Below are 129,618 nucleotides of genomic sequence, written 5' to 3'. Positions count from 1 at the left end.
AGACACGATGGTCCATATTCTTACGGCGACTGGTATTGTGGAGAAACCCCTCTGTGTCCACAAATATAACCAAAATATGGGAGGGGTGGACCTCAATGACCAGTTGTTGGCGCCATATCTAGTTGCCCGTAAGGCCAGATGCTGGTACAAAAAAGTGTCTGTTTATTTATTCCAATTGGCTATGCTGAATGCTGCTTATGTGCTACACAAAGCTTCAGGACGGACTGGATCCTTCCTTAAATTCCAGGAGGATATCGTGAGAGCCCTTCTGTATCCAGGCGGTGCTCCACCTCACCTTCCCCAACCAGATGCAGTAAGCCGGCTGCATGAGAGGCATTATTCTTATGTCATCCCGAGTACCCCTACCCAACGAGCCCCCCAAAGAAAATGTTGTGTCTGCAGAAAGCGCGGATATAGGCGTGACACCCGTCATTATTGTCCCCGCTGTCCTGACAATCCTGGTCTTTGCATTGGTGAATGTTTTGAACGCTACCATGAACTAGTTGAGTTTTAGAGTAGGGTACAGCATTGCACAGGCTAGGCACCCGTTCACAGGGTCTCCCAAGATGCCATCGCATTTTGAGAGACCCAAACCACTGGAAACGTTACAACAGAAGTGTCAGGCCGCGTACACACGCGGGGACTGTTCGCCCAACTTTGTCCGCTGAACAGTGTTTCGGCGGACAGTCCGCTCGTGTGTGGGCTTTCAGCGGACAGTTTCAGCGAACAGTCCGCTGAACAAGGTTTTTCGGAATTTCCGAAAAACTGTCCGCTGAAACTTTGTTTCAGCGAACAGTCCCCTCGTGTGTAGGCTTGTTCGTCAAACTAAGTTCCGCGCATACTCAGAAAGAATTTACAGGGCGGAAGCGCTCGGTCTTTTAAAACTAGTGTTCGTATTGAAGCTAGCATATTCGTCATGCTGCTAATTTTGTGGTTTTTTTAATATAGCCCGTTCTTTTCTTCTTCGTAATGCAAGAAAAGTGAAGTAGCTTTGCTGCTTATATTCACACAGAGTTATACTACATGTTTTTATTCATCCTCATCCTATGATTAATCTTCCAATTATAGCAAAAATATATTCCCAATTTATATAAAAAAAAAAATCAAACCAACCCAAAAAAAAAATATATATATATCTATATCTATATATATTTCAGAAAAAAAAAAGAATTGATCTATTACTATATATTTTTGGAACTACCATTGTCAAATTTTTTATTTTTTTTTTAAGATAGACACATTATATATATATATATATATATATATATATATATATATATATATATATATATATTTATTTATTTATTTCAGAAAAAAAAAATATCTATTACTATATATTTTTGGAACTACTATTGTTTTTTTATTTTATTTTATTTTTTTTGGGTGGGGGGTTTGAAACAAGATGGACTTGCATTTTTTTGGGCCAAGCAGGACTATGCAAGTAGAGATAGATAGATAGATAGATAGATAGATAGATAGATAGATACCCAAACCAGCATTTTAGCCTACACATGATTGCATGTTCAAAATCAGCAGAGCTTCCCCTCATTTCAAATGTTAAGCCTCAAATTTACAGCGAATGCACTTCCAAGTGCACTTGCAGTGCTTTAAAAATTGCACTTGAAGTTAGCATATTTACATGAACATGTGTTTTGTAAATAACCCCCAGAGTCTTTTGACATGTATCTGCCTACTCACAAATAAACTTTGTTTTTTTAACCCAAAATTATACAAAAATATTGATAAAAAAAAAAAAAAGAAAACATACAAGATTTTTTTGAAATAATAAATTTTTATTTTTCCTCAGAACCAAAAACAAAAAACAAAAGGGAGGCAACACTGGAGACAATTTTGACGTTTGTGAAGCCTTTTGTCCCCCAGGCACACATCAAGTGAGTGGACACCAAAATTCCGAACCTGCGTAGCATGTACATAGGGAGCACAACCAGGTCCTAGAATCCCAAAGACCAGGAACAGCAGCAGATGAGATCTATGTCCCCAGACTGTGGTACTACAACAGCCTGCGTCTTCTTTCAGAGCAGACTGAAGCCAGGCAGTCACTTGCAACTCTTCCGTCTAGCCTTCCCTCCACGCTTCGCTGGAGGCTGTGCCTCTGGTGGTGGAGTTGTGGTAGGAGGAGGAGGAGGAGGAGGAGGAGGAGGAGGAGCAGTAGGGTCTGTTTTGTAGAGCTTAGTGGTGGGTGTGAGCTCACCCTTCAGACCCAGTTGTATGGCATCAAAAAAGATTGCCTCACACATGTTTCTTTGGGGTTTGTCCATTTCTTGTAGCTTACTAGCCAGATAAGTGGCATAGGCCTCCTCCGGATTGGGGGGTTTGGACAAAATCTGTGTGGCTTGCCGTATCAGCACCAAGGACTCCTCCTCTGTACGGCCCATCCTCCTGGGCCTTTTGCTGGCTAGGCGGAGGGGAGGGACCTGGCTCTCAGTCCTACTCCTGCTGGGCCCAGCTAACTCCTGCGTGTGGCTGGTCCCGGCCTCCTCCTCCATACCACTGGTCCCGGCCTCCTCCTGGGTGAGCTCATCCTGTGTAAAAAAACAAAGCAATCAATAACTAAAATATGTCTATATTTAGAAATCATCAATCACTAACAATTTTACAGTTCTCACTTGCAAATACATTTGTCTTGAAATACAAAAGGCTATCATTTTGACACCATCATTTTTCCATCAGTTCATTAAGATTTGAGCCACATTTGTGTAAACTACTGTATCCTTCTATCTAATTTAATTTGTGATGAAATCCTAGATTTGGAAGCAATTCAAACATTGAACTTGACATCATTAATATTTGAGCAATCCAAACTTTAGAAACTAAAATATACCTGGCTCCAGCTGGGCGCATCAACCTCGTCCAGCAAGGAAGGGTCTGGATCTTCCAGGGATGGCTCACCTGAGGCGGAGGGAAGGGTGGAGGGACGGGTAGACGGAAGAGTCGAAAGTGACGGCCTGGCTTCTGACGTGTCATCCAGAAAACGCAGCCTGTCATAATACCACAGCTTAGGTACATAGCTGCTGATCCTGATGTTTGGGACTCTAGGATCTTTCTTTGCTCCCGCCTATACACGCTACGCAGGTTCTTAATTTTGTTGTTCACAAAATCAGTGTCTGCCTGGGGGACTCGGGTTTTCACAAACGCCAAAACTGTCTCCAGTGTCTTCTTCCGGGCAGCACGGATTGGATATTGGGGGTGTTTTGTATCCCACAGATTGCTGTGGGACTCCACTAAATCTATAAAGGTGGAGAGGAAGGCCTCCTCTTTAAAGGGGTCTGCAGTATACTTTTGCATTTTTCTGAAAAAATAAAAAAATAAAAATAAAAGTCAGACCAAATGCACACTATATTGTGACAATGTAGGCGAGACACACACTACTACACACACTACCCCCCCCCCCCCCCCCACACACACACACACTACCCCTCCCACATACACACTACCCCTCCCACACACACAAACACTCCCCCCCCACACACACACTCTACACACACTACTGCCCCCCCCCCCCACACACACACACACACACACACACTAGCCCCACCCCCTATACACCCACCCCCACACTACCACACAAAACACCAAGCCCACTCAACCACCAACCCACATAGAAATCAATTAAACATCAATAAGAATAAAATTCAATATGCATATCCCTAACGCAGGCTTTAAATTAACCGAAAATAAAATGATAACTATCTTACCGTCGCGTGTAGCACTCGCTGCTCCCGTTCGGACAAGCGTACGGCCTCGTGGTAACGCTTTATATACGGCGCATGGGCTCAGGCTCCGCCTGCGTCGCCCGCCCCTGACGTTCCTTGCGACCGTGTTTCCCCGCCCCTTTTACCCTCCTTCCGCTGTGGGTGTATGAGAGTAGAAAATGGCGGATGCAAGTTCAATTAGCAGCGTGAGCAGCGCGGAGGAAAGCCATGGGCCCCATGCTTCAGGAGCAAGGAGGAGATACAAGGCCACCAATATGGCCTTCGAAGAGATGGTGGAGATGGTGGCTATCCTTAAAAGGGAGGACTATGATGGGGAACATGGTCCTTACCCAAAACCGAATATCAGGAAAAGCGCCATCTTGGACGAGGTGGTCACAGCCTTGGAGACAAAATTTGGGGTACGAAGAGGAAAGGACCAGCTGCGGAAAAGATGGTCGGACATCAAGTCCAGGGAGCCGGACCAATATGACCGCATCAAAAAGGTCCTGAAAAAAAGTGAGTAAACTCCGCGTTTCTCGTGACTGTCGGACATAATCGCTTGATTTGATCGTAATCGTTCGTGTAGATAGTGTATGTAAAACTGGCGGATTTGATCGTAATCGTTCATGTAGATAGTGACTGAAACTGGCGGATTTATATTAATCGTTCGTGTAGGCGGTGTAAATCTGGCGGATTAGATCGTAATCGTTCGTGTAGATAGTGTATGTAGAACTGGCGGATTTGATCGTAATCGTACGTATAGATAATGTATGTAAAACTGGCGGATTTGATCGTAATCGTTCATGTAGATAGTGACTGAAACTGGCGGATTTATATTAATCGTTCGTGTAGGCGGTATAAATCTGGCGGATTAGATCGTAATCGTTCGTGTAGGTAGTTTATGAAAATATGGCGCATATGGTTGTTCATATATGTGGGCGTAAATAGCATGAATTTGTGTATGGTGTCAATTTATCTGGTGTTGGATTAGATTTTAATTAGTTATTTATTTATTTATTTTTTTTGTATTGTTCATGATAAACTGAATTGTCACGCTCAGTTTATAGGATATAAATTTTTAATAAAGTTTCATAAATTTATTCAGTGCAATGTAGACTCAATTAAAAAAATGAGATAGATAGATAGATAGATAAAATGCTGGTTCAACATCTGGACTAGGAAACTTTTATAAGTGTAGTTTGGGCCTTTATAGAACATTTTTGACATAATCACACACAGGTACTCCAGGCGTTGATTCGAGTGTGTCCGTCTGAAACTTGGACAAAAGATATACAGTATCACAGTTTGGTTAAAGGCTAGGTTCACATTGCTGCAATGTACGAGATCAAATGTGATTTGCACCGCACTGCAGTGCAAATCACATGTGATCTCTGTGTGATGCGATTTCAGCCATGCATGTAGTATGGCTGAATTTACATCGCATCCGGCCCAAACTTGTACATGGCCCTTTTTTTAGTCCACAGCCAAATCGGATCACATGGGTGTTCACACCATGTGGTCCGATTCCTGTCCGAGTTTAAAGATTGCACTGTGAAATGATAACTAATTTGGAGGTGTCAATAAAACTTTACACTGATACTCCCAGCAGGTCACATAGGGCAGTGCGAACTCCGCATGCGATGCGTGAAACCACAGTAGATTTGCAGCGTTCACACATCGCAGCAGTCTGAACACAGCCTAACTAAAAAAAAAAGTCATTTTAAGGATGTATTAAACTAGGATCTTGTAATAACCAGCTAATAATTTTATACCACTTCAAACCAATGTTTCATATTCAAATTTCTGAACTCAAATATCACTATGCTTAAAAGTATATATTTTTTTTTTTTTTCATTCTCATAGGGAAACAAAGACTCAGACAAGAGGCAGAGCAGCCCAGGACCCCCCGACCTCGCCAGTATGATTGGGCAATTAGCCCCAGCCCCAGCCCCGTGTCGGTGATGGAGCCATCCAGCCCCGCGTCAGTATTGGAGCTGCCCAGCCCAGTGTCCTCGAGGGAGCAGCCAAGCTCGGTATCCTCCGCTGGACCAAGCTCCGTAGCTCCACTGGATGAGCCCAGCCCAGGGCTAGATGTGGAGGAGGAAGAGCAGGTGGAGTTACACACCCCACAAAGTGAAAGTGAGTGTCTGACAACCCAGCTTAAGGTAAACAATTAATGGGTGTATATTTTAACCAATTTTTTATCTACACATGTTTTTAGGTGATGATCTGGTGGTGGTAGGAGAAGCTGCGGAGCCCTTTTCAGCGGACAGTGCCCAGAGGCTGATAGGGCAGATCATGGCCTGGAATGCCAGGATCGACTTAATGGAGAGCAACATCCAGGCCATGCAACAACAAATCCTGGCCACGCAACAACGAATCCAGGGCATTCAACAACAACTGGTCCCTATGAGGCAGGAAATGAAGGACATGATCGATGTTTTAGGGAGAATATAAGCCCCTTTTCCCCTAAAACACAATCGATCATGTCCTTCATTTCCTTGCCAAAACGTTTTTAAGGTTTTTAGTTGATTTTTAGAGGCCAAATTTTGAAGATGCACACGGTGTGTCAACATGTGCTATGTGCCATCAGAGGATCGCAATGGACGCATTTGGTGTTTGCAAACCCTTCCTCCTTCTAGTATGAGAGAGGAAGGGATTGCACACACCAAACACGTCCATTGATCACTCATGATGGTACATAGCACATGTTGACATTACCAATTTTTGGTGTGCATCTTCAAAATTTGGCTTTACCCCTTGTTTTATGTAAATAGTTAAAAATCTGATTTTATTATTTTAAATTTTTGTGATAATTGCATTTTTGATATATTTATATATTTCTATGTTTACCAAAAAAAAAAAAAAAAAGAAAAAAAAAAAAAAAATTTATAAAAACAAAAAAAAAAAATATAAAAAAAATTATTTTTTAAAAACCAATTTCACAAAAAAAATAAAAATAAAAAGAATTAAAAAAAAAACACAAAAAAAAAGATCTAAATAAGAGGCACTGGTTGGAATGTGCACTATTAAAAAATCAAAAAAATAAAAAAATATGTGTGTGTCTACTTCTTTCAATACTCAATACCAGTTTGGAAAGTCATTTTGTGTTTTCTGTCACAAAGGGCCTTATTTCCTATTGTCAAAAACCACTTTGCTATACAAATGCACTAGGACAGGAATATGCAATTAGTGGAAATCCAGCTGTTGCAGAACTACAAGTCCCATGAAGCATAGCAAGACTGACAGCCACAAGCATGAGACCCAGAGGCATGATTGACTTGTAGTTTTGCACCAGCCGGAGGTTGGCCAATTGCATATCCCTGAATTAGGTCAATGTAGGATACAAGCAACGTGAAAAGCAAACAAGAACCAAACTTAAAAATTTGAACAGACAAGACATATTTCAAGAAAAAAAAATTTTTTATTGGTCAGCTGGCATTGGAATAGCCCCCCTACCATTAAAATAGCTGACATAGCGGTCACGCACCTCACGTGCTGTTTGGGGGGCTAAGCCAGGAAGGGCATGATCCAGCCCTGTCAGTTCTGGAAGCCTGAGTCCGGCCTCAGGCCCAATAGGCTGCAGGTACTGGTTACCAGAAAATTTCCTTAAAAAATTGTGAAGAATGCAGCAGCACAGAATAACATAGTTGAGTTTATATTCTGCCAGGTTAATGGCTGTCAGCAACAGACGGAACCGGCTGGCCATAATGCCAAAGGCACTCTCCACAACCCTTCTTGCTCTGGCCAGCCGGTAATTAAACATCCTCCTCTCCGGGGTGAGGGTCCTTTGGGGGAAGGGTCTCATGAGATGTTCACTCAGACCAAACGCTTCATCAGCCAGAAAAACAAACGGGAGCCCCTCCACATTTTCGGCATCTGGTGGCAAGTCCAGGCCACCAGTGGTAAGACGGTGGCAGAACTCGGTCTGCCTAAAGACTCCTCCGTCAGACATCCGGCCGTTCTTCCCCACATCCACATAAAGGAAGTCACATTGTGCCGACACCACCGCCATTAGCACCACACTATGGAACCCCTTATAATTCCAATAGTAGGACCCCGAATGGGGTGGGGGCACAATCCTCACATGTTTCCCGTCGATGGCCCCTCCGCAGTTGGGGAAGTCCCAACGGGCAGCGAACTGGGAAGCCACAGTCTGCCATTCCTGTGGCGTTGAAGGAAGCTGAAACAAAAAAAAAAAACAAAAAAAAAAAAATTAGTCATTAAATAAAAACAATTCATAACAAAGAAAATTCAAAAACATTTTGGAACAACAGTTAAACAGAAATCTTGCTAATTTGTTTTCTGCCAAGAAAAAAAAAAAAGTAGGCGGACCAATTCACAGATTAATCAGCCCTCTGATGGACCAGGGGACATAAATTAGGTGGGTAAGTGGGGTGGGGGGGGGGACTAATTACTAAGTATACAACACATGAACCAAATTTGAGTGGGGTGGGGACTTATTACTAAGTATACAACACATGAACCAAATTTGAGTGGGGTGGGGACTAATTACTAAGTATACAACACATGAACCAAATTTGAGTGGGGTGGGGACTAATTACTAAGTATACAACACATGAACCAAATTTGAGTGGGGTGGGGACTAATTACTAAGTATACAACACATGAACCAAATTTGAGTGGGGTGGGGACTAATTACTAAGTATACAACACATGAACCAAATTTGAGTGGGGTGGGGACTAATTACTAAGTATACAACACATGAACCAAATTTGAGTGGGGTGGGGACTAATTACTAAGTATACAACACATGAACCAAATTTGAGTGGGGTGGGGACTTATTACTAAGTATACAACACATGAACCAAATTTGAGTGGGGTGGGGACTAATTACTAAGTATACAACACATGAACCAAATTTGAGTGGGGTGGGGACTAATTACTAAGTATACAACACATGAACCAAATTTGAGTGGGGTGGGGACTAATTACTAAGTATACAACACATGAACCAAATTTGAGTGGGGTGGGGACTAATTACTAAGTATACAACACATGAACCAAATTTGAGTGGGGTGGGGACTAATTACTAAGTATACAACACATGAACCAAATTTGAGTGGGGTGGGGACTAATTACTAAGTATACAACACATGAACCAAATTTGAGTGGGGTGGGGACTAATTACTAAGTATACAACGCATGAACCAAATTTGAGTGGGGTGGGGACTAATTACTAAGTATACAACGCATGAACCAAATTTGAGTGGGGTGGGGACTAATTACTAAGTATACAACGCATGAACCAAATTTGAGTGGGGGGAATAATTAATGAGTTGACAATCCATATCTCTCTCTATATATCTCTCTCTATATATGTCTCTCTATATATCTCTCTCTATATATCTCTCTCTATATATCTCTCTCTCTCTCTCCACACAGGGTGTATACACAAAAAAGGTAAAAAGCTAAAAAAAAAATGACACAAAAAAAAAAACACATTTAAAGAAAAAAAAAATGACACAAAACAAAAAAACATTTAAAGAAAAAAAAAAGACACCAAAAAAAAAAAAGAAAAAAAAAAGTAGGCGGACCAATTCACAGATTAATCAGCCCTCTGATGGACCAGGGGACATAAATTAGGTGGGTAAGTGGGGTGGGGGGGGGGACTAATTACTAAGTATACAACACATGAACCAAATTTGAGTGGGGGGAATAATTAAATTAATGAGTTGACAATCCATATCTCTATCTATATATCTATATATCTATATATCTCTATCTATCTATCTATCTATATCTATCTCTATATCTCTCTCTATCTATCTCTCTCTCTATATCTCTCTCTCTATATCTCTCTCTCTATATCTCTCTCTCTATATATCTCTCTCTCTCTATCTCTCTCTCTCTATCTCTCTCTCTCTATATCTCTCTCTCTATATCTCTCTCTCTATATCTCTCTCTATATCTCTCTCTCTATATCTCTCTCTCTCTCCCCACACACAGGATGTATACACAAAAAAGGTAAAAAGCTACAAAAAAATGACACAAAAAAAAAAAAAAACATTTAAAGAAAAAAAAATGACACCAAAAAAAAAAAAACATTTAAAGAAAAAAAAATGACACCAAATAAAAAAAAAGTGCATGCATTCATATAAAGGGGACATTCACATCATATTCCTGTCATGGATATTAAAAGTCATGATGAAATTAATACAAACATATAATGCAATATTAAAATAACAAACTTACCTTAATATATTCCTTCTGCAGGACCCGAATAATGGCAGAACAGGTCTCTGGAATAATGATCCCCAGAGCCTGGGGGGAGATGCCTGTCGAGAACTTGAGGTCCTGAAGGCTTCTCCCTGTCGCCAAGTAGCGCAACGTGGCGACGAGCCTCTGCTCCGGAGTGATGGCTTGCCGCATGCAGGTATCCTGCCTGCTGATATAAGGGGTCAGCAAAGCCAGCAGACGGTGAAAAACGGGGTCCGTCATCCTGAGATAATTCCTGAAATCATCAGGATTATTCTCACGGATCTCACGGAGTAAAGACATATGAGAGAATTGGTCACGCTGGCGCAACCAATTCTTTGTCCATGAACTCCTCCTCACCCTGTTAACAGACTGGGCTCGGGTCAAAGTATTAACCCCAACACCAAGCCCCCATATAGCACGAACTCGTTCCCGAGTACGTCCACACTCCATGGCTTTGAAACGGTCGGCTGGACAGACAAGCTCAACTGAACGCACTGAAGAACAGCCAGACCTATGAAGAACGACCTGAAACCCAGAATAGAGCGGACCAGAAGCGCCTAATAACAGGTACAACTGATCCACGCGTACCGAAAGACAGATACAAACCTCACAGGTAGACTGCGCCGCAGTGAACGGACAAATTAAGCTGGAGTCTGAAAAGCGCGAATCGTCTCTAACCAAACTTCTACTAACGCAAAGTCAGCAGAAGGAGCCCAAAGGGTGCTTTGCTGGGCCTTGGACCTCCTATTTCTAGTCCCGTCGTACGTGACATACGTCATCGCGCACGGTTTCAGCAAACTGTTCGTCCGTCGTGTGTGGCCATGTCCGTCCATGCTAATTTTGAGCGGACTGTTTGCCGAAACTGTTTGACGGACAAAGTTGGGCGAACAGTCCCACGCGTGTGTACGCGGCCTCAAAGTTACATTAAAAAGTGTTTAAAAAAAAAGAGTAAAAAAAATAAAAAAACAAAAAAAATATAAAATAAAAAAAACAAAAATAGTTGTCGTTATTGTTCTCTCTCTCTCTATTCTCTCTCTATTGTTCTGCTCCTTTGTACTGTATTCTATTTTGCAATGTTTTATTGTTAACCATTTTTTGTTTTCAGGTACGCCATTCAGCTGTAGCGTGGATTTATTTATCTTGACAGCAACAGCGCTTGCTCCCACGATACATAAAGCCGCGACTCCAGCGCTGTCGGAGGTGATTTCACCACCACAGTTAAAAAAGAGCATATATGCCGAAGCATGGGGGCATAAGGGGTGGAGGAGCGATCTGCTCCTACCTTTTGCGGGAGGATGCCCCCATGCTTCGGCATATATAAATGGTGCATGTATGCCCACCATTAGAAGTGGGTGGATGAAGGGAGGTATTCTAATGGTGGGCATACCCACCGATCAATATTTTTTTTTCGTTCAGCCCACAGGCTGCATGAAAAAAAAAATTACAATATATGCCCAACCAGTTCCAGCAACATACTGGTATGTTGCTGGACTTTGAGTGCTTATACCAGAATGATGCCTGCAGGTTTAGGTATCATCTTGGTATCATTCTTTTCAGCCAGCGGTCTGCTTTTATGTAAAAGCAATCCTAGTGGCTAATTAGCCTCTAGACTACTTTTACAAGCAGTGGGAGGGAATGCCCCCCCCCCCCCACCATCTTCCATGGTTTTCTCAGGCTCTCCTGTCCCAACAGGGAACCTGAGAATGCAGCCTGTGGTTCCGCCAGCTGACCATAGAGCTGATCAGAGACCAGAATGGCTCCAATCATCTCTATGGCCTAAGAAACCGGAAGCTACGAGCATTTCATGACTTAGATTTTGCGGGATGTAAACAGCACCATTGGGAAATTGGGAAAGCATTTTATCACACCGATCTTGGTGTGGTCAGATGCTTTGAGGACAGAGGAGAGATCTAGGGTCTGATAGACCCTAATTTTTTCAAAAAAGAGTACCTGTCACTACCTATTGCAATCATGGGGGATATTTACATTCCCTGAGATAACAATAAAAATCATAAAAAAAAATATATAAATGAAAGGAACAGTTTAAAAATAAAATAAAAAAGCAAAATAAATAATAATAAAACAAAACAAAAAAAACACCCCTGTCCCCCCTGCTAAGGCGCAACGTCGAACGCAAGCGTCGGTCTGGTGTCATATGTAAACAGCAATTGCACCATGCATGTGAGGTATCACCAAGAAGGTCAGATCGATGGTACTCATTTTAGCAGGAGACCTCCTCCGTAAATCTAAAGTGGTCACCTGTAAAGGCATTTAAAGGCTTTTAAAAATGTATGTAGTTTGTCGCCGCTGCACGTTTCTGCGCAATTTCAAAGCATGTTGTGTTTGGTATCCATGTACTCGGCCTAAGATCATATTTTTTATTTCATCAAACATTTGGGCAATATAGTGATTTTTAGTGCACTAAAATAAAAAAGTGTGTTTTTTCCCCCAAAAATGCGTTCGAAAAATCGCTGCGCAAATACCGTGTGAAAAAAAAAATGAAACACCCACCATTTTAATCTGTAGGGCTTTTGCTTTAAAAAAAAAACTTCATGTTTGGGGGTTCAAAGTAATTTTCTTGCAAAAAAAATATTTTTTCATGTAAACAAAAAGTGTCAGAAAGGGCTTTTTCTTCAAGTGGTTAGAAGAGTGGGTGATGTGTGACATAAGCTTCTAAATGTTGTGCATAAAATGCCAGGACAGTTCAAAACCTCCTCACTGCCTATCACAGTTTCGGAGGCCATGGAATGCCCAGATAGCACAAAATCTCCCCAAGTGACCCAATTTTGGAAAGGAGACACCCCAAGCTATTTGCCAAGAGGTATGGTGAGTATTTTGCAGACCTTCATTTTTGTCACAAAGTTTTGAAAATTGAAAAAAAGAAAAAAAATATACATTATTTTTTTTTTCTTCATTTTCAAAAACAAATGAGAGCTGCAAAATACTCACCATGCCTCTCGACAAATAGCTTGGGGTGTCTACTTTCCAAAATGGGGTCATTTGTGGGGGTTTTGTGCCATCTTGGCATTTTATGGCCTTCAAAACTGCGATAGGTAGTGAGGAGTGAAATCAAAAATTTACACCCTTAGAAATCCTGAAGGCGGTGCTTGGTTTTCGGGGCCCCGTACGCGACTAGGCTCCCAAAAAGTCCCACACATGTGGTACCCCCATACTCAGGAGAAGCAGCAGAATTTATTTTGGGGTGTCATTTCACATATGCCCCTGGCATGTGTGAGCAATATATCATTTAGTGACAACTTTGTGAAAAAAAAATAAAAAAAAATAAAAGTTTGTAATTTTCCCGCAACTTGTGGCAAAATATAAAATAATCCATGGACTCAACATGCCTCTTAGCAAATAGCTTGGGGTGTCTACTTTCTAAAATGGGGTCATTTGTGGGGGTTTTGTGCCATCTTGGCATTTTATGGCCTTCAAAACTGTAATATGTAGTGAGGAGTGAAATCAAAAATTTACGCCCTTAGAAAGCCTGAAGGCGGTTCTTGGCTTTCGGGGCCCCGTACGCAGCTAGGCTCCCAAAAAATCCCACACATGTGGTATCCCCGTACTCAGGAGAAGCAGCAGAATTTATTTTTCAGCAGACAATACGTTCGTGAGTATGCTAGTCCGGCAGACTAAGAATGACGCATGCTCAGAAGCAAGTACGAAAAGGAAGCTATTGGCTACTGGCTATTGAACTTCCTTTTTCTAGTCCCGTCGTACGTGCTGTACGTCACAGCGCTAGCAATCGCCAGACTTTCCGTGTGTCTGTGTGTGGCCAAGTCCATTCGGTAGAAAGTCCGCCGGACTATCCGCCGGATTGTTTGCCGGACTAAGTACGCCGGACAATTCGATTGTGTGTACGCGGCATAACATTAGTGTTCCTGAATGGCATTTCTAGGCGGGTTTTTAACTTTCAACCTCCCATTATCCATTATTATACACATCTCCCCTTCTATCCCTTCGGTTTGTTTGAAATAAAAATCCAAAAATAGTTTGAAATTTGCCCCATCTTTTTGAATAACCATGTATAGCAGAGCAGCCTTTTAGAACCCCTTTAACCCAAAAGAACACGTGAGATAATTTTTAGGTCTCAGGGAACCCCTGCTAAAATCAATTCAAAGGAGGGGGCATTGGGAAAAATGCTGCATACATTGGTAGTCAGTGGAAAGAATGCCACCCTTACCGACCGCAAAAAAGATCATTGGTGTCACGAAGCTGGCTATGCCAAGTGGCATTGGACATGGTACAATCCAGGCACCATCAAAATAGGAAATCAATCAGCCATAAATTAAGGGACCCCTAGCAACCTCTGGAGGAACCCTGGGGTTTCACAGAACCCTGGTTGAGAATGGCTGCATAGAGTCTGTTTAGGCTACAAAGCTGTCCTTCCCTTTCCAAGTTTAAGTGCTGCAATACAAGGATTACAAAAGATTTGTATCTGGACAGATTAAAGCTGAACTATAGGCAGATACAAAAGACATAAATCAATGTAGCTCTGTAATCATCAGTGCATCATTGGTCCTAGTATCACCCTCTTGCAAAACCTGTACAGTAGGGTTGGATTGTGTGAGAAAGTAGCAGCACAAGGAGCCAATCAGTTTTTGTGCTGATAAGAAGCATGTGACAGAATGATGAGCTAATTCCTGTGCTGCTTTCTTTCACTGTCCAGTTACAGGTTGGAGCGGGTTCAAGATGACTTGGGCGGTTAAATAACTCAGACTACAGACATCTAGTGGCAGAAAAAAAGTATTACTGGGGAAATCTCAGGATTGATTGAAAGTGAATATTGCAGCAATGACTAGTTTTATAATTTTATCTTTTAATAAGGTATTCATTTTATTTAGTTATTTGTGGCTGGTGATCAGCTTAGGTACCATTCACCTTTGTAAATGAGGCTGTTTAGGTTCAGAGGAGTGATTACCTGCAAAGTTAATCCCTGAGAATCCCCACTGGGTCTCCCACATCTAATCTCAAAGAGCCCCATTAGCTCGTGTGAATGGGACCTTAAAGTGGAACTTTAGGCCACAATTAAAAACAAGCGAGAAGACGGGAATTTTAATGCCAAAGTAGGTCTCTTCTGCATTAAAGTTACGTGCCTGTTCACCATTGTCCAATGTCTCATTTCACTGAACTCTCGAGGTGACGGGGACACTGCATCGCTGGAGCCACGGAAAATATAGTTCAGCTTTAAGGTACTTTGGCATGCTGCATGTATTTGATTAGTTTTTGTTAATCAAATTATAATTGGAAAATAAATTGTGTTTTTGTATCTTCCTGGAGTTAAGCCTTAAGATTCAGGATTTATACATTTATTAATCAGTTTCCACACTGGGGAAAAGGCAGGCCTGGACTGTAATTACACTTTAGTATGTGAATGACCTTTGGGGTCAATGTCTGGGGCACTGAGTCAGTTTATGTTTAGCTCTAGACTGCAATAAATTTGGAAATGTAGCAAGCAAAATCCCACAATTACTGAAGGAGCAGCTGGAAGTTACCCCTACCAGAGGATATGTTCTTCCTCACATTGTTCACAACCAAAACCTGACCTAATTTTACCTCTCTAATCAGTCATCAACCACAAGAATTAAAGCTGGGGGACTATAATACGCGGGGGAGCGCAGAGTCTTGTTTCTATCTCCGGCTTTTTTTTTTTTGCGCGCTGTATTTAGAAAATGTGTTTTTCTTTGCTCCCATGGCAGATATGCGTCATGGTTCTGGGGTTTACAAAACAGAAAAAGGGTCATGTCTGCCTTCTATTATACATACAGAACACATTTCCATTAGTCTTTGTCCTCATTGTGCGGTTCATCCAGACACAGGGAAATTTTACATATGGGTGCCGTCTTTATCACTTTCTCTGTTTATAATACACTCATTTGTTACTTGTTATTGGATTTACTTTGTGATTTCACTTTGAATAAAATAAAGTTTCTCTTAAATGGCTCTTCCAGCTGGTTCTACCAATTACAATGCTTATAAGGCAAGAAGTAGAGTAGAACTATTGTATATACACATTTTGTAGTGACAAGTTGGCATTCCGGAACAGCATTAGCCAGGTGTTCAAATGCCATCTAGTGGTTGTAAGTCCTCATAGCATCGATAGTAAAACATGAAGACTAGCCATTTATTACAGGGGCTATGGAAGGTAAACTATGTTCTTTTTTTAAACATTACAACAACAACAAAAAAACTATCATCTTCTCAGTTTTCTTTCAAAGTTGGTGTCTTCCTTATTCCCCAATGGCTGGCCAGTGATAATGCAACCTAGAAGTTCCAAGAATGTGCACTGTGCATACACAGCAGCCAGCCTTAAATGTTACAAAATTGTTTTAGTAGAAAATCTATGCATCAAATGATAGAGACAGAATATTAAAAAAAAATCTAGAAAAAAAAAACCACATGATACAAATGTTATAAACTTGCAGTTCAGTGAGTAAAATAAGTATTTGATCCCTAAGAAAAACATGACTTAGTACTTGGTGGAGAAACCCTTATTGGCAAGCACAGAGGTAAGACTTTTCTTGTAGTTCTGACCAAGTTTGCACACGTCAGGGGGGTTTTGGGACACTTTTTTTATAGATCTTCTCTAAATCCTTAAGGTTTTCTGGCTGTCGCTTGGCAACTCGAAGTTTAAGCTCCCTCCATACATTTTCTATAGGATAAAGGTCTAGAGACTGGCTTGGCCACTCCATGACCTTAATGTGCTTCTTGGTTGCCTTTGTGGCGTGTTTTGGGTCATTATCATGCTGAAAGACCCACCGATGACCCATCTTCAGTGTTCTGGCTGAGGGAAGAAGGTTCTCATCCAAGATTTTACAATACAATTCCCCGTCCATTGGCCTCTCAATGCAGCAAAGTCAGTCGGTCTGCTTGACTGTAGCAGGGCCGACTTTAAGGCAGGGCAAAAGGGGCAGCTGCCCTGGGCACCTGTCATTGTTGGGGGCCCAAAGCAGCTGCCTCATACTTGCCAACTATCCCAGTTTAAATTCCCTTGTCCCTTGAAGTTTTAGTCCTGTGCTGTGTCCCGATATCTGGTACTAATGGATTATTTTTGCCCAGGGTCCAATCAATATTAAAGACGGCCCTGGACTGTAGGGCTGGTGTTCTTAGGCTAATAGTCATAATTTTTCTTCCTCCAAACACGACGAGTCCCCCTCCTCAAGGAGGTACATGTACAGTCATGTCAATGAACATCTAAATGATTCAGAGAAGGATTGGGATAAAGTTCTGTGTGTTGAGACCAAAATTGAGCTCTTTGGCATTAACTTGACTCGCCGTGTTTGGAGGAATAAAAATGCTGACTGGGAGCTTAAGAACATCATCTCTATAGTCAAGCACGGAGGTGGAAACATTATGCTTTGGGGCTGTTTCTCTGCTGAAGGTACATGCTGACTTTGCCACATTGAGGAGCCAATGGATGGGGCTCACTGAACTGCAACCCAATTTTTAGCATTTGTTTTATGTTTTTTTCTGGATTTTGTGGTTGATATTCTGTCTCTATCATTTAAAATACACCTATGATAAAAATGACAGACCCCTTTTTTTTTTTTTGTAAGTGGGCAAACTTACAAAATCTGCAGGGGATCAAATAATTGTTTTCCTCACTTTCCTATCTATTTGCCAATGCTAACAGCATAAAGATTAACATATGTTCACTAAGTTTAGCTCTGATTTAATTTTTGCAAACAATTGAAACACTCTGGGGGGAAATTCAATAAAGAAGTTACAACACTTATTTGGCAGTATGGCCCTTATGTACCTATTTCAGGAAAGCTTTCGGACATGCATCAGATCGGGTAGTTCTCACCACTCAAAATCATTTGCTATTGTTGCGAGAGATTTTAAAAGAATTACTGCCAGTTCAAAGGTATTTTAACTCTGAGTTAACATATAGAGAAAGGTCAAAATGTACTGCCATATATCAACCAAAGATAGTCAAACATTAAACTGAGGAGTGTTCTAGATTAATGAGCAAAAGTGAAGTAGGCTGAACCAAGTCACCCTCTTTATTCAGCACTGTAAGATATTGTAGGCATGAACATCATAATACAATATGACCCATAATGATCCAAAAAATATCATTGTCCTGTCAAAGGAGAAGAAAACTACAGACCACCTGAGTGCCAGACCCAACCACCATGGCAGGGGTTATGAAGAAGGTGATTCAGACTCTCTCAATCTTGGAGTACATCATGGGACACAGAGGTCCCTCCCCTCTTTTATAGGGTTTAACCACTTGCCAACCGCCGTACGACGATATACATCGACAGAATGGCACGGGCAGGCATATGGGTGTACCTGTACGGGCCCCCCCCCCCCCCGGTGCCAGCGGCAGTCGGTATTCATGCAGGAGAGATCCAGGATGAGAGGGCGGCCATTCATTCATGGCCACCCCCTCGCGATCGCTCCTGACGAATGGAAGTGAAGCATTGCATCACTTCCTCTCCTGTAATGTAAACACAGGCAGAGGAAGTGATGTAATCTCTCCTCCGTGTCGGTATTTTTCGTTCCGGCACCGAGGAGAGAGGATCGGTGAGTTGCACCAACACGACACTACACAGTAGAACATGCCAGGCACACTCACACCCCCCCTTCACCCCCCAATTACCCCTGCCCCCCCAGTCACAGTGACACCAATTGCATTTTTTTTTTGCATTGGTGTCATTTGTGACTGTAATAACGGTTAGGGCAGTTAGGGTTAGCCCCCTTTAGTTCTAAGGTACCCCCCTAACCCCCCCAATAAAGGTTTAACCCTGTGATCACCCCCCATCGCCAGTGTCACTAAGGCTGGGTTCACATTGCAGCAGTTTATGAGAACGGATGTGATTCGCACCGCACTGCAGTGCAAATCACATCCGATCTCTGTGCGATTCGAGTTCAGCCATACAGATAGTATGGCTGAATTCGCGCTGCACCCGCCGCAAACTCGCACGGGACCCTTTTTTTGGTCCGCAGCAGAATCGGATCGCATGGGTGTTCACACCATGCGATCTGAGGTTGCAGATCGCACTGCGATATGCGAACTGATCTGGGGGTGTCATTAACATTTCACTGACACTCCCAGCAGTTTGCATAGGGCAGTGTGAACTGCCGCCGGGAGGCATGCGATGCGGGAACCCGCCGCGGATTCGTGGCGTTCCCGCATCGCTCCAGTGTGAACCCAGCCTAATAAGCGATCGTTTTTCTGATCGCTGTATTAGTGTCACAGGTGACGCTAGTTAGGCAGGTAGGTATTTAGATTCGCCGCAGCTTTTTATAGCGCCAGGGACCCCCATATACTACCGCATAAAGCCCCCTGATTGCCCCCTAGTTAACCCTTTCACCAGTGATCACCATATAACTGTTACAGGTGACGCTGGTTGGTTAGTTATTTTTTTATAGTTTCAGGGCACCCGCCATTTATTACCTAGTCTCACTAGTGTACCCCTAAATTTAGGGGTGTCTACTTTCCAAAATGGGGTCATTTGGGGGGGGGGGGGTTTGTGCCATCTTGGCATTTTATGGCCTTCAAAACTGTAACGCCCTTAGAAAGCCTGAAGGCGGTGCTTGGTTTTCGGGGCCCCGTACGCGGCTAGGCTCCCAAAAAGTCCCACATATGTGGTATCCCCGTACTCAGGAGAAGCAGCAGAATTTATTTTGGGGTGTCATTTCACATATGCCCATGGCATGCGTGAGCAATATATCATTTAGTGACAACTTTGTGAAAAAAAAAAAAAAAAAAAAAAGTTTGTAATTTTCCCGCAACTTGTGGCAAAATATAAAATATTCCATGGACTCAACATGCCTCTCAGCAAATAGCTTGGGGTGTCTACTTTCTAAAATGGGGTCATTTGTGGGGGTTTTGTGCCATCTTGGCATTTTATGGCCTTCAAAACTGTAATAGGTAGTGAGGAGTGAAGTCAAAAATTTACGCCCTTAGAAAGCCTGAAGGCGGTGCTTGGTTTTCGGGGCCCCGTACGCGGCTAGGCTCCCAAAAAGTCCCACATATGTGGTATCCCCGTACTCAGGAGAAGCAGCAGAACTTATTTTGGGGTGTCATTTCACATATGCCCATAGCATGTGTGAGCAATATATCATTTAGTGACAACTTTGTGAAATAAAAATAAATAAAAGTTTGTAATTTTCCCGCAACTTGTGCCAAATATAAAATATTCCATGGACTCAACATGCCTCTCAGCAAATAGCTTGGGGTGTCTACTTTCTAAAATGGGGTCATTTGTGGGGGTTTTGTGCCATATTGGCATTTTATGGCCTTCAAAACTGTGATAGGTAGTGAGGAGTGAAATTACAAATGTATGCCCTTAGAAATCCTGAAGGCGGTGCTTAGCTTTCGGGGCCCCGTACGCGGCTAGGCTTCCAAAAAGTCGACCACATGTGGTATCCCCGTACTCAGGAGAAGCAGCAGAATGTATTTTGGGGTACAATTCCACATATAACCATGGCATGTGTGAGCAATATATCATTTAGTGACAACTTTGTGTAAAAAAAAAAAAAAAAAATTTTTTTTTGTCATTATTCAATCGCTTGAGGCAAAAAAATTAAATATTCAATGGGCTCAACATGCCTCTTATCAATTTCCTTAGGGTGTCTAATTTCCAAAATGGGGTCATTTGGAGGTGGAAACATTATGCTTTGGGGCTGTTTCTCTGCTGAAGTTACATGCTGACTTTGCCACATTGAGGAGCCAATGGATGGGGCTCACTGAACTGCAACCCAATTTTTAGCATTTGTTTTATGTTTTTTTCTGGATTTTGTGGTTGATATTCTGTCTCTATCATTTAAAATACACCTATGATAAAAATGACAGACCCCTTTTTTTTTTTTGTAAGTGGGCAAACTTACAAAATCTGCAGGGGATCAAATAATTGTTTTCCTCACTTTCCTATCTATTTGCCAATGCTAACAGCATAAAGATTAACATATGTTCACTAAGTTTAGCTCTGATTTAATTTTTGCAAACAATTGAAACACTCTGGGGGGAAATTCAATAAAGAAGTTACAACACTTATTTGGCAGTATGGCCCTTATGTACCTATTTCAGGAAAGCTTTCGGACATGCATCAGATCGGGTAGTTCTCACCACTCAAAATCATTTGCTATTGTTGCGAGAGATTTTAAAAGAATTACTGCCAGTTCAAAGGTATTTTAACTCTGAGTTAACATATAGAGAAAGGTCAAAATGTACTGCCATATATCAACCAAAGATAGTCAAACATTAAACTGAGGAGTGTTCTAGATTAATGAGCAAAAGTGAAGTAGGCTGAACCAAGTCACCCTCTTTATTCAGCACTGTAAGATATTGTAGGCATGAACATCATAATACAATATGACCCATAATGATCCAAAAAATATCATTGTCCTGTCAAAGGAGAAGAAAACTACAGACCACCTGAGTGCCAGACCCAACCACCATGGCAGGGGTTATGAAGAAGGTGATTCAGACTCTCTCAATCTTGGAGTACATCATGGGACACAGAGGTCCCTCCCCTCTTTTATAGGGTTTAACCACTTGCCAACCGCCGTACGACGATATACATCGACAGAATGGCACGGGCAGGCATATGGGTGTACCTGTACGGGCCCCCCCCCCCCCCGGTGCCAGCGGCGGTCGGTATTCATGCAGGAGAGATCCAGGATGAGAGGGCGGCCATTCATTCATGGCCACCCCCTCGCGATCGCTCCTGACGAATGGAAGTGAAGCATTGCATCACTTCCTCTCCTGTAATGTAAACACAGGCAGAGGAAGTGATGTAATCTCTCCTCCGTGTCGGTATTTTTCGTTCCGGCACCGAGGAGAGAGGATCGGTGAGTTGCACCAACACGACACTACACAGTAGAACATGCCAGGCACACTCACACCCCCCCTTCACCCCCCAATTACCCCTGCCCCCCCAGTCACAGTGACACCAATTGCATTTTTTTTTTTTTTTGCATTGGTGTCATTTGTGACTGTAATAACGGTTAGGGCAGTTAGGGTTAGCCCCCTTTAGTTCTAAGGTACCCCCCTAACCCCCCCAATAAAGGTTTAACCCTGTGATCACCCCCCATCGCCAGTGTCACTAAGGCTGGGTTCACATTGCAGCAGTTTATGAGAACGGATGTGATTCGCACCGCACTGCAGTGCAAATCACATCCGATCTCTGTGCGATTCGAGTTCAGCCATACAGATAGTATGGCTGAATTCGCGCTGCACCCGCCGCAAACTCGCACGGGACCCTTTTTTTGGTCCGCAGCAGAATCGGATCGCATGGGTGTTCACACCATGCGATCTGAGGTTGCAGATCGCACTGCGATATGCGAACTGATCTGGGGGTGTCATTAACATTTCACTGACACTCCCAGCAGTTTGCATAGGGCAGTGTGAACTGCCGCCGGGAGGCATGCGATGCGGGAACCCGCCGCGGATTCGTGGCGTTCCCGCATCGCTCCAGTGTGAACCCAGCCTAATAAGCGATCGTTTTTCTGATCGCTGTATTAGTGTCACAGGTGACGCTAGTTAGGCAGGTAGGTATTTAGATTCGCCGCAGCTTTTTATAGCGCCAGGGACCCCCATATACTACCGCATAAAGCCCCCTGATTGCCCCCTAGTTAACCCTTTCACCAGTGATCACCATATAACTGTTACAGGTGACGCTGGTTGGTTAGTTATTTTTTTATAGTTTCAGGGCACCCGCCATTTATTACCTAGTCTCACTAGTGTACCCCTAAATTTAGGGGTGTCTACTTTCCAAAATGGGGTCATTGGGGGGGGGGGGGTTTGTGCCATCTTGGCATTTTATGGCCTTCAAAACTGTAACGCCCTTAGAAAGCCTGAAGGCGGTGCTTGGTTTTCGGGGCCCCGTACGCGGCTAGGCTCCCAAAAAGTCCCACATATGTGGTATCCCCGTACTCAGGAGAAGCAGCAGAATTTATTTTGGGGTGTCATTTCACATATGCCCATGGCATGCGTGAGCAATATATCATTTAGTGACAACTTTGTGAAAAAAAAAAAAAAAAAAAAAGTTTGTAATTTTCCCGCAACTTGTGGCAAAATATAAAATATTCCATGGACTCAACATGCCTCTCAGCAAATAGCTTGGGGTGTCTACTTTCTAAAATGGGGTCATTTGTGGGGGTTTTGTGCCATCTTGGCATTTTATGGCCTTCAAAACTGTAATAGGTAGTGAGGAGTGAAGTCAAAAATTTACGCCCTTAGAAAGCCTGAAGGCGGTGCTTGGTTTTCGGGGCCCCGTACGCGGCTAGGCTCCCAAAAAGTCCCACATATGTGGTATCCCCGTACTCAGGAGAAGCAGCAGAACTTATTTTGGGGTGTCATTTCACATATGCCCATAGCATGTGTGAGCAATATATCATTTAGTGACAACTTTGTGAAATAAAAATAAATAAAAGTTTGTAATTTTCCCGCAACTTGTGCCAAATATAAAATATTCCATGGACTCAACATGCCTCTCAGCAAATAGCTTGGGGTGTCTACTTTCTAAAATGGGGTCATTTGTGGGGGTTTTGTGCCATATTGGCATTTTATGGCCTTCAAAACTGTGATAGGTAGTGAGGAGTGAAATTACAAATGTATGCCCTTAGAAATCCTGAAGGCGGTGCTTAGCTTTCGGGGCCCCGTACGCGGCTAGGCTTCCAAAAAGTCGACCACATGTGGTATCCCCGTACTCAGGAGAAGCAGCAGAATGTATTTTGGGGTACAATTCCACATATAACCATGGCATGTGTGAGCAATATATCATTTAGTGACAACTTTGTGTAAAAAAAAAAAAAAAAATTTTTTTTTTGTCATTATTCAATCGCTTGAGGCAAAAAAATTAAATATTCAATGGGCTCAACATGCCTCTTATCAATTTCCTTAGGGTGTCTAATTTCCAAAATGGGGTCATTTGGGGGGGTTTTGTACTGCCCTGCCATTTTAGCACCTCAAGAAATGAGATAGGCAGTCATAAACTAAAAGCTGCGTAAATTCCAGAAAACGTACCTTAGTTTGTAGATGTGACAACTTTTGCGCAAACCAATAAATATACAGTTATTGACTTTTTTTTAACCAAAGACATGTGGCTGAATACATTTTGGCCTAAATGTATGACTAAAATTGAGTTTATTGGATTTTTCTAATAACAAAAAGTAGAAAATATCATTTTTTTTCAAAATTTGCGGTCTTTTTACGTTTATATCGCAAAAAATAAAAATCGCAGAGTCAGTCAAATACCTTTAAAAGAAAGCTCTATTTGTGGGAAAAAAAGGACGCAAATTTTGTTTGGGTACAACATTGCATGACTGCGCAATTACCAGTTAAAGCAGCGCAGTGCCAAATTGTAAAAAGACCTCTGGTCATTGACCAGCAAAATGGTCCGGTCTGAAAGTGGTTAAGTATATTGCTTTGCTGATGTGCTCCTGGAAGGAGGAGGGGTTATATAGGGGAGTGAACTTCCTGTATTGGGTATATCAGTGTCATCACCTGAAGGTGGCCCATAACCCATTAAGTTATTACTTAGGCTCTGTGTCCCACGATGTACTCCAAGAAAAGGATTTTTACAGATAAGCTGTTATAAAAATCCTATTTTTGCCTTAAGTTACTTTAATCATTTGTTTGCCACACGTTTTTGGAAAATGTAGAATGAAAATGAAAATGTATTTATTACACAACATGTTCAATAAGATATTTCTAACACACAGCATAGGCATACTAAAAATGACACCACAAAACACATTCTGCTACTTCTTCCAAGTATGACGATACTATAATGTGTGTGTGAGACTTTTTCAATAGCCCAACCACATAGAGAGCATAGCTGCCACCAATTAAAAAAAAAAAAATTCAAGGTAAGCATCTAGTTAGGCAATGTATGTACTTTAATTAGGGGCGGGGCATTAATTTAAAATAGGCACCATTCTACAACAGGCATATCATTAACCCAAAACGATGCAACTTTGACATATGTTAGTAAAACTGTACATATCACAACTACTTTGTGTATCCAGGTGGATTATACTGTACCTTGTTTTTTTTTCTGAAAAAATTGGGCTTTCGTTTAGTGCTAAATGGTAATTGATATCTTTTTTTTTTTTTGGCACAAAATAGTAAAAAAATATATTTTTATAATTTAGCTGTATATTTCTTGCTATTACTATAACTGATCACCAAAGCATAGGCCAAAATATATTCTCCTGTTCCTGACAATTTTAGCAATACCATATATGGTATACCCCCAACCCTATATTTTTTTTTAACATACATTTGTTTCTGTTTACATTTTTTGTCCTTTAGCAAGAAAAACATAAATGGGTTGGTTGACTAAAAGTGGAGGGTGCAAAGTTTGGTGCAGCCATGCATGGTAGCCAATCAGCTTCTAACTTCAGCTTGTTCATTTACGCTTTTACAATAAAACCTGGAAGCTGATTTGTTTCTATGCAGAGCTTCACCAGATTTTGCATGCTCCAGTTTTAGTAAATCAACCCCACAATGTATCCTTCTCGCCATTCAGAAGGAAAAAAGCACAGAGGTCACTTTTTTTGTATTTTTATTTTTTTAAAGCCCATGGTGTGTGAACACACTTAGACTCCACCTGATTCAAAAAAAGTGCACAGCAAAAAGTGAAAAACAAGACATGCACAGGGTGTACACATAGCCCTCCTTTGAGGTGAAAGGACCCTAGCCCTAATCCCCCAGGGCGCAAGTTTCTTGACGAGGGCTGGGGTACTTCACTGGTCCACCTGGCCAAAACCCATTCTCTAGGAGGTCTGCCAAAACAGACCAACCCAAGTACTAGATGGGGCTCCCCCAAAGGAAGACCCCATGAGAGAAGGGCAAACTAAGCCAGAAGGCCATGTCCACCACCTCCCAAGAGTTTCATGGCAGGCCCGAGGACCTACAACCTATTAATCAAACGTGAAACGTGTACAAGGCAACTAACCAAAAAAAAGTCAAACATGACAAACAAACATAAAGCTGGGGGAAAGGACAGTGGAGAAAGTGCATAAGGTGCCATTGTGCAATACAATGGCCAGTCTTCTGGCCAGGAATAAAAAATTCCTCTAGTCCTAGCCAAAAGGCCCGACCCAAGAGGTAGGTGTGAAAAAAGAGTGTAAATCATAGTAAGTGATCACTGTAATAGCCAATCAGAGGCTACCAAAGCAATAAGGGGATCAGGAACTAGGACTCCCAGTTTTTAGTTATTACTACAGTAATGGGGGTTCCCATGAGAGCCCAGTTTCTGTGCTGGGAGCACACTATGCAGTGAGTGTATGAGAGAGGCATAAATTACACATCTAATTTCCTAACTACCTATCAGAATTTTGGAGACCCTGGAGCACTAGGACAATAGAAATGCCCACAAAATGAACACATTTTGAAGAGTAAACGCCCCATGGCATTTTTTTTAGAGGCATGGGGACTCTTTCCCAAGTTTTTTTTTTTAAATCAGAAAAAATGTTTATTGTGCCAGCAAAAAAAAAATGTCTACAGGTTACCAGTTTTGAGTTACAGAGGAGGTCTAGGGCTAAAATTATTGCTCTAACGATGTCTGCGATACTTCACATGTGTGCTTCTGCACGTGAGCTCATCAGGACCGGGCACTTTAAAAAAACTTTTTTGGGTTTCTTATTTATTTTACTTTTTATTCTGACACTGTCCTTTTAAAAAAAAAAATTTGGGTCACTTTTATTCCTATTACAAGGAATGTAAACATCCCTTGTAATAGAAAAAAAAAAGAATGACAGGAACTCGTAAAATATAAGATCTGGGGTCAAAAAGACCTCAGATCTCATATTTACACTAAAATCCAATAAAAAAAATAAAAATAAAAAAAAATAAAATAAAAAAATTCTCCTTTAAGAGCATTGGACGGAAGTGACGTTTGATGTCGCTTCTGCCCTCCGATATGGAGCCGAGCCGCAGCCATCTTCCCCTCACTCTGCATCCAGGTAGTGAGGGGAGTGGGCGCGATCGTTACTCCGCCACTACTGACAGCCCCGGTAAGCAGCGAAGACGAATGGAGCGCAGCGGGACCCACTCCTGTCACCGATAAAAGTGCTCTCGCGGTGAATCAGAGAACACTTTTATCCTAAAGAGAAACTCACGCCATTCCTGAAAATACTGGGGTTATGGCAGCTAGCGTCAAAGTACCAACATACGGGTACAACATTTTACGTGAAGTGGTTAATGAAAAAACAATCTTAGCGGCGGCTGGATTGCTTTTACATGCCGCCTTTCCAGGCTCTCCGATTCCACTGGGGAGCCCGAGACTGAAGCCGGTGGTTATGCTGGCTTACCATAGAGATGACCGAGGACCGGAACGTCCCTGATCATCTCTATGGTCCAAGAAACCAGAAGCGAGTATTTTGTCACTTGTTTTGCTAGGATATAACAAGCCATTACTGGCTTGTGAAAACATCTGATCAAACCAATCTCAGTTTGATCAGATACTTTTAAGGGCAGAGGAGGGATCTGGGGTCTAATGGAACCCAGATGTCTCAGTAAAGAGAGTGAAAAAAAAATATTTTTTTTATTTTAAAGTGTCCCCGTGCTCGTGCACAAAGTGAGTTATGGCCAGGAACATCAGAATGGGAGCAATAATTCTAGTGCCAGACTTCCTGTGTAACTCTAAAATGGCAACCTGTAAAGGTTTTTAAAGTGTCCCTATGGAGATTTTTAGGTACCATAGTTTGGAGCCGTTCCACACGTGTACGCAATTTCAAAGTGTGACATGTTAGGTATCTATTTACTTGCATAACATCATCTTTTAGATTTTACCAAGAAATGGGTATTTTATTGTGTTTTTGTGCACTACAATTCATTAAAAAATGAATTTTTCCCCAAATGTTTGCCTTTCAAAAACCACTGCGCAAATACTGTGTAACAAATTTTTGAAACCCACCATTTTATTCTCTAGGGCCTCTGCAAAAAAAATATATAATGTTTGGGGTTTTCTAAGCAATTTTCTAGAAAAATAAATATGATTTTTACATGTAGGAGAGAAATGTCAGGATTGGCCTGGGCGGGAAATAAATTTTTTAACGATAGTTCTTCTTTAACCTCTTAAGGACCGCTTCATCTACATATACTGCAGCAGGGTGGCCCTGTAGTGCAAAATCACGCACCTGTACGTGATTTTCTCCATCGGATCTGGGGCCCGCTTATGCGCCACCATGGGAACGAATCACCGTGTCCGTGATGGCTGCCGGTCACCCGCAATCATTCGCTGGAGAAAAAAAAACGGCGGTCCGCCTATGTAAACAAGGATCAAAGGGAGGGAGTGAGGGAGAGAGAGATCTGTGATTCCTGATAATCAGGAACACAGATGTGTCTATTGCTCGAGTCAGTCCATCCTCCACACAGTAAGAAAGCACACCCAGGGAACACAGTTAACCCTTTGATCCCCCTGATGTTAACCCTTTCCCTGCCAGTGTCATTCATACAGTGTCAGTGCATTTTTATTAGCACTGATCACTGTATTGGTATCAATGGTCCCCAAAAAGTGCCACTTATTGTCAGATTTGTCCACTGCAATGTCACAATCCCACTAAAAATCGCTGATCGCCGCCATTACTAGTAAAAACAATAAGTGAAAAAAAAGGTCCATAATTCTATCCCGTAGTTTGTAGACGCTATTACTTTTGCGCAAACCAATCAATATACGCTTTTTGGGATTTTTTTTTACCAAAAACATGTAGCAGAATACAAATTGGCTTAAACTGATGAAGAAATTTTATTCTTTACATTTTTTTATTGGATGTGTTTTATAACAGAAAGTAAGAAAGCTCTATTTGTGGGGGAAAAAGGAAATCAATTTTATTTGGGTACAGCATCGCATGGCCGCAGAATTGTCAGTTAAAGTAACGCAGTGCCGTATCACAATCTCACTGGTCATGAAGGGGGATGCAACCTCAGTTTAGTTTAATAAAAAAATCCCCTCCAGATAAACTAAATACATTGCAAGGATTTTAGCAAACTTTTATTTGTAGATTCATGATCACCAGAATAAAATTGTTGAAGTAAAAACATTTTCAGTGTCTTTAGACATGGATATTTATAGAGCACTTCACCAAAATGTAAGATTAGAAGACTTCGTAAACTACATGTCCTGTGGCTTTTCCAGGTCTCTCATCTGCTGTGCAGGTGCAATGCAAGACCTGGGATTTAGCTCTGCTGGTTTAGCAGTCCAGAGGTCATAGACTTTCCACTCTTCCTGATTTCTCTCCAATAGTAGCACCTCTTCATCATCTGCCACTAAAGCTCCTTTCACACTGTTGGACCACTCAGGTCCGCCTGTCAGTTTTGATGGTGGACCTGAACGGGCGCTCCATGCTGGTCTATGGAGGGACGGATGTCAGCGGTGACATGTCCGCTGACATCTGATCCGGTCCGATCTGCCAAAAGCAAACGGATGGCCCTACGTCCAGATCCATCGCTGGCAGATCGGATCGGGAGAGGTCTGATGAAAACGGACATGCTGTCCGTTTTCATCTGATCTCTCCACAGTGAGCAGAGAGGGACCTGTCATCCGCCGGCTCAGCAGAGATCAATGGAGAGATCTCCCAATGAGCTGGCGGACAGAGGTGGAAGCAGATCCCCCTTGTGGGAATGAGGCCTAATACTGATGAACAGTCTAGGCTAGATACCAAATGGATAATATGAAATATGGAAAATGCTAAAGGTAACACATTATTTTCAAGAATACATACTTGCACAACCTTTAGGGTGAAATTTCAAAATGTTTGCATTTGGGGAAAAAAACTGTTTGATTTACTAAAGTAAATGAGCTTTATACCTTGAAATGCCTCATAGCAGCGATATACCACAGGGGAAAAAAAAATTACACATATTTGATTTTACTGGGTAGATTACCAGTGCTCTCATCAAATGTGAGAATAAGATACTTTAGTCCTGCTTTAAATTACAAAATTGCATTTGTAGCAATTCTATATATTATACATTTTTTAAGGGAAAGTGACGTTTTTGTAACGTGTAATTCTATTGTAAGACCATGAGATGCTGCTATTGTCCACTTTACATAAAGGCATTGTTTTCAGCACAGATCTAATGAATTGAAAAGTTTGAGGAAATTAAAAGTATGATAAAACAAAATAAGTCTTGAACTGTAATTTGTAAATAACATGTAAGGTGTCTACGCCAGTATGCATCACCACTAGCCCGCCTATCCCTAGGGCAGTTGGTTCACATACAGTTGCAACCATGTACTTTGTTTTTATATGAAGTCACCATTGTTCTTACATTTTTTTATGCTTATGTACTTGAATAAAATATACTTTATTACATACATAATTGGTCTGTCTATAATAGATCCAATAGGGGTTCCAACCGTGCTTTGTGCACCAGGATTTCCATTTGTTTTATATTTTGGATTGGACAGACCAAGTGGTTTGTTATACACATACCAATCCCTCCTTTTTTCCTCCATTTAATTTAGGGCTTACCACCCACCAAATCTCCTTCCTTTGAGGCATTGGACTGTGCATACATAACTTATTTGACATATTCATATGTTTTATATATGTAATCTTACAGATTGTTAGGTCTATATCTCATTATATTGATGTATATCTGTGCTTGCTTGTAGCAATTCCCTTTTACAACTGTGTCTAGGTTAGCAATTTACACATTTGCACTTTGAGTAAATCTTTCTGTACACATCTTATACAACAGAAATATGGCTAATTATCTTGGAGAAGATTGGGACACCCCAATGGACAAATCTCTAAATTAATTTGACTGAATGAATCAGCAGAATCAGAAATTTCCTTTGCCTTCTCTATCCTTAACCATCTGGCAGAGAAAAAGGCATCCCTTTTCTGGCATATTAAATCCTTTGAGGGCTACAACAAAAAGGGTATCAGTCCCCTTTGGTCTCAGAGTTCAGATCTTTCCTTCGTTTGATAAGATCGAACCGAGTTCAAAACAGCATGGGAAGGATTTTTGAAAGACTCTATGGAAGACTCTTCTTCCTCATGCACTATATGAAAGCACAACATGTCAAACAATAACACACAATTAAAAACTCAGACTTCTCAAAGCACCACTAGAAGTTCACATAAATGAAGCACCCCCCCCCCCCCCCCCCATCTACCCCTTTATTAGTTAGTTCTCAATGGGGTGATTTTTCTTAGATCAACTAAGGGCACAAAAACATCAGGAAAAACACCAAAAAACACACTTACAAGACAAACAAAACTTACCCATCAAAAACTCACTAAACATAATCAACCTATCTACACACTCTTTAAACACAGGATGAGAGATAGGTCTTTGAGAAGGGGCTTACCTTTTGCCCCACAGAACAAATCAATAAATTTGAGACCATAAAAGATATACGTTTATTTATACGCAACTTGCTAGTAAAAGGCCTTTTTGCCAAAAAAAAAAAAAAAAGACCGATCCAGGTTCAAGTTATACACAACAAGAGCTTGAGGCTATTTACCAGCTAACTGCTCTTCTTGAGAAGAATGAACCTGATGACCTATTCGATTCTATAGACCTTGAAACTATTCTAGTGGAGGATGGTGTCATTAAAACGCCTCTGTCCCCCAAAATGACTATTGGACTTGAAAAGAAATCTAGTCTTTACCCAGCACCAAGCTCCAAATCCCAAAGCGGCTGCTTTCTTAAAATTAGAAATCCAGAAAATCAAAGTTCCTCACAGATTAGAGGGTAACTTCATAGATGGCGAATCTAGTGCACTCAAGTCTTTGATGCAAAATCAACTTATAACGATTAAGCCAGCCTTCTATAGTTCTATACCACATGACAAGGGCCATTCGACAGGTACTTCTCCGGCAAAGTCAGTTTGACCATATACAAATTGAATTTGTGTTGGCATCCTTGGAGCTTTCTTGATTCCCACTACCGCCAGGTGCAGGGGGTGGCTATGAGCATATCATGTGTGCCTTCTTACACCAACCTGTACCTGGGGCAGTGGGAATGTTACTTATTCTCAAATGAATCAACATCTATGTATACAAGCCATGTGTTGGCATGGTATCTTTATATAGATGATATCCTAATTTTGTGGGACTGACCTGTCACATGCCTTGATCAATTTCTTGAATATGTTAATTGCAATAATATGTTCAATTTGAAATTTACAATGGCCCATAATCTATCAGCCATAACTTTTCTAGACTTGACCATATACAAACACCCCGATAGTTATTTATACAGCAAACAATTTTGCAAACCAACAGCAGGCAATACAATTGATTTTGGAAGCATCAAGCTTCCATCCCAAACCATTGTTATCCTCCATTCCTTATGGGCAGTACATCCGGGCAAGGCGTAACTGCTCGAGTGATGCCCTTTTTCAAAAAGGAGGCTTCAACACTACGAACTAGATTACATGCTAGAGGATATTCCAATAATATTCTCAAAAAGCCTACAAAAAGGGCGTCTTTTTTTACAAAGAAAGATTTTACTAAAATATGAGTTTATGTTTGAAAAAAATAATAAAACCTATGATATTTTAATGTAATTAAATCTAAATGTTGTGTCTAACAGTAGGGATGCAAGAAAGGAGGAAACCCCACCAAACAAACATCCCTTGCCAAAAAACTGTGATGGGTAGTAACCCACAGCAACCAATGAGAAATCCGCTTTATAATTCCATTGTAATATGACTGATAAAAGACAACTTCTAACCAGTTGTTCTTGGCTTCTGAACAGAATTGCCTTTTGCACCACAGTTCTACATAAAATACAAGGTATGCAGCATTGTGTGGGAAAAGCATTCACTTCATGTGAGCTACAGTTAATGTGTGGAAATGAAATTAAAATTTGGCTGTGCTTTCAGTGTACCAAAGTACATGAGGTCAAACCACTATCAGATGTGATAATCACATCTTTACAATTTACGGTCACTTTAGGACAACAGGTTCATGCTCTCCTTGCATCTGTTTTTTTTCTTTTTATGACCCAGACCTTGTAAAGAGATCCTCATATTATCAGGATAAAGTCCTGCAGATGCAAATCACAGTGTGAAATGGTGCTGAAATCTAATCGCATGGCTGTTAACACCCATGCGAACCAATTTCAGTGCGGACGACCATTTTGGTGTGAATGTAATGCGATTTCAACCATACAGCTGAATTCCATTCGCACAGACATTGCATGTGATGTGCACAGAAATGCGGTGTGAATCACATGTGATGTGTGGCATCGCACTAGTATGAACCCAGCCTAAGCATGGCATATAAAGTGTCAAATCTGTTTTGGAACTTTAAGGGCTCATACAACGTGAAGAGCCATTTGTTTATTTTTCTGTATTAGAGTTTTATGCAGGCAGCCTATATAGGAGAATGAACACGCATCAGCTGTATGAACTCACCCACATAGCCAAGTTTGACACGCAGGTACCTGTGCTAAGTGTGATACATGGGTACCTGTGCATCTGGGTCCAAGTGCCAGTCCCCGTGACCTGTCAGATTTAGCTTTGTGGAGGAATCTGTACAGCCCCATGTGTATCCATGCTTAGCACCAAACACCAGTGCAGCCATCAGAAATTGTGGGGCCCCTTACACAGCTTTAGGCTTGGGTCCCCCGGGGCCTGACCACCAACATTCTCCACTGGTCGTCACACCAAATCCGACCACAGGCCATCCCACTGAGTCCTTTGGTGCACCCACTTTTATTTTAACATTCTTACACCTTTGGAGACTGGAGGGATGGATGGTGCTGGGCGTGGGTGGCGATGCGTTGTGGAGACTGGAGGGATGGATGGTGTTGGGCGTGGGTGGCGATACGTTGTGGAGACTGGAGGGATGGATGGTGCTGGGTGGCGATGCGTTGTGGAGATTGGAGGGATGGATGGTGCTGGGTGTGGGTGGCGATGCATTGTGGAGACTGGAGGGATGGATGGTGCTGGGCGTGGGTGGCGATGCGTTGTGGAGATTGGAGGGATGGATGGTGCTGGGCGTGGGTGGCGATGCGTTGTGGAGATTGGAGGGATGGATGGTGCTAAGCATGGGTGGTGATGCGTTGTGGCGACTGGAGGGATGGATGGTGCTGGCTGTGAGTGGGGATGCGTTGTCGAGACTGGAGGGATGGAGTAGATGCTGGGTGGGGATGAAGAGGCTCTCCAAAATGTAACTCTCATATCCGCCCAGTCATCCATTTTCACAATACAACTCAATTATACTACTTCATATATTTTTTATACTTACCCTCCATGCTGCACTCTCGGATCAATCTGCATGGCACCTGTTATTGCTGTGTCCTGTGTCCATGTGCACTGTCGATGAGCTGGCCACTCCTCCTGCCCCTGTCCCGAGCAATGACAGTTCAAGTAAACCAGCAGCAGCTATCAGGCTCCACCTCAGCAGGCAAAGTGAGGAGAGAGGACTGGACACGATCACCTGCTATGTGTGTGCAGAAGAATAATTGACTTACTGGTCAATGTTACAGTGCTCAGGATTCTTCTCTGCAGCGGCGCTGGCACAAGTTCTGATCAGCTGCTTAACCTTTGCGGGGGGGTGTGGGGAGGGGGGTGCTGTCGGGATGTGTCCGAACTTGAAGAGCTGATATGAGCTGCTTAACCTCAGCGGTGGGGGGGGGGGGGGGGTTCTGGCTGTCCGAAGTGAAGTGAAAGTGTGAAGTCTCTTGTGGATGCTTCTCTGCAGCAGTTATGCTGTTGGGGGGAGCAGGGACACTCGGGCCCCTTATATGTGTAATGCCTATACCCCTCCGATGGCAGCCCTGCCAAACACTCTGATGTGATAACTGAATATATGCTCAGGCTTTATCTCAAGTCCTTGGTGTGCTGACAACATATACTTGATTGCTAATGTGAGATGGATCCTACACGAGTGCACATGTGCAACGGCTAACTGAGCAGTACATGGCTGCTGAGAGCTCCGTGGATACTGGGACCTGACAGCTAATAACGGCAAGTTATAGCAGCACACTGCTTTACAAAACTGTTACATTTGTCACTGAGATATCAGGGCACATTTTGATACTATGTACAGTGGGAAAAAAAATCTAAATCTAAAACTTTAAAAACCCAAACATCGCTGACTGCTAAAATGGCAGCAGCATCATCCCCCCGCAATACTTCCTCACAGAAAAAGACACAAATAAGGATTTCTCCCTCCACACAGAAAGGTGAGACAGATTTTGATTTTGGAATGACTCCCATTACTTTACAGAACTCTCCTCCTGGCTCTGACTTATTATGTCAATTTGAGAGAGTTTTACAAAAGACTTTACAAAACACCTCAGATACAATTACTGAGAGACTTACACGAGAGATTTGTGAGGTGGGCTGTCGCACATCTGTCCTAGAACAGAAAATGGATGAATTGGAAGTTATTACAAATAATCAAAATGACGAAATAGAAGCCCTTAGGGAAGAAAATTCTTTCCTCAGCAGCCGACTCGAGGAATTAGAAAATAGAGCCAGGAGATCTAATCTTCGTATCGTGGCATCCCTGAGGTTATAGAAGATCTCCAATCCACTATTACTTCACAAGGAATTAGTCCCATCAATTCCTACAGAGCGCCTGGAAATGGACAGGATTCATAGAACCCTGGCTCCCAGAAAAGAGGATGGCCCCCCCAGGGACATTGTAATAAAATTACACTACTTCCGTACTAAAGCACAAATAATGGAAGCAGCCCGTAGTAAAGATTCCTTAATCTTTCAGGGGCATAAATATCAGATTTTTCAAGACCTCTCACAGCAAGCTCTAATGAAATGAAAGGCGATGAAGCCACATTTGCAGATTCTCCAACTGCATCGCATCTCTTATCGCTGGAACTTCCCATTTGCTGTCCGCTTTTCTCACCAAGGTTCTATCTTCACCTGTAAAACAGAAGATGATCTCATTGAAGCAATTCAAGATCTTCGCCTGTCAACATCAGAGGGAACAGCTGAAGGATCCAAACGTTGAGCAACATCTTACTCTCCTAAACAACCACAGGACACTTCTAATCTTTCAGATCATCCCAGTATGCATAAAAGGTGCTGTACTGCTTCACCTCCATCAGCTCAAGAAGAACAGATGGACTGATGTTAATATTCTTATATGTGATATAGAACCCCTAGGGCATGTTCTGCCTTAAATCATATATTCAGTGACATCATCAGTAAATAACACTGCGATGGGTCTTACACCCAAACAAAATATAACGTTCTTAATTTAAATGCTAATATAGTGGCAATACTCGGTATATTTGCAACACCTTAATTTCATAAGAAATTATATATTATTATCCTCTCCTGGACCTGTTGTCGAGGGTTTTACTTCTCTGATTAATGGGTACAGGACAGCTATAATTAATGAGACAAGCACTATAAATCATCTTAAACAAAATCGACCTCAGAGATGCTTCACTAATTCTATTTTTATTTGATACACTATTTTTTTTTGTACTTTTGTTAATGTACCGAGTATAGTTATATAATAGTTCTAAAAACGTTCTTGTTTACAAATTTATAGACTATTTTGAATGACTGTCATAATCCCGGTCATAATGTAATGTGCATTCAACTTGATCCTCGAGTATCTGATACTGTAATCGGATACTCTTTGGACCTACAGTATCCATTGGTTGGTGATTTTTACCACTCACTGAATACTTGCTCCACATAGGAGCCACCCTTTTTTCTATACCAAAGATTCTCATACCCCTTTCAACTACCAGATTCAACTCATAGTTTTCATTTGCTATCTACATTACCCCATATACCCTTCCTTGCCCTAACCAAATATCCACAACTCTCCTGATATTACACTTCTTCATAAAAATTACTTTAAATATCCTAACCCTCAATGTACAGGGACTCAACTCCCCCTCAAAGAGAACTAAAGCGTTCCAATACTTTTCCAAGCTTAAAGCACAAGTGGTATGTTTACAGGAAACACACTTTTCAACACAATCCTTCCCAAAATTCTTCAGTCAACAATACCTCTAGATATATACTGCCTCGGCCTCTACCAAACAGAGAGGTATCTTAATAGCTTTTCACCGTACCCCTCAGTTTATACTTCAAAAAGAAATGAAAGATCCCTAGGGAAGATACCTACTACTCTCTGGCCACTTGCTAGACTGCGAAGTTACCATAGTCTCTTACTATGCCCCGAATAAGAATCCATTGTCCTTCCTCTCTCACTTGTTCTCACTAGTGCATACACATAAAACTGGTACCCTAACGCTCTGTGGAGACTCTAATCAAGTGATATATCCATTCCTAGACAAATCCCCGACTCCAATAAATGCTCAGCGACTTTCATACCAAAACCTTCTTAATCAGCATTCCTTACTAGATACTTGGCGTGAACATAAACCTATAAGGAAACAATATACGCACTATTCTCATCTTCACAAACAATTCTCTCAAATTGACCATCTCCTTATAAACACTAGTACCTCTACCCTTATCCTTAACTCTTAAATTGTACCATGCTCTTGGTCAGATCATGATGCTGTAATGACATCCTTTTCATCATTGATTCCAAGACCTAATCACCGTACCTTGTGTATAAATGACAGTCTACTAACCAAACCTAAATACAGACAAGATATAGAAAATGCTATACAAGACTACCTTGCTAACAACAATCCCTTAGATACAAACCCTTTGACACTTTGGGAAGCCCTTAAACCATCTATCAGAGGGGTCTGCATTAGCCAAGCAACACATCATCGGAAAAAACAAAAACATGTACATGAACAACTTGATGATGCTTTTTATAAAGCCTCTGAGAATTTTCAAAACTCACCCTCACAGCAAAATAAACAATTATATGAAAAGCCAAATTAGAACTCAACCTATTCTTAACAGACTCCGCTGAAAAGATTCTCTGAAAATCAGCACATACTTTTTATATGAAAGCCAATAAGCCGACTACTTTCTTAGCCTTAGCCCTACGCAAGGCAAACTATACCCCTAAACCGATCCGCCTCCTATTATCCAAAGATTATTATTCTAGTAACCCTCCCAAAATGATCCATAAGTTTAGTAAAGGACTCACTGACCTATACCGAGATACTCATAAATTTGACCAAGCAAAATTTGATACCCTTCTCTCCTCTATGCAACTCCCCTCCCTTTTGACTGCTCAAAAAGAACTTCTTGATAAACCAATCTCAAATTTTGAAGCCCAAACAGCAATAAAATCTCTGAAAATCCACAAACGTCCAGGCCCTGATGGTTTCTCAGCTATATTTTAGCGTACACACGGTCGGATGCTGCTCCAAAACAGCTAATTTGCATGTTTAGCCTCATACACACAATCGGACTTTGTACAAACTTTCCCTTGGATTTTTGTACAAAGGGCGTCGGCCCTGAACTTGTATTGCATTACAAAAGTCAGATGAAAAGCAAAAAAGTTTGTCCGATGGAGCATACACACGGTCGGATGTTGCTCCAAAACAGCTAATTTGCATGTTGTCAAAAAGTCTGATCGTGTGTATGGGCCTTAAAGGTCCATACACACGCTCAGACTTTTTGACAACAAACATGCAAATTAGGTGTTTTGGAGCAACATCCGACCATGTGTACGCTCCATCGGACAAACTTTTTTGCTTTTCGTCTGACTTTTGTTGGCTGTGCGAACGGACAAACTTTCTGGCAACAAAAGTCCGATGGAGCAAAGTCTGATCGTGTGTACAGAAAACCATAGGACTTTTGTACAAAGTACAAACAGGCATGCCCAGAATCAATGCAAAAGATCAGACAACAATACAGAAGTTGACCAAAGGTGGCGGTAAAGAGCAGAAAAACTACATGATTTGGTAAAAGTTGGCTGAAAAAGTCCTGTCGTGTGTATGCAATACAAGTTCAGGGCCGATGCCCTTTGTACAAAAATCCAAGGGAAAGTTTGTACAAAGTCCTATCATGTGTATGAGGCTTTAGAGTGATCCCATCATTGTGAGGAGATTTGAAGGAGTGAGATGCCAGTCAGCCACAACTGATGGACCCCCGGCTCTGGGCGGGTCCCTGCCAACGTCATAGAACAATGCATAGGCAGCCAATAGGAGGCAGGGGCCACCCCTTAAGGCACATAGTACCCCAGTATGTGGCCACCCACCTCCGTGGTGGTGTGTAGATGGACAAACAAACAAGCTATCGCCTTGCGCCGTCAAGAGGTGCCACGCGAGGGGCTTGTTTGGATATGATGCTGATGCATTGAGGTCAGACCCCGCCTCCATCAAGTGCATGAGATGGATAGAGGGAAATGAAGTGAGAGATATTTTTTCCAATATATATGGGTGGTAGACACCCACTCTCTAGTTACCCTATGCACATAATACTAAAATTACCATCGTTAAGCTTCATTGATAAATAAATTTTTATACGTGAGCCTTAGTTAATATATCATTACATATACATTCCCAATTATCTTTAGTTAAAATTTTATTGTTAACCTCAATCAGATACTCTCTTTTTATCCACCTGTAGAGAGTCATGGTATCTCTTATGCCATGTACACATGACCGGAACTTCCGGCAGACTAGGTCCGACGGACTTTCCAAACGAACGTACTTGGACACACGTGAATGGACTAAGTCTGTTTAAAAGTCTGTTTGTTTTGAACGTGATGACATAAACGGGACTAAAGAAGGAAGTTCAATAGCCAGTAGCCAATAGCTGCCCTTGTGTCGTATTAGGTCTGTCGGACTAGCACACAGACGAATTGAGTCCGTCGGATAGATTTGAAACATGTTCTATTTCTAGGTCCGTCGGATTTTGTTTTTGAAAAACGATCGGACTAGCCCACAAACGATCGGATTGTCCGATGAACTAATCCTGTCATACCTAGTCTGCCAGAAAGTCCGGCCACGTGTACACGGCCTCCCCTTTAACCATCTCGTAGCCAGCCCAACACTTGGGCGGTGAGGCTGGTCACTTGTTAGTCTCACTTTCGGGGTTGCGATGCGCTCAGTTCACTGCCCGCTATCCATTTCATGCACCTGATGGAAGCGGTGAGATTAGTGTCACTGTTGCTAGGCAGAACAGGGAGATGCTTTTTTACTTTAGCATCTCCCCGTTCTTCCTCCCCGTGAGACGATCGCGGGTATCCCTGCGGTGATCGAGTCGGCGAGACCCGCGATTGGACTCACGGAGGTTCCGACCGGCGGCACGCACGCGATGGCACGCCGGCAATTTTAAAGGGACGTACCTGTATGCCCATTTGCCTGTCCGTGCCATTTTGCTGACGTACATCGGCGTGTGCCGTTCAGGAAGTGGTTAAACTGTAAAACGCTCTACAAAAAGTGCAAATGAAAGTGTACAATCAAATAAATAACCGATATGAGAGATATGCTGTGTTGAGTAAAAGTGGCAAAGAGGAGCCAATAACAGCCAAATTAGGAAACTGAGAACAAAAGAAGAGAGCAAGATTTATCAAATGTATACAATTAACACTGTACAAAAAAAATGTGTACAATCAAACACGACCCCTTGAAAGACAATTATTGTTACTCACCAATTTCTTCTGTGGAAGAGCTTTGAAGTCAAGTACGTAAAATACTCACCGCTCTGTAGTCTTCACATTCAGGCTGGTAGCTGGATATCTTTACACTCATATATACATATGTACTGTATATGCCATTGGGGAGGGAAGGTGGGAAGAAATATGCACGTTAAGAAAAGGGGGATGAAAATTTTATCCCCTTCTTCCTTTACATGGTGAAATGGGCATAGGCAGTGTAAATTTCTTTTGTGCAACTACGGGTTACAGGAAGGAAATTTACACGATTCCCCCATCAACACAGACAGTACTGACAGGGGAATCCCTCTTGCCAAGCAGAGGCGGGCAGGGGAAGTCCCCCCTCCCCCGGAGAAGGCAGTGATTATCGCTAGTGGCTATAGCAGCTGCTTGCGATAGTTGCAAGCGAATCCAGCAGGCTGGTTGTACCCAAGTTGATCGATCGATCTATCAACTTGATACATTCAGCCTGCCCATTCACCACATCAGCCCCGGAAGATTTTACCCACTTCCTGACCAGAGCACTTTTTGCAGTTAGGCACTGTGTTGCTTTAACGGACAATTGCACTGTCGTGCGATGCTGTACCCAAACAAAATGCGCATCCTTTTTCCCCACAAATAGAGATTTCTTTTGGTGGTATTTGATCACCTCTGCCGTTTTTATACGTTGCGCTATAACAAAAAAAGAGTAATCATTAAAAAAAAAACACTATTTTTTTTACTTTTTGCTATAATAAATATCCCCCTATTTTTTTATTTTTTTAAATCTATTTCTTCAATGCATTTTTTAGTAAAAAAAAAATAGGATTTTTTGTACTCACCGTAAAATCTTTTTCTCTCTGTAATTCACTGACCAACACAGCTCCTCTCTGTAACAAAATGGGTTGTCAGCCCTATCACTGGCGATACTAGGCAAGTTGTAATACAACGCTTCAGAACTTTTAGTTCTGCCCATGGGGCGGTCCCTAGGCTACAACCCCACAGCCTGCTCAGGCAGAACTCAGTACGTCAACAAGCAGTACAACGTAAAGAGAAAAAGGAGGGGCGGGTGCTGTGTCAGTCGGTGAATTACAGAGAAAAGGATTTTACGGTGAGTACAAAAAATCCTATTTTCTCTTATATTCACCGACCGACACAGCTCCTCTCTGTAACAAAATGGGACGTCCCCAAGCAGTGCCAAACGAGGGGTGGGAAAAACAGCATGAAAACTTCATCCACCATGGCAAGTGGGAACTAGTGAAACTAAACCCACAAAACAGCAGCACTGTGTGGAAAAACACCACCATATAACCGGGTATCCTCAACAGGAGTGATCCCCAAGACCGCAACCTTTTGTGGGAGTAATGCAACAGTGCATTAACATAACAGTACTGCCTTTTTATCGAAAAACCAGGAAAAAATAAAGATTGCATATTTAATTGCAACTACACGGTCGCCTGCAAAACTTTGCGACCAAAACAGGCATCCGCCGATGCACTGATGTCTACCTTGTAAAACTTGGTAAACATATGGACAGACGACCAGGTCGCCGCCTTACACACCTGAGCGACCAACGCTTGGTGTCGGAAAGCCCAAGACGTTCCGATTGCCCTTGTAGAGTGGCCAGAAAGGGGGGCACCTGCCCCTTCAAGGCACAGGCTTGCACTACAATCTGTCTGATCCACCTGGAAATGGTGGCCAACGAGACCACCATACCCTTCTTTGGACCAGCCACGAAACAAACAGTGAGTCTGACTTCCGAAATGGAGCCATGGCAGACAAATACACCTTCAGAGCCCTAACCATGTCGAGAGCGTGAAGGGCCACCTCTTTGGGGTGCTTCGGCTTAGGACACAACGATGGCAATACAATGTCCTCATCGACATGAAAAGCCGAGACCACCTTTGGTAGAAAGGACGGTTGTGGGCGCAACACCACCTTATCCCTGTGGATGACCAGATAAGGCGACTTGCAGGACAAGGCTGCCAATTCCAAAACCCTCCTGGCCGATGCGATGGCCACTAGAAAGACCACTTTCTGGGAAAGAGTCAAAAGGGGAATCTCCATGATGTTTTCAAACGGTGGTTTTGGAAACGCCGACAACACCAGGTTCAAATCACATGGGGGTAATGGTGGACGCACCGGAGGGACTATGTGTTGTACCCCCTGAACGAAGGTACTCCCTAAGGAGTGTGATGCCAGGGGTCGTTGAAGACAGCCAAAGCTGAAATTTGCCCTTTGATGGTGCTTAATGCCAATCTCTGGTCAACTCCTTGCTGGAGAAACAGCCGGATCCCGGATATGGAAAAGGAGCACGGATGCCATCCTTCCTCCACCCACGTGGAGATGTAGGCCTTGCAGGTACAATGGTATATCTTCCGAGAAGAAGATTTCCATGCCCTCAACATAGTTGGAATCACCGAGTCCGGCAGACCCCGGTTCCTCAACACCTGGCTCTCAATAGCCATGCCTTTAAAGCCAGCGATGGTAAGGCAGGATGAAAGATCAGACCTTGAGACAGGAGGTCCTCTCGCAACGGCAGTCGCCAGGGAGCGTCTGCCACCAGACGCACCAGATTTGCGTACCAGGGCCGCTGAGGCCAATCTGGGGCAACTAGGATTACTGGAATCCCCTCGGCTTCCACTCTGCGAAGCAGGCATCACAACAGTTTTAGTGGAGGAAAGGCGTAGATCAGCTGGTACTGATCCCACGGAGCCACCAGCGCATCTGACGCGTCTGCCCATGGATCTCCTGTCCTGGACACAAATCTTGGCACCTTCCGATTGAGACAGGAAGCCAATAGCTCCACATCTGGTGTGCCCCACTTCAGGCACAGCAGCCTGAATATCTCCGGATGCAACGCCCATTCTCCTGGGTCCAGCATCTGTCGACTCAGATAGTCCGCCTGCCAATTTTCCACCCCCGGGATGTAAATGGCCAACAGGGCCGGCATGTGTCGCTCTGCCCACCGAAGTATGTGAGCGACCTCCCGAGCAGCGGCTGAGCTTCTTGTTCGCCCTTGGTGATTTATGTATGCCACAGCCATGGCGTTTTCCGACTGTATCAAGATCGGACGCCGTTGAAGACTCAACGACCATGTGTGGAGGCACAGCCTGATCGCTCTCAATTCGAGCAGATTGATCGGCAACTTGGATTTTTCCGCCGACCAGAGGCCCTGAGCCGACTGAATCCTCATCACTCCACCCCAGCCAGATAGACTGGCGTCCGTAGTGATCACCGTCCATTTCAGAGGAAGGAGCGATTTTCCGGACTGAATCACCGGGGACCACCACTACCAGATCAGAGAGTCCCTGACTGATCAGCTCACCTGGATCTGTCGATCCAGGGACAACTGAGATTTGTCCCATTTCAACAATATCCCTTTCTGCAGTACTCTGGTGTGGAACTGGGCATAAGGTACTGCCTCGAAGGAGGCTACCATGAGTCCCAGTACTCGCATGCAAAAGCGGAGTGACGACCACTTGCAGTACAACAGTAGTTTGACCACAGATCTGAGAGTCTGCAATTTGTCTGAAGGTAGAAAAACTCTCGCTTCCCTGGAGTCCAATAGTAAACCTAGGTACCCCAGACGCTGGGTCGGCACACTCACTGACTTCTTTAGGTTCAACAGCCACCCAAATTCTTGCAGGGTCTGCATGGTGATCGCCACATCTTCCTCTAATTCTGAGGTGGAAGATGCTCTCAGGAGGAGATTGTCCAGGTAGCCCACGATCACAATCCCACATTGTCGCAGCAACGCCAATACTGGAGCCAGTACTTTGGTAAAGACTCAGGGGGGCTTATGCCAGGCCAAAGGGAAGAGCCACAAATTGGTAATGGGCTTCCCCGACTGCCAAACATAGAAATTTTTGATGCCGAAGGCATATGGATATGTGCAGGTACGCATCCTGGATGTCTAAGGACGCCAGGGAGTCCCCTTGATGGAGTGCAGCGACTACGGAGCGAACTGATTCCATTCTGAACCTCTGCACTTTTACAAAGTGATTGAGGGCTTTCAAATCCAAGATCGGACGTACCCCTTCCTTCTTGGGAACCACAAATAGATTTGAGTAGAATCCCTGGAAGCATTCCAATTCTGGAACTGGTACAATCACCCCGATTCAGCAAGTCCCCTACCGCCCCCAACAGGGCCTCCCGGCGAACCGGGGATACGGGTATGCTGGAGGGGAAGAATCTGTTTGGCAGCCAAGAGAGAAACTCTGTCTTGTAGCCTGTGGAAATCAGATTGCAGACCCATTGGTCGGATAACCGGGAGGACCACCGGGCTGCAAACTCCCGAAGGTGACCCCCCCACCCGAGACATGGGTGGGGGCAAACCTTCATGCGGTAGCACTTTTTGTTTGCAGGCTTATTAGGCTTGCGGTTCCAGGGACGCTTTTGACCATCCGTGGGCGTCCTGTTGGGCTGGGGACGTTTTGTCGAAGCACCGGGCGGACGAAAAAGCCTCTTGTGAGCGGAAAAAGAGGGCCCTTGCCTACGGCGTGGCTCCTTAGCCTTCCTGGCCTGTGGGAGTAGAGGACTCTTACCACCAGTGGCATTTTTAATAATGTCATCTAACGAGGCTCCAAAGAGCCGGTCACCAAGGAAGGGAAGATCCGTCAGGGCTTTCTTGGATACCTGGTCAGCAGACCAGCATTTTAGCCAAAGCAGGCACCTCAGCACCACAGCTGACACTGAAGCCCTGGATAACAGAGGGAGAGTATCCAGGGCTGCGACACAGACGTACTTAAGGCCTTGCACTAGTTGGTCTGCTAGTTCCACGCAGACAGGGGAGGCCTGTTGCTCTCCCAATTAATGGTGCAAAAGTTTTGCCCACTCAGTCAGTGTCTGTGACACCAGTGCGGATGCCAGTACAGGTCGCACGGCTGACCCCACAACCGTAAACAAGGAACGAGCCACCGCCTCAGCCTTCCTGTCCATGGGATCCTTGAATGCAGGAGTCCCCTCAACCGGGATCGTGGTTACTTTGTTTAACCTGGATACTGGGGGGTCCACGACCGGAGGAGCCGACTATTTTTTGAGAATGCTTTCCTCAAAGGGGTAACGCACCGCCATGTATTTGGGGACCGAAAAGGCCCATTGCGGGCGACCCCATTCCTTGTAAATGAACTTATCAAAATAAGTCAGATACGGGAACACCTTAGGTGAACGTGCTGGCTTGCGGGACCCAAAAGGGACTGGTACATCAGCAGAGGGATCCGCTGGCTCCTGAATCTTCAGGGTATCACGCACAGCTGTGATAAGTGCTCCAACTAGCGCTTTGTCATGCACAGACCCAGACGGGGACTCATCCTCACTGTCCAAATGGTCCTGGTCAGCGTCATCTGACAAGACAGAGCAGAGGTCACCGGCCTCAGCAGGACCCGAGTCTGCGTCAAAGCTCTCCCCAGAGGACGGGGGGAGGCAGGGGCCACTTTTTAGCACCTTTCTGCCCACGTACCACCTCTATCTTGGCAACGAACGAATTGAGGACTGCCGTAAGGGTGTCCACAGGGGCCGCGCAGTCCGCAGGTGACCCGGTTGCAATTGCCTGGATTTCGGGGGAAGAAACACCAGTTTCTGAAGCCCTGCTGACCCTACCCTGTCTGCCATCCGAAGGGGACTTAGGACAGTGACAGTCCCACCCTCCTGCTGCCGCTGGCTGAGGGGCTCTAACCCGCTGGACTCACCACCCTGAGCTGTTCCGCGCTGTATTACCGCAATGCCTGATGATCTGCGGTGCTCCCAGATGCACTGATAGCAGAAAACTGTTTCGGTGGCCGGCGGTCGCACGATTGGTGGGCGATCAAACACACATGTTCAGAACACAGGATAACCTTCCCAGTGCCCTGTGATGACCAAACAGGAAGCAGAGGGTACAGGGGCAGCTGCTAGAGCACAAAAACGTGGTCCGGCTACCAGAAAATGGCCGTCGGTGTTCTCAATAGGGAATCACCAGGAAAATGGCTGACTGAAGCCAGTCTGACCCTTGCCCATACTTAAAATGGCCACCGAACAGCACTATGAGGGACTAGAAAGAACATGTGGCAGGCACAGCGCTGCACCAACACAGGGGCATGACTACACAGGCATCCAACGGGACTAAGCTTCAGGACCCAGGCACCCAGCACAGCTAAACCCCCAGATGAGAGCCCAGACACACACACACCGCTCAGCACATCTACACTCCCAGGGGAGAGAAGAGAGGGGGGTGAGGGGGGCCCCCGAATCGACCTCCCAGGGAATGCCCAGCTGCTCCACCCTGCTAGGCAGGGAGAGCTGTACTTACCAGTCCTGAAGCTGGGAGACATTCCACGGTAGTCAGCTCCTGATCAGTACAGGGAAGATTACTGGCCTCGGCATACTGTGACGCAGACATCAGTAGCCCGGTCATATGTACGCCCCGGAGCATAAAGCTCACCGACCACCTCTGGAGCTGAGGTATGTCGTGGCCTGCCAAGCCTTAGCTGCGACCTGCACACGCTCGATGGCCGGACTGGGGAGACTACAAGGATAAGTGAACCAGCCTGTCACCCAGCCGGCTGTTGATAGAAGATCCCAGGATCATTCATCTTGTGCAAAAAGCCAAGCTTCTGCATCAAAAAAACATGGACATATGGGCCCGCAGGGTTCCTAGGTCTTATCTCCTCGCTAGGCAAGAAAAAACTGAGTTCTGCCTGAGCAGGCTGTGGGGTTGCAGCCTAGGGCTGCCCCATGGGCGGAACTAAAAGTTCTGAAGTGTTGTATTACAACTTGCCTAGTATCTCCAGTGATAGGGCTGACAACCCATTTTGTTACAGAGAGGAGCTATGTCGGTCGGTGAATATAAGAGAAATCACATTAAGCATATATTGATTGGTTTGTGCAAAAGTTATAGCGTCTACAAACCATGGGAAAGATTTATGGCATTTTGGTGAACACCAGTTTAATCAATATGGGACACGCCCACTCCAGCAAGGTAGGGACTATTGTCTGCCTAATTATGCGCCCCAGGGGAATCAAAGATGGATACAGAATTACAGTTATGGCCAATACCAGGGTGGGGAAAGTACCATCCCGCTCTCTAATAAATTTATGCCCTTGATGGATGAAGACCCGAATAGACAATTTAATGGGTCCGGGTACCCACCCCAAGGACCACCTCCTTTTTTAGGCCAACGTGGGAGGGGAGGAAGGGGTGGGGGAACTCCAAGGAGGTACTCTCATCCAATACACAATGCACAAAGAAGTGGGCCTATACAAAATGTGGGTCCACCCCAAAGAGAACTAGGGGGTGTCATGCATGACGGAGAAAACAATTTAAACAATCCAAAAAAGAGGTTGAGGGACATGTAAATGATGGGGTCTTTAATTTGAGTAAGGTAGAATTGGATGATAGGGAAAGGAATATATTGAATATGGGCCTTAAATGTGCTCCGCGGAAATCTATGAACAAATTTGATGTCTATTTAGATATTCATAGATATATTCGCACCTTGAATATTAAAAAACATTTTTTGACCAATCCTATCACCTCGAGACCCCTGGATATAATGAATGAGACCCGGTTAGATAGTGGACTAAAAAATTGGTCATTATTTAACCCCCAAATGTCTGGGAAACATTTTGTTGAGGTCTTTAAAAACCTGGTACTGGATGATTTGGAATCATTACCTTTAAAGAAATAGGTTAATCCAAGTTATCTTAAGGATGGGATTAGATCCCTAGAGGAGAGAAAGAACATTATAATACACCCAGCTGATAAGGGGGGGGGGGGGGTGTGTAGTAGTGTTAGAGAAGTCCTTTTACCATAAACAGTTGGAGGAACTTCTAGGGGATACCAGCACCTATAAGAAATTAGTTTCTGATCCTACTGATGAATACAGAATGCAGTTGGAGTCCCTCATTGAATGGGGGTTTGGGAAGGGGGCCTTAAATTCCAAGGAAAAAGGGTATTTGGTCCCTAGTGTATGTAGGATCCCAGTGATCTATACCTTACCCAAGATCCACAAGAATGCGTTGTCACCACCAGTTCGTCCGATTGTGAATGGTATTGGGTTGGTCACAGCTAGCTTGGGTGAATATCTGGATCGGTTCCTTCAGCCCAGCGTGAGAACCACCAAGGCTTATTTGAGGGATACCACTGATCTCTTGAGATCACTGGATGAGGTTGTTGTGTTGCCCTCAACTGAGGTGTATTTAGTAATGGCCGATGTGGCCGCATTATACACTATTATTCAGCACCAGGATGCCCTCTTGGCCCTTAATTGGGCCCTGAGTAGGAGGGAGGAAGTCCCGCATGCTCAGAAGGTGTTTGTTGGTCGTGCACTAGAGTTCTGCATGACACACAACTACTTCTGGTATGGGGGTGTCTTTTACTCCCAGCAGGTTGGCGTGGCTATGGGGGCTAAGTATGCCCCCAGTCTCGCCAACCTATTTATGGCAGAATGGGAGGATAGACGTGTGTTTGATGTCAAACCCCCGCAATTGATTTTTTTACCGTAGCTTTATTGATGACCTTTTTTTTATATGGGAGGGGACGGAGTTGTCCGTTAAAAACTTTTTAAGGCACCTTAATGATAATGTCCATAACATAAAATTAGAATACATTGTAAGTCCAATTTCTGTGAATTTCCTTGACCTTAAGATAGAGATTAAGGGGAGCAAGTTTAATACGGTGGTGTTTTTTAAACCCACGGATCACAATAGTTACTTATCAATTAAAAGTGGGCACCATCCCTCATGGATTAAGAATATCCCAAAGGGACAATTTTTGAGGGTCCGTCGCAACTGCACAGAAGATGAAGATTTTGAAATTCAGTCCCAAGTTCTCAAAAAGAGGTTTTTGCAAAAAGGCTATGAAGAGTGTATTTTGGATAACACTATTAGGCTGCTTTCACACTGCAGCGGGAGCGGCGTCGGCGGTAAAGTGCCGCTATTTTTAGCTGCGCTTTACCGTCGTTTTAGCGGCGGTCTGCGGGCGCTAGCGGGGTGGTTTTAACCCCCGCTAGCGGCCGAAAAAGGGTTAAACCCGCCCGCAAAGCTTTGCCGGCGGTATTGCCGCGGTGTCCCATTGATTTCAATGGGTAGGAGCGGTATAGGAGCGGTGAATACACCGCTCCTTCACCGCTCCAAAGATGCGGCTAGCAGGACTTTTTTCACCGTCCTGCCAGCGCATCGCTCCAATGTGAAAGCCCTCCAGCTTTCACACTGGAGGGAAAGGGGCTGGTTTTTTTCAGGCGCTACACAGGCGCTATTTTTAGCGCTGTAACGCCTGAATACCGCCCCAGTGTGAAAGCAGCCTTAGGGAAATTGGTAATACCCCAAGAGAATTATGCTTAAGGGAGAGGATTGAAGGAGCAATAGATGAGCAACACCAATGGGGTTTTGTATCAGGGTATCACTACCAGTATAGGGATATAGAACAAATTTTTAATAAGTATTGGTATATCCTGGTTAGAGACAAACATTTGGGGGCAGTACTACCTAGACAACCGAAATTCATTTATAGACGGGCTCCAAATATAGGGGATAGAGTGGTGAAAAGGATACTTGACCCCCCAATAAAACAATCCCTCTCGAGCGAGTTAAAAGGTTTCTTTGCATGTAGGAGGTGTATCTGTTGCAGGACAGTTCAACATGTTAATAGGGGGGTTACCTCTGTCACTAATAGGGAGGGGGAAACATTTAATATTGGCGAGTTTATGACATGCAACATGACGCATATGGTCTACTTGCTCTGGTGCCCCTGTGGATTGTTTTACGTGGGGTGCGCCAAAAGATTGCTCAGAGTACGGATCTCTGAGCATCTTGCGAATATTAGAAAAGATTTCCAATAGCAGTGTGTGTGTCACTGCATTTCAAAGAATGTCATCAACAGGATCCAAGTTTGCTGCAGTTCTGTGGTGTGGACTGTGTTTATCCCTCTTGGAGAGGATCAAATCGGGTCAGGGATTTGTCCCAGAGGGAGACACGTTACATATTTTTAATGAAGTGCCTCTCCCCAAGGGGGATGAACATAGAGCTGGATCTTAATTGCTTTATTAGTAACTTTTGATCTATTGGGTATATATTTTTGGAGGGTCTGTATGGTCCTATTTACTCTTATCTCTATTTTCACTTTTCTTTCTTTATTTTATTTCATTCTATTTTTATCTTTATTTCTATTTTTATTTTTAATTTTATTTTTATTTAAATTTTTTCTTTATTTTTATTTTATTTATTTTCATTTTCAGTTTTATTTTTATTTATTATTTTTTATTATTATTTTTTATTTATTTATGTATTTATTTTTTTGATTATGATTTTCACTTCTTGGCATTTTTATTATATTATAATATACAAATTAACTTTTTTAATTAATTAATTAATTAAATTAATTTTTTGGGACATTTCTCATGAACGCTCATAACATGTTTATGTTTTTGTTTATTTGTATTATTTTTTTAAACAAATTGATTTATGGTTCCATGTTATGGAAACTAAGATTAATGGATATTTTTAGTGATGGGGCAAGATGTCGCCGCAGTAGTTGTACTAGTTAGTTTTAGTAGAAATATGATCATGCATACCCTGGGGTAATAGGGTTGTATTGTGACGATTTTTAATCTTTTTAAAACATAATATACATACATATATATATTTGTTTGTCGGGGCGTGGCTATCTGGCGAACGTATTGTATTACTAATCTAGAGCATTGGACTTTGCTTGGTTACTGTCGGACGGATGGAGTGAAGGGAAAGACACAGGATGCTCCAACCGCTACTGGACTGTTGAAACAGAGCGAGTGGGGCGACGAGGAGGGGTGAGAAGCAATCCAGGGTCCGCCGTGACCATCAATGCCCCAGCATATAAGTGTAAAAAGAATTTCAAGCGTGATGTGAAGTTTTATGTGATTTGGTCAATTTTTTATGGAGTTCATGTGAGTGCATTGCAATTGGATGATTTTATTTGATTAAAGAGTTTGCTGAAACTGTATTACGCTTTTGGAAGTTTTTTTTTTCTTGCAAGGTTATATACACACGTATACCTCAAGGAGGGGCTAATGTGTGTGGGCTTCACAAGTCTGATGATCCTGCTGTTATAACTCTGATTAGAGGGTTAAAAGCCTTTTTAGCCAAGCACGAAAGTGTGTGGCTTAATAGCTGGTGAGTGCATTCACATTGGGGGACTCACCATCACTGAAGGTGTGGAGAAGGAATAACCACTTTATTTGAACACTAATTATAATTTTTTTACGTGGACTATCACTGTTGGACATTTATATTTATTTTTATATTTACTTTTAAATAATTTTTATTCATTTTTTCACTTTATTTTTTCACTCAAATTAATGTTTTCTTACCTGATTAAGTTTGGGTATATGTGCATGTGTTTTATTATATATTGTTTTGCACATTTCAGCACTTTATAGATGTACTGTATATGAGTTTATTCATGTATGTTTAGTTTGGTATATGTCTCATGTGAGAGAAGATATAATTAGGTATATGTTGTGAGTGAATTGCACATATGAGCGCTACATGCTTTTTTGAATTTTCTATTTAAGGAAAGGATTATTGCACTAACACTAATATATATATTTTGTATTATTTATTTATTTTTTTAAATAGTACTGGCGGTGATCTGCTATTTTTAGTGGTACTGCAACATTGCGACAGACAGATGGAACACTTGACACTTTTTTGGGACCATTGACAATTACACAGTGATCAGTGCTATAAAAATGCACTGATTACCGTGTAAATGTCACTGGAAGGGAAGGGGTTAACACTTGAGGGGATCAAGGGGTTAAATGTGTGTTCCTTCAGTGTGTTCTAACTGTGTGGGGAAGGGAGTGACTTGGTGTGGGTGGGGATGCGTGCGTTGTGGAGACTGGAGGGATGGATGGTGCTTTGGGTGGATGGGGATGTGTGCGTTGTGGACACTGGAGGGATGGATGGTGCTTGGCGTGGGTGGGGATGCATGCATTCTGGAGACTGGAGGGATGGATGGTGCTTGGCCTAGGTGGGGATGCGTGCATTGTGGAGACTGGAGGGATAGATGGTGCTCGGCCTGAGTGGGGATGCATGCGCTGTGGAGACTGGAGGGATGGATGGTGCTCGGTGTGGGTGGGGATGCGTGCGTTGTGGAGACTGGAGGGATGGCTGGTGCTTGGCTTGAGTGGGGATGTGTGCGTTGTGGAGACTTGAGGGATGGATGTTCTCGGCGTGGGTGGGGATGCATGCGTTGTGGAGACTGGAGGAATGGATGGTGCTTGGCGTGGGTGGGGATGCATGCGTTGTGGAGACGGGAGGGATGGATGGTGCTTGGCGTGGGTGGGGATGCGTGCGTTGTGGAGACTGGAGGGATGGATAGTGCTCACCTGGGTGGGGATGCGTGCGTTGTAGAGACTGGAGGGATGGATGGTGCTAAACCTGGGTGGGGATGCATGCGTTGAGGAGATTGGAGGGATCGATGGTGCTTGGCCTGGGTGGGGGATGCGTGTGTTGTGGAGACTGGAGGGATGGAGTAGATGCGGGTGTGGATAAAGATGATTGAGTTGCATTGTGAAAATGGATGAGGATGACTGTGGATGGGGATGAGAGTTACATAGAGAAGAGGCGGGCAGCGAGCTCTCCAAAATGTAACTCATTTGCACCCAGAGTCATCCATTTTCACAAAGCATATCAATTATAGGTAGCTAGTCTGCCTAAGACCCCTTTCACACTGCTTTTTTTTCAGGCACTACAGCTCTAAAAATAGCGCCTGAAAAAAGCAGCTCCATTCTCTCCAGTGTGAAAGCTTGAGGGCTTTCACACTGGAGTGGTCCGCTGGCAAGGCGTCACACAAAAAGTCCTGCCAGCAGCTTCTTTGGATCGGTGAAGGAGCGGTGAACTCACCGCTCCTCTCCATTGAAATCAGGGAGAAATCGGGGGTGCGTGTTACACGCCGATCCCCTGCTGTTTGTAACCTTTTCTGCCGCTCTCTGCGGCTTCCCGGTATTTTCGCCGCCCTCGGCCGTTCTCGGCTATCTTCGGCCGTTCTCGGCTATCTTCAGGCCTTTCTCGGCTATTTTCGGCCGTTCTCGACGACTTTCGGAAAGCCAAAAGTTGCCAAGAATGCCCAAGTGTGGCCGAAAATAGCCGAGAATGTCTGAAAATAGCCGAGAATGGCTGAGTGCGGCCGAAAATAGCGGAAATCTGCTGAGAGCGGCTGAGAACTACTGAGTGCCGCCGAGATACACAGGACATCCGCTCTGTATCTCAGCGGTGCCTGATGAGAGATAGCAATGAAATTAAGGCATCCAGAGATAATGTTCAAATCTGTAAATCCAGTATAGTCATGGGAATATGCTACAGAAAGCATGTAAAAACTGGAAGGTAACCGCAAATGATGTAGGATCACCGTTGCAGGAATCACTCACAGCATGTTCTGAATATTTTTTCTGAGAAAAGCTAAAAATTAGTTTTTTTTATGTAAAAGCAAGGCACCATTTGGTGTCAGTGGTGTATTTTGGTTTTGTGCTGCCCTAGGCAAGATTAAAATTGGGCGCCCCTCCATCTAAATTTCCCACCCCAGCCACAATATACCGTTCTTGTCTCAGGGTCTGATGGGGAAGCTGTGGTATCCTCACCAGACCCCGAGACATGATTTGTCCAAGTGCCATATATAGAATTACTGGCAACTATCTGATGTTTGTGGTGATACCTCACACGTGGGGCGATCACTGTTTGGACTGACACGTGCACTCGCTTTTGCGCTTGAGCACAGGAGGACAGGGAGCACTTTAACCACTTCCAACCCAAGGCCATCATATGACATCCTTGACTTTCAGTAGGAATATCTGAATGATGCCTGCAGCATTCGGATATCCTCTTTTTCAGCCATCAATTCTGTGCACCATAAGAATGATCATAGCAGCAGTTCAGCCTCTAGATCGTTCTTACAGGCGACGAGAGGGGACATCCCCCCTCCCGCCGCCCTCCAGTGCTTCTCCAGGCTCTCCCGTGCCATCGGGGACCTGGAGAAAGAATTGCCCACTGCCGGAGGAAGATCATAGAGATGATTGATGACCAGAAGGTCACCAGTCATCTCTATGACCATCGGAGGCACGGGCGCAACGTTATGAGGTTATGAGGTCCAGGCCGCGCTTGTAAACAATGCCACGATCATGGCTGGAAAGCATGGGATTGTGATTTATTTATTTTTGATCTCATGCTTTCCAGCCTGGAGGTCAATAAAGTCTCCATAAAGAGGACCCGCCACACACCATTCCAATTACAAGGGATGTTTACAGTGCTTGTAACAGAAATAAAAGTGATCAAAAACATTTTTTAAGAGAAAGTGTAAAAATAAAAAAATAAAGTAAAATAAGCAATAAAAAGAAAAAAAAAGAAATTAAAGCTCCCCTGTCCCCGGAAGCTTGAGCACAGAAGCGAACACACACGCAAGTCCCTTCCAAATATGTAAACTCAGTTCAAACCACACGTTAGGTATCGTCGCATGCATTAGAGTGAGAGCAATAATTCTAGCCCTTGACCTCTGTAACTCTAAACTGGTAACCTGTAAAAAAATGTAAAGCATCGACTATGGAGATTTTTAAGTACCGAAGTTTGGCGACCATTCCATGAGTGTGCGCAATTTTAAAACGTGACATGTTGGGTATCTATTTACTCGGTGTAACTTCATCTTTCACATTATACAAAAAATTGGGCTAACTTTACTGTTTTGTTATTTAATTCATTAAACAGTTTTTTCCCCCAAAAAACGCGTTTGAAATATTGATGAACAAATAACGCGCGACATAATAAGTTGCAACCACCACCATTTTATTCCCATGGGTGTCTGCTTAAAAAAAACATATATAATGTTTGGGGGTTCTGAGTAATTTTCTAGCAAAAGAAATATGATTTTTATATATAGGAGAGGAGTGCTAGAATAGGCCCGGTATGGAAGTGGTTAAAAAAATGGTAAATTACATTTCTTTTTTTCATTGTAGCTTTCATTTTTTTTTGGATCAATTTTATCACTGTCACAAAGAATGTAAACATCCTTTTGGACAGCAATAGGCAGGTACTCTTTATGGAGAGATCTGGGGTATGAGACTCCAGATCCCTCCTCTGCACTTAGAAGCATTTAAAGTGGTTGTAAACCCTTACAAACCACTTTGACCTACAGGTAAGCCTAAATTAAGGCTTACATGTAGGTCCAAGAAATATCTCGTATACCTACACGGTTTAGGAGATATTTACTAAAAGACAGCGACAGCTGTCTACGGTGCCAATGGTTTCCGAATAAACCAGAAGTGATATCATGTCATTGCTTCTGGTATACTGTTACAAACAGCTAAATGAAAAGCCGATTCTTGCTTTGCTTGGTTGTCTGGCCAGTTGGCGGACGTGTCGGCTGGTCACTCGGGTCTCGCGGTGGGATGGAAGAGTCCGAGAGAGCCCAGGAAGGTGGTGGGAGGGACAGCTAGTAAGCTGCTCTGATTGCTATTACAAGAGAGCCAACCGCTGGCTCCAGAAAACGATACTGGGGTGGTGCCTGCAGCTGCAGGCATCATCCAGGTACATTCATCAAAATGTGTTAAAGAGCCCCCTCTGCCATTCTGCCTGAGGACGGCACCACCCCCCCTCCACCCTACTGAAAAATGCTGCCCATGGCAAACATCTTGTTTGCCTGATGGTGGATAATCCCCTGTGTGGTGTCACAAAACTCTGCTACCTTGGCCCATTCAGACCTATCCATTCTTTTGTTGGGTGAACACAAGTGCATTAGTGCATATTGATGTACATTGCGTTTGGGCAGCCCATTCATTTTGACTGCTGCAGTACACAAAAATGGACCAAAAAACCCTAGAGACACAGTGCACTACAACATACCACAAATTGCCAACAAAAACAGTGGCAATACATGGGCCAGTGTAAATTGCTTAATAACTAAGCATTCAGTTATTGGATGCAGGGTGGGAGGTTTACCTATCCCATTAAGGCATATTCACACCTGTCAATTTTGTGACTTGTGTTAAAGCACATGCATTGTGTTAAAGACACTGTATTCATTTTGAAAGAGTTGCCAACCCACCAGGCTAGACTTGCAGTATTTTTTTCCAATGCCACAGCACATGGTGCACTACCTCAACACAATGGTGTAAATAATCTCTAACCAGGAACTGCCTGCTCAGAGAGCTACAGTGGTGTGAAAAAGTGTTTGCCCCCTTCCTCATTTCCTGTTCCTTTGCATGTTTGTCACACTTAAGTGTTTCGGAACATCAAACCAATTTAAACAATAGTCAAGGACAACACAAGTAAACACAAAATGCAATTTGTAAATGAAGGTGTTTATTATTAAAGGTGAAAAAAAATCCAAACCATCATGGCCCTGTGTGAAAAAGTGATTGCCCCCCTTGTTAAAACATACTATAACTGTGGTTGTCCACACCTGAGTTCAATTTCTCTAGCCACACCCAGGCCTGATTATTGCCACACCTGTTCACAATCAAGGCATCACTTAAATAGGAGTTGCTTGACACAGTAAGGTCCACCAGAAGATCCTTAAAAGCTACACATCATGCTGAGACCCAAAGAAATTCAGGAACAATTGAGAAAGAAAGTAATTGAGATCTATCAGTCTGGAAAGGGTTATAAAGCCATTTCCAAAGCTTTGGGAATCCAGCGAACCACAGTGAGAGCCATTATCCACAAATGGCGAAGACATGGAACAGTGGTGAACCTTCCCAGGAGTGGCCGGCCGCCCAAAATTACCCCAAGAGCGCAGCGACGACTCATCCAAGAGGTCACAAAAGACCCCACAACAACGTCCAAGGAACTGCAGGCCTCACTTGCCTCAGTTAAGGTCAGCGTTCATGCCTCCACCATCAGGAAAAGACTGGGCAAAAATGGCCTGCATGGCAGAGTTCCAAGGAGAAAACCACTGCTGAGCAAAAAGAACATCAAAGCTCGTCTCAATTTCTCCACAACACATCTTGATGATCCCCAAGACTTTTGGGACAACATTCTGTGGACCGATGAGACAAAAGTGGAACTCTTTGGAAGGTGTGTGTCCAAGTATATCTGGCGTAGAAGGAACACTGCATTTCATTAAAAAAACATTATACCAACAGTAAAATATGGTGGTGGTAGTGTGATGGTCTGGGGCTGTTTTGCTGCTTCAGGACCTGGAAGACTTGCCGTGATAAAAGGAACTATGAATTCTGCTGTCTACCAAGAGATCCTGAAGGAGAATGTCCGACCATCTGTTTGTGTACTCAAGCTGAAACGAACTTGGGTTCTGCAGCAGGACAATGATCCTAAACACACCAGCAAGTCCACCACCGAATGGCTGAAGAAAAACAAAATGAAGACTTTGGAGTGGCCTAGCCAAAGTCCTGACCTGAATCCTATTGAGATGTTGTGGTATGACCTTAAAAAGGCCGTTCATGCTCGAAAACCCTCTAATGTAACTGAATTATGACAATTCTGCAAAGATGAGTGGGCCAAAATTCCTCCAGGACGCTGTAAAAGCCTCATTGCACGTTATCGCAAACGCTTGGTTGCAGTTGTTGCTGCTAAGGGTGGCCCAACCAGTTATTAGGTTTAGGGGGCAATCACTTTTTCACACAGGGCCATGATGGTTTGGATTTTTTTTCACCTTTAATAATAAACACCTTCATTTACAAATTGCATTTTGTGTTTACTTGTGTTGTCCTTGACTATTGTTTAAATTGGTTTGATGTTCCGAAACACTTAAGTGTGACAAACATGCAAAGGAACAGGAAATGAGGAAGGGGGCAAACACTTTTTCACACCACTGTAGTTCAGGGGCTTTGTGAGTACACTGGAAGCTAAAAGCAGCAGTGTGCCCTAGCAACATATGTTGGCTCTGTTATTATTATTATATTATTATACAGGTTTTATATAGCGTCAACAGTTTGCGCAGCGCTTTACAACACGAGGGCAGACATTACAGTTACATTACAATTTGGTACAAGAGGAATCAGAGGGCCCTGCTCGTTAGAGCTTACAATCTAAAAAGGTGTAAATGTTTATCTGTAAGTTTACTTTCAATATATTGTGTAGTAGTTTGTCTGATGTTTGTACAGCGATCTACCCTGCTGAACTATTGTGTTCTGTCAGGGGGGCGGCCTCTTGTAAGACAAAAAGCAGGCAATTACTGCTGTGCTGTCTTTTTAGTTATCATACCTTGCAACTACAATGACCTGCAATCTTTAATCCTGGGTTGAGCTTGCATATTTAGATGGTGCATTATATAACCAACAACTTTTTCTACAATGCTATTTCCTGATATAAGGAGCTGGTATATGGATTCCCACCTCTTTTCTGCATGATCTTCTTGGGAAAACAGCTTAGAACATAATGGATAACTATCCTGACAATCTTTGAAGGAAAAGGTTTATATATCTACTTCTGAAACCTTTGCTGTGTTAGAGAAGACTTAATTCATCTGTTTAAAAAAGAATGGACCAAGATAAGAAATTGGTAAGTACTCTGAGTGTGGTATGTACAAGATATTTTAGGACTGTTTAGATTTTGAACTGCATTGTTAGTACATAATGGTTAAAACCTGTGCTATTGTACTTGTTGTAAGGGTAATGGCAATAAAATATCAGCTGCACAATATGGCTGACTGTGCAATTCCCTTTATGACCATGCAATTTCTTTTACAGTAGCCTTTTAAGGGTTCACCTTCACCCTCCCCATCCCCTTGGTCGCCACTATACTTACCTTCATGGGTGTTGAGCTGTCAGTACCCACGCAGCCAGCATAGTGGTCCAGGGATATGAAACCCCTGCTCTTCTCCCCCTTCTTTATGCAGTGCTTCTGGGACAGATCAGAGTGATTCTGATTGGTTAGCGCTAGCACAGAGAATTGCTCTGATCCTTCCTGGAAGTACTGCAGAAAGACCAAATAGAAGAGCTAGGGTTTAAAATCCCTGGACCACTACACTCGCTGTGTAGGCACTGTCAGCCCATCACTCACAGAGATAAGTACAGCAGGGATGGGGAGGCAGTAGGATATTCACCTCTTAATTTTTTTCTGAAACGGTGAACTTACACCTTAAAGCGGGAGTCCCGCAAATTTTTTTTCTTTAAAAAGTCAGCAGCTACAAATACTGCAGCTGCTGACTTTTAAAATTAGGACACTCACCTGTCCCAGGGTCCAGCTATGTCGGCACCTGAGGCAGGACCATCCCTCGGACCTCGGATCCTGCCGCCACCATCTTTGGTAAGGGAATCAGGAAATGAAGCCTTGCGGCTTCACTTCCCAGTTCCCTACTGCGCATGGTCCCTGCTGTCTCTGGTACCCGTGTTTGTCCCAGCAGACAGTGCAATGGGACGGGGGAGTCTATGCCCAGAAGTGGGTGCAAATACCTGTCTTAGACAGGTATCTGCACCCCCCTCCCCCCTGAAAGGTGCCAAATGTGACACCGGAGGGGAGGAGGGTTCCAAAAAGCAGAGATTCCATTTTTGTGTGAACTTCCGCTTTAATTATTCAGTATGCTCTTCGTGTATACAACATTCAGGCCACTGCCCTGCAATATCATTTGATGCATGACATACTTTATTTGACAGTGATGGTTAGGAGGTGTCTGATCACATATGCCTTGAAGCAGTCCTGTGTGGCTCTGAATGTTGCACTTTGATGTGATCACTATCATTCTACATGTATATGACTGGAAGAATCTTGCTGATCATGTTTTTCTAGAACAAAAAGTTACTGAATACATGATCAGCAAAATGCTTGTTGGGAGGTGGGGGGGGGGGGGGTTCGAGGAGGGGGTGTAAGATGTGCTCATTACTGCACTCACCAACTTCTGCTAATTCTAAACCCACATGTTTTTTTTTTATATATTCTTTATTTTTATTTTTCGTACATTATTCACACATCATTTTACAAATCTTGAGGGTGGAGTCGTACAGTGTGTTACAAAGCTACAGACTCCTTACACCTCTCATCTTACATAATACACTTGTAAAACCCCCTCCTCCCTCCCTCCCCGCGGGCAAAGAAAAAAAAAAAAAAAAAATTAATCGGGCGAAGCTGTGCCCCCCATTCTCCGCCCGTGTCCTTCACCCTCCTCCCCTGTTCCCTGCTCCTATTAATCAGACATGACAGTTCCCACTCTCTATGAATGTCAGCCATTGTTGCCATTTCCATTGGATTACACTTTCTGGCTCCTGGGTTATATTGATCGAATCTTCAATCAGTCTAATCTGCTCCACCCTCTTCACCCACTCTAGGATTGTCGGCCTCTGGGGATCTCCCCAATGGTTTGGTATTACGGCTTTGGCTGCATTCAAGAGATAAGGGATGAGGGTGGCTTTGTACTGCCTTACTCCCATGTCTGAGTCGTGGAACAGGCAAGTCCATGGACATTTCCTAATCGTCTTTCCAGTTATCAGATATATATTTTCAATTATCTTATCCCAAAAGGGTCTTATTTTTGGGCAATCCCACCATATGTGTTTGAACGTGCCTTGTTCTTTACATTTCCTCCAACACATCAAATCCTCATCCCTTCTTAATTTCTGCATTCTTATGGGTGTCATATACCACCTCGCTATTAATTTATAAGCCATTTCATATGTTCGTGAATCTTTCGCTAGTGCATATGTCATTTTTAAGATTTTTCTTCTGTGTTCATCATTTCTAAGTGTCCCCAGTTCCCCTTCCCATTTCCCTAAGTATACAGGTAATTCCCCTTCTCCCTCACCTCTTAGTATTTTGTATAATTTAGATATCCTTTTCACTATGCTATGTGGGTCCTTAAATAATTTTTCTAGTGGCCTTAACTCATTCATACCTCGTAGGGGCTGTGGAAGCCCTTGTGTGAAGTGTGCTAGTTGATTGTATCTCCATTTGTCTAGGGGTCTGTGTCCCCATTCTTGGATTATTTCCCTATATGTTAGGATCCTATCCCCTTTCATCACCTCTCCCAGTGTTACTTCTAATTTCTGTGCCCATCTACTATAATACATCCGCTCTTCCATTCCTGGCAAAAAATATTTTGTGTCTAGTAGTGACATTAAGGGGGAATTGCATGTCCAGTTATGTGACTTATTTATTTTGTCCCATGTTCTCAATGTGTGCCTTGTGACTGTCTCAGTACCTGTTCCTAGGTTCCTTGCTTGCGTTGGTATCCAAATCATTTTTGCTAAGTCTGTCCCACTTAATCTTGTTTCCAACTCTGCCCAGCTCTTCCCCTCGAGGTTGTGTATCCAATCTACTATCCTGGATAATATTATGGCTTCATAATATTTTTTAAAGTCTGGGAGACCCACTCCTCCTTTTTCCTTCTCCTTTACAAGGACCTTGTGTGCAATACGCAGTTTTTTGGGGTACCATATAAATGCGAGGACAAGAGATTTTAATTTTCTGAAAAAACTACTCGGGAGGGCGATGGGAAGCATTTGAAATGTGTATAATACCGTCGGCAGTATGAACATTTTTATTGCGTTCACTCTGCCTATCCACGATATTCTTTTATGTTTCATATTTTCCATTTGGGATTTAATTTTATTAAGTAAAGGTATATAATTTGCTTCGTACAAATTCGTTTTTTTTACCGTTAATTTAATCCCTAGGTAGCTCAGTTCCCCTCCACTCCATTTAAAAGGTAGGCTTGCGGTTAAGTCATTCTGAACTTCTTTGGATACATTCAAATTTAATATTTCTGATTTAGATAGATTAATTTTAAAATTAGATATTCGACCATATTGTTCTATTTCCTTCACTATCGCTGGTATTGATATTCTGGGGTGTGTCACGTACAAGAGCAGGTCGTCCACAAATGCAGACACCTTATACTCTTTACCTCCCACCACTATTCCCCGTATGTCCTGACCGCCCCGGATTGCCGCCAATAGCGGCTCCAAGGCAATCACAAAAAGGATCGGGGACAGGGGGCATCCCTGTCTCGTCCCATTAAATAGTTGAAGGGGGCGGGACAGGGAGCCATTCACCTTGATCCTGGCTGTCGGTTTGTTATACAATGCTTTTACCCTCTGCATCATTCTCTCACCCAGCCCCAAATGTTCCAGGGTCTCATTTATGAACTCCCAATCTGCTCTGTCAAATGCCTTCTCGGCATCCACCGACAAGAGCAGCGTGGGAGTCTCTCTTCTAATTGCTTCCTGTATCAGCATTATTGACTTTAGAGCGTTATCCCTCCCCTCTCGTTCCCTGACAAATCCCACCTGGTCGGTATGGATCCACTCGGGGAGGAGAGTTTTCAATCGTTCAGCCAAAATTTTCGCATAGAGTTTTACATCTGTATTTAATAATGAGATCGGCCTGTAACTCTCCATCGCTGCTGGGTCCTTTCCTTCTTTCAAAATCAATGTGATGTGGGCTAGCAGGGCCTCTTCTCGAAAGGTCCCCCCGTCCCCCACCTCATTGAAATACTCACACAGCTTGGGTGCTAGAACATTTTTAAATTTTTTATAATATAAGATAGAGTAGCCATCCGGTCCGGGACTTCCCCCCATAGCTGTTTCGTTGATTGCCCTTTCCACTTCCGTAACTGAGATAGGGGTCTCTAATTCCTGAAGAGCATCACATGTAACTTTTAAACATTTAAACTTCTCTAAGTAATCCCTGATCGTTTCTTTCCTTATCTCCTTTGCCTCCCTTCTCCTGCCTATGTTGTATATGGCGCTATAGTATGACTGGAAGTTCTCTGCGATATCCGGTGTTGCGAACTTCATCTCCCCCTCCCTATCTCTAATCCTCGGAATATAAGTCCTATTTTTCTGTTCTTTTACTCTTCTAGCTAGCCACTTACTTGACTTATTGCCCCACAGATGTCTCTCCCTATTTATTTTATGGAAAGCTGTCCTCCTCTCTTGTTCTAGGAATTCTTCCAGCTCTCTTTTTTTTTTTTGTAATTCCTGGGATTCCTGGAGCCCTCTGGGTCTGGTGGTTTGTTCTAATTCCTCGATCTTCTTGTATAGCTGTCCCTTCGCCTTCTCCCTGTCTTTCTTTTTCCCTGCACCAATTCCAATCAAAATCCCCCTAATGACCGCCTTATGAGTCTCCCAAATAGTAGCCTTTGAACATTCTCCTGTATCATTCGTCTCGTAGAAATCGCTTAATTCCTGCAAGATTTTTAAACTTACGTCTTGTTCTAGGATAAGTGAGTCATTTAATTTCCATGCACTTCCTGTCCCCATCTGACCCTGTATTTCTAGGTGGATTTTTACCGGGGCATGGTCGGACAGGGTGATTGGCTTAATTTCTGCTTTTTTTAAATTGGCTACCAATTGTTGTCCTACAAAAATATAGTCTAATCTTGTAAAGGTTTTATGTACTGAGGAGAAGTGGGTATAGTCCCGATCTTTCTGATGGGTAATCCTCCAACCGTCATGTAGCTGAGCGTTGGTAAATGCTTTATTTATTTTCCTGTAGCGGTGTTCTGCCCCCCGTAAACCACCCCCTGAGGAGTCCAACTTGGGATCCAAGCACCAGTTTAAATCACCAGCTAAAATTACCATACCCATTCTAAATTCTTCTAATTTACTTAATACTCTCAACAGAAACTTCTCTTGGTTACTATTTGGTGCGTACACATTAACAATCGTACATTGCATAGTTCCCAATTTGCCCTTTAAGAATAGGTATCTCCCATCTGGGTCAGTCATTCGGTCATCGATCTCAAATCTTACTGATTTTTCAAAGCCAATAGCTACTCCTCTGGAGTGCGCTGATGTGGAGTCTCCATAGAACCACATTGGGAATTGGTGCGATGATAAATTTATCCCTGAGCTGCTAGTGATATATGTTTCTTGAAGACATATAACTTTTCCCCCCATAAATTGGAGTTCTGTCAGGTCACCTAGAGGCGAGGTGACAGGTGCACCCCGTAGGGATCCGGAGTGCACCGCAAGGTAGTGGACCCTACGGCTGACTGCTGCAGACGGGGGACAGATCCCACTGGGGTAAGAGCGTAAGATTCCCCGGGGCGCGGAGTCTAAGAGCCAGCTGGTGTTCACCAGAGCTTCGAGTGGTGAAGATGGTCTTGGCTGCAACTGGCTCCAGGTCGCGACCCCCAGGGTCCCCCAGCTCACACCCACAGTAGGGAACAGGAGGATAGGGATGGTGAGGGACAAAGCCAAAGTCGGGGCCACAAGCAGAACAGAATAGTCGGGTACACGCCAATAGGTCAGGGTCACAGGCAAGCAGGGATGGTCAGAACACGCCAAGGTCCGTAACGGAAATCAGTAGCAGAGCACACGACAGGAAACAGGAAGCTAATACACAAAGGAATACACAATGGTTGATCAGCCCTGAGCCCTGCAGTGCACAGGTTTATATAGGCTCCCTGATAGGGCCTGGGGTGGAGCCATGCTTAGAGGAGAGGTTATAAAAACCACCAGGTGGAAGTAGCTGGCTTCTTAGTCTGAAGACATGAGGGAAGGTAAGCAAACACAGGAAGATCACTGCATAACCATGACAGTACCCTCCCTCTTACGAGGCCTCCCCCTTCCCTGCCTGGGTCCAGGCTTAAAGGGAAACTCCAGATGGAACCTCCTTAACAGACAGGGAGCAAAGACCTCAGATGCAGTGATCCAAGACCTCTCCTCAGAACCCAACCCTTTCCAAAGTACGAGGTATTGAAGAAGGCCTTTACGGAGCCGGGAATCCAAAACTTGACTAACCTCGTATTTTAGATTATCCTCAGAAACCAAAGCAGAGGTAGGGAGAGGACGAGAGGACTTGAGGACTAAAGGCTTTTTAGGAATGGGTAAGGGCATGAGAAGATCAGGAGTCTGAGCAGGGACCCCCAAACCCTTAAAGTTGAGTTGGGCATCCATCACAGGACCACCAAACTGGGCAGAGGTCAGTGGATCCCTGAGGTCAGGTTGGTTAGAGGGTGACATGTCGCAAGATTTAAGCTGGATAGCAGAAACACAAACAGAACCCAGAGAAAAAGATTGAAAACCCCTCTTGGCCGAATGAGGTATTCTATCCAAAGGATGGATTGAGCCTCTTAAATGGGTTTGAACGGACATAGTAGTAGTAGGGTGAGACTGGGTCACAGAAGGTCCTGAACAAGAAGCAGGAAGCTCATAGGGCATGGGCTGGACTGGCATAAGTGGTGTGGAGGCCGACTGATTAGTATAGTCAGATGTAGCGACCATCGCATCACAAGGCATAGCGACTCTGGAACTTGCAGACAAGTTAACCTGGCTGTGTGTCCAAGGGAGATTAGGGACAGGCAAAGGTAAATGATTATGCGAACTGGAGTGAATGATCGACTCAGGTTCATAGGCGGGCTCCTCATCCAGAGTACCACATGACCTAGAGACTGCTCCAGTCCGACTATTGCAGGACGTATCGCAGGGATCGCTATATACAGCAGGAAAAACAGAAGATAGTGGGATGGTGGAAACAGGAAGTCTCTCCTTTGGGGTACCCTTGAGTAGGCAGGAAGAGGAACAGGAGGAACCCCAAGCCAGGATCTGTCCAGCAGACCAGTCAACGTGTGGAGAATGGAGCCGAAACCAAGGAAGACCTAATATGATAGGAGATGAAGCCTTAGGTAAGACAAGGAAGGAAATCCACTCCTGGTGGAGGGTCCCTACTGACATCTTAACAGGAATAGTCTGGAAGCGGATAGGGCCCTCTGGGAGGACCGTGCCATCAATCGCCAAGACCACCAATGGTGTTGTAAGGGGCAAAAGGGTAAGTCTCATGGAGGATGCAGTTTCCCAATCCATGAAATTGGCAGCGGCTCCGGAATCCAGATGTGCTGAGACCGAACGAGAGGAAGCACCGACATGAAGCAACACAGAAAGGAGAAAACGAGAAGGTGAAGGTGATATTTCAGGGTCTAATACTCCACCTTCCAGATGTATTAGCCCTGAGCGTTTTTCCGGACGAAGAGAACAAGTGTCACGGAAATGACCTTTGGCCCCACAATAGAGGCATAGGCCCAGAGTTCTGCGCCTAGCGCGTTCTTCAGGAGATAACTTAGTCCAGCCCAACTGCATAGGTTCCTCGGTAGGCAGGGGGTGCTCCTCGGTTCGAGAAGAAGGGACTGGGGACTCAGGCTGCCTAAAGAACGGGGAGTGCTGGCGTCTTTTTTCCAGGGCCCTCTCCTGAAAGCGAATATCGATCTGGTTACACAAGGTGATGACACTATCCAGATCAGCAGGAAGGGATCTTCCTGCTAATTCATCCTTCACTCTATCAGAGAGGCCATGTAAAAAGGTTGCAACTAGGGCCTCATTATTCCAGCTCAATTCAGCTGTGAGGATACGGAACTGAAGAGCATACTGTCCCACAGAAGCGGACTCTTGACGGAGACGTAAAAGAGCGCTAGCCACTGAGGAGACACGACCCGGTTCCTCGAAGATATTCCGAAAAAGTTTCAAGAAATCAGACAGGTTAGAAACCACTGGATCATTCAGTTCCCACAGAGGAGCGGCCCAGGCTAACGCCTCGCCGGACAGGAGGGATATGATATATGCGACTTTTGCCCGATCGGACAGGAAGTTTTGGGGCAGAAGTTCAAAATGAATTGTGCATTGGCTGAGGAAGCCCCTGCAGGCCTTGGAGTCCCCAGAGAAACGGGACGGAGCTGGCAGTACTAATGAATGCGTGGATGCGACTGGTGCGATAGGTGCAGTCGCAGATAGCGGGTGAGGTTGTTGAACTGGGGGTCCTAATGAGGCCTGAACCTGTTCAAAACGGGATGCCAAATCCTGAAGGAATTGCATCACCTGCGTCTGATGCGATTCTTGGGTCTCAAGTCGCCGAACTAAGCTCTGCAATGGATCATCTGCAGGAAGCGGCACGTCAGCTGGGTCCATGGCTGATCAAACTGTCAGGTCACCTAGAGGCGAGGTGACAGGTGCACCCCGTAGGGATCCGGAGTGCACCGCAAGGTAGTGGACCCTATGGCTGACTGCTGCAGACGGGGGACAGATCCCACTGGGGTAAGAGCGTAAGATTCCCCGGGGCGCGGAGTCTAAGAGCCAGCTGGTGTTCACCAGAGCTTCGAGTGGTGAAGATGGTCTTGGCTGCAACTGGCTCCAGGTCGCGACCCCCAGGGTCCCCCAGCTCACACCCACAGTAGGGAACAGGAGGATAGGGATGGTGAGGGACAAAGCCAAAGTCGGGGCCACAAGCAGAACAGAATAGTCGGGTACACGCCAACAGGGTCACAGGCAAGCAGGGATGGTCAGAACACGCCAAGGTCGGTAACGGAAATCAGTAGCAGAGCACACGACAGGAAACAGGAAGCTAATACACAAAGGAATACACAATGGTTGATCAGCCCTGAGCCCTGCAGTGCACAGGTTTATATAGGCTCCCTGATAGGGCCTGGGGTGGAGCCATGCTTAGAGGAGAGGTTATAAAAACCACCAGGTGGAAGTAGCTGGCTTCTTAGTCTGAAGACATGAGGGAAGGTAAGCAAACACAGGAAGATCACTGCATAACCATGACAAGTTCTTTATTAATTTTATACCTTTTTTCCCTTGTGTTTAATCCCCTTACATTGTATGTTATCACGTTAATAGAAACCATTGGCCTCTATTATTTTATTTTATCGCTTCCCGAGCGCTGACCCAGAATGGGCTTTCCCATTCCAGCGGACCAGGAGGACGCGAAGGACAAAAAAAAAAAAAAAAAAACCACCCCCCCCGCTACCTAAAACCCCATACCCCCCTCCCACCTCCCTCCCTCTCCCCCAACTCTGCAACTGCAGCCATTGGTAGGGGGTCTCTCCCCCCTTTTGTGTGTACATGGACCCGACCCTGTCTCTCAGACAGCGTCTATACTCCATGTTTACCTGGGGGTTCATACCTGGTAGTACCTACCCAGTAACAACGACTCCCTCCCCTCCCACCTCCCCCCCCTTCCCACAGGACCCTTCTTACCCTCAACATTGCTGCCCCCTATATCTGTTGTCTTCCTCTCCATAATTCCTCTCTTTAGTTCTCCTTCTCTGCCATCTTAGCTTTCTTTGGGGGGAGTGCGTATCTATCTCCTCCTGCCAACCAGGTAACGGAGGGGGGGTAATCTCTAGGTTCTCACAAAACCCTCTTAAATCCTCCGGAAAGCGAAGCACCGCCGAACGGCCGTCTCTTCGCCCCCAGAAACACGCTGGGAAACCCCACTGATATGAGATGCCCGCCGCGTTCATAACTTCCGTAAGGGGTTTTAGGAGTCTTCTTCTCCTCAGCGTTTCTGGGGCTAAATCTGAAAATACTCGCAGTTCTGTACCCTCAAAGGGGATCCCTGACACTGCCCTTAGTTTCTCCATTATTTGCCCCTTCTCCTCTACGTAGTGAAACCTCACTATCACATCCCGTTTTGCTTCCCTGCTTACTCCTCCCCTGGCTGCGATCCTATGGACCCTATCTAATTTTATGTTTTACGTTGGCTCCCTTTGTAATAATGGATTGAAAACCTGCTGCACTATTTTACTCAGCTCTGCGGCACCATATTTTTCAGGGATGCCTTTAATGCGTACGTTCTTCCTCCTACCCCTATTCTCCTGATCTTCTAATTTATAGAGGAGGGACCTATTTGTTCTCCGTAGGTTCTGAACCTGTTCTGCTATCTCCTCTATCCTCAGCTCCTGGTTGTCCATTCTCTCTTCAATCTCCTCTACCCTTCCCAGAACTCTACCTATATCTGTGCGCACTCCCGCTATTTCTGTCTTTAGGGCTGCCTCCATTTTTGCAACATTTCTCCCAGAATCTCTTTTATCGGGGTGGAATCCGCTTGGGGGTTGGGTCGCAGGGTCTCTTCCTCAGGGATGGGTTCTCCCATTGCTCTCTCCCCCCCTTTCTCCCCTTGGCCTCTGTTCGAACTTTGAGTTGTAGTGCTTGAACTTATTTCGTTCGTCCCCCCACTTCTAGCCCCGTCTGCTTTTACGCCTTTACCTTCTTCTCCTAACTTCTGTCTACTCGGCCCTGACCTCCTTCCCCCTCCCTGTTTTGGGCTTTCCTGCCCCTCCTCCAGCGTGCTGGTATTCGCATTGTTACATGCCATATATCTCTGTATCCCTCCGGGACTGGATATCGGGGGGGCGCTTTTACCTGGTTTGGTCTTCCCCCTCATTTTCCCGCCCCCTTTGCTTACACAAAAATATACAAAAAATGTCAATATAAACCTTCGATGTACCCAAAGGGAAAATACGGAAATATGGGTGTAATGTTCTTTCCAGTCAACCTAGTTGGGCTGACGAAATTGTCTCCTGAGGGGGTCTCAGGGCGCAGATAGATAGTCTATACTAATATATGTTGGGACTTGAGGGTCTTCTGACGTTTCTCCAATCCAACGTATATTCACCTATCTCTTGCACTGTTTCCTCTTCTTAGACAGGTGGGTATATCATATCACTATCTCTGTGCCTCTCCCTACCAGTTGATAAGCAAACTGGTCGCGACTGACGTCCCGCTACTACCAGGGAGAGGGTTAATACCTTCTTGCTCTTCTAGGGCAAGGATTTGGGGAAGGACACACAAAAAAAAAGGAGGTGCAAGGGGGTATGTGTATCCCCATCAAAGCTTAATCATACACTTGGAGGGAGGCACGCTAATCAACCGATTACTAGGAAAGATAATCCTCTATTTCCTAAGATCCCTTCAAGTGGACTCCTCCAGCCCCAGGTTGGCCCTTTTCAAGGTCCACCTGTGCTATCCTTGTTTACACAGAAATATACGTAAATGTCCATATAAACCTTCAGTGTACCCAAAGGGAGCGTACGGAAATATGAGGGTAATGTTCTTTCCAGACAATCAAACTGGGCTGACAAAGTTATCCCTTGAAGGGGTCCAATGGCACCGGTAGGTAGTCTGTACTCGGGTAGGTTGAGTCTTGGGGGTTAGTAGACAAGATGGTCCCGGCTGATGTCCTGCTACTTCCAGGGAGGGGTTTAGTACCCGCTCACTCCTCTGAAGCAAGGTTTCCGATGGAGCAGACACAAAAGGGGGTAAGGGGGTATGAGTATCTCAGCCAAAGCTTGTCCATACACTTGGAGAGAAGCCCTCTAATCCACCGATTACTAGGGAGGATACAGACACTCAAACTCCACACTATCGCAATTCATGGGAAATCACTTCCTTGTAGTTTTCCACTGTCCTTTCTCTCAACAGTCAGGCAGGGGGGGTACCTTCATTCTTGGGAGGGGGTCTGATCAGGAAATCATATGTAGACCTTCTATGCGTGTTCACCATCCACCCATATGTTTCCAGAATGGCCTATAAAATTTCAGAGCTAGTCACATTCCTTGTCTTACTTGCTTCGTGGCTGAAATACCTGGTGCACCTTACCATCTAGAGGGCCGTCATAATCTGAGTATCAGCAGTTTGTGGGGAGGCTAAGACCGTTTCCCTTCTTGTTAGTCAACCCTGCTCAGCCAATTTGCGTCATATCTCTTCAAATCACTAGCAATCGTCTCTGTGACAGTCCTTATTCAATGAGCTCTTTGTAAAGCAATCTACTCACTTCATATTAGGTTCCTGATCATTCCCCCCCTCCCCGTCCGGTACCTTTACTCTGAGGCTCCGTCCCGTGTTGCTTCCGGCTGCCGGGTCCTTGTTTGAAACTCCCGTCTGTAGAAGATACTCATTTGGGGTCCGACCGGCTGATCCCCAGGCCTTTTCACTCCTTTTCCCGTCTACCAAGCTGTCGGGTTGCTCCTTCCCTCCGCCCTGGTCATTCGCGGGATAGGATTGCTGGGTCCCGGCTCTCTTCCGTAGTGTTTGCCGTACAGCCCTTCGGATCTTCCGCGCGTCCCAGCCTCGCTCTCGGACCCGGCGTCGGCGCTTCGCCTCATACGTCGGCACTCGTCATGAGCTGCGTCTTCATGCGGAGATCCTGTGGGTCGGTCGGAGGAGGGAGGCGGGCGGAGGCGATCGCTCTCACCGCGCGCCTACGTCATGGTGCTCCACCCCCGTCCTTAAACCCACATGTTAATAAAAACTCCAGGATGCTGGGGCATGTCCCTTCATATAAATCGCACTCCATCATTACCTCCCTCACCCTCCTGCTTCTCCTAACTTCAGGAGATAGATCTCTAGACCCTGGGCCTCCATCATTTAACTATTCCCAATGCTCCCACCCTTATGTTTACAACAGTTCAATGCATCATTCTTAGACATGCTTGCCATCCTCACTACACACACACACACACACACACACAAAATCAGGCCCGACCCCTACAACCTTGACAACAGATGACACCAGAAATCTGAAAAAACATAGTTATTCTCTTGAGCGCCTGTGGCGTAGGACGAAGTCTCAGAAAGATTTCAATGAATATTAATCTGCCCTCCAAAAATACTATTCTTACCTCTATGCTGCCAAGCAGACCTTTTTTATTACCCTCAATAACACCCTCTTATGCAGTCCCTGTAAACTCTTCTCTACCATCCATCGCTCTACCTTGTCCTCCAGTGCCTCCACCCACTACCTCACTCACTGTCCAAGAAATCGCCAATCACTTCAAAATTAAGATTGATATAATTTGTGATGATATCTCCCCCACTTATCACTCCATGTCTACAAGTACAATCATTTCTACCCTCATTCAATCTCACTACTATAGACAAGGTTGCTAAACTTTTTTCTAATGCCCACCTAACCACCTGTCCCCTGAACACAGTTCCCTCTCAAATACCACAGTCACCCTCTGACTCTATCCTACAGTCTTTAACCCACATCTTCAATCTCTCCCTCTCTTTTGCCATCTTCCTCAACTCTCTACAATATGCACTAGTCACCCCCCATTCTTAAAAATCCCTTGTTGGACCACACCAATCTTAACAAGCTACGCCCATCTCCTTGCTCCATTCCTCCAAACTCCACGAGCGCCTAGTCTACAACTGACTAAGCGACCAACTCACTGAAAATAACCTTGATCCCCTTCAGTCAGCATTTTTCCATTAAAACTCCACAAAAACTGCTCTCCTCAAACTTACAAACAATCTACTATCAGCTAAAACCAATGGACACTATTCTGTACTCTTACTCCTGGACCTCTCTGCTGCCTTTGACAGGGTGAACCACCGCCTCTTCCTAAAAAAAACTCCACTCCTTTAGTCTCTGACTATACATTTCGCTGGTTCTTATCCGACCTATCCCACCGCACCTTCGGTGTCACAATTTTACTTCCCACTCTCCTCTTCCTTTCTCTGTCGGGGTCCCTGAGAATCTGTTCTTACACCTTTCCTATTCTCAATCTACACCTCCTCCCTGGGTCAGCTGATAGCCTCCCATGGGTTCCAATACCATTTCTATGCCTATGACTCCCAAATCTATCTATCTAGTCTCCACACGTACCACTAATTTACTAACAGATATATCAGCTTGAATGTCACACCACTTCCTCAAACTCAATCTATCCAAAACTGTGCCCATATTACTTTCCTTCCCCACATGCCTCTTCCCCTGACTTCTCTGTCAAGATCAACAGCACAACAATCAACCTGGGTGCCAGGGTGCTAGGTGTTACCTGGACTCTGAACTCTCCTTTCTGTCCCACATCCAATCACTGTCCAAAGCTTGCCTCAACCTTTGCAACATCTCCAAAATATGCCCCTTCCTAACCAATGAAACCACAAAGCTACCAATTTACTCCCTGGCCATCTCTTGTCTCGACTATTGCAATTCCCTCCTCATTGGCTTACTTCTACATAGGCTATCCCCTCTTCAGTGCATTATAAATGCTGCTGCCAGACTCATCCACCTTACCAATCATTCAATGTCTGCTACTCCTTTCTACCAATCCCTCCACTGGCTTCCGCTCACCCAACAAATTCAATTCAAAATAATACGAACAACTTACAAAGCCATTCACAACTTGGTCCACAACTACATCACTAACCTAGTCTTAAAACACCAATCTACTCATTCTCTCTCCATCTTATGGAACTCCTTACCTCAATCTGTCCGATTGTCTCCTACTCTATCCATTTTTATGCCGCGTACACACGAGCGGAATGTGTGACAGAAAACGTCTGACAGAAGCTTTTCATCGTTTTTTTTTCCAAAAATTCTGACGGACCTAGAAATAGAACATGTTATAAATATTTCCGATGGAACCAATTCCTATCAGGAAAACCGGTTGTCTGTATGCTGTTCCGATGGACCAAAAATGATGCATGCTGTGAAGCAAGTACGAGATGGAAGCTATTGGCTACTGGCTATTGAACTTCCTTTTTCTAGTCCCATCGTACGTGCTGTACGTCACTGTGTTCTTGACGATTGGACTTTGGTGTGATCATGTGTACACAAGACAGTTTCAGTGGAAAAACCTTCAGAGTTTATTCCACGGGAAAACCGGTCATGTGTACAGAGCATTAGAAGATCCCTGAAAACCCTCCTCTTCAGAGAAGCCTAGTCTACCCCTTCCGAACAACTCTACTTTTATTTTCTCCATCAGATTATCCACCACAAATTTTACCTTTTTGTACTTGACCCTCCCTTTTAGATGAGTTCTAATGAGCAGGGCCCTCCGATTCCTACTGTATTAAATTGTATTGTAACGGTACTGTCTGCTCTCATGTGCTCCATGAAAATCCTGTATTAATAGATACCTTTTCTATATGGGTAAAATTGTAGTTTTATATCCTCCTGTTTTTTTCAATACCAGAGTGCACATTTTGCATCTGATATACATATAGTTAAGCCACGTACACACAGATTTTTCCGATAGGAAATGTGTGATGACAGGCTGTTGGCGGAAAATCTCCCCATTTGTATGCTCCATCGGACAATTGTTGTCAGATTTTCCATGGACAAATGTTGGATGGCAGGCTTTAAAATTTTCAGTGGACAAATGTCTGTTGTCGAATTTTCCCGAGCGTGTGTACACAAGTCCATCGGGCAAAAGTCCAAAGTACAAACACGCATGCTCGGAAGCAAGGATGAGCCAGAAGCGGTCGGTCTTGTAAACTAGCGTTCGTAATGGAGAATTAAAATTCGTGACGTGGCAAATTAAAGAGTCTCGAAATGCAGCGCACATTCTCTTCTTTAATGGGATAATAATGAAGCTGCTTTGCTGGTGATACTGATGGTGTTATTGAAAACGTAAGGCTTTTATTTTATAGTGATATCAAGAATAATATTATTATGCTTACCACAACACCATTATCCCGTAGTTTTTAAGATCAAAGACACAATTACGTTGGTGTCCCTTGTTAATTTTACATTGTATTATTTTTTTTGTTTACAAACGATTTTTATTATTTAAAAGGTCAGAGTATAAAACAGCTAAAGTGATGGTACAGGTATAAAAATATTTTTTAACCACTTCATTACTGCCTATTCTGGCACTCCTCTCCTACATGTAAAAATAGGATTTTTGTACTCACCGTAAAATCCTTTTCTCTGAAGTTCATTGACGGACACAGCTAGGGTAATCTTGACCATAGGGTTATTACACCACCTTCAGGAGAGGACTAGGTAGAGCATGTAATACATGTGAAAATAACAGAACTTTACAGATCCACCCAGGGGGAGGTTCCTTTGTAATAACCCCTCAGCCTGCTTCCTGCAGCTGTTTTTTTCTGCCTAGTGAAGAAGGACCTAGGCTCCCTGCGGGACCATCGGTCCTGGGATTTTTTGCTGAATGTTTGCCTTTTGCGCAAGATTTTAAGATCCTGCGATCTGCTATCAACAGCCAGCTGGCTGACAGGCTGGATAATCTAGATCCTTGTAGTCTCCCCAGCCTGGCCATCGAGCGTGTGCAGACCCTAGCTACGCGCTGGGTCGGCCACAACATGCCCCTCAGGCTTCAGGGGTGGCCGGTGAGCACAGTGCTCCGGGGCACACATGACCGGACTACCGATGTCCTTGCCACAATGTGCCGTGGCCAGCAGCCACCCTGTACTGCTCGGGAGTTGGTCTGTGATGGGATGTCCCCAGCTTGTCTGCATGGTAAGTACAGCTCTTCCTGCCTCGGCGGGATTGAGCAGCTGGGAATTCCCTGGGAGGTCGATTAGGGGGTCCCTCTCCTCCTTCTCTTCTCTCCCTGTCCCTATTTTCCCTCCCCCCGGGGGGGATGCTGCATGACAGGCTGCTGAGTGGTGTGTGTACCTGAGCCAGGGGTCCTCCGGGGGGCTTTGACCTTAGATTGGGGGCTGCGTTGGGTGTCTGTGTCCCTGGGTGTCTGTGGTCTCCCCACTGGGTGTCTGGAGGTCTGCATGTGCTGATCGTCATAGCACTGTTCTGCCACCATTATCTCTGTTCATTCACTGTGTACAGTTGTTTGTCATCCTCAGTGGAAAGCATGGTCGGAGACCGTTTTTCTGTACCTTTGCCTCCATTTTCTTTGTGATTATGTCCCTTATACAGGGCGGCCAGCGACCATTTTGTTGTAGCCCAGCACGGTTTCTATCCTCAGCGCTGGTCTCTGCTGCTCAGAACGGCACGTTTTATTGCTCAGGACACCTGGGACTTTACAGAACTTTACAGTTCCTCTGGTAATAACCCCTGAACCTGCTTCCTGCAGCTCATTACGTCAACAAGCAGTATAATGTAAATCAATAGGAGAAGAGGGTGCTGTGTCCGTCAATGAACTTCAGAGAAAAGGATTTTACGGTGAGTACAAAAATCCTATTTTCTCTTTCGTTCATTGATGGACACAGCTCCAGTAATATTGACCGTAGGGACGTCCCCAAGCAGTGTCATAATGAGGGGTGGGAACAGCAATAAAACTTAACCCACAACCAACGGTGCTCCCTAACAGGGGAGTCACCATCTTAACTAACCGCATCAGAACTTGCGGTCAACAAATGCAACAGTGCATTAATACTCAAAATTAACAGTTTTTTTAAAGCAGAAGAAAGAGTGCAGAATTGCAACATTACATGGCTGCCTGCAAAACTTTGCGGCCAAAGCATGCATCTGAAGATGCGCTTACATCCACTTTGTAGAATTTGGTAAAGGTGTTTAGTCGCCACCTTACACACTTGAGCAACTGACGCGAATGTTGGAAAGCCCAAGAGGTTCCAATTGCCCTGGTGGACTGGGCCGTGACAGGAAAGGGGGGCACCTGCCCCTTCAAGGCGTAGGCCTGGACCACAATCTGTCTGATCCACCTGGAAATGGTGGCCGACGGACAAGACCGCCATACCTTTTTTCGGACCAACTACCGAAACGAACAGAGTGTCTGACTTCCGAAAGGGAGTGCACAAAGCACAACCAAGGGGTATTGGCTGTGCTTTCTGCACCAGGCTGAATCTGCCGATCCATGGATAACGGAGATTTGTCCCATTTTGTCAATATCTTTTTCTGCAAGACTCTGGTGTGAAAATGGGCGTACGGTACCGCCTTGAAGAAAGCCACCATGAGGCCCAGGACTCGCATGTAGAAGTGCAGCGACAGCCACCTGCAGTTCATCAATAGCTTTACCATGGCTCTGAGAGTCTGCAGTTTGTCTGAAGGGAGAAACACTCTCGCTTCCAAGGAGTCCAGCAGTAAGCCTAGGTACTCTAAGCGTTGAGTTGGTATAAGCACCGACTTTGAGGTTCAACAGCCACACAAATTCCTGCAGGGTTTGCATGGTGATCGCCACATCCTTCTTTAATTCTGAGGTGGAAGCTGCTCTCAGGAGGAGAAAGTCTAGGTAACCTATGATTGGGATCCCGCGTTGTCGCAACAATGCCAAAATTGGAGCCAATACCTTGGTAAAGACTTGGGTTGCTGATGCCAAGCCAAAAGGGAGAGCCACAGACTGGTAGTGGGCTTCCCCTACTGCAAATCGCAGAAACCTCTGATGCCTGAGGCATATGGATATGTGCAGGTATGTATTCTGGATGTCCAAAGACCCCAGGGAGTCCCCTTGATGGAGTGCAGTGACAACTGAGTGAACTGATTCCATTCTGAACCTCTGTACTTTTGCAAAGCAATTGAGGGCTTGCAGGTCCAAGATTGGACGTACCCCTTCCTTTTTGGGGACTACAAACAGATTGGAGTAGAACCCCTGAAACCTTTCCGATTCCGGAACAGGCACTATCACCCCGCGACTTAGCAGGTCCCTTACTGGCCCCATAGGGCCTCCTGGCGAGCTGGGAGTAAGGTTATGCTGGAGGGGAAGAATCTGTTTGGTGGCCATGAGAGAAACTATCTTGTAGCCAGAGGAAATCAGTTTGTAGACCCATTGGTCGGACAGCCAAGAGGCCCACCAAGCTGCAAACTCCCAAAGGCGACCCCCCCACCCGTCTCTCGGTAGCACTTGTGCTCGCGAGCTTGTTAGGCCTGCGGGTCCAGGGACGCTTTTGTCCCTCAGAGGTCGACCTGTCGGACTGAGATCATTTAGCCAAAGTCCCAGACGGACATAAGAAAACTCTTTTGAGCGGAAAATAAGGGCTCTTGCCTGCGGCGTGGCTCCTTAGTCTCCCTGGCATGTGGAAGCAAGGTACTCTTCCCACCTGTGACATTCTTAATAATGTCATCCAACGAGGCTCCAAAGAGCCGCTCACCAAGGAAGGGTAGATCCGTCAAGGCTTTTATGGATGCCTGGTCCGCAGACCAGCATTTTAGCCAAATCAGGGTAGATCCGTCAAGGCTTTTATGGATGTCTGGTCCGCAGACCAGCATTTTAGCCAAATCAGGCACCGCAGCACCACTGCTGACACTGACGCCCTGGAGAGCAAAGGAAGTGTATCCAGGGCCGCATCACAAACGTACTTAAGGTTGTGCACTAACTGGTCTGCTAGTTCCACGCAGACAGGAGTAGCCTGCTGCTTCTCCAATTCGCGGTGTAAAAGTTTTGCCCGTTCAGTAAGTGTCTGCGACACTAGTGCTGTGGCCAGTACTGGTCGTATTTCTGACCCCTCAACAGTAAATAAGGAATGGGCCACTGCCTCGGCCTTCCTTTTGGTAGGGTCCTTAAATGCAGGAGTCCCCTCTACCGGGATCGTGGTTACTTTGTTTAACCTGGATACTGGGGGGGCCTACGACTGGAGAAGCTGACCATTTTTTAAGAAGGCTCTCTTCAAAGGGGTAGTGCACCACCATTCTTTTAAGGACCGAGAAGGTCAGTTGTGGGCTTCCCCATTCCTTGTTATATGAACTTATCGAAATTATTCAGATACAGAAACACCTTAGGTGTACAGGCTGGCTTGCGGGACCCAAAAGGGGCCACTACTTCAGCAGAGGAACCTGCCGTATCCTGAATTTCCAGGGTATCATGCACAGCTGTGATAAGTGCTCCAACTAGTGCTTTGTCCTGCGCCGACCCGGAAGGGGAATACTCCTCACTGTCCGATTGGTCCTAGTCAGCGTCATCTGAAACAACAGAGCAGGGGCTGCCAGACGCTACGGGGGCCTGAGTCTGCGTCAGAGCTCTCCCCAGAGGATGGGGGGGGGGCAGGGGCCACTTTTTACCACGTTTGTGCCTGCACACTGCCTCCACCCTGGCAACAAACGTTTCAAGGCCCGCCGACAAAGCGTTCAAAGGCACCGCACTGTTTGCAGACAAGCCAGTTGCAATTGCAGGGAGTTCTGGGGAAGAAACACCAGTTTCTGAAGCCATGCTGACCCACCCCATCTTCCACCCTTGGGGACTTAGGACAGGTGCACAATCCCACCCTCCTAGGTGCTGTAGACTGAGGGGCTCCCACCGCAGTCCTCACCACCCCAAGTGCTGCGCCGTTCAGTTACAGGTATCTGCGTCCAGTATCAGCTCCCAGGTGTCCTGAGCAAAAAAACGCACCGTTCTGAGCAGCAGAGACCAGCTCTGAGGATAAAAACCATGCTGGGCTGCAACAAAATGGTCGCTGGCCGCCCTGTATAAGGGACATAATCACAAAGAAAATGGTGGCAAAGGTAGAGAAAAACGGCCCACGTCCATGCTTTCCACTGAGGCCGACAAACAACTGTACACAGTGAATGAACAGAGATAATGGCGGCAGAACAGAGCTATGGCGATCAGCACATGCAGACCTCCAGACACCCAGTGGGGAGACCACAGACACCCAGGGACACAGGCACCCAGCGTAGCCCCCAATCTAAGCCCCCTGGAGGACCCCTGGCTCAGGTACACACACCGCTCAGCAGCCCGTCATGCAGCATCCCCCACGGAGGGAGGGAAAATAGGGACAGAGAGAGAAGAGAGGGAGGGCGAGGGACCCCCTAATTGACCTCCCAGGGAATGCCCAGCTGCTCAATCCCGCAGAGGCAGGAAGAGCTGTACTTACCATGCGGACGAGCTGGGGACATCCCATCACAGACCCACTCCCGAGCAGTACAGGGTGGCTGCTGGCCACGGCACACTGTGACAAGGACATCGGTAGTCAGGTCATGTGTGCCCCGGAGCATTGTGCTCACCGGCCACCCATGGAGCCTGAGGGGCATGTCGTGGTCGACCCAGCGTAGTAGCTAGGGTCTGCACAAGCTCGATGGCCAGGCTGGGGAGACTACAAGGATCTAGATTATCCAGCCTGTCACCCAGCTGGCTGTTGATAGCAGATCGCAGGATCTTAAAATCTTGCGCAAAAGGCAAACGTTCAGAAAAAAATCCCAGGACCAATGGTCTCGCAGGGAGCCTTGGTCCTTCCTCACTAGGCAAAAAAAACTGAGCTGCAGGAAGCAGGCTGAGGGGTTATTACCAAAGGGACCTCCCCCTGGGTAGAACTGTAAAGTTCTGTTATTTTCACATGTATTACATGTTCTGCCTAGTCCCCTCCTAAAGGTGGCGTAATAACCCTACGGTCAAGATTACTGGAGCTGTGGTCCATCAATGAACGAAAGAGAAATCATATTTTTTCTGCTAGAAAATTACTCAGAACCCCCAAACATTTATATATATTGTAGACATGTCACTGGAGAAGTGATCGAGGGGGTGTACATCTCACCTAGGTTGCTACACAGTGTGAGATGGTAAATCCAGGATGGATCAGTTTCTCAGCAGCGATATGCTGCTGAGTTGTTATTTAATTTTGCCGGGCCTGGGTTTATATGGAATGGCAGGTAGGTTTGGTAGAGGGACCTGTCATTCCACATCCCCCGATCCAGTTCTGGGTTTGGGATCAGGTGAGCTTTGATCCTAATTAGCCTGGGAAGCTAAAGGCACTGCAGGGTCTGCAGGTGGTTGCTCTCAGCCAGGGAATGAACAATCTGTGTGTTGAAGGAAGCTGCAAGCACAGCCACTGCTGGAGCTAAAACTCACCCTGCGATATCCAGGCGAAAGACGCTGTGTTTGTAAGTGTCAGATAGGTGAGCAGAACCTGTTAGTAAGCGCCCAGCCGGGCTAGGACTTTTATTTTTGTTGTACTTAGAAAGCACGGTGTTGCTGTATATTTTGTTTGCTGGACTGTTTGTACCACGAATAAACGCCAAGATCTGCTTTATAAATTCCAAGTCTGCTGTGAACTGTGTCCAAACACACCCTACCCCGGGAAGATCCCTTACAATATATATATATATATATATATATATATATATATATATATATATATATATATATATATATATTTCTAGCAGATGCCCTAGGGAATAACAATAAAATGGCAGTCATTGCAACTTATCTCACTCAGTATTTGCGCAACAATTTTTCAAACGCGTTTTTTTGGAAAAAAAAACAGTTTCAAGATTTAAAAAATAACAAAACAGTAAAGTTAGCCCAGTTTTTTTGTATAATGTCAAAGATGATTTTACCTAACATATCACGCTTTATAATTGCGCACACTCATGGAATGACGGCAAACTTTAGTACTTAGAAATCTCCATATGCGACGCTTTAAAAATGTTATTCCTATTACAAGGAATGTAAACATCCCTTGTAATAGGAATCATTTGTTACAAGTCCTCCAGGCTGGAAAGCATGAGAGCAAGGAAAAAAAATTCACCGATCTCATGCTGACAGCCGCGATCGCGGCTTTGTTTACTTCCGGGAACCAGGGTGCAACTTTATGATGTCACTCCCAGGTCTCCGATGATCATAGAAATGACTGGTAGCCATCTGGTCACCGGAAATCTCCATCATCGTCATCTGGCGCTGGCCGTTTTTTTTCTCTGTGTCCCCGAGAAGCATCAGATGGCGGCAGGAGGGGGGTTGTCCCCTCCTGTCGCCTGTAAGAACGATCAAGTAGCGGAACTGCTGCTATAATCATTCTTATGGTGCACAGAATCGCTGGCTGAAAACAAGGATATCTGAATGATGCCTGTAGCTGCTGGCATCATTCAGATATTCCCACTGAAAGTCTAGGACGTCATATGATGGCCTTGGGCGGGAAGTGGTTAAAATGTAACTGCCAATTCCCAAACTGCCATTTGAAATAAAACACACAGCCAAGTATTATTCTTCACAATTTTTTTATTGTGCATTAAAAAAAGAAAACAAATAAAATTAGACATGCTATCTGCCAATAGAACTTAACCAAAAAGTGCATTCTATGCATCCAAAAATCTAGAAAATATACCAAATCAAATCATTATTCAACAATTTTTTTTTATAAAAGCCTCATGTATGTACCCTGCTTCTTAATATAGGGGGTAAACAATGCCAAGAGTTGGTGAAAGCTGGGGTCCGTCATCTGGAGTTAATTCCGAAAATCACCTGGATTATTCTCCTGGAGCTCCCGCAGAAAAGGCATATGACATAATTGGTCATGATTAATAAAGCAACCAATTTTTGGTCCAAGAAATCCTCCTTCTTCCTGTTCCTGGACTTGGGTAAAAGCAATAACTTCAAGGCCAATAATAAACAACACGTTATCTCCTCTGATTCCAAAACATGGCTGGTTGATGAACGGCTGTTCAGAAACTAACTGAAAAGTGTGAAATGAAAAGCGCAAATCAACACTCTACTACTTTGCAGCTATGCTTCATTTAAATCCTACTTTGCAGCTATGCTTCATTTAAATTCCCACCCTATTTTCTTTATAATACTTGATCAGGGATGGAGGTAGATGAACCTACACATTCATTGCCTCATATAAAGTCCCAAATTCCTCTTCCCCCCTTTTTTTGGCAAATCAACACTCACCAAACTTCTACTAACACAAAATTAGCAGAAGGAGCCCAAAGGGTGGCACTAAAGAGCTGAAAAACCACATAGTACGTCACTATGATTGTGTTTGTTGGCTGACAATTTCTTGCCATTTATATGAAAGACAAGTCCCTGGCCAATGCCCTTCGGACAAAAGTCTGCGGAAATTCCGATCCTGGGTAAATCCGATCGTGGGCATGAGGCTTAAGGGGCCAAAAGTAATTGGACAATTTAATCAAAAGCTGTTTAATGGCCAGGTGTGGGCTACTGCTTTGTTATTCCTTCATCAATTAAGTAGGTAAAAGGTCTGGAGTTGATTCTAAGGACCCATACACACTATTAGACTTTCTGCAGATTTTTATCTTCAGATTTACCAAAACCATGTAGTGCAAGGGCCTGCCTGATTGCATACAAATTGAAACTCTTAAGGTTTGACCTCATGTTATATGGTTTTGGTAAATCTGCAAAAAATCTAATAGTGTGTATGGGGTTTTAGTGTGGTATTTGCATTTGGAATCTATTGCTGTGAAACTACACCATGCATTCAAAGGAGCTGTCCATGCAAGTGAAACAGGCCATTGTAAGGCTTCAAAAATGAAACAAATCCATCAGAGAGATAGCAGCAACATTAGGAGTGGCTAAATGAACAGTTTGGTACATTCTGAGGAAAGAAGGCACTGGTGAGCTCAGCAACATAAAAAGGCCTGGACGTTCATGGGAGACAACTGTGGTGGATGATCGCAGGATCCTCTCTATGGTAAAGAAAAACCCATTTACAACATCCAGACACAAGAAGGACACTCTCTAGGAGGTGGGAGTATTATTGTCAAAGTCTAAAATCAAGAGAAGATGTCACAAGAGCAAATACAGAGGGTTCACCACAAGGTACAAACCGTTTATAAGCATGAAGAATAGAAAAGCCAGATTAGACGTTGCCAAAAAAAATCTAAAAAAGCCAGATCAGTTCTGGAAAAGCATTCTTTGGATGGATGAAACTAACATTTATCTGTACCAGAGTGACGGGAAGAGAAAAGTGTGGAGAAGGCTTGGAATAGATTATGAGCCAAAGCACACAACGTAATTTGTAAAACATGGTGGAGGCAGTATGATGGCATGGGCATGCATGGCTTCCAGTGGCACTGGGCCATTGGTGTTTATTGATGATGTAACAGAAGACAGAAGCAGAGGGATGGATTCTGCAGTATTTAGAGATATACTGTCTGCCCAGATTCAGCCAAATGCAACAAAGTTGATTGAAGGCTCTTCACAGTACACATGGACAATGATCCAAAACACACTGCAAAAGCAGCCCAGGAACTTTTAAAGGAAAAGAAGTGGAATATTCTGCAATGGCCGAGTCAATCACCTGATCTCAACCCAATTGAGCATGCATTTCACTTGCTGAAGGCAAAACTAAAGGCAGAAAGACCCACAAGTTCCTAAAATTTGTACTTGATATTTATGTTCAACCCCTTGAATTAAAGCTGGAAGTCTGCACTTCAAATTCATTTGGATTGTTTTGTTGTAATTTTATTCTGGTGGCGCACAGAGCCAAAAGTATGAAAATTGTGCCTGTGTCCACATATATAGGGACCTAACTGTATGTTTACATACATTTTCAGAAGAGCATATAATGCATGTCCTCAGAAGAGGATTTTTTTGATTTTTCTGTCTGAATACAGTGCATACTTATGCAGCTGTGAAATAAACACACCTGTATTCAGATCTGTAAACAAAAACACTTTTAAATGTGTGTGTGTTTTTTTTTTTTTTTACACCAGTGTGCATGAGGCTCCCTGCTGATTGGACCAGACTCTGCTCCATGTGGAAGAGCCCTAAGGGGTCCCATGTGTTTCTGAATGTTGCACTTTGATGTAATCACTGTTCTGTTACAATAAATTGGGCTTTCATTGGAAGAATGATGGTGTATTGACAACATATTTTAACAACTCGTTGACTGCCCTTCAGCAGTTTTACTGCTACAGAGTGCCATCTTACTTAGGCTACTTTCACACTCAGGCCGCGTACACACGGGCGGACTGTTCGCCCAACTTTGTTCGTCAAACAATCCGACAAACAGTCCGCTCAAAATTTGCATGAACGGACTTGACCACACACGATGAACGTACAGTCCGCTGAAAGCGTGCGCGATGACGTGAACGGCACGTACGACGGGACGAGAAATTCGACGTCCAATACACTGCAATGCAACCTTCGCCGTGTAAATCCTTTCTGAGCATGCGCGAAACTTAGTTTGACGAACAAGCCTACACACGAGCGGACTGTCCGCTGAAACCAAGTTTCAGCGGACTGTCTTACGGAAATTCCGAAAAACTTTGTTCGTCAGACTGTCCGCTGAAACTGTCCGCTGAAGCCCACGCACGAGCGGACTGTCCGCTGAAACACTGTTCAGCGGACTAAGTTGGGCGAACAGTCCGCCCGTGTGTACGCGGCCTAAGGCAATACAGCGCTAAAAATAGCGCCTGCATAGCGCATGTAAAGAGCTTCTCCTGTCTCTCCAGTGTGAAAGCCCTCGGGCTTTCAAACTGGATGGGTGCGCTTGCAGGACGGTAAGAAAGGCCCTGCAAGCAGCATCTTTGCAGCACTGTAGGAGCGGTGTAAACACCACTCCTAATGCACCCTTGTCCATTGAAATCAATGGGGCAGCGCCGGCAAAACCCTTTTTTGTCCGCTGGGGTGTTAGAACCGCCCCACTAGTGGCCGAATAGCGCCATTAAAACTACGATAAAGCGGCGCTATTACCTTTACTGCTTTACCGCTGAGGCCCGCCCGCCCCAGTGTGAAAGTAGCCTTATAAGCACAACTGTATATACGTGATCCCGCACATCTACCTGAAGGGGAGCGCACGCGTTGTTTCTGCTGTGATTATTCAAAGTAGAAGCCAATCTGTGGGTGCCAGGCAATTGATGTCTGCCGGTCAACCGCCAAGTGTCAGGCAGAGCCTCAGATTGGAGCTCTGCCTATGTACACAAGGCAGAGTTTCGTTCTGACAAGGGGAAGGGATGGATTCTGTGTTCCTGTAAAGCAGACTCAAATCCATGTCTGCCCTTAGTAAAAGCAGCATACATGGTAAACACAAACACTGGTTATGCACGCATGAACCTTTTAATCGCCCTAGATGTGTAATCCCCTCCCAGCCAGTGTCATTAGTACAGTGACTGTGCATATAGCACTAGTATCACTGGTTCCCACAAAGTGTCAGTTACTGTCCGATTGTCTGCTGCAATATCGCAGTCCTGCTTTAAAGTGGTGTTGCCACCAAAAAATAAAAAATTGTTTAAAATTCTTAAAAAAATAAATAAATAAAATAATTGGAAAAAAAAATATTTTTTTTACTCACCTCTAAATACCTGTTGCTAGGGGGTCCCTCGTAGTCTGCCTTCTTCCTTGCCCCAGCTGGTGACATCACTTCCCCTCACGCCGCACAGCTACCTGGGACCTGTCACGTGTCCCAAGTGGCTGTGCATGCACAGTGGGTGCCCGGCTGTGGTGCCACAGTACGAATGATGGCGCCGCAAGCGGAGCGGGGAACGAGGGTGGGGTTCGTTCCCCCGCATCGCTGGACCCTGGGACAAGTAAGTGTCAGATTATTAAAAGTCAGCAGCTGCAGTATTTGTAGCTGCTGACTTTTAATTTTTTTTTTTTTTAGGGGGCACCCCACTTTAAGTTGCTGATCGCTGGTATTGCTAGTATAAAAGAAAATACATAAAAATTCCAATATATATCCCATAGTTTGTAGACGCTATAACGTTTGTGAAAAACAATCACTATACAGGAATTGGGATTTTCTTTTTCCAAAAATACATATTAACCTAAATTGATGAAGAAATATGATTTTTTTAATTTGTGGGAAAAAAAATGACATAAATAAAGCACTGATTACTGTATAAATGACACTGGCAGGGAAGGGGTTAACACTAGGGAGTGATCAAGGGGTTAAATGTGTTCCCTGGGAGGTGTTTCTAACTGTAGGGGCAGTGGACTGACAGGGAGTACAGAGAGTTAAGCCTTGTACACAGTCAGATTATTGGATGAATTTTCGTCAGTTTTTTTGTTTGATGCTAGTCTCAAATTGAAAGTGAAGAGGGTATACTCTGCATCAGAAAATTTTCTGACGACAGAATTCCACGTCAGAACTAAGGATGAGCTCAGGCGTGTTCGCATGGTCCACGTGCAGAGCCCACCAGGAAGTCGGTGCAGCGCTGCGCTAATCACAGGCAGTGAGACATTGTCCCGATGTGCAGCTGCAGAGATAGGGCAATGTCTCACTGCCTGTGATTAGCGCAGCGCTACTCTGACTTCCTGGCGGGCTCTGCACGTGGACCATGCGAACACGCCAGAGCTCATCCCTAGTCAGAAGTAATGTAATGTGTTGAATTGTTTTGTATGTGTTCTTTTATTTCTGAGCATACCTAGTCTTGCTCTTCAGATTTTTATTTTTTTTTGTCAGAAAACCATACTGATGAAAAGAAAATTCAGATGTCGCGGTCAAATCAGACAAAAATTTTCAAGTCTGCACAGTTTTTGTCTGCTGAAAATTTGTAATCGCTGTCAAAAGCAGCATACTAACAATCAGAAAATCAGCAGATCATTCATCGGACGAAGTTCATCTTTGGATTTTCTCACCGTGTGTATGGGCCTGTAGTTGTTCCTAATCACTAGGAACAGATTATCTCTCTCTACTCCCGTCAGAACAGGGATCTGTCAAGATCACGGGTGGATGGCGGACATCACAGCTGTCGGCCATGCGCCCGCATGCTGTATCTATTGCACGAAGCGGCGTACACCTATGGCGATGCGCGCAATAGAACCGACCTGCCGCAGTATTACTATGGCAGCTGGTCGCCAAGTGGTTAGGGTAAGGCAGTGCTGCATCGAAAAAAAATGGCTTGGTCATGAATAAGGATGAGCTCAGGCTTTTTTCGCATGGTCCACGTGCAGAGCACGCCAGGAAGTCAGCGCAGCGCTGCGCTAATCACAGGCAGTGAGACAATGCCCCGATGCGCGACTGCCTGTGATTAGCGCAGCGCTGACTTCCTGGCGGGCTCTGCTCGTGGGCCATGCGAACACACCTGAGCTCATCCCTAGTCACGAAGGGGGGTACATCTTCTGGGGGTCAAGTGGTTAAAGCTGGCCATAGATGGATCAGTTTTGCTTTGTTTGTTTTTTTGATCAGCCAGTGGACAGATTCTCCTATCCACACATTCAAGGTGGGTGAAAGAGTCCACCTTGCATCGCTATTTTAGGAGTCCCCGCTGTCAGAATACACTGATCAGTGCTACCGCTGATTGGCTACAGCACTGATCGAAGCAAACGTTTCCAACAAGCCCATTTCAGAGCAGTTGGTCCTTTGATTAAACAGGGTGGCCAAAGATGAATGGAAACTGGCCCAAACCCTGCTGAAGTAGCTGCATTTGGATTCATCTATGGCCAGCTTTATTTGTTTACCACAATTCCAATTGCTGGGGCTGCTGGAGGGCTAAAGTGAATTAGGCATGGAGTGTGATGGCAATATACCAAGGGACAGTGAGGCTCTCCCTGCTTGTCATAGCCGGGAAGCACATGCTTCTCTGGTACATGGGCTCATTTACATATAGGACTTCCTCTGCAGTGTTTGCGGTAAAATGAATATCATTCACCTTCAGCATAACGAGGAAAGGGGCTGGCCCTCCTTGTAAGGCGCTGTGTGGAGGAGCTCACTGTACGGACTGTACACGCCGCTGCCGGTCACAGACACTATGCAGCCTCGGTGAGCGGGTCCTACACAGAAATCCTTCCTTCCATCGCTCACACGCTCCGCTGCGAATGGAGGAGGAGGAGGACGAGCCCAGAGTACAGGAACACTGCCAGGTGAGAACGACCCTCCTGTAAGGGCACCGCAGACGCCTGTACGTCGTGACGTTGTGGTGCTGAATTTGGACGTACACATGGTAGGAATGGAATGCGCAATGCCAGTGTGTGGTGGTAGGAAATTCTCCTCCTATATATAAAGCACTGAGTACTTCCACACGTTCCATTTGTACAACATAGCTTTCCAGACTGTGACATTTAGCCTGGGGTCTATTTCATATACCTACACTGGCAATGTGCATGCCAACCCATGCTTTGCTTGTGAAGGACAGTACAGTAGGTATAGTAGGGGTGCAGTGGCAGCACATCCATTAGGGGCGCCCGGGTGCCGCCCCCTCTATCCACAGCTGCCACATCCTAGTCCAGTGATGGCGAACTGTGGCATCCCAGATGTTTTGGAACTACATTTCCCATAATGTTCCAGTACACTGCAAAGTGCAGGAGCATCATGGGAAATGTAGTTCCAAAACATCTGAAGTGCCAAGGTTCACCATCACTGTCCTAGTTAATACTCTATGATCCACGGCCGCTACCACTTATTCATGTGTCCGGCCCCTTTCAGGACGCCGGGTGCATGAATTACAGCGGCGGGGGTGTTGTTTTGAATCAGAGGCTCTAATAGGCTTCATAATAGGGTGGGCTTGTGGCGCAGAGCATTGCGCTATGAGCCCACCCAGGTGTTACAACAGTGAATGAACACTGATCCTCCTCCCGGCCAATCGGGATAGCCCTCACCCGATTGGCTGAAAGGACAGGCGATCCTATTGCACACCTAGGAGGAAGGGAGGAGACGCACGGTGGAAGCAAGGAGGAGTAGACACAGGAGCTGCTGCCCGATGTCCGCCGATGCCTGATCCCCGCCACTGCCAGATGTGCCCGCTGCCTAAATGGGGTAAGTGGCGGTGGACTGGCAGTGGGTTGCCACCCCTATAAACAAAACAACTACCATCAGAGGGGCTTTTCCACTTTTAGATACATCCTCCCCCTTCCCTATGGCCATGGCTGTAGTTATAAATCACGGGGCCCCCAGAACAGCCTACCTGCCAGGCCAACCCACCCCCCCCCCCCCCAGAAAATATCAAATGCTATCCATCGCAGCCATGGCATAAATCATACCCTCAATACCCATACAATTGAATAGTGCTGCTCTACAAGTGCCCCACAACCACATGCTAAGCATTCAATTTCAGTGCACTAGTGCGGGGTTAAAGCAGTCAGTGAAGTGGCAATACACTTCTCTGAAGATGCTCTTTGACAAGCAATCAAAATACAGACTGCTCTTTAGAGAGCACAGCAGATTTCAACAAGTCCTTCATATTTTTTTTTTTCAAATTTTAATTTTATTTTTTATTTTTGTTGAGGGCTCTCTGGTAAAATATCAGGGGTCTATACAGACTCCTGATGTGATGTCTCATCCATATAGATGTCTTACCCAGATAGATGTCTCATCCAGACAAAGCTAGCAAGCAATTGTGCTGCAAGTTTGAAAATCACAAGCTAAGCTGTTGCTAGACTGCCAGGCTTTACAAGTTTGTTGCACAATTGCAGCAAGTCCACATTGCAGAGTCCAGATAAACTTTCTTTGCAAACATTCTGCAAGTCTGCTGCAAGTTCTGGTTCAGTTATGTTGTGGAATAGTCATCCCACCATATGGGGTCACTGTGACTTGCAGAGCTCTTTCTGTAGACTCACTAGTACAACTTTGCTCTTGCTAGAGACTTTGCCATGCAAGTGTGCTACAAATCGGAGAAGTGTACAATTTGCCAGTGAAAATGTGCAGTAAGCTAACATGTACAATTAAACACGGCTACACATTTGTGGCAAGCTAAACTGGCTATCTGGGGAAATGGATTGAGGATATAGTGTAGATTCATCAGTCCCTTTCTCTGCAGCCTCAGTTGCACAAATAAATGAATAGGCAGCACTCTGAGGCTTCCTGTTCCTTCAAAAAACTGTGTTTAATAGGCTTCCGTAATGAATGGACACATGAATGATCAGTGCCGATCGCTCACTGTGTTCATTAAGGAAAGGAAGGGGTTGGTAAATATGACATATTTACCAGCCCCTCCCGCTCTCCATTCCATAACAACCCCCCATGTGCCCTCAGCAGCCGATGGGAGAGGATGGAAGCTGGCAGCTCTGTGGGGGGAGGGGAGCTTGACAGCTAGTGGAAAGCTAGCAGATCCTAGAACCAATTCCCCTTCAGTACAGCCAGAAGGAGAAAGAAGAGTAGAAGCCAGAAGTGCTGCAGGGGATCCAAAAGAATCACAAGTGTCAGCAATAAGGCAGTACAGCTGGCTCTCTTGCTCTGCAGGTGCCTGGGCCCCCCTGTTAAACTGATGAGGCCCAATACAGGAGGGCCAGCTGTACTGCCCTATCAGCAGTAGCCCTGGCTATGACCATAGTGGAGCAACTGTCTCTCACAAAGCCTACAAGGCCTGAGCACTGCACTTAGAGGGCTAGGGCCTGTGGTAGTTCTGACCAGCTGTATGTTCATCACCTAGTTTGGGTTTACGTCTTTCCACGTGCAATGTTGTGCAGATCGTTCACCTTTTCATTACACGTTTATGTGTACGGTCATGCATTCTAAACAACTTTTTTGGGTTAATTTCAACCAATGAAACGCTGAGCCATGAGCATGGTACGCATGACAGAGCAGCTCCAAATCCCAGGACTGCAAGACACTCCCCTGCTCCTCCTGCAGGAGAATTGATTGACAGCGGCTTCCGATACAGCACTGATTCTTTATTGCAAATAAGGTAATAGAGTGATTTGCTGGTCATGTGACATACATTTGGTGACTCTCACACAATTTTGGTGTAAATTACAATGTGCTTGGGGCCAATTTCAAGGCCTAAGCACTGTAAAGGGGTAGAGTGATTGTCTATGTTCAACACTGGGTTCACACCTTTTGCTATGTGTAACAGGAGTTGCTTGTGGGGGGGGCTTGTGGAACCCAGCTTACCTTAGAGAGCTCTGAAAACTCCTTGTCCAGCTCCCCTAGTCCCTCCTATGTTTAATTCATCCTGTGTCTATTATGGGCACAGGGTGACCGAGAACCCCAGTCTGATCTGCACTAATGAGACTCACCGTGCAACCACACCGGACTCAACACTTCCTTTTACCCATTATCCAGGGTCTTATATGTGTGGTTTGTGTTGAAGGAATGAAGTGTCTCTTTCACTTGGGACATATTATATTTCTAAACAATATCCCTCAAGAACATATGAAGCTAAAGTCCACCTTTCGTCAGAGACCATTGTTAGATAGTTTGAGGTGGGGTGTGGGTTGCTATGTGTTTGTTAAGTGCCTGTATCCCATTGTTCTATTGTTTGTGTCTGCCTTGAAAGCAACCTATTATGAGATGTATATGTCTATGTGGATTAGCTGTGTGGGGCGGGGGGGGGGGGGATTTCTCCAGCAGCCCCTCCCAAAGACAGTCTACTATTGGAAAGTTGAATACACCTGTGTCATGCTACTGGAGGAGGTAACATTTACCCTGCCCTGTGTCATTATGCGAAGAAGGGGGCTTGTCCCCTGTACCTGTGTTCTAAACAAAGAGTTGGTATTCTGATTTACTCCAAAACCGGTATTGCCTAGTTATTGGAGTAACTGGAGCCAGACTTGCGGGTCTCGTTTTCAAGAACTTGGGAAGCATCTTCTTGGTAGAGATACCCAACAAGGTGTCCGAAGTCCGCCACACTGTGCATTTAACTTATGTTTTTAATTCACATTTATGTGCATATGTTGTTGGGTACATTTTAGCCAATGAAATGTTGAATAAAGTTTAGGTTGCTATTGGAGGGGCTTGGTACCATGAGCTGGAAACACACATGTCACAGTGAATGAAACAGGCATCTCCAAACCCGGACTACAAGCCACTCCCCTGCTCCTCCCACTAGATGGTTGATTGACAGCGTTTCTGGAAACAGCGCTTTATCATAAACAAGGTAATAGAGTGCTGTCTGGTCATGATTTCACACTTCCCAAACAAAAGTTTGGGGAAACAATGTTGAACAATACAGAGAGTTTTGCTGTTATAACTACGAAATGTAAATCATTGGGTACATATTATTTAAATACTTTGAGGATTTACAGCAATATTAAAGTGGTTGTAAACCCTTACAACACACTTTGACCTACAGGTAAGCCTAGATTAAGGCTTACCTGTAGGTCCAAGAAATATCTCCTAAACCTATACGGTTTAGGAGATATTTGCCCGAAGACAGGCACCGCTGTCTACGGCGCATGCGTCGTAGACAGCGGCACGCAGGCGCACTGAGCGCGGCATCGTCATTGACGAAGATGGCGCGCGTGTCGGCTCCCGTGCGCATGCGTGGGAGTGACGTCATCGCGGCTTCGCCGAATGACAGCGGCGGAGCTACGAGACCCCACGAGAAGATGGATGCGCCAGACTACAGGGGACAGCTGTGACGTCGCTGGCTCCTGTGTCAGGTAAGTGACACATAATGGACTACTATGCGATGCATAGTAGTCCATTATGCTTTGCCTTTGCAGGGAATGAAAGAGGAAGTAAACCCATCAGGGTTTACTTCCTCTTTAAACCCAAAAACATAAATGTAATATACTGTATTGCAGATTGCCATTTCCCAAAGAAGAATGCCAGGCATGGTATATTTTTGCATATACAGTATATACCATACCTGGCCCATGCCCCTGGAAACTGGGAATCACTGAAGTAGACACCTCTACTCCACTGATTTCCACTTGCTTCTGGGTTCCGTGCTGAGCAGCTGACCTGATGGATTATGAACACAGGGGTTTGGCTGCTCAGCACAAATCAGAGAATGATTTTCATTTTCTGAATGAATGTATAGCTTTCCCTGATTGGATGAGGTGAAGAGGCGGGTTGTCATTATCTCCACTTCGTCCAGTCTAAGAACACTTTGCAATCGATCAGAAAATGCAAAGCGTTCTGTGAACGGCACCCGTGTCAAGCAACTGACCTCCTGTATTCATAGTGCATCAGGCCGGCTGTTCTGTGCGGGACTGGGAAACAATTCAAGATCACTGGAGTAGCAGAATCTACTTCAATGATTTTCAGCTTCCAGGGGCATGGTCCAAGTACAGTATATACATAGTTACATGGGTCCAAGCTGGACTAATGTAACAATCTAAAAATATACCATGCCTGGAATTCATCTTTAAAGCGGAAGTAAACTCATCGATTTATCAGGTTCAAAAAACTGTTGCAAAAAGTAAAAAATATTACTGTGCAGGTGTTAATAACCAAAGTGAAATAAAGCTGCTTGCAATATCACAACAAAACCAATTGTGAAAAAACATGCATAATAAAAAGTGCCGCTGCTAACGGCGATCATGCCGTTAGTGGCGGCTCCCGCGTGCATGCGCGGGAGTGATGTCATTGCGCCTCCGGCGTGTCACAGCACCGAAGCCACGATACCGAAAGGAAGATGGCCGCTTTGTGGAAGAGGGGACAGAGGTTACATCACTGGCTCCTGTGTCAGGTAAGTGGCACATAATGGGCTACTATGCGATGCATAGTAGCCCATTATGCTTTACCTTTGCAGGGAAACAAAGAGGAAGTAAAACCCACGAGGGGACACGTGAAGCACTTTATATGAGGTAGCAGCAGAGTTTGCATTTAACTTATATGGTTAGTAGATGTGATAGCTGCTTTAGTTTTATTTTTAGGTTTTATTTACACCTGGTGATCCAGCCATGGAGGCTGTTATTTTTCAGCTTCCTGTAACTGACCAAGCTGTCCAGCAAAAGTGGCAGTTAGAGAGTTGAGACAAACAATTTAACACTGCCTAAAATGATCAGCTTTTATTCATTTATGTAAAAAATGTATCCCAAAATGAAAAAAAAAAACTGTTCCTGTAACTGCTTAACCCCTTGCCTACTGGGCACTTACACCCCCTTCCTGCCCTGGGCATTTTTCAGCTTTCAGCACTGTCGCACTTTGAATGACAATTGCGCGGTCATGCTATTCTGCACCCAAATGAATTTTTCTTCAATTTTCAATTTTTTACTTTCTGTCAGTAAATTTTGTAACAAAGTAATTTTTCTCCTTCATTGATGTGCACTTATGAGGCATCACTGATGAGGTGGCACTGATAGGCTGAACTGGTGGGCATTGATGAGGTGGTACTTATGGGCACTGATGAGCAGGCACTAATATGCTGCACTGATGAGCTCTGATAGGTGGGACTGATAGGTGGCACTGATAGACGGCACTGGTGGGCACTGATAGGTGGCACGGATAGGCGGTACTGATGGGCACTGATGGGTGGCACTGATGGGCATTGATGTACAGCAGTGATGGGAATTGATGGGCAGCAGTGATAGGTGGCACTGATAGCCAGCACTGACTGGCATCACTAATGGGCACTTGTGGGCACTGATTGCCTTTACTGGTGGGCAATGATTGGTGACACTGTTGGTGCTATATTGTCATCAGGGAACTGAAGGTCAATGCCCTGATTACATGTGTAGATGTCCACCTGCAAGGAAATGCCGCTAATCGGCTCTCCTTGCCACATACTCTGTCAGTGTGAGCCGAGGAGTGCCGATTACCGTCATCTCCGTGTTTACACGTGACTGGCTGTGATTGGACACAGCTGATCACATGTTTAAAGAGACGCGGACGCAGCTCTTTACGAAGATCGGGGTCTCTGCGAGCTCGCCCATTCTGCGATACCAACATATGACGTTGTATCAGAACGAGAGCGCCCCACCATCATTTGATGGTGGGTGGGCGGCAACTGTTTAAAAAGCATCAGCTGAAGCTAAGTTTTCGTTGACAATGCTGCTGTCCAAAGGTGGCTCAGTTGCTCCTCCATCCAGAGAGGAAACACCCTAAAAAAGCAAGTGGCAGGAGCATCAGGCTAAAGTAATAAAAAAGAAAAGCCAGCCTAAAAAAAAGAAAACCAATGTAACCACCACATTTAAAGTGGAAGTAAACCCTCCTATTGTTTTCAGCCAAGGAAGCTGCCATCTTGGTTTCTGTTTAATCCTGAACTGCCATGATGCTGAACATGTGATCAGCTATGACACCAGCCATTGGATGGTTTGACAGTTTGGTTGAGAGCACAAACAATGTGTCAGCATTCCCAGAACATGTCGGCAATGTAACTGTTTTTCTTCCTTATTGGTCACGTCTAAAGAACACCAGGGGTTTGTTTGGCCAGCTATGTTACCTTTCTTTTTGGTCTAACCGCTGAGGTATTCACTTTGAGTGCTGGATTATCATTTATTTTAAAGAGGTAAACTCCGATGGACTGATAATCACCAGAAAATGTTGACCTACTATTTCTAGATAGGTCACACTGCACTTGTGGGGTAACCTCTGTGTATTTCCTTCACCATTCACACTTCACCCTGTTTTTCTTGTACTGCACCTCTTCTTAGGAGAAACGATACCAGGGGAGTGTTCTCACAGTGTAAAATCGTTGTAAAAATGTAAAAAAAACAAGGTATTTTACTCATAACAATGGTAAATAACCGGCACTAGGTGTATGACACTGGTCTAAGGGGGAAGTTTGCCCCCGCAGCTCTGTTCCTGGAAACGGCAAGCATTCCAGTGACCGCATGTGATGTCACCGGAAGTGGCGTAAGCGTAAACCACACCTCAATGCGTTTTGTCTTGACTGAACATCATCAGCTTTCTGAAGACATCCATCCGGTTGCTGGAACGCACTCCATTTCTGAGATCTTCCCCCTTAGACCAGCTGTATATCTAGAAAGAGTAGGTCAACATTTTCTAGTGAGGCCGCGTACACACGGGCGGACTGTTCGCCCAACCTTGTTCGGCAAACAGTTTCATCAAACAGTCCGCTCAAAATTTGCATGAGCGGACTTGCCCACACACGAGCGGACTGTTTGACGAACAAGGTTGGGCAAACAGTTCGCTCAACTTTTGAAATGAACGGACTCGCCCACGTAAGGCGGAGGCAAATCCGCCCATTTCGAGCGCGTGTACAGGTAGGCGGGGCCCGCGAAGGAGACGTCGCGGGCTCCGCCGCCTGGAATGGGCTTAAAGGGGAACCCCAACGCCGAAAAAAATCGGCGTGGGGGTTCCCCCCAAGTCCACACCAGACCCTTGTCCGAGCACGCTACCCGGCCGGCCAGGAAAGGGGGGCGAGCGAGCGCGCCCCCCCTCCTGAGCCGTACCAGGCCGCGTGCCCTCAACATGGGGGGTGCCTTGGGGAAGGGGGGGCCGCGCGGCCCCCCCACCCCAAAGCACCTTGTCCCCATGTTGATGAGGACAAGGGCCTCTTCCCGACAACCCTGGCCGTTGGTTGTCGGGGTCTGCGGGCGGGGGGCTTATCGGAATCCGGGAGCCCCCTTTAAGAAGGGGGCCCCCGGATACCGGCCCCCCACCCTATGTGAATGAGTATGGGGTACAATGTACCCCTACCCATTCACCTGTGAACTAAAGTACAATAAAAAACAACACAGAGAAAAAATATTTTATTGCACAGCTCCGGGGGTCTTCCGTCTTCGGGGGTCTTCTCGCCGGACTCCTCCGCTATGTGTGTGTAGCTCTTTTGCTAGCGGAGGAGTCCGGCTTTCTTCCTCCCCGCCGCCGGCCTCTTCTCCCGACTTCGGGGGTCTTGTCCCCCTCTTCGGTTCTTCTGCCGGGCCACCGCGCCTGGTCCGGTGGCCCGGTCTTCTGTCGCCGTCTTCCGTTCTTCTGTCGCCGCCTTCGGTTCTTCTGCCGGGCCACCGCGCCTTCTTGTAGCTCTTTTACAGGCGGTGGCCCGGTCTTCTGTCGCCGCCGCCGCCTTCCGTTCTTGTTCTTCTTCTTCTCCTGGAGATGTTGACTCGACGAGCTCTCCGGCCGGAATGCCAGGGACACGCTCCGCTGCCACTTATATAGTGACAATGGGGCGGTGTCACATGGTATATGTCACATGGGTTGGTCACATGGGTTGATGTCACATGGGGACTATGACATCGTAAGGGGGCGGGGTCACCATGTGACCAACCCATGTGACATATACCATGTGACACCGCCCCATTGTCACTATATAAGTGACCGCACAGCGCGGCTCTGGCATTCCGGCCGGAGAGCTCGTCGAGTCAACATCTCCAGGAGAAGAAGAAGAACAAGAACGGAAGGCGGCGGCGGCGACAGAAGACCGGGCCACCGCCTGTAAAAGAGCTACAAGAAGGCGCGGTGGCCCGGCAGAAGAACCGAAGGCGGCGACAGAAGAACGGAAGACGGCGACAGAAGACCGGGCCACCGGACCAGGCGCGGTGGCCCGGCAGAAGAACCGAAGAGGGGGACAAGACCCCCGAAGTCGGGAGAAGAGGCCGGCGGCGGGGAGGAAGAAAGCCGGACTCCTCCGCTAGCAAAAGAGCTACACACACATAGCGGAGGAGTCCGGCGAGAAGACCCCCGAAGACGGAAGACCCCCGGAGCTGTGCAATAAAATATTTTTTCTCTGTGTTGTGTTTTTTATTGTACTTTAGTTCACAGGTGAATGGGTAGGGGTACATTGTACCCCATACTCATTCACATAGGGTGGGGGGCCGGTATCCGGGGGCCCCCTTCTTAAAGGGGGCTCCCGGATTCCGATAAGCCCCCCGCCCGCAGACCCCGACAACCAACGGCCAGGGTTGTCGGGAAGAGGCCCTTGTCCTCATCAACATGGGGACAAGGTGCTTTGGGGTGGGGGGGCCGCGCGGCCCCCCCTTCCCCAAGGCACCCCCCATGTTGAGGGCACGCGGCCTGGTACGGCTCAGGAGGGGGGGCGCGCTCGCTCGCCCCCCCTTTCCTGGCCGGCCGGGTAGCGTGCTCGGACAAGGGTCTGGTGTGGACTTGGGGGGAACCCCCACGCCGATTTTTTTCGGCGTTGGGGTTCCCCTTTAAGCCCATTCCAGGCGGCGGAGCCCGCGACGTCTCCTTCGCGGGCCCCGCCTACCTGTACACGCGCTCGAAATGGGCGGACTTTCCGAGCGGGAACAGTCCGCTCATTTCGAAAGTACAGCGGACAAGCCCACACACGGGCGGACTGTTCGCTCAAACACAGTTTCAGCGGACAGTTTTTCGGAATTTCCGAAAGACTTTGTCCGTCCAACTGTCCGCTGAAACTGTCCGCTGAAAGCCCACACACGAGCGGACTGTCCGCCCAAACACTGTTCAGCGGACAAGGTTGGGCGAACAGTCCGCCCGTGTGTACGCGGCCTGAGTGTCAGTCCATGTGGGGACACCTGAAGCACTTTGGATTGGAGCACTATATATTTACATAAGAGGATGAGAACTTTATATTGAGAGCACCGCTATATTGGGACTTTGTACTGGTCTTTTTGTTTCTTTACACCACAGTATATTTATATTACACGCCATAAGAGTGAATGTATTTTTTAAGGTTAATTTATATGAGGTAGCAGTGCGGTTTGCATTACACTTATATGGTTGTTATTTGTGTTTTTCAATACATAGGGCTTACTGTGTCAGCTACAAATAATTGTGATAAATGTATCATTTATATTTTCTTCACTTGCTCTATTCTTAGGCGCAGAGCAATATTTCTCACATTGTACCACATCGAATAGTTGGTCAGCTGCAATACAATACATTTTTGATTTTGGGTTTAACACTGCTTTAATACTACTTAAAGTATTAAACTCATTAAATCAGAAGAACAATGACATCATCTGTATTCCTCTAATGAGTTTTCTTTGAAGTGCTGTCTCATGCAGCACTGACTATTGGAATGTTTCCAGAGTTACATCATTATGATTCCAGTGATTTTTTTTATTTTAGCTCATTGTCAAGATTAATATCTATCAAACCTACCTCTCAATACATAAATTAGTACTATCATGAAACTATACAATGAATATTGAATGGAATAGCTAATACACCATGTAAGCCTAGCCTGGTTTCTGCATTTTACTTTTCACTTTAAACAATGGAATCTGTTCTCCCATCAGGGTTATTGTAGTCTGTTAATCTTTTTACCTAACTACAGTGGCTCCATTTCAATTTTTCACACTAAGCTTCTATTCTGGCTAAACCTATTACCAGGGTCATGGGAAATACATTTTCATAGTCTTAGTAATGAAATGATTGTATATACTGTGCATTTGTATCTTTTTCTTGTTAAGAAAATAGCTGTCATAATATATATAACCTAAAATATGTTTAAAAGTTTTGTTTTCATAGTGACATAAGTTTTTAAAACTTGGCTCATTGTTTTGTTAGTTGACCACATTCTGGGTAGTCCGGCTATTCGAGGTCAAAATGAACAAATATGGCATTTTTATTGTGAATATAGTGTAGTTTCTTTACCTTGAGGGACATAGACATTTACAGACTGTTGGGTTGTTCTGCGGCCTACAGGGGGATTTGGATACTGGTAAACAAACAAAAAAAACTGTGCAAGTCCACTATAATCCCTCCTACCCCCAGCATACTTTATTTTTTTGCTAGTGTCCAGGGGAATAGATGTTTCTCTGCTGAGCAATGTCTACATTGTTTTGCTAGTTTTCCCTAAACTTCTTTCAGGACAGCACCTGAGAGAGTGGCTCCACACAACAGGAAACGCCAACTCCACCAAACTTTAAAAGGAGGCTTCTCCCCACAGCTTGTCAGTTTTTGTGTTTCCTCCGGCAGGGGAACACTTGTTGGGGAGTCAGGGGCTCTTAGGTGCTATCCTGAGAGACCAGGCCTCCTGCATCACCTTTTTACCTTTTTTCTTGGGAGCTGGTCCTCCTATTCCACATTGGGAAGGGATGGTGGATGGCCTCCTTCTCCCCCTTCTGTGCTTGGGGAGAGCCGGTACTGGGGATGGGTGGCCTAGGCGGCTGTTTTTTTTTTCAGCTCACCAGCTTTTTTTTTAATGCGCCAACAAAGTTTTCCAGATTTTCCAGATTTGCAAGGCTGCTACTTGGTCTTCTGTTTACACGTTTCCATGTTTTCCATGTTTTACCAGGTGAATGTTCAGGACTCTTCTATTGCTGGCACATAATCTTTCAGTTTGTCTTTGAGCTGCAGCCAATTCCCAGTTATGTTTTTTGTAGGCCTGTTAATGCTTTGCTGCTGTTGCCAACCCCTCAGTTGGACTGCTTTTGGATGTCCCAATAGTCAGTGAATCCTTGATGAACAAAATCTAAAGTAAATTCGATTTTTGTACTTCCCATCAAAAACACTAGTTAATTGAGGGACAAAGGTCCCAACTGTCTATGTCTGTGGTCATGCTTTTGGTACTACTTTTCCTTAAAACTAAGCTATGCTGAAAGTAGGAGTTTTACCGGTCTGGTTCTATTTTTTGGTTACTAGTGTCCAATTCCTACTGTGGGTGGCAGTGTAACTCAACAGCCTACGAATTCCTGTGTCCCTAAGTGGACTGCAGGAAATAGAAGTACAAAGTGCCGATTAATATAGATGGTTGGCAAATGCTTTTAAGGGAGTTCACTGCTTTTTTAATCATGATACCATTTTCTGCGGATGAAGTGCAATAAGGGCCTATATTGAGAGGCAGTTGTTTGCTTCAAATCAGTCTGCTTCAAACATGTATTCCATTTACATAAAAGTCTATTGGAATGCAAAACCCACTTGAAGCAGGTCAGAAGGACATCGACTGCAGAAGGACATTGACTGAAGATCAAATGCAGATTTTGATGCTAACTCTCAGAAATGTCTCAAACTGATGCTAGAACACAAGTCCAGGCAAGTCTGTTGTCAAAGGCACTAAACATGCTTATAGGCTTGACCTCTACCATTAAGCCCAATGTAGGTGAAACAGGGGTATGACTGATGGATGCGGATTTTGGCTGAAGCCAGCTGTTCATTTACTTTATACCAGTGTTAAATACAGTGTGTGGTGATACTTGTATGCTATATTGCTATACATAGAGCGAGATGTGCCTTGTCTCTGCCATCACCTGAATACAGAGAGTAAACCTGGGAGACTGATACTGCGGGCTTGAAGCGACACTGATCAGTTGTGATAAACAGTCTTACTTTCTGTAAAAAATAACAGGCCTACTGGCTGAATCACCAGATGAAAATAGAAGAAAGAAAGTCTAAAAAAAGGAAAACGAATGCAGCTATCACAACTAAGAATGTGTAAGCTGCAATATAATAAATGTTTGCTTTTAGGCTTAATAGTGCTTTAAGCTTACCAGTATGGATAAATAGCCCTAGTCACAGATATTCTTTGACACCCATTTAGATGAAAGTTTTCATTGATATGTTCAAGGTTTTGAGCGGTTTCTCCATTGGTCTCAGTTCAGATGTAAGTAAATCACAACCATAGATTAATTGTGACTGATTGACATTCTGTAGCTTTAGCCAAATTAAAAATGAGTATATAACCAAAACATGTTTTTGTATTTACTACTGCCTATTTTTTTTTGTTTGTTTTTTTGTGTTTTTTTTTTTGTTTTTTTTGCGGTCTGTGTACCATTGGGGAAGTTTCCCTTCACTTATTGCAGGGATCTTCAAACTATGGCCCTCAAGCTGTTGCGGAACTACAAGTCCCATGAGGCATTGTAAAACTCTGACATGACTGGACGTGATGCGAATTGTAGTTCCTGCACAACTGAAGGGCCATAACTGGGCTTGATGGGAATTGTAGTTCCTGCACAACTGGAGGGCCATAACGGGGCGTGATGGGAATTGTAGTTCCTGCACAACTGGAGAGCCATAGTTTGAGGACCCCTGACTTATTGTCTCAGATAAACAGTATGGAGTTAGAGGAAATCTACAGTGAAGTGGATTCCCAGGGACAGGTAACTATATTGGAAGATTTCCTCACACCTCTTGTTCTGGGAACTTTGGATTTCTCCTCACTTTCTTTCTCAAGGACAGTGATCACCAGTACAAATAATGAGTTGAATGTCCCTACTGTGGGCACAGCCAGCAAAAAAAAACCTGTCACCAACTTATCCAAAAATAAAAAATGTTTTGCCTGTGGATACACTTTACAGTTTGCAAGAGCTTTGGAATTCCTTATTTTACATTGTTATAAAATTATTAGACCTATCCATGTAAAAACATTTGGCAATACAGCCCCTTGCAAATGTCTATTGCTCATGTGACAATGATGTGGTTGCTGTCCGGATCTAACTGGACTTTTGGCTTAGTTGACCAGATCAATTGAAACATAGACCAAAAAAATCACAATTGTGGGGATCTTCACTAGAAGTGAATTAAGGTTCATCAGAAGCAAATAGATACTGCTCGAGGCTTTATTGCTCAAGTGTTTTTATTTGGCTACTTCAGATAACTGGTTGTATTTCTGCAATATATTAAGTCACTTTGCTTTTTCTTCTGTGTTTCAGGGATGGGTGCTACTTCTTACGATGTGCGCTGCCGGCATTGGAGGCACCTTTCAGTATGGATATAATCTTACCATAATCAATGCCCCCACAACTGTGAGTATGCAGTTACTGAAAATGTTACTCTCATGTTTTTTTCGGACAGTTATCTAAAACTAACTCTGTCACAAACTTGGGCAACTTAAACTGAGCATATGATAGGAAAATATAAGGCAAAGAGTACCTTTACTGTAAACCACATTGTTATGGTTAGTTAAATACAGTGGTGTGAAAAAGTGTTTGCCCCCTTCCTCATTTCCTGTTCCTTTGCATGTTTGTCACACTTAACTCTTTGGAAGGTGTGTGTCCAAGTATATCTGGCGTAGAAGTAACACTGCATTTCATAAAAAGAACATTATACCAACAGTAAAATATGGTGGTGGTAGTGTGATGGTCTGGGGCTGTTTTGCTGCTTCAGGACCTGGAAGACTTGCCGTGATAAAAGGAACTATGAATTCTGCTGTCTACCAAGAGATCCTGAAGGAGAATGTCCGACCATCTGTTCGTGTACTCAAGCTGAAACGAACTTGGGTTCTGCAGCAGGACAATGATCCTAAACACACCAGCAAGTCCACCACCGAATGGCTGAAGAAAAACAAAATGAAGACTTTGGAGTGGCCTAGCCAAAGTCCTGACCTGAATCCTATTGAGATGTTGTGGTATGACCTTAAAAAGGCCGTTCATGCTCGAAAACCCTCTAATGTAACTGAATTAGGACAATTCTGCAAAGATGAGTGGGCCAAAATTCCTCCAGGACGCTGTAAAAGCCTCATTGCACGTGGTTGCAGTTGTTGCTGCTAAGGGTGGCCCAACCAGTTATTAGGTTTAGGGGGCAATCACTTTTTCACACAGGGCCATGATGGTTTGGATTTTTTTTCACCTTTAATAATAAACACCTTCATTTACAAATTGCATTTTGTGTTTACTTGTGTTGTCCTTGACTATTGTTTAAATTGGTTTGATGTTCCGAAACACTTAAGTGTGACAAACATGCAAAGGAACAGGAAATGAGGAAGGGGGCAAACACTTTTTCACACCACTGTATATATGCAGACCTTCACTTTTACTGCAAATATTGAGCTTTTCACTATCCTCTTCCACTCATTTGCCTTGACTATTGCAACTGCCGTCTCATTGGCCTACCTTTACTCATGCTATCCCTTCATCAGTCTGTCATAAATACTACTGCCAGACTCTGCTATCTTTTCAGACGCTCAGTGTCTGCCACCCCTCTTTGCTTAATCCTTCCACTGGTTTCTACTTGCCCAACAAATACAATTTGAAATACTAACAACATACAAAGCTCTGTCCCAAGCAACATCATCAACCTTGTCTCAAGACATCACCCAAACAGTCCTCTTTGCTGCCTCCAAGGTCTTCTGCTCTCTAGGGTGTCCGTTTATGAAAGAGAGATCAGCCGTGATCCTGAGGATCACAGCCGATCTCTCGTGTTTACCGGTTTAGCTGAGATGAAGAGCATGTTCTCGGCTACTCATCGTAACACACAACCCTTCTGTCACAAATGGGCAGTTTAGGAAAGTGAGATCTGAAAATCTCACAGCCATTACTCTGAAAGATCTCTCTTCTAGGTTCACCAGCTCAGAGGTGGAGAATCTGGGAGAGAAGCTGGTGCACTTAGAGGAAGAAGACTTCTCTCTAGAGGAAGAAAACATTAATAGAAATATTATATATATATCAAATATGTAAATATATATTTATATATACTGTGTGTGTGTATATATATATATACAGTATATATTTTTTTAGTTAGTTATCATGTGTCTGTACATGTCATTGCATGTTCTTTTAAAGTTTGGTTTCACTTTTTGAACTCGGCTACACTGTAATCTTACATTATCTCATGAGATTACAGACAGCCCACCTCCATCTATACAGATCTCGGCAATTTTCAGAGGAAAAACTTATCCTTTAAACTCCCTCTGAGAACTGAAGTTCTCGGATTCATAAACAGGCTGTAGAGGAGATGATTTTCCTCTGAGAACTGAACTAAGAAAAAACATCCTCCTATGCCCACCTCCAGAACTTCTCCAGAGCCTCTCCCATCCTCTGGTAAGCCCTAAACGTTTTTTCTACTCTGCTCACCTTTAGGCTATCCCTGAAAAATCATCTCTTTGACGAAGCCTATCCTGCCTTAACTGAACTTTTTATTTTCAAAATAAACTCATCCTTCATAGTTATACTAGAAGAAGAATCCCCTGGGAGTGGATTTTTAAGGCACGTACGTGTAGTATATATATATAGTATATATTGTTTTTGGATGTGGCACAACAAATTAAGGCAGCCCTGCCGTACCTTCCCTTTTTCTCATCCTTCATAGTTAGTACCCTTTTTGTCTCATTTGCTCCTACCTTGTTTTTGTTTAGTTTCATGGCCCAGGTTTGTAATAGGTTTAATTTTTCTGTAATTATTTAGTAAATTCATGGTAATTTTTCCTTTTTAGTTTTGTATAGGGTGGAGAAAATATAGAACCCCTTTTGGATTTTACTGGTTCCTCACTTCTGTCCCAGTTACAATTGTTTCACCAGATAGTAAGGGAAAATCACCAACAGCAGCACAGCCAGAAATATATATATTTTTTAGTAAGGCTAGAACTCCTGTTGGCTTTTTTTTTTCTGTGTCCATTTTGTAGATTTTCCCACACTTCCTGTCTGGTGAAACAATGTCACCATAAATCAGTAAATGAAAGGACAGTTTTCCAATGAAGCCCCAGGTAACAATTGAACTTCGCAGGGACTCTTATGCCCCATACACATGGTCGGATTTTCTGACAGAAAATGTGCGATCGGATCATGTTGTCGGAAAATCCAATCGTGTGTGGGCTCCATCTGACTTTTTCCGTCGGATTTTGCGACGCACAAAGTTTGAGAGCAGGATCTAAAATTTTCCGACAACAAAATCCGATCGTTTAAATTCCGAACGTGTGTAGACAATTCCGACGGACAAAGTGTCATGCATGCTCAGAATAGACTAAGAGACGAAAGCTATTGACTACTGGCCTCTTTATAGTCCCGCCGTACGTGTTATACATCACCGCATTCTGAATGATCGGATTTTCCTACAACTTTGTGCTACCATGTGGATGCAAGACAAGTTTGGGCCAACATCCGTCAGAAAAAATCTGAGGGATTTTGTTGTCGGAATGTCCGACCGCGTGTACAAGGCATAATCCTTCAGCACTGTATCCAAAACTATTTTTTATTTTTTTTTGCTGGAATTAAGCTGGGTAAAGACTATGAGAAAATCGGAAAAGAAAAATTCTGCACAACATTCCACATCCGATTTAGACTTTACAAACGAAAAAGAGACAAATTCCAAAAATGTTCTCGTACTTGAACATAATGAACAATTTTCGTTTAATGTATACTGTTTTTGTACGGTTTCTGTTTGAGAAAATTCAGATACCAAAGACTACGCATAATCAGAAGCAATAAACAACAAAAAAAATAGCCTTTGTTGTGCGAGAATTTTCGTACATTATTTCCATCCCCTGTTTTGACATGCTGTGAAACATCATGGAAAACCGGAAGATCGTTCACACAATTTTCTTATAGTGTATACCCACCTTTATCTCTCGTTCGCATCGACTGCAGCTTTGAATTTGTGCGTCTTCATCTGAAATCGAACAATTTCAAAGCGGCATGTCAGTGCAACTTCCGGTGCAACTTGGAATACATCTTGTTTATAAAGTTGCAGCTTTATTTCTATTGTAGTCTGTCAAATGCAAGTGTCTTGATAATAATTGTTCTTCTCACTCCTATTACAGCATATTCAGAAATTTGTGAATGAAACATGGCTGGAACGCAGTGGATCAAAATTAGACAGTTGGATTATCACCCTTATCTGGTCCATAATAGTGTCTGTGTACCCACTGGGTGGGTTCTTAGGAGCACTGCTTGCTGGTCCAATGGCTATCAAGCTAGGACGGTAATATACCATTTTAAGTAGGACTACTTTTAAAATATGACATTGCATCCTAATAAAACAATGAGGGCTTGCTATGTTCTGCAGAGTTTTTATCGGTGTTGTCACTTATAGCCACCACACACGCTTCAAATGGAGGTGTCCCTATTGCTGATTGTTGTATTCGGGTAACAGCTGCACCCACAGCTGCTTGAGTGCAGGGATGCTGCTGAGCAGTGACTGTGGGAAGCAGTTGCTGTTCGGATAATAATTTTCATCAGGATCAGTCCATTTTTTAAATCGACTTTTCTCAATTCAGGAGGTGTTTGCAGGGCTGGTTCAGCAGGGGCCTTTAAATTTATCTCGAGCTCGTTAAATTAATATACTTTAAAGTTGAACACCAAGGAAACTGCTAAAGAGAATGCATAAACAATTAATCTAAAAAAAAAAAATCAGTTTTATATAATTAGGGTTGAATTGTTTATAATAAACAATTCTATTTAATTGTTAAAATGCCTGGGCGTTCCTTGTAGAAGAATCCTTTCCAGGCCCCTGTGGATCCCTTTGCAGTCTTCCTCCTTTTCCTGGCTATTTTTTAGGTGACTCACTTATTTCTAGATTCAGCAATGCAGCTTCCCACATCACCTCTTCACCTCCAAAAATGTTAATTAGAAAGTAGCAGAGGGATTTTCTTTGATTTCTTTCTTTGATTTATTGGTTTAATATGTGATGTGATGCTTTTAGTTTGAATATTTTAGTGCCAACTAGAATTGTAGAGTTATGCACATATGGTTTACTCTGAGAATAAGTGCATAGGGGTATATGGTAGTAATCCACAACAAAATAGTGATATGTAAACCACATTAAAATGGTGGCACCGTGGATAGAAATAAACAAAGGGGAAATTACAACAGCATTCTAGATCAATGGGCTATGAGAAAATGGCAGAGTCCAGGACTATAAATATGATGGGAATAGCATCAGCCTATCATATCTCTTTGAGGAAGTCATGGAATGTGACGAAACATGTAGGTGGGACATGAGAGGCTGATGCAGAGGTGCAGGGCAGTGTAGGAGCCATGGGTGAGTGTTCTTAGCCCTTGTACACACAGTCGGACATTCCGACGGAAAATGTCTGATCGGACCGCGTTGTCGGGTAATCCGACCGTGTGTGGGCTCCATCTGACTTTTTCCGTCGGAATGTCCGACCAACAAAGTTTGAGAGCTGGATATAAAATTTTCCGACAACAAAATCCGATCGGACTTTGTCCGATCGTTTGTAGAGAATTCCAATCGGACAAAGTGTGCTCAGACCAATTTGTAATTTGATCACGCATGCTCAGATCAAATTACGAGACCAAAGCTATTGGCTACTAGCCTGAACGTAGTCCCGTCATAATGAACGAACGTCATCACGTTACTTTGTCCGACCATGTGTATGCAACACCAGTTTCGGACAAAATCCGTTGGCAAAAATCCGTCAGATTTTGTGGTTCAGAATTTCCGACCGTGTGTACAAGGGCTAATTGTCGGTACTGCAGGACTGGCGGCAAGTAATTACTTTGGCTACGATTACACTACTTATGCTTAAGTTCTATGATGTCAATGTGAGTGTTAATTTGGCACATTTTTAACAAATAAATGTTTTTTTAAAACGATAAAGCACTATCGTATACCCTTGTTATTTTGCATGATCATATTGAGCTATCGAACTGGAGATTGCTGTATACAGAGTGAGAATTGTGGGGCATGCTGACAATTAACCCATTAAGGATCAGTATATAAGACTAATGCTCCGTACACACGATCCAAAAATTGGACGACAGATCGTCTGACTTTTTTTGTTTACTAGTTGCAAGTAGAAATTTAATAGGTAACTAAATTCACGAAAATTCTCATACGACAGGAAAAAAAAACGGAAGCGATGTCATGTGTTGTAGTGTATTTGTATTGTATTTTCGGACAACAACTGTACTGACTAAACTAAAATGTATGATCTGGTATCGTATGAGGAAAATTTTCGCACTTGTCCGATTGAATAATATTGGATAAACTGTCGTGATTGGCTCTCGAAAGCTCTGTACTAACGATCCAATTATCATACGATCGTGTCGAAAGTGCTATTTTTCGTCCGATTTTCGGATCATATGTGTTAGGATAAGTCTTAAGGGCGTATTATATACTGTACTAAGGTGAGCGTACATCTTAAATGGTGGAGGAGGCACATAATTAAGAGAAAAGGGTTAAGATATTTATTAGAGATTGTTTTAGTATCACAACTTTGCGCATTTGCGTAGTATATTGTGCACAGAGTAACTGAAACTATCTTTTTATGCACATAAACACACTTTTTTTGCGTATATTTTTTATGGAGACATTTATCAAATATGATTGTGGCTGTTTTATATATATATTATGACAGTCTTGCACTTTAACAATAGTGCTGCACTATCAGTATATTATTTGTGTTATCTCACTTTAAGGAAGTGGAGGGTGTGCTGGCAGCTGTTTTTCATTTTTATTTTATTTTTATTTATTAATTGCCTGGGTGTGTGGCAGCTCACAAGAATCATACATTTTTTTTACCTATAGAGAGATTTTCTTGTCTCTGCAGTGTAGCAGACTGGTGTTGAAATTGCAACAGTCGCTAAACAAATTCACACATAAAAGTAAAACGGTGAACGTATATATATTTCATATTTGGGATTTTATATTTTAGCCAAAAAATGTACAATGCAGGACAAAACAAAACATTTGCTATATTGCCAACCTTCCCAGTGGCATTCTGTATACTCACCTTTCCTTTGCTGCTCAGCTGCCCCTTGGAAGTGGAGGAAAGAAGGCCTTTTTTAAGTTCAGAGTTGCTCTAGTGCAGGGATCCTCAAACTACAGCCCTCCAGCTGTTGCGAAACTACACATCCCATGAGGCATTGTAAAACTCTGACATTCACAGACATGACTAGGCATGATGGGAATTGTAGTCCCTGAACAACTGGAGGGCCGTAGTTTGAAGAACCATGCTCTAGTGGGAGCTTACACAGGGCTGAGAGGTCTCGTTCCATGTGACAGAACTGAGCCAATGACCAACCACAAATGCTGTCACATCAGATGTATTGGAACAAGTCTCATGCTACTCTATACCTGAAAGTATTGGGTATTTCTCTGCAGCCGATGAAATAGATTGGGGGAGTGAAAGAAGGGCAAGTATGTGCTTCTGGGGATGGGAGTCTTAAAGAAAATCTGTTGCTCCATCCTGCACAGAGGCTAATGCGGCGTACACACGAGCGGAATATCAGACAGAAAAAGTCAGATGGAAGCTTTTCATCGTACATTCCGATCGTGTGTATGCCTCTTCAGACTTTTTTTTTAACGAAAATTCTGACGGACTCAGAAACAGAACATGTTTTAAATATTTCCGATGGAACCAATTCCTATCTGGAAAACCGCTGGTCTGTATGCTGTTTCCAATGGACCAAAAACAACGCATGCTCTGAAGCAAGTACGAGACGGAGGCTATTGGCTAGCGTCTATTGAACTTCCTTTTTTTTAGTCCTGTTGTATGTCACCGCGTTCTTAACGATGGTGTGATCGTGTGTACGCAAGACAGTCTCAGCGAAACTGTCGGAAAAACTTTCGGAGTTTATTCCGATGGGAAAACCAGTCGTGTGTACATGGCATTAGAAATAACCACACAAGGATTTGCAAAATGTAATATAATGAACGTTGTGTCTTTGCTATAAATTTGAGATTGTCTTTCCAAAATAAAGCTGGCGCATTCTTATGCAGTAGTATATTCTCTCTACAGAAAGAAGTCTCTGCTTATCAATAACATTTTCATTGTCCTGTCCGCTGTCCTCTGTGGTTTCAGCCAACTTGCCAAGTCTTTTGAGATGATCATACTGGGAAGAATATTAGCTGGGGTGAATTCAGGTAAATAATTTATGACATGCAAGGTAGAAAAAAAAGCATTACTAACAATATTAATATGTCAGCACATGACCGGGAAGGTTCAGTCAATAGTGTCTTTAATATGAAGTACCTAAACCATCACATTTTTAAGCAGCTATCCAGTATATTGTTTAAGCAAAGATCAGCAGAAATAATGTATATTTATATAATAGAGGACAAAACTTGACATACTATTTTTCTTCTGGCCTCATCACCAGCGAATATGACCATATGGTTAGTTATACTTGTTACTAGGTTACTTCATTCAATTATTTGGCAAGATGTTGAATTCCAGCAACAGTCTTTAGGCATTAAATGAGATTGCTGGAACATAATATTCATCACTACCCTCTCCTCCTTTGTATGTCTCTATGGTTTGCTTGTACCTGCACAGTGCACTAGGCATAAATCCATACTCTTGAGAAAAGTGATGTTTTTTTTTACCTGTAATGCAAATAAGCTGTAAAGGATGTCCCCTACAAATTCCACATTAAACTACATATAACCATTTGAACGTGTGCTCTGCATAAACATTAAGGCCCAGTTCAAACTAGTCCGAAGCCAGACATCGCATGTGATTCGCACCACATTGCTGTTCAGATCACATGCAACGTCTGTGCGATGCGCACTGGAATCAGATCGCATGGGTGTTCACACTTATGCGATCTGATTATTGCACCATTTCACAGTTCGCAGAGGCAATCTGCTGACCAATCTGGGGGTGTCATTAACTTTACATTGACACCTGCAGCCGTTTGCAGATCTCAGTGTAAACCAGTGTGCGATTCAGGTGCGATGCGGGAACCCGCACTGGATTCTCAGGGTTCTCGCATCGCACTAGTGTGAGCAGGCACTTAATGTTAAAGTAAGAAAACCTCAATGTTTCAGTAAACATGCAATCTGCCTGCACTGTTTTTTTTGCGTAAGCATCCAGTAATTTCTTCAAGACACTTTCTTCATGATCCATTATGTTGGAAAATTTTCCAGTTAACCTATTATATCTTGACTCCCTGATTGAGAGGCTACTGAGTCTACATTACTTGTTACATACATGTTTAATTCCCTATTTGGGCCTTTACTGATTCCAATCTTCTTTTTAAGCTACAGCCCTGTGAACTATGTTATGTTGTATGAATTTTATATGTACACGTGTTATGCCCTGTACACACGGTCGGACTTTCCAACGGAAAATGTGCGATCGGATTGTGTTGTCGGAAAATCTGATCGTGTGTGGGCTCTATCTGACTTTTTCCATCGGAACTTCCGACACACAAAGTTTGAGAGCTGGATCTAAAAATTTTTAACAACAAAATCCAATTGTTTAAATTCCGATCATGTGTAGACAATTCCAACGGAAAAAGTGCCATGCATGCTCAGAATAAATTACAAGAAGAAAGCTATTGGCTACTGGCCTCTTTATAGTCCCATCGTACGTGATTTACATCACCTCGTTCTGAACGATTGGATTTTCCTACAACTTTGTGCGACCGTGTGTATGCTAGACAAGTTTGGGCCAAAATCAGTCTAAAAAATCCAACGGATTTTGTCATCGGAATGTCCCACCATGTGTACAGGGCATTAGTTTATGCTTAAACGTTAATAAAAATTTATTGAACAAGAAAAAATTAAGAAAAAAATATTGCCAACTTGTGCAACTCCCATGTCAACATTCAGCATGCTACATTAAAGTGTATGTAAAGACGATTTTTAAAAAATAATTTAGCATAGAGTGGAGTAGAGAAGGGTTACACCATTGTCGCTGAGAAAATGATCAAGCGTCTTCTTTTTTTTTTTTTTTTTTCTTTGGCACCAGTGCATTTTCTAGCTATGTACAATGTATAACGCAGAACACGCAGTGGAGAATTTATCAAAACTGGAGCAGACTGAATCTAGAACAGCTGTAAATAGTAACCAAACAGCTTCTATATTTCATGTTTAAAGCTTAAAGAGGACTTCCAGCCATTTCTGTGCTTATTAAAAGTCAGCAGCTACAAAAATTTTAGATGCTGAATTGTAATAAACACACACTCACCTGTCCCTTGGTCCAGCAATGTGGCTGCCCAAAGCCTCGGTCCTCTCCCCGCCGCCATCATCACTAGAATGGGCACCCAGCTGTGACAGCTTGCGGCTTCACAGCCGTGGGCGCACTGCACATGCATGAGTCGCGCTGCGCGTCCTGAATAGCTGGGCAATCTTCTGGGACCTGTGGCCTGTCCCAGAAGTTTGCAGGGAGGGAGGGAGAGTGGAGAATTTGCTGTGGCATTCCGAGCAGAAATGGAAGCTGGGTACTTTTGGGTGGAACTCTGCTTTAATTGAACAAGCCAAAGATAGATATCTGTTGTCACTGTGCTCTAAAAAAATATTGAAGTTTAATCACTTGCCCATTGTATTTGGCTAATGCCTTGTACACACAATCGGACTTTCCTACAACAAAACCGTAGAATTTTGGCAGCACTCATACATCTATTTCCCAAAGACAACCTCTGGATATGACGCTGAGCACGTGCACTCATCTTCTTTGGTCGACCATGGCGAGGCCTGTTCTCAGTGGAATCTGAGCTGTTAAACCACTGTATGGTCTTGGCAACTGTGCTGCAGCTCAGTTTCAGGGTCTTGGTAATCTTCTTATAGCCTAGGCCATCTTTATGTAGAGCAACAATTCTTTTTTTCAGATCTTCAGAGAGTTCTTTGCCATGAAGTGCCATGTTGAACTTTCAGTGACCAGTATGAGAGAGTGAGAGCAATAATACCAAATTGAACACACCTTCTCCCCATTCACACCTGAGACTTTGTAACACTAACGAGTCACCGAGGGGGGAAAATGGCTAATTGGGCCCAATTTGGACATTTTCACTTAGGGGTGTACCCACTTTTCTTGCCAGAGGTTTAAACATGGTGAACTCCTGCCCAAGAGGGTTAAGGCAGTGCTGCAAAATAATGGTGGCCATACAAAATATTGACACTTTGGGCCCAATTTGGCCATTTTTTTTCACTTAGGGGTGTACTCTTTTTTGCTGCCAGCGGTTTAGACATTAATGGCTGTGTGTTGAGTTTTTTTGAGGGGACAGCAAATTTACAATGTTATGCAAGCTGTACACTCACTACTTTACATTGTAGAAAACTGTAATTTCTTCAGTGTTGTCACAGTTCAACTGTATGTATATTCAGATTTTGTTTATAAAAAGTAAAAAATAGCAGTGTAATTTTATCACCTCCTTTTCAGGTGTCAGCATGAATGTCCAGCCGATGTACCTTGGAGAAAGTGCCCCCAAGAAGCTCCGTGGCACAGTAGCCCTGTCCTCTGCTGTCTTTACTGCCTTTGGACTGGTGATGGGGCAAGTGGTGGGAATCAGGTAACACAGTGGTGCAACTGTGATCACTGTCAAGAACCTACATTTTTTTCTTAATTTCAAAGCTAGCAAATGAATACACTCTTTAACAATTTCAGTTCTGTGGACATATAGTACTTGCAGAGACTGACGTGTTTAACCACTTGCCAACCGGTTCGCGCCGATATACATCAGCAAAGTGGCACGGGTGCGCAAAACGATGTACCCGTACGTTGCTGCGTCATCCGCGGCTAGCGGGCGCGCACACACCGCAGGAGTGTGCGTGCGAGTCCCGCAAACTCGATGTCCGCAGGTGGCCCGTGATTATGGCACGAAGAGGCAGAATGGGGAGATGCCTATGTAAACAAGGCATTTCCCTGATCTGCCTAGAAACATGACAGGGATCTACTGCTCCCAGTGATCCCTGTCATGTTCTAGTGAGCCCACCCCCCCTACAGTTAGAACATGCTGAGGGAACACAGTAAACGTCTTGATCACCCCCTAGTGTTTAACCCCTTCCCTGCCAGTGACATTTACACAGTAATCAGTGCATTTTTATAACACTGATCGCTGTATAAATGCCAATGGTCCCAAAATAGTGTTAAAAGTATCCGATCTGTCCGCCCCAATGTTGCAGTCACGATAAAAATCGCAGATCGCCACCATTACTAGGCCTAAACTATGGAAGACATTTTTTTTTTATATATATTTTTGGGGGTTATTTATGATAGTAAAATATTGTTGCTCGTTTTTTGTTTATAGCGCAAAAAAAAACCTAGGGAGGTGATCAAATACCACCAAAACAAAGCTCTATTTGTGGGAAAAAAAGGATGTCAATTTTGTTTGGGTACAGTGTCGCACGACCGCGCAATTGTCAGTTAAAGCGATACAGTGCCGTATTGCAAAAAGGGCTTGGTCAGGAAGGGGGTAAATCCTTCTGGGGCTGACGTGGTTAAAAAAAGCTCATGGCTGACCTTGTATATGTTTTCTTCAGCCAGCTCCTAACTTTAATGTAAAAGTAATCCTATCACTGTCAGCAAGCTACCAGTGTTAGATTGACAGCACTGAGCAATGTAGAGCTCTGAATGGTTAACAGTGCATGTCCACCCTCTCTCATTCTCTAATATAGGAAGAGATTCAGATATTTATACTTGTAATGTTTCAAGTACATATTAGGTTTCTTTGGTATTTTTTTTTAAACAGTTGTGCAATTACTATATTTACCCAGAATTTGGCTTTAAAACAACAATTAAAGGTGCAATGCACCCAACGCTGATATTTTAGCTGAAACTATCTACATGTATCTTCTTTTGAGGACCACAGTGACACAGGCTTTTCATTTTGTGTTTTTAGGTCTGCACAACTGGGCCACCTTCTCTGCTTGTCAAATTTCTTATTTCTTTTGTATTATGAACTTTGGGGAATTCTAATTGGGCAGAAAGAAAGGTAGATCTTGGGGAGAGAGATGTCACTGCTGGCATCTCTAGGATATAATTGTCTTGGGTTTCATCTCCTAGGGAGGTACTTGGCAGTGAAGAAACCTGGCCTCTTCTATTAGCTAGCAATGTTATTCCTGCTATTCTTCAAGTTCTGGTCCTTCCATGGCTTCCAGAGAGTCCTCGATACTTGTTAATAGATTTGAATGACAGGGATTCCTGTGTCTCTGGTGAGTATCTTGAGGACACTGCATTAACTTCTAGGATATTTTGCCATTTCAGAAAACTTCTGCCACATATTTGAGATACTGCTTTCTGAAATTAATTTCTTTGCAGCATTACAGCGGCTGCGTGGGCACTGCAATCTTAGCGATGAGATGGAGGAGATGTTGGCAGAGCAGGCAGCCATCAAAGGTCAAAAGCCAAAGAATCTGCTTAGCCTAGTCCGGGATCCATTACTACGACCGCAGCTTCTTACTATAGTAGTGCTCAGCAGTGCCATGCAACTGTGTGGAAATGATTCCGTAAGTCTAAATTTGTGAATACATTTCCTGGTTTAAATTATGTGCATTTTTTTTTTCCTTGGACCATTCTATTCTTTAAGTATATATAAAACAGAACACGCAGTATATGAGTTGCATACCTTCTTTGTAAGTACTGTATATCGGTCTGTATTCATATTTGCTATAACAGTACAAAAATATCTAAGGTGAATAACTAACTTGCCCATTGTGTTTGGGTTATGATGAGTACACCTCTCAGAAAAATGCTGCACTGTCCCTTTTAAATATTGCTACATGTGAAAAAAGTCCAAAACATCCCATAAACAATAAAGGGGAATCAATATGATACTTGATCCCTGCCAATGTTCACTCAGTAACTACTCTCATGACATCCACGTCACCACCGTGAGTAATGAAGACTGTTACCAAAAAAATGGAATCCTGTAAACTCTTACTAATGCGTTTGAACTCCTCACTGCTCAGTCCCATGGCTAGAACGAGTGGCATGGGGATACACATACTGCCTATTTATACATTTATTTTTGAGTGGTATTTACTTAATAAAAAAAGTGGTTTTATTTAATTGCACTATGCTGAACCTTCTTCTACCTTTTGTATGGATTAGAGTGATATTTACTCTATTAAGATTCTGCAGTGGAGATGCCATCTACTGCTTAGGAGAGGACCTATATTGTTAATTTAGCAAACTACCTCTACTGTATATTGCAGGTTGCGGGGTCCAACCTCTTTGGTAAGAGTCTTCATTTCTCATGGTGGTGGAGCAGAAGTCATCGGAGAAGTTGTTGAGTAAATATTGCAAAGAATTAAGTTCCATATCGAACACCAGCTGTTTATGGGACCGTTGATTGGATGTATTGAATTTTCACACTAATTATGTATATGCATGGAATATGTATTTTCATGGTCCTGATTTTCCAAAGCAAATGAATAAGGGCAGGCATAAATTGTTATGGTATTTGCATTGCAGGCCTACATGCATGTGCGGATGTATGCACACAGCATTTGTGACCCAGTTGATGTTCACAGTGTATGATGTGTTCCTAATTTGCTATGGGCATCCAAATTATGCTGCTTTTGAGCATTTTGTTCCTAGAAGGTGTATGAAATTCACAAGTCAACAGTTTACCTAAAAATAATTCAACATGAATTAAAAACAAATGTTACCAACTCGCTAAGTAATAAAATGTGCAATCCCCAGGCTAACTGGTATGAAAGTAAGAGCGAAAAGCTATGCTGTCAGAAAAAAATTAGCATATGTATTTACAGTATTTACAGTATTTATAATTAGAATTTCCATACCAAATATCAGTTTATGGACTCTTTTATACTTTGGGCTGGTGCTTTAATGCACATATGCACATATGCACAGAGATACATGCATACACAGTACAGCACCACCATTTACCACCAGTTCATTTAGATTTTTCTAAAAATTGGGGTTTTCACAGTCTTTTTCATGGTAACTGTGCACACTTGACGTGGTTTTATTTCCCCGTGGTATGCACATTTAAGAATACTAAGGGGTATTTTTGTTCTTATTTTTATGGCAACCTAAGAAACTCATGTTGCTTTTTCTGCAACATTTTCTACTGTTGTGTTTTTGTTACTTCTAATAACAATATTGAAATATAATAATACTAATGGTGGCAAGGTTCAAAAACATAGAAAATCACTTTAACATTTTAGGCACACATTGGCTTAGCTGCCATACACTCTGGCACTAGAACATACATAGCACACTCCACTTGTCAGATCGTTCATATACAGTATATGCTAGGCTGTGTATTTGCATGCGTAGCGGTTTATGTAAATACTGTGATAATACAGTTTGCAGGTGTACACACAAAATGTTTAGTAAATCAGATCTTATGTGTATGTTGGATGTGAATATTCCAATTTATCAAGGTGATGCAATAGCTTGTAGTAGCTGAATTTGAAGAAACTGCTTAGATGGACAACAAAAATTCGAGAACATGTCAAGTTGAATGTGAATAAGTACGATTTGCTATATGTATATTCTATTTCACTTTCTCCCTCCTTTCCCATCTTCATTCTTTATTACTTTATTATGCTTTATCCTTTCTCCCGCGTTAGTTGCCATGTCCTTGTTTTTTTTCTCCCCAGATGTATTTTTATGCATCCTATATATTTAATGAAGCTGGGATACCCCCAGAGAAAATACCCTATGTTGTTATTGGCACAGGGAGCTGTGAACTCATTACTTCTTTCACTTGTGTAAGTATCCTGATGCCAAATAATTGATTTTACAAATAAAACGTTGTTTAATCTGAAATTATGCTGTTAAGGTCTATGGCTGTCTATGCAAAACATGTTATAATAACTTATTGTGTACCTATGCAAATATATATCTAGTGCTTGTGCCATTTTATTTGTTTGTTGCTTATTTTTTGTCTGTAAATAATTTTTCAGACTTTATTTATTGACCGTGTTGGTCGTCGGGCTCTAGTGATGGGAGGATACAGCATGATGTCGGTGTGGGCTGTGGTTTTTATGGTCGCTTTATCTCAGCAGGTACCAACTCTGCGCATATTCTTTTAGCAGATTTTTTACCGTTCATAATCCTGTATACAATTTCAATATCTAAACAAACAATGCATTAGTTGTTGTTGTGGGTTGTAAGAACCTTTTATGAAAAATGAAGTATGCCTAATTTTGACTTGTGTTAAAGAGTAATACCACTTTTGCTGAAAAAAAATATTCCCCTCTGAGTGATCAATTTACATTGCAAGGATTTTAACCCCTTCGTGCCTAAGGGTAAAACAAATCTAAATACCTAAGCACAATTTTGAAACTTTGACATGTGTTAGTAAAACCATACATATCATCACAACTACTTTGTGCATCCAGATGAAATATACCTTTTCAGGACAAATTGGCCTTTCTTTTGATGGTAAATGGTAATGGATATCTCCCTAATTTTTAATTTTTTTTTATCAAAGGAAAACTGGCCTAAAATAGTTAAAAAAAACAAATACAATTTTTTCTGCTCCTGGCGATCACAGTGAAACCACATATGTGTATGTTTGTTGTTGTTTGTACCCGTAGTACAGCACAAAAACAATAGTGCCCATCTTGCATTTTCTTTATCCTACCAAAAGCCCCGTACACACTATCAGATTGTCTGCTGAGTTTTTCCTTCAGATTTACCAAAACCATATAATATGAGGTCAAACCTTAGGAGTTTCAATGTGTATGCAATCAGGCAGGCCCTTCTACTACATGGTTTTGGTAAATCTGAAGGAAAAACTCAGCAGACAATCTGATAGTGTGTACGGGGCTTAAAACACACTGACACAAATTGACAATGATACAAAAAATAATAATACCGACCTTGACCTTTGACCCTGACCTTGACCTCAACACAGACCTACAATGGATATAAGAAGTCTACACACCACTGTTAAAATGTCAGGTTTCTGTGATGTACACAAATTAAACAGATAAATCATTAACCTCCCTGGCGGTATGATTCAGTCTGGTTTTAGGTGCTAAAAGTGGTACAATTATTTTGCATGGAAATTTGGCGTTTTATATTGTAGTCCTGTAATTCTTAGGAATAACTCTCTTAAATCTGTTCAAACCAGAGTCTAGCAGACATCCCGGGTATGATAAAGTTTATAATATAATAAAGAATAATAAAAAATATTCAATAATGTAATCAAATCCTAAAACACTGAAAAAGGGACAGTTTTTGGTTGCTATGGACAATCTCCAAATTCCAGGCAGAAAAAACAGTATTTATAATATAAAAGTGCATGCAGGGCATTGCACAGACCACTAGGGACAAAGGGGGTGTGTATTTTTTAATACAGTACTGTAATCTGTAAGATTACAGTGCTGTGTGTTTTGTGTCTTTTTACTTTTTTGAATTTGCCGCCGTTCTCCGCTCCCGTGCGCCGTAACGTCGCAGGGAACGGAGCTCGGCGGCATTCGGCACGGTGAATCGAGCGGAGGACAGCTCGATCACACAGTGCAGAGGACATCGCTGGATCCAGGGGACAAGGTAAGTAACTCTCCCTCTGTCCTCCCCTGCATCCAGCGATGCGATCCCGAGCCTGGCTCGGGGTTACCGCTCCTGTTAGTAAAATCCCAACCCGAGCCAGACTCGGGATTACCGCTAGGGGGGTTAAAGAACATTTTCCACCTTTAATTTGACCTATAATCTTTACAACTCAGTTGAACAACACACTGAAATTAGGTGGAGGAAGTATTAATAAAAAATAATGTTTGGGTATGAGTCTATCAGCATGGCACATCTTGACTTGGCAAAATTTGCCCACTCTTCTTTGCAAAAACACTCTAAATCTGTCAGATTGCGAGCACATCTCCGGTGTACAGCCCTCTTCAGATCAATTGGATTCAGGTCTGGGCTCTGGCTGGGCCATTTCAAAACTCTTTTTCTGATGAAGCCATTCCTTTGGATGTATTCTTTGGGTTGTTGTCATGCTGAAAGATAAAGTTCCTCTTCATGTTCAGCTTTCTAGCAGAAGCATGAAGGTTTTGTGTCAGTATTGACTGGTATTTGGAACTATTCATATTCCCCTCTACCTTGACTAAGGCCCCTGTTCCAGCTGAAGAAAAGACAGCCCAAAAGCATTATGCTGCCACCCCCATGCTTCACGGTGGGTATGGTGTTCTTTTGATGATGTGCAGTGTTGTTTTTGCGACAAATATATTTTGGAATCATGGCCAAAAAGTTCAACCTTGGTTTCATCAGACCATAAATAACACATTTTCCCACACATCTTTTTTGGAGACACCAGATGTGTTTTTGCAAAATTTAGCCTGGCTTGGATGTTTTTCTTCATAAGAAAAGGCTTCAGTATTACATTTTTTTATTATTATTATTTAATTTTTTTACACACTTTTTTTTCTGCAAGGAGAGAAAGAGATATGATGCATTTCTCTCATCCATTCACAGAGAACAAAAACAGGGATGGGTTTCACAGTGGCTGATCAATCAGAGGATATCACACTGATCAGGTGACCTGGAATCTGGAGTTCCAGGTCTCGATTGTTAGTACAGGGCCCGGGGCTGTCCGTGAGACCCCGATATCTTTGCTGAGAGCATGCTGTGTGGCGCTCTCCCAGCACAAAAGGGAGATACACAAATATGTGGCCCCACAGAAAAAAGCCCAGTCTAGTGGGGCCACATGTTTGTGTATAGCTGGCGTGAGGGGGTTAACAAACATTGTAGCAGAGTCCTATCAGTTTCTGTTCTTAAAATGATTGTAAACCCTACTGTTTTTTAAATAACAAACATGGTCTACTTACCTGCTCTGTGCAAAAATTTTTTTTGCACAGAGCAGCCTCAATTCTCCTCTTCTCGGGTCCCCCCACAAGTACTGTTGGCTCTTCTTGTTTTCGATGTGCCACCATAGGAAGCCGCTGCACTGTCTAGATTTATAGACGCAAACAATGTCAGCAATGGATTTGATTGACAGCAGGAGCCACCTGCTATGTGCCCTGTGAGGAGAGAGAGAGAGCAGAGTAAGCCGCATAAAGGTAAAAAAACATTCAGTGTGTAATTCCCCCCTCAGCCCCCCTAATACTTACCTAAGCCCAGTCTCGATCCAGCAATGTGCATGAGACCCGAGGCTCTCCCAGGTCTCTTCCTGCTGATTGGCTGAGATGCAGCAGCAAGAGACATTGGCTCCCGCTTCTGTCAATTGCAGCCAGTGAGGCGGGAGCAGGGGGCAGGCTGAGCCGCGCTCTGCGTCTTATGGACACAGAGAGCTGGCTCGCAAAGGGGGATGGGCCCAAAACACCGGTGGGGGACCCAAGAAGAGAAGGATCCGGGCTGCTGGTAAGTATGACATGTTTGTGATTTTTTTTTTTTTTTTTTTTATAAAATGTTTTTACTTACTATCACTTTAAGCTAAAACACTGTCTACCTTTACAGCCACTTTAACAAAAAGCTGTATGTTCCACTATGTCCTTGGAAGGCTGCTTCCTGAATGGCAGTGTCTTTGTTCAGCAGATGCATTTGCAGTGTTCTAATGAGGAAAGTTTCAGTTTCCTTTAGAAGTAATAAACCCTTAGTGAGTATCTCAAAAAATCCCATTGCAGAGGCTGCCTAAAATTAGACTTGTATCTTAGTGCAGACTTCTGGGAAAGTCAGTAGGCCAATCACACAAGTAGGAAATTAAATTTCTGGGGAAGTTCTGTACACCATCTGTGTACAGAAGGCCTCCAGGTTGCCATATTGTTTTGAATGTTATGTTTAATGTGTCAATTTAATGTTTAAAGTATCTTTTAATTTGTAAATTCCATTTTTTGCTTTCCAGGAAAAAGTCAGCTGGATGCCATACCTTAGCATGGTCTGCATTTTTGCCTACATCCTGAGCTTTGGCATTGGTCCAGGTATATACAGAGCTATAAATGTTGATGTCAATCTTCAACTCTCATTGAAAAAAAACAATGACCTTTATTTAAGTCCAAATATACAAAGCGTCATCTGTTTTTACATTTTCAGACTTCGTGAACAGCCAATACATTTTTTGGTGTATATAAATTATTATTTTTTGTACAGGTATCTACAAAATATTGCAATAGGCAGTTAGGACATAACAAAACAATGTAAGGAAGATTAATTCTACTGAAAGTGAACCTATTGCCTTCTCATTTGTAGTAAACCACCTATATGACTTCTGTGAAAGAAATTCTCCAGGAACTCAGTACTCTTCTATTTAATTTAGGTAGCTCTTCTATAGCATGATTAATCAGTGGCCCTGTATTATCAGAAAGAGGAAGCACAGCTCTTATGCTTATGCCATGATCCCCTTTGTCAACCTTTCATACCTCCCAGCCTGCAGGGTGATGAGGAGGGTTTTGACCAATAATAAATCACAGTTGATTGGGAGGTACTAGTTCACTATTTCAATAAAAAAGCAGTATGTGCAGGCCCTGGTAGATGTCGGCACTCAGATATAACCATCAAGCAATGTCCATGTATTGTATTTTGCATTTCAGTAGCTCTTGTTCAGTTTTAAAAAAAATAGTGCATGTAATAAACAAATGATGAGGTAAAAAGGACAGTGGTTGTCATGCAATAAAAATACTTTGCTGTTAAAAAAATGCAGAGATTTGGTACTTGGTATAGGAAACTTGGTCAGAGTGGACCTTTCAATATGATGGTAGAATGACATGGTTGGACTGTAGGGATTACCACTTTCAGGGAGATTAATTCAGTGGTTACATTATCTGGAAAGTTAGGCTTAAAATGTGCTTACAGACCAATGAGTATATGTTGGCGAGTATCCCCAAGTCTGGTTAGAGTGGAGTGGATAGCATAAGTATGGAGATGGGGGTTAGTAGATAAGAGATAAGATAAGTAGATAAGAGGGGAGGATCATACAGAAATGAGGGGGGAAACAGGGAAGGAGTTAGAGGGGGAGAAGGCAAGGAAAAGGTGGTAGTAGGAACTTGGGGTCAAGTCAGCTGTCTGTCCTCTTTTTTCTCTTTTGTAGACAGTAAGCCTGGAGATAAGAATTTCTGGATTAGCGTATGTGAGCCAGGGCTCCTAGACTTGCAAGAGTTTTATTAGAATCTGAGAGAATGCGCATCAGTTTTTCATTAATCATGGAATTATCTGTTTAGACTTTAACTTCAGAGAACTGATGATTCACAGTTTTTTTTTATATTGTCCACATAAAAAGTTGAAGTATATATTTTGTTTTATTATTGCCTAGGTTCACATATTGGTGGTGTTGTATTGAGAGGCATTAGCTGGTAATGAGGTAGGCGCTACAGTGGCACATTGCATTTACAGCCACCTACAATATTTATTAATACAATTATTAACACATATACTTTTATCACATAATATTGGTTTAATAGGTACCACGAGATTGAAAAATTACATATTTGTTGTCCACATGATTGGATAATTGAAGTGAATCTTCACACAATTTATTGTGTCCACATATTCTTGGCTTCTTCAGTAAATCAGCCCGTGGCACATATTTTTCCATCCAGCTTGTAAAATAACTCGGCCAAGGAAAAAAAATTAGATGCAAGCATTTGTGCCTTGTAGGATATTGACAGTTCTAGTTTGTTTTTATTTTTTATATATATTCTTGAAGTGATCTTGTTCAGAGTTTTTGGACATTGGGCCACGAACCACTATTTTCTGACGACACTTTAGCTTCTCTTAATGTTTCTCCTCTGGTCATTGCACAGATCTAAATTACACTTAACCTCTACCATTTCTCCTCAGATCTCTTTCTTAGGCAATCCAGCTTTTGTTGTTACTTTTCTTGCTGCTGGAGGTTTCTCTTGGTGACAAACAAATAAATTTGACTACCCGTTCATCCCTTCAGGATGGCTTGACATTTATGTCTTTTGATTGACATCTCCACCACATGACCACCCACCAGCTGGTGGCATTATGTACTCTCCCCAACTTCACCAACCATATACAAACAAATTTGCTGTGATTTTTCAGAGGAAAGGGATTGGCCTCTGATTTATATAGCTCCTTTATTAGCTGCCTCTTTCCTGAATCCCTCCCATATATGAAGAGATGAGAAGTGGACTACAACACCCACTTTTTTCCCTTAGGACTGGGAAGACATGCACGATAATTTGCATAAATGTACTAAATTACTGACCATCAGTGTAACTTCTCTTAAAGGGGTTGTAAAGTCAGAAGATTTTTTATCTTAATACAGGAGAGAGAGGGGGCAGCGCCAGGCTGCAGCTCTGTGTCTAAATGGGCATCCAGAGCTGTGACTCAGCACAGGTGCCCCCATAGCAAGCTGCTTGCTGTGGGGGCATTCGACAGAAGGGGACAGGAGCACAGAAGAGGGGCCTGAGAAGAGAAAGATCCGGGCAGCTCTGTGCAAATCCACTGCAAAAGAGCAGGTAAGTATAACATGTTTATTATTTTTATAGAAAAAAAACAAGACTTTACAATCCCTTTTAAGCTCCTCATCAGATGATACTATACCCCAGCTAAAGTTCACGCTATCTTAACCGATGTATCAGATTTATGCTTTAGAGGCTATCCATCCAGGAGCTAACTGGTTTATATTTTCTGGTCTTGCCACAAAGTACAACCAATATGACATAAAATTTCTTGTATCACCCAACCATTTCAGGAAACACCCTGCATTTGACTCTTTTGATGTGCCTCTTATTTGCAATCATTCCAGGGGTCCTGCACCATGAGAAAAAACTCATCCACCCCATATGTGTTGCCACTCTGTGGGCCATAGTCTTACATTAGAAATCTTCAGTTATGCCTTTTTTCATAATTATTGATAGAATAGATACTATCATTTTAATGGAAATGACAGAATGCTTTATTTCTCTATTAAATGGAATATATGGGTTTCCAAACAACTCTATTTTTTTTTGCTGTGACCCTTTTTCTACAAATTTTGGTGATGTATGTTTATACTGTTTTTGTATTTTTTATCCATATTATTTAAGTCTTATATGACTTTTAGATCCTGTGTCATGTTTTATTCTAAATATGATATTTGGTCCTTATTAAACTTTGTCATTGTTACGATAATGTTTATTTATTTTATTTTTTTGCTGTGTCAGTGGAGCTTTATGCCTTTGTCACTCTTTTTGTATAGTATTGGACATTTGCAAATAAATAGTGATTTTTTGTTTACAAATCTATTTTCTTATTTCTTCCTGAACAATAGCTGGGGTCACAGGAATCATGCCAGCAGAGATATTTGATCAAATGGCACGCCCAGCTGCATACATGATCTGCGGCTCCCTCATCTGGATTATGCTGTTTATTGTTGGGTTAGCATTTCCCTTCATTGTGGTGAGTGAGAGTTATTAATTTTTTTAATTTTTTTGTCAACACACTTACTAGACAATTTGTTTAATAATTTTACTTAATAGAGTATGTCAGGAGGCAGATTTTTACAATGTTGGTGATGTGAGACTTTGGGGCAAATTATCCTTCGGTTCATTTTAGCCACGATTTACACTAGGTCCAAACGCAATATTCGCCATGTACATATTCAAGAAAATGACTGTTCAGTAATGCTGGGTGCTGTAATGACCATAGACTGAAAACTGTGGACGATTAAAGTGAAGATATGCTATCAGCACACCTTTAATTCCTCAAAAGGGTTCAAAGCTTTATTTTCATGGTCACATGGTTCTTTTATGTTTAGCTTGTGACCACCAAAATAAAGCTTTGGACCCTTTAAAGGAATACTTGGTGTGCTGATGACATTTCTTTACTTTCACCGTTTGACACTAGAACGAGGCGTGGGAAAACTGTGATCCATGTGCATTTCCTGCACCGCGTTCAAATCGCACTGCCTTTGTGATCTACAGTGGGTGTCGCTGCAATGTTAACAATACCGCAAATGCAGGTCGCAAGCAGTGTATTTGCAGGCACTGGACCGCATGGTAAAAAATGACCATGCAATCTGGTTGCAGTGCATTTCTAAAACTGGTGCATGAATGATTTGTCTCCGATGTGGTGATGATTTGTCTCCGATTTTATTAAAATAAATGGGCTTAAATCACACTGCACTGAATCTCATGTGAATTGCACAGTAATGTGTTGCATTTCCTGTGCAGTTTATGGTGCGAACCTAGGCTTATCATATATGAACATCATGACGTATCAGACTAATGTTGGTTATCGTGAATAGAAACTTCATTGTCTAGAGTGGCAAGGATCATTATGGTAACGGCTATACATTGGTGAGTTTACACTTTGGCATTACCATGATGTTATGTTACATGTTATTAGGCTAACTGAGCACTGGGTCTAGCAAGTTCACATTTTACTGTTCCTATTATTTGTGCTGAACAAGAATAGTCATCTTTTTTCAAATGTGACTTTCTCTGAACATACCTATAACAGTTCATCTTATGAATGCATACCTCTACCACTGCTTCTGTATTGTCTGGACATACTACTTTTTACCTTGCATTCTCTCTGCAGAGATCCTTAGTCTTCCTCTCACCCTTCTGCTATGCATCTTCTTACATTTTTCTAGCTAGCTCCATATAGTACTCATGCACTAATCCTTGTAATTTCTTGGTACACATCAAGCTCTTTTCCTCACACATTGTTCTGAGTACATTTGGTACTTTTCTGCTTACTGACTTCTACCTTTCCATTTCAGCAAGGCCTCGGTCACTTCTGTTATATCCCGTTTATGGGTGTTTGTGTCAGCACCGCTTTGTACGTTCGATTCTTTCTCCCAGAGACCAAAGGAAAAAGTCTTCTAGAAATCACAGAGGAGTTTACGAAGCACAGGGCAAAATCACATGAAGAACAAAATGGATGGATAGCACCTACAGAGATCAAATCCACCATGTTATGATGATGATAAAGTGTTTCCCATGGTAGCATCAAATGTTAATGTAATTTTTAAATTACAGAGTAGTGGTGTGGAACATTCACCTACTTTTGTTCTGTAGCTTTAATAAACTTTAACCTTGACTACATTTAAACTGAAACTTGAACTGGAATTTAGGTGGAAGGGTCAAGACCTCTGCTGGATTAAGTCTTCCTGCATTATATTTTTTTCAGAACCTGACATAGGATAGTATAACAGGGCATCACTTAAGAAAAAGTTAACCTTTTCGGGCAGAATTTCACTTTTCATAATAAATAGAAGCGTTTTCCAATGCCATTTCTGGCCCAGCCCTCCCAGTGTTCTTTTGTCTCACTTACCTTATCCATGTGATATTTAGAATATTGTCATTCTTGTTGTATCTTTGAATGGATTTTCAGATTGCATAACTTCCTGTAGCTTGTACCAGCATTCACTTCCTGTTAGGTCATCTCCTGGAAGCCTTTACTTCCTTGTTGCATCACAGGAGAGGGTGTGATAGGGCATATTTACACTCTAGACCACATCTCCCTTATTACTATGCTATCTTCAACCTACTTCCTATACCAGTGATGGTGAACCTTGGCACCCCAGATGTTTTGGAACTACATATCCCATGATGCGCATGCACTCTGCAGTGTAGCTGTGCATCATGGGAAATGTAGTTCCAAAACATCTGGGGTGCCAAGGTTCGCCATCACTGTCCTATACAGTCTGATTGTGCAATCTCCTTTAGATCTCCCATCAGCTATGTAGTACAAGGGCCTGTCTGATTGGATACACATTGAATGGATTTTTCAGGTGTGTCCTCTATTCCATAGTTCCAGTAAATCTAAAGGTAAATGTACAGAGATTGTACAATCAGATTGCATAGTGTATGGCCATCTTTATACAAGTACATAGGAGACAGTGGACAGAGATCCTGAAATGTCAGGCCTCGTTCACATCTCGACATAGCGAAGACTCACATTCCCGGCATGCATTTGTTTTGGGTGTTTTGGAGAGTTTTCATTCATGACGCATAGGGCAGTCCATTCCCTTGAATGGGCTGACCTATGCGCAACAATCGCCCCAGCTCCAGAACTTTTTTTGTGGAGCGGAACATGGAGTATTACTGCAGTTTTCTGTGCATTTACCACACTTGGGGAGCCTTTAACATGTAATGACAACACAAACACAATGCACATTTCTGAAACACATGGCAAAGGGCACATTTTCTGTGCAGTTTTCCATCCGTTTGGAAACACACAGATGTCAATGGAGCTTGTGGAGCATGTTTTTTGGCTTGTTTTTCCAGTGACGTATATAGGGTAGCCCATTGATTTCAATGGGCTGTGCTACATGTGGCAAAGTAGCTCATGGGACATTTTTGTAATTTTTTTACTGCATTTGTCACCTGTTTTTTCCTGTGGCAAAATGTGTGTTTGCTTCTGTGTTTGGTGTGCCGTTAACAATTAATGACACTGAAAACGCAAATAGGTAAATTTAGGTGTATAAATGTATCCACAACACTATACAATCTGATTGTACAATCTTTGTACAATCTCCTTTAAATTTACTGAAATAATAGTACACACCATCTATCCAATCACTCTGTATCCTATCAGGCAGGCTCTTGCACTACATCAGGGGTGTCCTGTGGGCTGCATGTGGCCCCAGGGAATTTGGCATGCACCCTGAGCCCATCTGAAGGGAGGCTGGGGAAGTTAGGCAAATTCACACATGGAGGAATGCCAAGGTGCAGTGAAAACTTAGTTGATGCGTGAAGGTGTGCTAATGAGGACAGCCAGAAAACTCCTTCCTGGGTCATACTGTCCTATGTTTATACAAGGAAGTTTCTGAAATGATCTGCAAACTACAGCCATGGATGGAGGTAGGCCTTGTCTTCAAAACCAATGAAAACTTGTATTTTTGTGCAACAGAGGTACATTATTGGTATATTGGTACATAGGGGAGTTGTAATTTAGAAAAAAAAGTGAATTTAGCCTTTAGGTCTATACTCCTTCAAATTCCTAATATTTATTCTCAATGTTGCCTTTCTACCATAATCAGAATACATTCAAATGTAAATGTACATTATATTTGCCCTTCCTTTTAATTATGTTCTATCATATTTCCAGAAATTAAATTATAAGAGATGAGCAAAGTATGTTGTTTCCTTACCTCTTTATAAAGAATAAAAGATTTCCCCTTTGATTTTCTCATTTTTGTCTGGGAATATAGTGCTTGTGCAGCATGTACCATTGCAAAGAAAAACAAAAGAGCAAGGGGTTCACCCACAACACATAGGGGTTGATTTACTAAAACTGGAGAGTGCAAAATCTGGTGCAGCTGTTCATGGCAGCAAATCAGCTTTTAACTTCAGTTTGTTCAGTTAGGCTTTGGCATAAAACCTGGAAGCTGATAGACCAACCCAGACCAGATTTTGCACTCTCTAGTTTTAGTAAATCAACCCCATGGGGAGTTGTTGCTTTTAAATGCCTTTGAAGTGGAACCAGACCCAAAAAAATAGATGTTTTGCTATTTAAATCATTGGATTTGTTCCATAGTTGTTTATAACATCACAAGAGGAAGTGGAAATGAATAGTAAGCTGTGCAAAAATATACTAAAGCGCTCATGTG

General features: G+C 43.6%; 1 protein-coding gene across 2 annotated transcripts; it reads left to right on the top strand.

Annotated features, from left to right (window-relative positions):
- Positions 1–58,578: 58,578 nt before the first annotated feature.
- On the top strand, positions 58,579–129,192 carry LOC143940335 (solute carrier family 2, facilitated glucose transporter member 11-like). 2 transcript variants are annotated; one of them, XM_077461583.1, is made up of 12 exons: positions 58,579–58,824; positions 102,455–102,547; positions 106,275–106,435; positions 110,217–110,341; positions 113,583–113,712; positions 115,206–115,354; positions 115,461–115,648; positions 117,773–117,883; positions 118,079–118,180; positions 121,957–122,032; positions 125,329–125,456; positions 126,784–129,192. In XM_077461583.1, exons 1-12 carry the CDS (start codon positions 58,804–58,806, stop codon positions 126,982–126,984), a joined length of 1,485 nt encoding a protein of 494 aa, XP_077317709.1. In that variant the 5' UTR covers positions 58,579–58,803; the 3' UTR covers positions 126,985–129,192. The 2 variants fall into 2 exon arrangements, with proteins under 2 accessions (XP_077317709.1, XP_077317711.1); XM_077461585.1 differs by lacking the exon at positions 58,579–58,824 and adding an exon at positions 87,966–88,171.
- Positions 129,193–129,618: the final 426 nt, after the last annotated feature.

Source organism: Lithobates pipiens, unplaced genomic scaffold (assembly GCF_037356315.1).
Source record: "Lithobates pipiens isolate NorthernLeopardFrog02 unplaced genomic scaffold, aLitPip1_a1.2 Scaffold_3, whole genome shotgun sequence".
NCBI lineage: Eukaryota > Metazoa > Chordata > Amphibia > Anura > Ranidae > Lithobates > Lithobates pipiens.
The sequence above is the reverse complement of the archived record's forward strand: the minus strand, read 5'-3'. Positions and strand labels throughout refer to the sequence as shown.

What these genes read in the sequence shown, in the direction of transcription:
- LOC143940335 (XM_077461585.1), top strand. Translation starts at nt 88,127, where the DNA reads ATGGAGGAGGAGGAGGACGAGCCCAGAGTACAGGAACACTGCCAG. An exon ending in GAGCTTTGGCATTGGTCCAG is followed by an intron (nt 122,033 to 125,328) that starts GTATATACAGAG and finishes CCTGAACAATAG; the next exon opens with CTGGGGTCACAGGAATCATG. An exon ending in TAGCATTTCCCTTCATTGTG is followed by an intron (nt 125,457 to 126,783) that starts GTGAGTGAGAGT and finishes TTTCCATTTCAG; the next exon opens with CAAGGCCTCGGTCACTTCTG.